The sequence below is a fragment of the Vipera berus genome (assembly GCF_964194415.1).
Source record: "Vipera berus genome assembly, chromosome: 11".
NCBI lineage: Eukaryota > Metazoa > Chordata > Lepidosauria > Squamata > Viperidae > Vipera > Vipera berus.
This window is the reverse complement of record NC_138214.1, coordinates 13,827,600-13,942,026: the sequence shown is the minus strand read 5'-3', so window position 1 is coordinate 13,942,026 and position 114,427 is coordinate 13,827,600. Positions and strand designations below refer to the sequence as shown.

Here is a 114,427-nt window from a genome sequence, read left to right as displayed (position 1 = left end):
CTGCACGGAGAAGCGTCGTCGGAAGAAGCCGCCGTGCCCGAGCCAGCAGCAGCAGCAGCAGCTGGGCGCGCAAGCAGGGCCGGCCTGCGAAAGCCCGCGGAGGGCGAGGCCAGGCGAGCCCCGGCCCTTTCACACGTGCTCGTCTTTGTTGACGGGGCTGGGCTCAGCCCGGCATCACGTGCCCCGACGGCCGGCCTCGGGCTCGCAGCTGCGCGGGTCTCCGCTCGATGCCGCGACTTCCTGCCTGCGCTGCAAACAGCGGCGGCGGCGGCTGCAGCAGGAGGACGGCGGCGGCGGCGGCGATCGGCGCTCCGGTCCGCGGCGGGTCCGGGCGGGCGCCGCCGCCTCCTCCTCCTCCTCTTCCTCCTCCTGGGTGACTGCGGGTCGGGCGTGCGCGTGCATCCCCGGGGAAGCGGCGGCGGGCGAAGATGAGCGCGGGGCACGTCGTCTGCACCGGCTGGCTGATCAAGTCGCCCCCGGAGAAGAAGCTGAAGCGCTACGTGAGTCGGCGGGCGGCGGCGGCGCCCCCTCCCCACCCCACCCCAATCCCCTCCATCCCAACAATCCCCTCGCCCTGGCCAAGGAAGGGCTTGGCGGGCTGCGGATCCTCCTGGGGCGTCCAAGCGGAGACTTGGGGGGGTGGGTGGGTGGGGGGTGGGTGCGCGCGTGGGAAGGCGAGCGCTGCGCCCTCCCACCCCCCCACCCCAGCTTTCTCGTGGGGAAGAACCGCCGCTTGGGAAGCGGAGGAGGCTTTTCGCGGGCGGGCTTGCAGGCTTCTCTTACCCCGCTTGCTTCCTCCCCCTCCCCAGCCCTCTCCACTTTTCCCCGGCCCCCTCCCCACTCGCTTCCCCGTCGCCCAGCCCGGGGTCCGCGAGCGCCTTGTTTTTTTGCCCGTTACGCAATCCGGAGCGGAGGCTTTGTTTTTGAACCAGACGCCCGCCCGCGCGCGCGCGCCTGCCTGCCTGTCTCCCAGCCCGGCTGGGGGGGTTGCAAGCCGAGGCGGTCGCCTCTCGCTGCAGCTTGGGGAAGGGGACGGGTGGGTGGGATGGATGTGCCGTCCTCTCTCCTCCCCCCCCCCTTTCCCTCCTCCCGTCCTCCCCGACGGGCCCGGCTTGCGAAAGTTGCAGCACCGCGAGTGGGTTAGGATGAGTGAGGGTTGGGGGGCGGGTGGGTGCGCGAGCCGGACCGAGGAGGACACGAAACCGTAAAGGAGGATTCGCAGCCTTCGCGGTCCCCAAAACGGAGCGGTGGGAAGAGATGTCGCGGATGCAGCCCTTCGGACGTGAAAACGAAGAGTGCAAGCCGTGATTCCCACCTCCACCCCTGAACACGTGCGAATGGGGCGATTGGTAGATTTTTTTTGGGGGGGGGGAGAGAGAGATGCGTGTTGTGGCAACAACGGGGAGGGGGTATTGGTTGGGTTCCGTGGAGGAGGACCGGAGGCTGTGGTGGTGGGGGAATAGATTCGGATTCTGACGTTACCCTTTAGCAGAAAGTTGAAAAGGAGATTGTGAGGATGCAGAAGAGTTGACAAGCAGCTGCGCGTTAAGCGGGGCTTGCTTTACTTCTTCACCATGAAACCACCTGCTTTCCAACACACACACACACACACACACAGCCCTGCCCAAAACGTATCGTCGTGTGGTGATTGGCATAGTCCCCATCCTGATGAGTTGGCAGAGTCGCCCTTGGCGGCTGGAAAGCCCCCCGCCCGTTTCTCAGCCAGAGCGGGAGGGGAAGGGAGCCGTTTTGCTCAGGCGGGGCTGCAGCAGCTGGCGCGGCCCTCCCCGTCCCGTTTCCGAAGCGACGCCCCTGCTCCGGCTTCGCCTCTCTGGCCCCGGCCGGCCTTGCTGCTCCGCCGGGCTGCCAGGCAGGGGTCCCGCCCGTCTCCGGACCAGCCCGTCCGTCAACAGGCCGTCGAGCGGGGCCGGAACCAAAGCCTTTCCGGAGCCTGCCCTCCGTGGGGCGGGCCGCGTGGGCCCTCTTGCCTGCCCTTCGGCCCAGTTTCCCCCCCTCCCCTCCCCTCCCCTCCTCGCTCGAACCCCTCCGGAGCTCCCCACTGGGCAGCTGCCAGCACCGACGTGGGTCCCGTTCCCCTCTAGCAGGCTTGCACGGGTGTGTGTGTGTGTGTGTGTGTGTTGTGAAGAAGAGTGAAAAGCAGACGGAGGCAGGTCCGGGAAGGCGAGGGTGGGGTGGGGGTGGGCTTCCATCGTCTGGAGCCCCGTGCCAAATTCTCTGGAGCAGGCCGGGGAACGGGTTGCAGGTGGCAGGATGCAAAGCTCACCTGGATGCCGCTTGGGTCGCCCTGAGCTACCAACCCTGCAGGTTCGCCTCCACCCGGAGCTTTTCCACCCTTCCTCCTTCCTTTTGGGAAACCTGGAAAATGAAAGCAAAAGGGAGGCGGCGATCCCGGAGAAGGAGCTGCTTCCTATCAGGATTTCGGCCCCCCTCTTTCCCTCCCCCCCCTCCCCATGGCTTTGGATTCTTGTAGTGTATCAGTGACTTCTTTTACGTCCTCCCCTCTCTTTCTCACACACACACACAGCTCCGCCTTAGTGAACTTTAAATAACTATTGCAGCCAGTCTCTGGGGAGCTTCTTATAAATAGCTATCTCTGGTATCTTTGGATTTTGTTCTGCTGAAGGGTGAGACTCCTCCCTCCCCCCCCCAGCCTGCTCTATCTGACAAAATGCTCGAAATGCTGCATTTGGAACTGTGCGTGGGTCAATTGACAGCGCTAAGGATGGGTTGCTGTGTTGGAAGAAAGGTTAGGGTAGAAATCCTTCTTCTTCTAACCAACTGGCCTTTCTTTCCGGCCAGGGTGCCCTCTGGGTTGGGGCTTGGAGAGGACAATCCAAGGGCTGATGCTGGAATGGGGTGAGCCTGGGTGGGGAACCGTGGCCGAGCTGCAGAGGGCACGCCCTGCCTGCAAAACGTCCAGATTGAAATGCTCCAAAGCAGGATCCCAAAGATGTTTTTGTATTTGTTTTTTCCCCCAAAAGGCAACTGGACTTTTTTTTTTAACAGAACAACTGAGTTGAAAGGGACCTTGAAGGTCATCTAGTCCAACCCCCCTGCACAAGCAGGAGACCCTATACCAGGGGTGTCAAACTGCCGGCCCACGGGCGGGATGCGTCATGGCAAAACTTCACCCACCCCATTGCTGGCAATGGAAATTAAAAAAGTCACGATACGTCACGTGACATTGCACGTTTGACACCCCAGCCCTATACCATTTTAGACAAATGGTTGTCCAGTCCCTTAAATGCCTCCAGTATTGGGGCACCCACAACTTTTGAAAGGCAAACCATTCCATTGGTTAATTGCCCTCACCGTTAGGAAATTTCTCCTTAGCTCTAGGTTGCTTCTCTCCTGGATGACTTTCCATCTGTTGTTTCTTGTCCTGCCTTCTGGGGCTTTGGAAAAATAGTTTTCCCTCTTCTTCTTTGTGGCAGCCCCTTAGAGATTGGAATGCTGCTGTTATGTCTCCCCTCGTCCTTGTTTCCAACAGACTAGATGTACCCAATTTCTGCAACCGTTCTTCCTATGCTTTAGCCTGCAGTCCCCTAATCATCTTTGTTGCTCTTCTCTGCACTCTATTCTAGATTATTGTGGTGACCACGCAGTACTCCATGCGTGGCCTTACCAAGGCATTATAAAGTGGGAGGATCATGTCTCATGATCATGATGCTATCCTCCTGTTTTCAGCCTAGGATTGTTTTTTTTTTAAAAAAAAAGCTCTTAGCTTCTCATCCAAGAAGCTTCTTCAGTTCTGAACTGAACTGGAGACGTTTCTTAGATGAGAAGCTAAATGTTTTCAAAGGAAGAAAAAACAAAAACCCATTTGTCATTTGGAAAAAGCACTTTTGGGACAACCATGACCTGGGTGATTGAGAAGCTGCCTAGACATATCTCCAAGCAAAAGATGAGGAAATTATTTGTATGCCAGAAATCCTGATGAAGAGTGGCTCGCTCTTTGGATGTCTGCAGATGCCTGCTTTGGAGGTCCATGATGTTGTATGTTGATACAGTCCTCAACGTATGGCTATCCTTGGGACCAGAACTTCCATCGCTAAGCAAAGCGGTCATTAAATGAGTCATGCCTGGATTTTACGGTCTTTTTGCCGCGGTTGTTAAGTGAGTCACTGGTTATTAAGTGAATCATGCACTCCTTGAGCGAATCTAGCTTTCCCCATTGACTTTGCTGGTTGGAAGCTGACCGGGAAGATCACAAATAGTGATCATGTGACCACAACTGTCCTAAACACATCCTGGTTGCCTAGGGTCTGAATTTTGATCACATGAACGCAGGCACACTGCAGTGATCGTAAGTGTGAGGACTAAGAGGCAATGCGATGTAGTGGTTATAGACTTGGGACTAGGAGTGGACTAGAAGGTCCTCTTTCTCCCTTAGTCACCAGATACACTGTCTCAATTCAGTTGACCTCACGGGATTGATGTTGTGGGGAAAATAGGAGGAAAAAGCAGTGTCTTTGCTGCCATGAACTCCTGAGTGGCAGGCATGAGATACCCACAACAGATAAATAAGTCAGTAGAAAAGAAAGGAGAAAGAGAGAAAGAAAGCAGAGAAGAGGAAAGAGAGAGAAGGAGGATGGATACAGTGAAAGGGGAAATGGATGAGCAGCACCCAAACTTACGTGTATGTATCTATGTATTGCGGTGTATTTGTTGATTTGTTTGTGGAAGAAATGGGAAAATAAAAATGAATATAAACACACACACACACACACACACGTCATAGAAAGCATTGCCTAGGCTTTTTATCTTTCCATCCTGAAATGGCCGTTCCTTCATCCTCATGTTTGATCGTGCAGACTATTGAGAGGCGGACTGGCTGTATACGGATAGTCCTCAACTTTATAAAAGTCCGTTTAGAGACTGTTCAAAGTTATAAGAGCAGTGAAAAAAGCGACTGAGGACCATTTCTCACACTTAACAACCGTTGCAGCATCCCGTGGTCACATGATCAAAATTCAGATAATCGGCTACTGACTCATATTGATGACAGTTGCAGTGTCCCCTGGGGTGTGTGTGTGTGTGTGTGTTTCACCTGATCTCCTTTTGCGACCTTCTGACAAGCAAAGTCAACGGGGAAGCCGGATTCACTTAACAACCGTGTTGCTAACTTAACCACTGCAGCGATTCAGTTAACGGCTATGGTAAGGAGGGTCATAAAATGGGACAAAACCCACTTAACGACCGTCTGTCTTAGCAACAGGAATGTTGGGCTCATTTGCGGTCAGGTCAAGGACTAGCTGTTTTAGGCACCCTCTTCTTGATTTAAAAGCTTCCGTTTGGCTTGGCTGCGTTTTCATTCTTCGCGATATTTTATTTCTGATGGGCTGTTTGTTTGATCCATTTGTCATTCACATTGAGTGGCGTGAAATAGGACCGGAACAGTTGACCTGCTGAATGCAAACAGAAGGTTTTTATATTTTCTGATCTCTGTGTGCAGGGTGGTAAATTTTAACAGCGTTGGTCACTGAATCTCCTCTCCTGGTGGCTTCTGTCAAAGCAAGAAGACTTGGGAGATCAGGAGAACGATTGCAGAATAATTTCTTACTGCCAGCTTGCAGTTTGTGCTAACTGTGGCTCCCAGGATGCTGATGAGAGGGAAATGGAGGCAAAATTTGGTGGTAACAGAGAGATCTGCCTTTAGAAGTCTCTAGGAGCTGAGCTAAAATGGTGGGGTGTTTATTTTGATCCGTTTATCCAATGAACTCATAGTCCTAGCGGTTGGCTTTCTAAGAATCTTATCACTTTTGTAGAAAGAGGACTTAAAAAATGAAGGATGACTCTGTAAGATTGCTGGTTTTAAAAAAACAAACAAAAAAACCAGGCTGGTTTCAAAATGCACCCAGTGGATGAGAACGTTGGCACCGCCCTCTTTGATGTGACTTTATTGGCATGCACGTTGATTTCCTACAAATTCCGATTCACCATCTCTCTGTTTGGATAATGATGGTCTTGCAAGGCTGGCAGACATTTGAACTCAGAGGGCTTGAAACTTTCCAGAAGAAAGTCCTTTTAATAGCAAATGCAGTATCTCTGGGCTGGGAGAATTGGAACCCACCAAGAATGAGGTAGAAGTTGTCAAAATGTTGAAGTTTGCAGAAGGACAACCTAAAATGACTTTTAAGTTACAGTTTCCTCCCCGGAAACCAGGATGTAGGATGTTTCTACGATCAGTGGCTTATTGGTGTTGTGATATTGATGAATGTAAATTTAAGGGGGGGGGGGAAGGTGGAGGACAATTAGGACAGTGGTCCCCAATCCCCAGGCTGTGGACCGGTACCGGGCCGCGGCATGCCAGCAACCAGGCCGCACAAACAAGCAAAGCTTCATCCGCGGGATGCAGGCAGCACACAAAACCACGCCCCCACCGGTCCGTGGAAAAACCTCTCTCCACGGAACCGGTCCCTGGTGCCCAAAAGGTTAGGGGCCTCTGAATTAGGGCATTAACTGTGACTACATTCATTTAATGACCATTCAAAGTTACAACAGCACTAAAAAAAGGGATTTGCAACTGGTCCTTGTACCTACAACTGTTGCACCATCCCCATGGTCCCATGATAAAAATGTGGGTGCTTGGCAACTGGCATGTAATTATGACAGTTGCAGCATCACAGTCTCCATTGACCTTCCCAGCGAACTTCTTGACAAGCAAAGACCAGTGAGGAAGCTGGATTTGCTTAACGACCAGGTGATTCACTTAACAACTGCAGTGATTTGGCTAACAACCCTGGGAAAAAAGGTTGTAAAACTGGGCGCACTTAGCAATCGCCTTGCCTAGCGACAGAAATTCTTGTCCCAGTTGTAACTTGAGGACGGCCTATACTTTGAAGCAGACACTTTCCTGTCCTTTTTGCCACAATAGAAAGGAACATGAAACAAGTCCTTGTGCAGTAGGGTTGTGGCAACTTTAAGAGGCGGGGACTTCAACTCCCAGAATTCCACAGCCAGCAGGTTGTCTTCCAAATATTGTGGAAGTGCATCATTCATGCACTGTTAAGGTCTGTTCCAGATTCTATTCTGTTCTGTTCCCGTTCCGTTCTGTTCCATTCCATATAAAGATTTCTATTCTATTCTATTCTATTCTATTCTATTCTATTCTATTCTATTCTATTCTATTCTATTCTATTCTATTCTATTCTATTCTATTCTATTCTATTCTATTCTATTCTATTCTTCTCCTATCCTGTCCTGTCCTGTCCTGTCCTGTCCTATCCTATCCTATCCTATCCTATCCTATCCTATCCTATCCTATCCTATCCTATCCTATCCTATCCTATCCTATCCTATCCTATCCTATCCCATTAGATGTTCCTGACATTTATAAGATCTGTAAGACATCTACTTCTCAACGGACTCAAGGTGGCATAGGGGAAATTTTCACCTGTCAAGCAAATGTATGGATATGCAGTTGAGCTTGGTAGTAACTTTGGCTTCTTCTATATTAAACAATATAGGGACGCGGTGGCTCCGTGGGTTAGGACGCTGAGCTTGTCGATCAAAAGGTCGGCAGTTTGGCGGGTGGAATCCCGAGTGCCACGTAACAGAGTGAGTGCCTGTTACTCGTCCCAGCTTCTGCCAACCTAGCAGTTCAAAAGCACGTAAAAATGCAAGTAGAAAAATAGGGACCACTACGGTGGGAAGGTAACAGCGCTCTGTGCGCCTTTGGCGTCTAGTCATGCCTGCCACATGACCACGGAGACGTCCTCGGACAAGCGCTGGCTCTTCGGCTTTGAAACAAAGATGAGCACCAGCCCCTAGAGTCAGAAACGACTAGCACGCATGTTCGGGGGAAACTTTGCCTTTACCTTTACCTATATTATTATTATTATTATTATTTTAATTCCATTTATATCCCGCCCTTCTCCGAAGACTCAGGGCGGCTTACAAGCTTAGCAGTAGCCTTCATTCTATGTATATGCCTGCTTATTAGGGCTTTCGCCCCCCCCAAAGCGGCATTATTACAAAGTCAGCTTATTGCCCCCAACAATCTGGGGTCCTCATTTTACCTACCTCGGAAGGATGGAAGGCTGAGTCAACCTTGAGCCTGGTGGGACGCGAACCTGCATCCCACCTAAACAATAGTTAAATGTTCCTTGAAACAGGCAGATACGATTATAAGCCATTGAGTTGGTGATAACTCTTAGCAACCACATAGACCAGCGGTTCTTTTAACTGTGAGTAATTATCCATGGAGATACTGTAATTTGGGCATATCCTGGGAGTAATAGAGCAGTTTGTTACAAAACGGTTTGTGAGTCGTGGATCCAGTTAGGGACTGATATGAAACAAGAGAATCAGGGTTGTTGTTTTTTTCCTGATTGTAATGGCATTATTTGTGACCAGGGAAAGAGATCATTGGGCCAAACGATTTAAGAACTACTGATCCCGGTAGTCCTCAACTGAATGATGGCAACTGAGCCCAACATTTCTGTTATTAAGTGAAACATTTGTTTAAGTGAGTTTCTCCTATTTCAAGACCTTCCTTGCTGCCGCTGTTAAGTTAGTAACACGGTTGTTAAGTGAATCCGCCTTCCCCATTGACTTTGCACGTCAGACGGTCACAAAACGGGATCACGTGACAACCCCCCCAGGAACACTGCGACCGTCATCAATATGAGTCAGTTGTCAAGCATCCGAATTTTGATCACGTGACCACGGGGATGCTGCCACGGTCATACGTGTGAAAATGGTCACAGGTCACTTTTTTCAGTGCCGTTGTAACTTTGAATGGTCAGTAAATGGACGGTTGTGAGTCAGGGTCCACCTGTATAGATAGATCTCCAATATGATCTCTCTCCATCCTTCAGGCCTTCCAATAATGCACCCATCAGCAGTGTAACAATAGCGATAGCACTTATACACCGCTTCACGGTGCTTTACAGTCCCTCTCTAAGCGGTTTACAGAGTCAGCCTCTTGCCCTCCAACAATCCGGATCCTCATTTTACTAACCTCGGAAGGATGGAAGGCTGAGTCAACCTTGAGCCGGTTAGAATCGAACTGCTGGCAAGTGTTGTGATTCAGGGTCAGCCTGTGGGTTCGGCAGTTGGGTCGGATGACTCAGAGGAGGAGGAGGAGGGGGGTGTTGAAGAGCTTGATGAGAGCCCTCAGCCAGGCCCCTCTCATCTGGTCACGACGCAGACCCAGCTGTGTGAGCCTGACAGCGTGGATGAAGATGACCCACAGCTGGCCCTGTTCAAGGACGCCCGACGCAGGAGGCAGTCAATCAGGAGGAAACAGAGGAAGGCAATGGGGCTCCTCAGAAGGAGGCAGAGAGAAGCCACGCCCTGAACTGTATTTAAGGGGGAATGCGTGGGAGGGCTGGTTTGCTGAAGGCAACCGCTTGAAAAGCTCCTGTTTCTTGGTTTGTGTCTTGTTCTATTTGTTTTTGTAGCAATAAATTTGGCAGGCATAATTCCAGCCTCTTGCCTTCTTGTAAAAGGGGTTGTCCCTGCCTTTTCTGCAGGGCCGGTAGCAGGCTGGTACAGAACAGCAACGAGCAATGAGTTTCCCTGCAATACCGCATTCTAACCACTGCGCCGCCACGGCTCCTAATGCAATATCCAATCAGTTACAGCAATAGCAATAGTGCTTAGACTTCTGTGCCCTTCAGTGTGCTTTTACAGCCTTCTCTAAGCGTTTTACAGAGTCAGCCTCTTGCCCTCCAACCATCTGGGTCCTCACCGACCTCGGAAGGATGGAAGGCTGAGTCAACCTTGAGCCGGCGAGAATTGGAACTGTTGAACTGCTGGCAGCCGGCAGTCAGCAGAACTAGACTGCAGTACTTCCTTCTAACCATAGGGCCACCCGGCCTCTTCTGAACCATGTAACTGAATACAATCCATCCAACCTTACTGCTGGCCGCCTCTTTGTCTTTGTCTTCTCTTTGTTCCCATCTTTCCCACCCTTAACGGACTTTTCAAGGGAGATGGGTCTTCATATCGTGCATCCAAAGTACAATTAATTTGAGCCGTGGTTAATTCTGCCTTGAATGAGGAACCCTGCATTGAGTGGTTCTAGGGTCTGGTTTTTTTTGTCTTTCATTTTTTTTTTTTTTTTTGCTTTTCCAAGGTATACCGTATCCCTGGTTATTCTCAGTAATCTTCTCCAACACCAGCGTTCAAAAGCATCCTTGGTCTTTCGATCTTCTTTCTCCAAGCTCCCAACTTTCGCTTCCGCAGAGCGTCTTTGCAGTGTACTAATACTTTAAAAGTTTTAGGCTTAAATGAAACTAAATTCCGCTCTGCCACCCACGTGTCAGTTTCACTCCAGATGCACAAAGGACCAATTCTAATTTTGGAGGCTTGTTCTGGTAGCTGACATACGATGGGAGTGACCTCTCTTGTTTTAATTCTCAGGTCTACATGGGGAGAACTAGTGGGGGGGGAATGATAAAATCATGCCAGAATCCCCCAAACTCTGCCCTTTACACGTTCTTGGTGTGACCTCAGGATGCAAAAACTTGCAATGTGTATTTTAATTGCGGTTACATGCATCTTGTTAGGAACATCCCAACATATTTATGTTCCTAGGATGATCTACGGAACAAAGACACAATTATCTGCAAACATCTTTTCCTTTTTAAAAAAAACAAAAAAACACCCCACAATGGTTATATTATTTACTACGTTACAGATTGGTAATTGTTAATATAGACCGTAGGGACTTTGACAGGAGTTTGAGACCGAACAGGCACTTTATAGAAGTAGTTCTTTAGTTACCACCACAATTTGAGTCCCAGATCTCTGATGCTAAGTGAGACAGTTGTTCAGTGAATTTTGCCCCATTGTACGGCCTTTCTTGCCACAGTTTTTAAGTGAATTGCTGAAGTTGGTACGTTAGTAACGCGGTTGTTAAGTGAATCTGGCTTGACTTTGCTTGGTCGCAAAAGGAATCGCCTGTGCCTGGGATGCAGCAACGGTCGTAAATATGAACCAATTGCCAAGTGTCTGAATTTTGATCACGATGATCACGGGGATGCTGCAAAGGTCATAACTGTGAAAAACGGTCACAAGTCACTTTTTCCAGTGCCATAACTCCGAACGGTCAGGAAAGAACTGTCATAAGTTGAGGGGCCACCTGTATCTTTTTAAAGTTCACTATAAAGTAAATACTACTATGCTTCCTTTGTTTATGTAGTTACATTTATTAAGAATTGTCTCTGTAGAATAAAAGACAAATTGAAAAAAAAAAGAAAGAGAAGAAACCAGAAAGTACAAAAAATGGGGGGGGGGGAGAAGCTAAAGTTAAGGAGTAATATAATGGCTTTAGAACTTGTCTTTTCAAGAGATAATTACAGTCTTCCGGTCCTTCCTCCCTATTATATATTGTACAAGTCCCTTCAGCCCCTATTATGTTCTGAATAAAGAGGAGAAATTATTGTTTTCCCCATTAAATGGTTATTGCCTCAGAGCTGGTTATCTAAGATTAGCAAAGAGGCAGCTGTAATTAAAATCAGTATTTCCTTATAGGGGCATTTGTGAGCCCAGTGGTTCAGACCTCCATAGTGTTTAGGACTCCTTCAAATCCACATGGGTGAGATTTATTTAAAAGCGTTTCCTTGCTAAAATTCCCCTTGCCATAAACAAATGAACTGGGTCCATTTTTTAATATATATTTTTTTGCTAGTGGAAGAGGTTTCTGGTGGAAGAGAAACATCTGACAGGCTATGCGCCGTGTGATTTTTTTGGGGGGGGGGTGTGCGTGTGCGACACTGAACCAAGACTAGACCATCTTCCCCGCCTACTTATTTGGATTCTCCAAGGTCTTCCTTTGTACAGCAACAATTCTAAAAGCAGAAGTTTCAGTCATTTGACCTTCTTCTGCTTTTTTTTTTTGGTGGGGTGGGGGCTGCTGGTAATATGTTAACCAGTTCTTAGTGCCTCCTGCGAATGAATGCCCCCCCCTTCAAAGCAAAATTAGAACCTCAGTGTGCAAAGAGCCCTCAAAGGGTCACCAGGTCAGATTGTTTGTTTGGATGGAAGGGAAGCAGATGACCTTGAAATTCAGGAGCAATTCACCCTGCTGAACTTTTGCTATCTTAATTTGCTGAGGTCACAACTTGGGTTTTTCCAGTTCCTGGGAGAGACAAGGTCCACTCCTTTCAGCAAGTATGGAAGGAAGCAAGATCTTTTTATCTTAAAAGCTGGTCCATCTTGACCTTGGGTCTTGGTGGTAGGAAAGATGCCTCTTTGGCAACTGCCCATCATGTTCCTAAAATAGAGAACAAGAGTGAACCGGTGATTAAGATGTTGGTCTAGGACAGGGGTAGGCCACCTTGGCTCTTTTATGACTCGTGGGCTTCAACTCCCAATGCTGGCTCAGGAATTTTGGGAATTGAAGTCTACAAGTCATAAAAGAGCCAAGGTGGCCTGCCCCTGGTCTAGGATCTGAAAGGTCCTGGTTCAAGTCCACTTCTGTGTTCACCATTGTGGAAGCTTCCAGGGTGTCTTTTGGCCAACATGCCTTACAGGATTGTTGGAAAATCTAATAGGGAAGAGTGTTATAGAGTTTCCTATAGTGATAACTGAAGCAAAGGCAGTGCGAGTCTAACAACCATTAACATAAACATATTGAAAGTGTGCAGTTGTTATTTGTGGTTTATATGGCTTGGCTCAACCGTGTTCATGCAAAGAGATGCTCTTTTGGGAGGAGGAGGGGAAGACAATGCTCAGCTAGTCACAGCTGCCATTTTTCGTGACAGTGATAAAGGGTCAAGAGAATGCCGGGTCAATGAACAATAATTATTAGGAAAGCCATGGGGATCAACGGATATTCATCTTGATGGCAGCAAGATTGCCTCTGAAGGCTGGGAGACCAGTGGGCTTCATTGTGCAATTGATTGGCCACGTTGAGGGGGCAGGGGCCCCATCCAGGAAGTCACTGTTGGATGTTTTCATGTTCTAATGACCAAAAAGTAGCAATAGCACTTACACTTATATACCACTTCACAGTGCTTTATAGCCCTCTCTAAGTGGTTTACAGAGTCATTATATGGCCCCCAACAATCTGGCTCCTCATTTTAGTGACCTCAAGAAGGACAGAACGCTGAGTTAACCCTAAGCCCTGCCAGGATTAAGTCCCTGGCAATGGGATAATAGATAGATAGATAGATAGATAGATAGATAGATAGATAGATAGATAGATAGATAGATAGATAGATAGATAGATAGATAACAACAGCAATAGCACTTAGACTTATATGCCACTTCACAGTGCTTTACAGCCCTCTCTAAGCAGTTTACAGAGTCAGCCTGTTGCCCCCAACAATCTGGGGTCCTCATTTTACCGGCTTCAGAAGGATGGAAGGCTGAATCAACCTTGAGCTAGTCGGGATCGAACTGCTGGCAGTCGGCAGAATTAGCCTGCAGTATCGCATTCTAACCACTGTGCCACCACGGCTCTTATCTTCTCTCATCCTTATAGAATGTGGTTCATTTACCACTGTTCTAAATCCCATCTTGGTACTACAGTAAGTTTGTATGAAGGGCAAGGTGGGGGTGTAGCTCTTATTTTATTTTTACAGCAGCAGCCCTCCGACCTTGGGAGGCTGAGTCAAGAGGTATGATTGCTCCAAACTCATAGAACAAGTTGGGACTGGAATCTGGATTTCTTCCATCTTATCCACTACACAGTGTTGGTTCTTAACCCTCCCCACCCCAAACAAGACAGGTAGTCTTTGACTTATGACTACACCTGAGACCAGAATTTCTGTTGCTAAGCGAGGCAGTTCTTCGGCGAATTGTGCCCCATTTTATGACCCTCCTCTTGCCACAATTATTCAGTGACTCACTATAGTTCTTAAGTTAGTAACAGGGTTGTTAAGTGGTTCTGGTCCTCCCCATTGACTTTGTTCATCAGAAGGTTGCAAAGGGGGGGATCAGAGACGATTACAGGCAGTTGAGCACGATCTGTAATAACATTGCACTCTCCCCATTAAGTTTTCTTTACAATGGAATCATCTAAGCCAATGTTTCTCAACCTTGGCAACTTTAAGACGTATGGACTTTTAACTCCCAACATTCCCCAGCCAGCATAGCTGGCTGGGGAATGCTGGGAGTTAAAAGTCCATACGTCTTAAAGTTGCCAAGGTTGAGAAGCGCTGATCTGAGCATCATCCTTTTTGCCTGCTAAAGAATGCATAGCCGGTCAACAATTTATCTTTCTCCTTCTCCTTCCAAGAAAACCTGTTGATCAGCCCAGCCTGGGAGGAGTTAAAGATTTCAGCCCCTTGTACATTTCTTGATTAACTCATCTGGGCTTGGGATCCTGTCCTTGCTGACATCATCTGCCATTTAGCTCTAACATTTAATAAATTACGAAGGCCTTTTGGCTGAAGGAAGCCTGGGCCAAGCCAGCTGGAAAAAAAAAACAAGATCCAGCCGGGCAGCTGAAGATGCTACCTTCATCGTTTCAGATAGTGATAAATGCTTTGGGTGTTGGTTCTTTTGCTCCCGTTAATGAGGGGGGGGGGAAATGTTTGCACAAAGAGCGTTGGCGTTCCGGAGGCAAGACTGATCAATAGAGTCATTTCCCTTGGACAATTCATTTGGCTGCTGGACGTAGGAACCTAGAAGCATAACAATCTGCAATGACATGTTTTCAGTGTCCAAGAATGATGTGTTACTGACCACTTTTCGAAAGAAACTACTCCAGCAATGGGGTTTTTATGTTAAGCTATGTGGAGGGGACTAGATTAGCCTATAGCCTCTCAATGATGCGCTTGGATTAAATTGTAAATTCTCCCCTGAGTTTGCCTTTGATTCGTATCCCTGTAGATTTCTTGGCAACAATACAGAAGTAGTTTGCCACTGCTTTCCTTTCAGGATGTTTCTTTGACTTTCTGGTCTAGCTCACAGTCTGGAGCAGCGTTTTGGTTGGTTTTTTTTTCAACCTTGGCAACTTTAAAGACGTCTGGACTTCATCACCCACAATTCCTCAGCCAACTTCTTGTTATTCTGTTAGGTGCTTTTTTTTCAAAAAGCCACTGAACTTTCTCGGGGTTTTTTTTCTTTGAAAACATTTCACTTTTCAACCAAGAAGCTTCTTCAGTTCTTCAGGAAACCAAGAAAAGTCCAGTGGCCTCTTGAAAAAAACCACCTTTGGGGCAACCATGATCTGGAATCAAGGGGTCTTCAAACTTGGTCCTTTTATGACTTGTGGACTTTAACTCCCAGAATTCCTCAGGCAGCGTGGCTGGCTGAGGAATTCTGGGAGTTGAAGTCCACAAGTCATAAAAGGGCCAAGTTTGAAGACCCCTGATCTGGATGATTGAGACTTTCCATAGACATTGGGATACAGTCACGGACGGATCTGTCTTGAAAAATAGCCCATAATGCAGGAAATCTTTTTAGACAGTTTGTATGATGTGACCGGTTGCTTTATAATAATATTTATGTCATAACATGTTTTATAAGATTGGTCAAATTTCAATTCCTTGGATTTTGGGTGCAGTCTGTTTGAGATACCTTGGTTGAAAACTTTTTGTCCTGTTGTGCACAGCTTTGCTCAGTTAAAGGTTACAAGAATTGGAGTTTCAGTAATATATAGATTTGAAAAAGCTGAAGGGAAGGAACCACATGATGAGACACCCTTGGGGAGGCACCCGAACGGTAGATTTGCCTACGATCCTGCAAATCCCCTTTTTTTTCTGCTTTCTCATACTACGATTGCCAGAAATCGGCAGTGCCGTTTCCTGCCGGTTTGAAGCAGGAAACACACACAAACTGTAACACAACCCTGAAAATAGTTTTCAGAAAGAGAAGAAAAAGAAAAGCTCCAAAAGAAGCGAGAGAAAACGTTCCCTGTGTAGAAAAAAAGGGAAAGAAATATCCTGTAATATCACATTGCCCGCCTGCTTTACATGATCTCCCCTTCTGCTGGGTCTCGCAAATATGCCCTCTGACCCCCAAAGTCATTACCAAAGTGATAGGAGAAGGGCTGGCAGAACCTGGAGGCGGCGTGAAAAGGGGGATAAGCCTTGAATCCCTACGTAGTCACAAGCAATCTAAGTCTAACCCCACCCCCTTGGGTGCCATTGGCTCTTACTTGTGTTGGGAGTCTCCCGATACTCCCATGTTACACCTCTGCTCCGTGAGCTGCATTGGCTCCCAGTTGTCTTCCGGGTGAGATTCAAGGTACTGGTAATGGTGTTCAAGGCCCTACATGGCATGGGTCCAGAGTACCTCAGGGATCACCTGCTGCCGGCATCAACTTCCCTCCGCCCTGTGCGTTCCCACAGAGAGGGCCTCCTCAGGGTGACTATGTCGTCTGGTGGCCCCCAGGGGGAGGTCCTTCTCTGTGGGCGCTCCGGATTTATGGAATCGGTTGCCGGTCGAGCTCCGGATGGCGCCCGACCTTCGCTCCTTCCGACGCGATCTGAAGACTCACTTATTCGAACAAGCCAGCCTGGCCTGATGGGGGATGGGTTGGGATTTTACTGTTGTTTTTTAATATATCTATTTATTGTTTTAGCTTGGGCATTGTGTTTAATTCTTTTTTAACTTGTATTTTTGTATTTTTATATGTTTGCCCTGTTCACCGCCCTGAGTCCTTCGGAAGAAGGGCGGTATATAAATAAAATTATTATTATTATTATTATTATTATTATTATTATTATTATTATTATTATTATTATTATTATTATTATTATTATTATTATTATTAATTATTATTATTATTATTATTATTATTGTTGTTGTTGTTGTTGTTTTGTTGTTGTTGTTGTTGTTATTATTATTATTATTATTATTATTATTATTATTATTATTATTATTATTATCTAACTCTAAGCAAGTGCGAACGGTTACTTGAGAAGATTCCTGTGTGTAGGCTTTTAGCAATAGCTCAGTTTAATCGGGCCTTCACATGTAGACTCCTGACACAAACTTACCATAAGGCTTTGGGGTGTAAGGACATGATCAAGATGAAAGACAAAGTGGTGGGGGTGGGGGTTTCCATGGGTGGAGCTAGCTGAGACTGGTGAAACAGGACAAAAAGTTCTTTGAAATCATTCCTGGTGCACAGCTTTTGATTACAAGTTTCAGAGTGCAGGAAGTCCTTGACTTACAAGAATAGCACTTAGACTTATATACCGCTTTACAGTTCTTCACAGCCCTCTCTGAGCAGTTTACAGAGTCAGCAATTTGCCCCCAGCAATCGGGGTCTTCATTTTACCGACCTCGGAAGGATGGAAGGCTGAGTCAACCTTGATCAGGATCAAAGTCAGGATCAAACTGCTGGCTGTGGGCAAAGTTAGCCGGCAATATTGCATTCTAACCACTGTGCCACTATGGCTCTTACATAGCAATAGCACTTAGACTTATATACCGCTTTGTAGCGCTTTGCAGCCCTCTCTGAGCAGTTTACGGAGTCAGCCTTTTGCCCCCAATAATCAGGGTCCTCATTTTACCGACCTCGGAAGGATGAAAGGCTGAGTCAACCTTGAGCCAGTCAGGATCAAACTCCAGACTGGGCAGTTAGCTGGCAATACTGCACTTTAACCACTGCACCACGAGGGCTCTTCTAACCTTTCATTTAGCAATCATTCAAAGTTGCAAGGGCACTGAAAAAAGTAACTTACAACCGGTCCTTGCCCTGATGGCCTGACACCCCCCACAGTCACACAATTAAAATTTGAGTGCTTGGCAACTAGCATGTGTTCACAGTGGTTGAATGGTCCTGCGGTCCTATGAATGTCATTTGCGACTTTCCCATATAGCCTCTGATAAGCAAAGTCAATAGGGGAAGCTGGATTCATTTAACGACTGCATGATTCACTTAGCAGCTGCAGTGAGTTGCCTCACAACTGTGGCAAAAAAGGTTGCAAAATTGGGTACGACTTACTTAATAACTAGCTTGCTTGGCTCCTTGCATACGATTATAAAAAAAGCCAGGCAATTCTCACTTCCTGCTTTTGTAGGGCACCTATGTAAGACCTTCAGCCTTTTTTTAGAAAGCCCTTCTGCTGCTTTTTCGGCTGCTCCTGAAGAGCCACGAGTTCAAATCCCCACTCGGCTATTCAGGCCAGTTGCCCATCTGCTGAGTTAAGAGTACAGATGGAAATAACTGACCACACAAGATTATTTAGGGAGGGTGGCAGGGAAGAACCGTCCCATACAGCCCTTTGCTTACAAAAAATAATAATAACGTTGAGAACTGATGTCGTCCAGCAATTGCCTTTCCTATCTAAACTTCACATGCGGCAAACAATATAAATTGTGCGAATGACCCATATTTCATAGCTCGTGTCTTATACAAACTCCTTGGGATTAGCCAAGGTTATAAACAAACCCTGTCTAGAATCACCATTAGTGTAAACGGCAGAATCCATCCAGCCCTGTGAAACAGCTGTCTGTGTGCGCCCGTGCAATTGCTAATTCTGTCCTTTGCAGTTGGTTTACAGTGGCGAAGATCTATGGACTGGCCTGGATGACATTAATGGCAAAGGCTACCAGCAAGGAATCCACATTCCTTGAGGTCACAACGCCTCTTTCCCACCAGAGCAAAGGGTGCCGAGAGGCTACCTTCAGGATTTTGTATTCAGCCATACGTCTTGTCAGGAAGATGAACCAAATTCTGTAAGTTGCCGTGCCTGATAATCAAATGGCATTGGACCACAGTGGAGCTAGTAGATTTGGTCAGATTGTGCACCTCTGTGATTCATACTTCTAGTGATAGTCCTTAAAAAGGTAAAGGTAAAGGTTCCCCCGCACATGCGTGCTAGTCGTTTCCGACTCTAGGGGCCGGTGCTCATCTCCGTTTCGAAGCCGAAGAGCCAGCGCTTGTCCGAGGACGTCTCCGTGGTCATGTGGCCGGCATGACTAGATGCCAAAGGCGCACGGAACGCTGTTACCTTCCCACCGGAGTGGTCCCTATTTTTCTACGTGCATTTTTACGTGCTTTCGAACTGCTAGGTTGGCGGAAGCTGGGACGAGTAACAGGCGCTCACTCTGTGATAGTCCTTACAACAGTTCATTTAGTGGCTGTTTTTTGATGGTCACTAAATTCACAGACCCCCTTCATGGATTACTGCCTTGTCGTGGCGAAGGGGCTTGTGTAATTCAATGAAGCTATGAGCTATGCCGTGCAGGGCCACCCAAGACGGAAAGGTCATAGCAGAGAGTTCTGACAAAACGTGATCCACTGGAGAAGGAAATGGCAAACCACTCCAGTATCTTTGCCATGAAAACCCTATGGACAGTACCAAAAGGCAAAACGATATGACGCTGGAAGATGAGCCCCTCAGGTCGGAAGGCGTCCAATATGCTACTGGGGAAGAGCAGAGGGCTAGTACTAGTAGCGCCAGAAAGAATGAAGCGACTGGGCCAAAGCCGAAAGGACGCTCAGCTGTGGATATGTCTGGTGGTGAAAGGAAAGTCCGATGCTGTAAAGATTTTTTCTCCATAGGAACCTGGAATGTAAGATCCATGAATCAAGGAAAGCTGGACGTGGTCAAACAAGAGATGACAAGACTAAACATCGACATCTTAGGTATCAGCGAACTAAAATAGACAGGAATGGGTGAATTTAATTCAGATGACCATCAGGTATACTACTGCGGGCAAGAATTCGTCAGAAGAAATGGAGTAGCCTTCATAGTCAATAAAAGAGTAGGAAAAGCAATACTGGGATACAATCCTCAAAATGACAGAATGATCTCAGTTCGAATCCAAGGCAAACCATTCAATATCACAGTAGTCCAAGTCTATGCCCCAACCACTAGTGCTGAAGAGGATGAAATTGACCGGTTCTATGAAGCTCTACAGCACCTTATAGAACTAACACCCAAAAATGATGGGGGATTGGAATGCTAAAGTAGGAAGCCAAAAGATAACTGGAATAACAGGCAAGTTTGGCCTTGGAGTACAAAATGAAGCAGGGAACAGGTTGATAGAATTTTGTCAAAAGAATACGATGGTCATAGCAAACACTCTTTTCCAACAACCCAAGAGACGGCTTTACACATGGACATCACCAGACGGTCAACACAGAAATCAGATTGACTATATGCTCTGCAGCCAAAGATGGAAAAGCTCTATACAGTCAGTAAAAACAAGACCAGGAGCTGACTGTGGCTCAGACCATGAGCTTCTCATTGCAAAGTTTAGGCTTAAATTAAAGAAAGTAGGGAAAAGCGCTAGGCCAGTCAGGTATGAATTAAATCATATCCCTGTTGAATATACAGTAGAGGTGACAAATAGATTTAAGGAATTAGATCTGATAGACAGAGTGCCTGAAGAACTATGGACAGAGGTTCGCGACATTGTACAACAGGTAGCAACCAAAACCATCCCAAAGAAAAAGAAATGCAAGAAAGCAAAATGGCTGTCTGAGGAAGCTTTGCAAATAGCTGAGGAAAGGAGGGAAGCGAAAGGCAAGGGAGAAAAAGAAAGATATGCCCAATTAAATGCAGAATTCCAAAGAATAGCTAGAAGAGATAAAAATGCCTTCTTAAATGAACAATGCAAAGAAATAGAAGAAAACAATAGAATAGGGAGGACCAGAGATCTTTTCAAGAAAATTGGAGAGATGAAGGGAACGTTTAATGCAAAAATGGGCATGATAAAGAACCAAAATGGCAGGGACCTAACAGAGGCAGAAGAGATTAAGAAGAGGTGGCAAAATTACACAGAAGAACGTCCCTGATAATCACAATGAGGTGGTCACTGACCTCGAGCCAGACATCCTAGAATGTTTTTCTAAGGCCCACTTCACTTCAGAGCAACAACAAAGCTAGTGGAGGTGACAGTATTCCAGCTGAGCTATTCAAAATCTTAAAAGACGATGCAGTAAAAATGCTACACTCAATTTGCCAGCAAATTTGGAAAACTCAACAGTGGCCACAGGATTGGAAAAGATCAGTTTACATTCCAATTCCAAAGAACCTGGGGGGCAGAGTGAAAAACGGAATCAGCCTAGAATCTCTACACAGCCACAAATGGATTGAATCCAATCCCTCTCAAATTCCGTTGAGTCTTATCTAGTGCCAGAGTAATGCTATTAGCTGAGTAGACGCCCGCTGATATGCTTTTTAGCAATAAATCAGTTTAACTGGACTTTCACGTTTGAACTTGGTCTTTTGCCTCTGCTAGGAGGGTTTCTAAAGAGACACGGGACTTCAGATGTGCCCTGAGTGGGCAATGGAAGAAGAAAAAAAGATTTTTCCTCCTACATCTAACTCTTTTCCTAACCCTGTGATCAAAAACCTTGGAAGGAAAACCAACCTGGTGTTTTTTAGGACCCCCGTTAACACTTTCATCTGCAGTTGTTTTGTTAACTTTTCTTTCTTTTTCAAGATTCGTTTATCATGCTCTCCTCTTCAAGTTTCAATTCCTGGAGGAGAGAGAAGAATGAGAACCCTGTTTGGTTACAGAGGATGCTTATGCACGACACAACCCAACCGTTATCTGTCTGTTAAGCAATTTGACATTGCACTCATAACAAACCCCAGGATTAACTGGAAGGCTGGGTAGGCATGTTCAGCCCTCAACCACGGGTGTGGAATTGGCTGATAAATAAGGGACTGTTCCTTCTTGACATTTTGAGAAAGTGAAAATGCCTCTCAGCATTCAAATTAATGCTCAGCCTAACCTGAGGTAAAACAAATGTGCCCCAACCCTTTTTTTCAAGTCAGGGCCTTGTTTTTTTCATACTGTACTTTGTAGATTTTAGACCAGGGGCATCAAGCCTTGGCCCTTTTGAGACTTGTGGACTTCAACTCCCAAAATTCCCCAGGCAGTTGGCAGAATTAGCCTGCAGTACTGCATTCTAAGGGATGCAGTGGCTCAGTGGGTTAGGACGCTGAGCTTGTCGATCAGAAGGATGGCAGTTCGGCGGGTCGAATCCCGAGTGCCACGTAACAGAGTGAGCGCCTGTTACTCGTCCCAGCTTGTGCCAACCTAGCAGTTCGAAAGCACGTAAAAATGCAGGTAGAAAAATAGGGACCACTAAGGTGGGAAGGTAACAGCGTTCCGTGCACCTTTGGCGTCTAGTCATGCCGGCCACATGACCACGGAGACGTCCTCGGACAAGCGCTGGCTCTTCGGCTTTGAAACGGAGATGAGCACCGGCCCCTAGAGTCAGAAACGACTAGCACGCATGTGCGGGGGAACCTTTACCTTTACCTTATTTTAGATTTACATAGAAAAATCTCTGAATGTGAAGAACCAACATTATGCTTCCTTCTGTGGGTGAGGGAAGATGTGAGCAGGATTGGGGAATTCCAAAACTTGTGGAAATTCACCCTTCCCAAAAAAAAAGCTTCTTTGGGGGGGGGGCGGGGAAGAACGCTTGTGAGGGAAAACACCTCACAAAGAACCCATTGAAGACAGAGTGGCCAATGAACGCTGGTTAACAGCTGGGGGGAAAGGTGGAGGACCAGAGGAAAGAATGAAGCAACCTGGAAAATTGGATGTGCTTTTTCATTGCAAATGGAGATAGTTTGTATATTGGTGACAGAAAGAAGAGGAACTAGAGGAAAAGCTGGCTATTTTTATTGTGTGAGAGAAGCATCTGCCCTTTGGAGTTGCCTCTGACAGACCATCTGGGAAGCAAAACCCATGCAAGAAACGAGAAAGGAACATCGTTCTTTCCCCACTTGGACACTGTTTCTCTTCCCATCATGCCCTCCTTTAATCTAACATTTTGCCTGGGTCAAGTAGAGGCCATGCTTTTCGCAGGGGACATTCTGTGGAAGTGAAAGCTGAAAGAGTATTGATGCTTTTGAACTTTGGATTGGAGAAGACTTCTAAGAATACAGTGAACAACAACATCAAGAAGACAATGGATCATCAAACAAATCAACCCAGAGAATGACCAGGCTCAAATGACCTTGCTTCGGACCCACTATATGAAGACCCAGCTCTTTGGAGAAGACTCTAAATTTGGGAAAGCTGGAAGGAAAGAGAAGAGGATCATCGTCAGCAGAGCGGAGGACTCAGTTACACTAAGGATGACCGTTGGAAGAGCTGAAGGGACAGAGTGGGAACAGATCACCACATGGAGATTCCTATGGGTAACTAAGAGTCAACATCAATTTGATGGCATGTAATCAGTCAAAAGCACATCATCCACACTCTAGAACAGAGAAGCATAAGACGTTTCAAGCCAAAGTTCATACGGGTCATATGAGAGGCATTCAACATAAGACTGGGAGAGAACAACATGTTTTCCAGTTAGTGAGTGAGACCAGGACAATCAAACATTAAATTTGCTTTCATTTCATTCCATCTGAATTAAATGTAAATCCCTTCAAACATGTTAAGGCTTCCTTTCCCCTTTTGTTATAATAAAATTGTGGTTTGCCTGCAGATTTTCTTTTTTTTTGGGGGGGGGAGATCTGAGATCTGCACACAAAGCTATGCACCACCATTCCAAAATTAGTACCGTACTATGTTAAAATAACTTGCACTTATCTAGCAGCTGCTCTTTAATTTCATGAAAGAGAATTTGCTTTTTGAACATTTTGGACAAAGGAAAAGATATATATTTTTTAATAAGGGAAGGGTGGTGGAAAGGAAGGGAAAAAAAGAGAAGAAAGAGGAAAGGGAATGATGGTGAGAAGGAAGGAAAGAAAAAAGGGGAGAGAAGGGTGGTGAAAAGGAAGAGGGAAGGAAGCCTTTCCATTTTGATGAACTGAAATAAGACTTATTCTGTTAAATGCAAGGAAACGATACACGGAAGGTGCCACGTACCCCCTTTTTACATTTCTGTTTTTTTTCAAAGAATGCCATTCACTCTCACACAAATTTTAACATTACTGAGCTCAATATTCATCAGAGGTTTCAAAAAATACAAGAGCAATGCTTCTCCCAACTGTCTCTCTGAGGATGAGTTGAGATGGCTTATTCCCAGGAATAGATAGAAATCTTGGCACATATAGCCCCCCCCCAGATCTGGAGGTCACTAGCTTGGGGAATAGAGGAAATGTAGTTGTAACTGTTATTTACAACTGGTGTTTCTGGAACTCAGCAGTTCTATGGAAGAGGCTGTTCAACCTCAATGCACCGCCAAACGGAAAGCTCAACCAGATTGCCTCTTGACTGGTTGAGAAACATCCTACTAGTGAAAAGAGAAATTGGTTCCACCGTTGTGTGCCTTTCCAGGAACCCCAAGGAGTTGTTCCTCCCAACTTTGTGACGACTAATGCCAACTTCACGATGACCGATCTCTTTTGAAGGCCTGTCTAAGTATTTTGTAGGTAGCTCGTTTGTTTTCAATTGACTTGGCTTGTTGCATTCCTATCTCGCCTTTCTTCCAAGTTGACAAGACAGTAAGGTTGTCTGGTGCAGGATGGACTTTCAGCCCTTTACCCTGACTCTTGCCTTGCGAAAAGACCTCACAAAAAGGACCACCCTTTGTTCTCTTTGTAACTGGGACGTCCCAACAAACATAGGGGGAATTGAGGCCCACGTTGGCCTCTTCCAGCCAATTCTGTGAAGACTGCAATATGCCTTATTATACTATGAAATGTTGCACCTCTAATAAACAGGTCCAAACATTCAGCAGCAATCTGCAACAGAGGAAGCCCCAAGAACACAAACAAGATGACATGTTACTGTAAATATGTAACAAGTACTAACTAATGAGATTAGCCCTCAACCACCAACAAACAGTTCCACTCATGAAGCACAGCAGAAATTGAGTCGAAAGGATTCCTTGCGATCAAATTCACTTGCCATTGGCTGAAGCTCCTATAAGTCAGGACTTTCATGGAAAGATCTTAAATAATTGGCTTATCCTGACCGCTCACAGCAAGATTCGCAGTGCAGGTAGCCCTCGGCATACGAGAGAGGTCCAGAAGATGTTGCTAAGTGAGAAATTTGTGAAGTGAGTTTTGCCCTGTTTTACGACTTCTGTTAAACGAATCACTGCAGTTGTTAAATTAGTAACACAATTATCAATCTGGCTTCCCCTTTGACTTTGTTCGTCAGAAGGCCACAAAAGATGGCCATACGTGACCCCCCCCGGGACACTGCAACCATCATAAACATGAACCAAGCATCCGAATGTAAATCACGTGACCATGGGGATGCTGCGATGGTCATAAGTAAGAAAAATGAAAAGAAAAAATAACTGTTTTGTGTTGACTTTGTGACAATTCTCTGGTTTTGATTAGGCACCAGTAACCGTAACAGAATTGGAAGGGACCTTGGAGGTCAACTAGTCTGCTCGCTCAGGAGACCTATACTATTTTGACAAATGGCTATCTAGTCTCTTCTTAAAGCCTCCAGTGAAGTTGGGGCACCCACAACTTCCAAAGGCAATTTATTCCACTGGTTGGCGATTCTGACTGTCAGGAAATTTCTCCTTAGTTCTAGGTTGCTTCTCTCCTTGATTAGTTTCCATCCGTTGCTTCTTGTCCTGCCATCAGATGCTTTGATTAAATAATTTGGCCCTTTCTTAGGTTGTAGCTTTTGATACATGTCAGGTTTCTGTCTCGATGTATTTTAATGCAAAGTCTTCTCGATGCATATGTATTAAGTTCTGATCGTTTGTTTCATGGTTTGTGGACTAATGCCTGTTAGACGAGAGGCAATAGCATTGACATAAGTGATGCCATTCAGGTGAAATTGGATAACTTACTTGCAGATGCTAGCTAGCTCTTTACCTGCATGTCAAAAGCTCTTTGCCAGCTGCTCAGATGTTCTTTCTCAGCAAGTGACAGGATTAGGGGTTTTTTTTTGCTTAGCTGCTGAGTCATGATTCATAGAACGTGATAAATTGGAATGCAGTTTGTAAACCATGGTTCGCAGCTCACCTTGCTAGAGAAACTCAGCCAGTTGTGGCACTTTCAAGCCATATTTAAACTTAGGGGGATGTGCAGTCAGAGAGAGGAAAACCCCCCCTCGCTGGAGCTTCCTTTGCAAGGTCACATCAGCCATCTGGCCTAGGATGACACTGCTGGACCAAGCTCACGCATTTTTCCATCGTTTGCGAGAGATGGAGGTTGGGTTTGTGATGTCATCACACATCGTATCACCGGGAGGAAATTTCAGCGTGTTATGGATGCCCGTGATCTCTTGGTTTCTGTCTTGGCTCCGAATTAGTTCTTGGCAGAAGCTGAAATTAGTAGCCACAGTTTTACTTTGACTGAAAAGAAAGAAGCTGCACGGGTTTACAGCTTCGTAAGCTTTCTGTTCTCTGTTGCACTTTCTTCAAAACCGCAAAAGCTATTTCCAGTAATGTTTACATCCCAGTTGCTTTACTTGAGACATTGACACCCCCACCCCCATGTCACATGCCCCCCAGGACATCTTAAGGTGAGAGTACCAGGAAAGCCCAGATGATGGCCACCACTATGCAATCAAGCCTGTATACCCTTTGATGGATTCTTTCTTTCTTTCTTTCTTTCTTTCTTTCTTTCTTTCTTTCTTTCTTTCTTTCTTTCTTTCTTTCTTTCTTTCTTTCTTTCTTTCTTTCTTTCTTTCTTCCTTCCTTCCTTCCTTCCTTCCTTCCTTCCTTCCTTCCTTCCTTCCTTCCTTTCTTTCTTTCTTTCTTTCTTTCTTTCTTTCTTTCTTTCTTTCTTTCTTTCTTTCTTTCTTTCTTTCTTTCTTTCTTTCTTTCTTTCTTTCTTTTATTGGCCGGCCATCTTACCACAGGTTACAAATACAGTTAAATATATAGTTAAAATGTTAAAAGTTAAAATCAGACATTAAAACCAAGGACACATGGGGAGGGCGCGGACGGAGTGGGGAGTGGGATCTGTTTTTACTCAACCACCTCCGTTGTGTTGATCCCCCACTGGGGCACCAAGCAGACTGGCAAGGCCAGATCTTTAGGCCCTTACTAAAGAATAGGAGGGCTGGGGCCAAGATCACTTCGGGAGTGGGGGGCAGGATGTCCCAGAGGGCAGGAGCCACAGCAGAGAAGGCCCTCTTCCTGGACCCCACCAGCTAGAATAATAAGGCTGGGACCCCAATCCCGGTGGGGCGAGATGGTTCCTGCCCCCCATCCCCATTTTAGGCCAGTCTCCTCACACTTGCTTATGCTTACAAATTGTTGTCTCCCCCCCCCCCCAGGGACCAACTTTTGTTTTGTCTTGTGTTCCAGCCACAGGTGTGAGCTTTTTGCTGTTTCCCTTTGATCATTGTGGTCGGGTGCAAATATTTTACTTTGTTGTGGGTGTTTGCTTTTAAAAAAATAGTTGCTTTGCTAATGAACATGGTAAGGTAGCTGTTTGTTTTGCTGACTAAAAGAAAAAGGGAAACACCCAGACAACTAGAAGTAGAGCCTGCAGATCGAGACAGAAAATTTGGGTAGAAACCAGCAAAATAAGAGATAAGCGTTCATCTCTTGGTTCCTGCAAAGTGAGAGGAGCTGTAGTTAAAAAACAGAGAATGCAAATGGTGACTTTTAAAGTGGTGATTTCCTTCCACATTTACAATTTCCCAAAACAAAGATTCCTGGACAAAATTTCATCACTGGTAGTCCTCAATGTGCAACCATTCATTTAAGTGACCATTTCAAAGTTAAAGAGTGGGATTGAAAAAACGAACACCTAAGACTTAATGACTGTCACAGCCCCCCCGAAGTCACACAGTCAAAATTCGGGGGCGCTTGACAAGCCATCCTGCATTTACGATGGTTACAGAATCCTGGGCTGAGGTGATCCTCATTTGCCAGCCAACCTCTGACAAGCAAAGTCAATGGGGGTGGGCTGGAGCTGGATTTACTTAACAACCTCATGATTCACTTAACAACCGCAGCAATTCTCTTGGCAACCATGACAAAACAGGCCTCAAGTCAATCATGGGTGGCTCACTCAAGAACTGTCTGGCTTAGCAGCAGAAATTGTGCTCCCAATTGTGATTGTAAATTGAGGACCAACTGTGAAAAAATTGTTCGTTTGCAAGTCTTGTCCACGGAGCTTACCAAATTGCAGATTTATTTTTTTTGCAATTGTTCTGATGTTCCAGTTTTTACTTTGTAGGGAATTTGGTTTTCAGTTCGTTTAACTGTAGCGGGAACTATGCAGCGGGAACGAGGAACCCAGAAAGCTTTTGCCTGGAAGAGAACATCTGGGAATTTCTGCTGAGGCATAATCCTGTTATATGCTGATACAGAGAAAGAGAGAGGAGAGGGAGGGAGGGAGAGAGAGAGAGAGAAACAGAGAAGATATTAGACAATGACTAAATGACTATCAGGGCAAACTGAACTGAGCTGGCTGGTTGTTGTTGTTGTTGTTTAAAGCTGCAACCTTTTTGAAAGAGCAATTTGATAAAAACAACCACGCCTCCCACCCACCCCCCTCCCTCTTATTTTTTAAACTTCAGTTTATCAGTTTTGCAAGAACAACCCTTCTGTGGAAATTCAGGGCTAAGCATTCCAAGAAACAGCTTGTTGACGTGTTTGTGTCTGCCCACCCAAGGCTTGCTGGGAAGTTGAAGCTAGTCTGCCTACATCCCAGTGTTGATGAGAAGTAGATGCCGGTTCCCATTTCTTTCCCTCTTGCTTGAGACTTGGCAAGAGCAGATAACCTTGATGGCCAGGCTCCACACTCGTGGAGCTCCAGAGCGATGAGGCCAAGGGGTTGGGCCCCATTCACAGACAGAGAAGCTCCCGATCTGTTTGCCTAGCCTGGCAATTGGAGAGGGAGAAAATTAAACGGGATTTATTTATGGATGATGTTGTTGTGGTTGATGGACTGAATATGTGCCATTTTCAGCCCCTCGTGGCCACATAGATCAGAGGTGGGGAACTATGGCCCCTTTACGAGTTGTGCACTTCAATTCCCAGGATTCCTGAGCCAGCAGTGACGTAAATAGAGGTTCTAGGGCAGAGGTTCCCAAGGTTGGCAACTTGAAGACGCATGGACTTCAACTCCCAGAATTCCCCAGCCGCAGTCCACACATCTTAAAGTTGCCAACCTTGGGAACCCCTGCCCTAAAACATCTTACCTATGTCAGGGGTCTTCAAACCTGGCCCTTTTATGACTTGTGAACTTCAACTCCCAGAATTCCTCAGCCAGGAAATGTGCGGTCAGAATATAGAATACAGAATAATAGAGTTGGAAGGGACCTTGGAGGTCTTCTAGTCCAACCCCCTGCTCGGCCAGGAGACCTTATACCACTCTAAACAAACGGCTGTCCAATCTCTTCTTAAAAACCTCCAGTGATGGAGCGTCCACGACTTCTGAAGGCAAGCTCTTCGACTGCTCAATTTTTCTCTCTCTTAGGTTTTAGCAGTGGGGATTCTGGTGGGCTACATAAAGAGTTGGACTGTCTCTAATGGAAGCTCATTTTAAGTTGTGAAGCCATTGTTGAGCCCACTAAAGCAGGGTGTCAAACTGCCAGCCCGTGGGTCGGATGTGTCACACGGAAGCCGTGCTCACCCCAGCTCCGGGAAGGGGGAAAAAAGTTGCGATATGTCACGACACCCCTGTACTAAAGCAAACTCGCTGGGTAAAAAACAGTGCCAAATATGTGGAAGACTAGTTTCCTATCAGGTTTATCCCGTTTTATTTATTTATCACAGCCACAACATAACCCGTGTAGAATTATTTGTCAACAAACATACTTAAATATACACTGAAAAAACAGCGTAGTGAACTGTCAGAAGAAGCCGTATCTCAGCGGGAAATTGATTTGGCATTCACCTTTCTCTCTGACCTTGATGGCGCTTTCTTTCTTTTTTTTAAACCTATATGACTAAGGTTTACTTGGATTCCAGCTAAATGTAAGGATTTGTTTTGACTCTGCATCTATTTAGTTGTGTATTTTGCACGCTGGGCATGCAAATGTCTTCTGGAAAATAACTTCTTGGGATTTTATGACGCAGTTGGGTTGGGGGCCGTCTGCTGCTGAACAAATGCATGTTCTCTGGGGGGGGGGAGGTAACACTTGGGTGACGCAGAAGAAGTTAATCTACCTTTCTCCGGTTATTATTTTTTTTTGTCGCACGCTTAATGCTGAAAGCTCTCAGAATTATAAACAGTCAGTATGTGCAAGGTTGGTTAGGAACTTCGGGCTGATTGCTTAGAGAAAAGAGACACAACCATTCATTTGGTGACTATCGGGAGTTGCAACAGCATTGAAAAAAGTGACTTAGGACCGTTTTTCACACCTACGACCATTGCAGCATCCCAGTGGTCAGGTGATCAATATTCGGCCGCTTGGCAACTGACTCCTATTTATGACAGTCGCGGTGTCCCGGGATCACGTGATTTCCCCTTTTGCAACCTTCTGCCAAGCAAAAACAATGGGGAAGCCAGAGTGACTTAACGGCCATGCTACTAACGTAACAACTGTACACGATTCGCTTAATAGCGGTGGCAAGAGAGGTTGTAAAATGGGGCAGAAACTCACTTAACGAGTGTCTGGCTTAGCACAGGAAATTTGGGCCTCAGTTATTATAGATTTTGGGCTCAGGTAATATAGATTTTCCTTTTCTCAGAGATGACCACAGGCCAGAGGGGAAATACCTTTTGTTAAGACCTCAACCCACAGCTCACAAACTAGAACGACTCTGGAGATTTGCACAAAAGACAGATTGACTGGGGATTATGGGCCAATGCTGGATTTGAGGGGTCTGATGTAACACTCTAGAAGAGCTTTTCCTGATAGCTGGTGTTCTCCCACACAAGGATATGTAGGTCTGTTTGTGTTGTTGTTGATTTAAAAATGAGTTATTTCAAGCCGGCTCTTTCCTTGACCTCAGGATCAGCATGCTTTTTTGTTTGTTGGTGTCATTTCTATAGTTACATTGGCAGTTAATATGCTGCCTTTCGTATTTGGGGCCCTCGTTTCCAGAAATAGCTAGATAGGGCAGCGTTAATAGCTGGTGGCTGCAGACATGAATCATAAGTATGGCGGCTGGGGAACAGCGGAAGGGCTGTCAGGAAGAAGACTTCTGAGGCTCGTTTTTCATCTGGAGGAGACTTCCGTGATTGTGTGGTCGGGGTCTCGGTGGATGGCTTGAAGGAGGAAGAGCCGTGGAGGAAGAGAGAGATGGGCAAGGAGAGGTTAAGGGGTTACGGGGAGAGATGTGGAAACTGGGACGATCCCCTTTTGAGAACTTTCCAGTTCCCTCCAGAATGGACAGTCTAAATCCTGATGAGTCCTTAAAGCAGACATGTCAAACACAAGGCCCGTGGGCCGGATCCGGCCCGCGAAGTGGTTTCATGTGGCCCGCGAAGCCATCCTGGAAACAGTGAGGGAACGGCCCCCACTGCCTTGGCCCTGGCCCAGAGACCCTCCTTCTGCCAGGGACCCTCAGATCTGTCCCACTCCTGCCCAGGCCCCCATAGGTACCCTTGATGCAAACAATGTAGAGCTGGCCATTCCCACCCAGTAGGCCATACACACTCTAGCCACGCCCACCCAGTAGGCCATGCCCACCCTGGCCATACCCACCCGGCCCCCTGAGGGCAACCACAATGCTGATGCGGCCCTCAATGAAATTGAGTTTGACACCCCTGCCTTAAAGGATCACTCCTGAAACGCTTGGAGGAAACAGAATGCAAGGAGTCCTCGGTTTACAATCGTTCATTTTTGGGATCGTTCAAAGTTACAACGGTACCGGGAGGGCGGGGGAAGTGACTCGTGGCTGTTTTTCACACTTACAACCATTGTAGCAACAGGCGATCAAAATTCGGATGCTTGACAACCAGCTCATATTTACGATGGTTGCAGAACCCTGGGACCACGTGATCCCCTTTGGTGTACTTCTCAAGAGCAAAGCCAATGGGGAAGCCAGATTCACTTAACAACCTGACATCCTCCACTTAACCATCGCAATTGAGACCAACTCGAGACATTTGTTAAGTGAGCCTTGCCCCATTGTACGACCTTTCTTCTCAAAAAGATCGGTTGTGCCAATTTCTGGAGAGTCAGCGTGGCTGAACAAAATAAAGTTCTTAGGCAAAGCTTTTTGACAAATAAGGACCACAACTGAAAACTTTCTCCTCCTACTTTGACACCACCCCTCGTTGTCATGGTGGTGTCGAACTACTAACCATTTTTCCCATGGGGTTTATGGGTCAATTCTGGTTGAAGAAGGTGGCCCTGAAAATATCTTGGTTACCAAGTTCCTGCTTTAAACCCCCGACAGAAATAGTAGGATGTTGGCATGCAATTCCAGCTGAATCGCATGTTGCGTTCTTCTATTGTTCCTGGATTATCCCAAAGCTTGGTGAGATACTCCTGTTAAAACTAGGGTACCAACAGGACTTCTGAACTCTTTCCTTTATTGTTTGACAAATACGGTTGTCGAACAGATAAAAGGGCTTTCGTTTCATTTAAGACAGTGTAGCACCCAAAAAAGCTATCTCAAGCTACAATTCTATAAATCCTCTTTCCAAAAAGATCAAAGGAAATAAAAACAGTATCTTGGCCATCTCAACATATCTGGTATTATAGCCCTACCAATCTTTTATCATTAATTAGTGAGAATTAACAGTGAGAACAATTAATCAGTGGAATGGAAGTTGTGGGTGCTCCATCACTGGAGGTTTTCAAGAAAATATTGGACAAGAATTTGTCCGGGATGATGTGGGGGGGTCTCCTGCTTGAGCAGGGGGTTGGACTAGAGGACCTCCAAGGTTCTTCCCGACTCTTAATATTATTCTATTCTATCTTTGCTCCCAAAAGTTCAACTGGATGCTGGTTAACAAAAGTCTACTTACTCATGTGTTAAATTGCTGGCCTCCAAAGGAGAATTTATTAGCTATTATGGAATCTTCCCCTCCAGCATTAAGGACAGGCAGGCATTTAACAACAATACAACTTCCTCTCTCTCTCTGTGTGGGTGTAGCTATTATATTCCAAGCGCTGAAACCTGCACTGCTAGACTTTCGTAAGTGCTGCTTAACTGTTGTAAAGGTTAATGATCCAAAGCCTCTCTTGCAGTTGTATTCTTTACTCAAAATACTTCACTGTTTACTTTCTTTTTGGTGTTGGTTTAGTTACAGCTCTGGATTTTCTGCTCCTGTTTATGTGGCCCGTCTTTTTTTTTGTTCCTCCATGGAGGCAGCTGTTCCCGTGTGATTGGAGGGTTGCTAGTTCCTTTATTTGTGGAGAACATGAGTTCAATGCACTCAGTTCATCAGCACGAAGCTGCTCCTGCAACATGACGCCTTGTCCATGCCCCTTCATCAGCCTGCACCCCAAGGGTGCCTTCCAGATGGAGGAGAGAACCTGGTGGCTCAGACCTCTGGGGCTTGTTGTCCACAGCTTTGGGGAAGAAGAGGACGAACAGGTCTCAGAGTTCATGGAAAAAAAAGATGTTCAAAGTTCTGGCTGGCGAGACAGCCTCTAGGTTTGTGAGTCATAGTATAGCTTTTGTAACCTTTCAGATGGGTGGCCGTTGCCTTACCCTTATGCTGCATCCTACTGTTTGTGGCTAGTTCTCATTGTTTAAAAACAATTGCTGTCCTTTATTTAGTTTGGTCTTCGGTACGAGTGAATCTGCATCTTTCCACTGAGATATATGACATTATAATTCCAAGAACAAGATGGCTTCACTTAAATGGCTAACTCGGGCGTTCAGTTATTCAAATAGTCTTTTAAGTTGTGACTGGTCACTTAGTTGACTTACAGTAGCCCTCCTGGGGTATATATGACCCATCTGGCACCTGTAGTCACATGACTGCAATTCGGGGACTTTGGCCACTTAGCCACGTTTGCAGTCCTTTGCAGCACCAACAAAGAAGTCTTAGACCGAACCTCACCAAAAATATTACTTGAAGCCAAGATGGTGAAACAGAGGCCGTCCTATTTTGGCCATGTCATGGGAGCTGACTCGCTCAAAAAGTCAGTCATGCTGGGAGTGATCAGCAGTAAAAGGAGGAGGGGCTTCCCTAACATCCACTAGCTGGACACTATAAAACAGGGATGTCAAACTGTTGGCCCGCGGGCCGGATGCGTCATGCCGAAGCTGCGCCTACCTCATTGCCGGCAATGGGAAAAAAGTCATGATACGTCGCAAGTTTGACACCCCTGCTATAAAGGATGACACCGGGATGACCATGGTGGGTTGGATGGAGGCAGTGCAAGGCAGAGGGGCATGGAGACTGCTGATCCGTAGAGCGGCCGATGGTCGGACACGACGGAATGACTGATGATGCCGACCACACAGCGTCCCATAGTCACGCGGCTGCATTTTATGACAGTTTTGCTGAAAGCTGGCATTTACTCCCAGTTTGGGGGCAAAGCCGGGCCCGTAGCAAATGATTGTTCGCATAAGGATTGCCACACACACACACACACACACACACACAAGATAAAATTGGATCAGTCACGTAGGAGACCTGATTTAGAACTGTCAGGAGTTATGACCGCGAAGGGCAGGATCCATTATAGCCATAACTTGAGGATTACTTAATCTTTGCTAGAATCCAGATGGATTCATGGATGAAGACTAGACCTTACCTCGTTGCTGTCAGTTAAGCGAATACATTGCCTTTTGACCTGTCTAGTAATATCCTGTAGTTCTGCCAAGATTAGTCACGCAATCTCTTCAATCTCTCTCTCTCTGCTTCTTTCAGTTGTGCCAAATCTAACTGTCTTTCATAGTTCATCATCATCTTGCATCACATGCTCCAAGTTTGTGTGTTTCTGCTTGTTTATTGTTCACCCCCCCAAGGAGCACTTAGTCATTATGTGGTCCAAGATCTATGAAATTCAATGGTGAAAAAAGTAAGGTTCTACATTTAGGCAAGAAAAACCAAATGTATAGTATAGGGGGTACCTTGCTCAAGAGTAGTAACTGTGAGAGGGATCTCGGAGTCCTAGTGGACAATCACTTCAATATGAGCCAGCTGTGTGCTGCAGCTGCCAAAAAAGCCAACACAGTGCTAGGCTGCATTAACAGAGGGATAGAATCAAGATCATGTGAAGTATTAATACCACTTTACAATCCCTTGGTAAGGCCACATTTGGAATACTGCATCCAGTTTTGGTCACCACGATGTAAAAAAGATGTTGAGGCTCTGGAAAGAGTGCAGAGAAGAGCAACAAAGATGATTGGGGGACTGGAGGCTAAAACATATAAGGAATGGTTGGGTATGTCTAGTTTAATGAAGAGAAGGACGAGGGGTGACGTGATAGCAGTGTTCCAATATGTCAGGGGCTGCCCCAAAGAAGAGGGAGTCAAGCTATTCTCCAAAGCACCTGAAAGCAGGACAAGAAGCAACAGATGGAAACTAATCAAGGAGAGAAGCAACCTGGAACTAAGGAGAAACTTCCTGACAGTTAGAACAATTAACCAGTGGAACAACCTGCCTCCAGAAGCTGTGAATGCTCCAACACTGGAAGTTTTTAAGAAGAGACTGGACAGCCATTTGTCTGAAATGGTATAGGGTTTCCTGCCTGAGCAGTAGGTTGGACTAGATGACCTCCAAGGTCCCTTTCAACTTTACTATTATGATTATGATTATGATCCATTGATTGGCTCTTGCAGTCCATAAGAATAGCCACCACCAGACCTCTCCTCTTTCTGACATCCACATTCCACAGCTGTACAGTCTCACTGGAAAGACCTTTGCTTGCGCTACCTGTGCAGCAAGCCGTTATTAAATCAGATTTGTGTGGCTGTCCATCTTACAGAACGTGACACTCAGCGGTATATTCATTTGCACATGAACTGCCCTGGAGGTTATCTTTCTCCTTTTGTAGTGGCAGCATCATTGAAGCAGAGAGTCCTGAATTTATGACCACAATTAGGAACATAATTTCCATTTCCACATAAGGCAGTTGTTGTGAGAGTTGTACCCAATTTTACAACCTTCCTTGCCACAGCTGTAAGTGAATCACTTCAGCTGTTCCGTGAATCATGTAGTCATTAGCAAACCTGGCTTCCCCCATTAACTTTGTTTGTCGGACACCAGCTGAGAAGGTCGCAAACGGCAATCTCACGACTCCAAAGATAAAGAGGCCAGTTGTCCGGTTTTTGTTTGCACCAGAAATAGCCTTATTGTGTCTAGGCTAGGTGTTGCATTCTTTCCTAGCATGAATCTCTTCTTGACTTCCCCAGCACTACTGTCCACATCACTCTGGCCGTGAGAACAAGTAACCAGTGGAATGCCTTGCCTCCAGAGGTTGTGGATGCTCCATCACTGGAGTCTTTTAAGAAAAGACCGGAGAGCTATTTCTCCAGAATGGCATCAGGACTCCTGCTTATGCAGTGCGTTGGACTAGAACAGGGCTTCCCCAACCTGTAGGCTGCGAGGGGTTCTGCACCTGGGCCGTGGAAACAGCCGGCAAGCACGCGCACAAGCATTCTCACTTGCGCGAGCAGCGGGCGAGTGCGTGTATGCGCGTGCTCCATTTGCCTGAGCAGCAGGCACACGTGCACACTGCTCGCGCAAATGGAATTGTGTGCGCTCTCTTGCCAGCCATTTGCGCGGACCATCCCCTCCCCTCCCCTCCCTGCCAGTCCTCAAAGCCGGAAACATTGGGGAACTCTAGACTAGAAGACCTCTAAGGTCCCTTCCAGCTCTGTTATTTTGCATTCTGTCCCGTGTTCTGCATCCCTTTGGGGCACAAGTGAGAATGCTGATGATGCCTCCTGCATGCTCCCCAAGTTTCTTTGCAATTAGTCACCCAGTAACGCCTTTCTCCTCTCCGAAGCCAGCCTGACACAGCCAGCTATCTATCACGCCAGGCCAGCCCTCCCTACACAATAGCCGGAAGTTATTCCAATTCCCAGACAATTCCCGTTTCTATCTCGAGAATAGCAAAAGGTCAAAAAACACCAGGCTGCAGCTTTTGGCAGCAATAGCGAGCAACATGGGCAGCGACGGAGGTCCAGGCAGGGAGGTGATGTGCTAAGCCTTCTGCCCCCCCCGTCCCCCCCTCCCACTCTTCCTCACCGGCGTTCTGTGCAGGTGGTCCTTCACTTACAACCATTGGATTAGCAACCCTTCAAAGTGGGAAGCGTAAAAAAGGGACTTAACGGCCAATCGCAACACCCTTAGGGTTAGGAGGTGGTCAAAATTTGGGAGCTTGACAAGCGGCGTGTATTTATCACTGGGGTCGTCTGATTGCCAGATGTGCTGGCACAGTAATTATAGAACCGTGGTGGCGAACCTATGGCATGGGTGCCACAGGTGGCACACAGAGCCCTCTCTGTGGGCACGCATGCCGTTGCCCCAGTCCTAGGCCTTCAGCTGGGTTTTATAAAACCTTTACCCTTTAGGCCTCTGCCGCCATGCACCCCGCAAAAAAGGTTCAATTAACCAACTTCTCGTGGGGAAAAAAAAGTTCTCGCAAAGTTGGAATTGATTGATTGAACTTTTTAATCCCACCCAGTCTGCAGCTACCACTGCAGCCACACTCACCCAATTGGCCACACCCACCCAAAGGGCCATGCCCACCCGGCACCCAATGATACATAAGTGGGTTTTGGATTTCAGTTTGGGCACTCGGTCTCTAAAAGGTTCGCCGTCACTGCTATAGCATGCAGCATTGCAGGCTAGCTCACTGCTCACTCCGGGAGTTTGATTCTGAGCGCCTCCAAGGTTGACTCCGCCTTTCCACCCTTCCGAGGTCGGTGAAATTTTAATTTAATTTAATTTTAATTCCATTTATATCCCGCCCTTCTCCGAAGACTCAGGGCAGCTTACAAGCTTAGCAGTAGCCTTCATTCTATGTATATGCCTGCTTATTAGGGCTTTCACACCCCTCCCAAGCGGCATTATTACAAAGTCAGCTTAATTGCCCCCAACAATCTGGGTCCTCATTTTACCTACCTGGGAAGGATGGAAGGCTGAGTCAACCTTGAGCCTGGTGGGATGCGAACCTGCACTAATTGCAGGCAGCTGGTGTTACTTAAGGAGGCATTAGAAAGGCTGACGCTGTAAACCGCTTAGGGCGGCCTGTGAAGCGCTGTGAAGCGGTATATAGGTCTAAGGGCTATTTCTGACCTTCCCATCCGGCTTCTGAGAGAGTCAATGGGAGAAACCAGATTTACTTCGTGATTGCATGATTCGCTTAACGACGGTGGCAAGAAAAGTCGTAAAATCAGCTGCAACTCACTTAGCCACTGCCTTGTTTAGTAACGGAAACTCTGCTCCCAATTGTGGTGGTACGTTGAGGACTTATCCGTATCAATGAAGCCGCTGAAGAAGAAAGATTATCTCCAGGGCAGTTCACGTGCTAAATAGTACCCTGCTGAGAATCACTTTCTGTAACATGGGCAGCCGCACAAATCTGATTCACAAATAGAATATAAAGATTATATTGTCTTTGTTGAACATGTCCTTTGAGTGTTCACGTAGGCCCTTTTAAGTTCTGCCGGAAGACAAGGAAGAGAGGAAGCAAGGACTCCGTTGGATATGGAAAGAGAAAAGCTACCTTTAAAAAAAAACAACGGAAAACTTTTTATACTTTGGATTCTGTGCCGTTCCTGTAGAAGGTGTGGTTCACCTGCAGATCTTCTGAAGGTCACGGGTGAATAACTCTGGTTTTATTAGCCCTGGCGGGATGCTTTGAAAGCAGCCATGCTTGAGATTATGACATCTCTTCCTTCCCAAGTAAGAAGGTCCTGAAAAATACATGCTTGGCTAGAAAATATATTAGGAGAACATGTAACATTTAATCCCGAATTATTTTTATTAGGTATATTACCAGAAAAGACTGATAAACAAAATACATACTTGGTTCTACATATCATAACCGCAGCAAGAATAAGCTATGCACAATGCTGGAAAAATGAACAAGTACCATCAGAAGAAGAGCTAATAAAGAAGATACTGGAATGCGCAGAGATGGACAGACTAACTATGAGACTAAAAGACAAAGAAGAATCGGAATATTATGAAAGCTGGAATTTATAAACAGTTGGAAAAGAGAACCAAAGAGTGAAATTTGTATATGTATTAATGGATTATGAACTCAGTTCGCATGTTGTTTGGGAAATTAACATATGTGTGTAAAGAATAAAAAATAAAAAAAAATAAGAAGGTCCCGCTTTTTTTCACTTTAGTTCAGCTGGGAAGAAAACTTTTCACTGAACCCTTGCTGTATGGAAAACCATATCAAGGTGAAGGGATCGGAGATTTGATGAGGTATAGGCATATTTCCTTCTAAAATTACACAGGGAAGGGGGAAAAAAAAAAGACCGGGCCTTTTGTGATAACGTGTTGTTCTGATGTCTACGGAGATTCTCAGTCATCCCGGTCATGGGTCTCTCAAAGGTGCTTTTTCAAAAAAAAAAAAAGGCAACTGGATGAGAAGCGAATCATCTTCCTCAAGGGGAAAAAAAAACATAGTCCAGTTGCCTTTTTTTTTTTTTGAAAAAAAAACCAAACACCTTTCAGACATATCCCCCGATGTAAATGGAATGTGTGGATGACCTCGGGGATCGAGGGGAAGAGATACTGCCCAGAAAACAATCAGAGAAGAGAGGCAGGAGCCCCCAGTGGCTTAATGGTCAAGGGGAAAATTTTTTGGAAGATTCTTGAACTTATAGACCGCTTCGCAGTGCTTTACCGTCCTCTGTAAGTGGCTTATCGAGTCAGCGTCTTGCTCCCCCAGCAACCTGGCTCCTCATTTTACCAGCCTCGGAAGGATGGAAGGCGGAGTCAACCTTGAGCCCCATCAGGATTGAACTCCAGGCTGCGGGCAGAGTTTGCCTGCAAACCTGCACTTAAACCCCTGCACCAGGGCTCCTGTGGAAAAATGGAAACCATTTGGAGGGTAGCCGGATGACTTTTTTATGACTACCGGCCTGCTGTGGGCAACCAGAGCATCCTGTACATAGCTTTTTCCAAACAAATTGTTATGCAACAAAGTCTCTTTATCGTTTTGCTTCTCGTTCAAGAAGCCGAAGAAGCTTCTTGCATGAGAAGCGAAACGTCTTCAAAGAAAAACAAGAAAGTCCAGTTGCCTCTGGGGACTACCAGATTCCTCCTGTTTTTGTTTTTTTAAAACAACCATATACTAATCCGGCTCTTCTGCCCTGATGCTGGGAACCTGGGAAGCTGCTGTTGCTGGGATGCTGCTGCTGGGAAGCTGCTGCTTGTGCAGCCGGGTTGAGAAATTAGTTGCTGGTGAAGCTGGGCAGAGGCTGCTCCTGCCCAGGGTTGGCACCCATGAAAGAAGGACACAGAGATCTCTCGGGGGAAGGGCCCCGCTGCTCCTGGGATGCACACTGAACACTGAACCACGAGGAGCAGTGGACCTTGTTTATTTATAGCAAAAGCAACCAATCATATTTTATTATTGTTCAAATAGACCAATCATGGTTACACATGTGTTCTACTAAACTATCCTGAAAGGACATTGGTTTTAATGGTAGATTCAAATACAGTAATGACCAATCATCTGCAGGAGGTGTCAGAATTTGCCTTAAATAGAATAGCCAATGGTGTGAAGGAATACTGTGATTATGCCCTTATCTGGCTGTAGCCAATGACATCTCTCCTAGGTTTCTTTGTTTTCTGGGTTTATGGCTTACTTCCTTACACATGGTTCACTGAAGACTTTCCATGGTAGAAAAGTACTAGCCAGAAAAGTACTAGCCAGCTTCATGTATAGGAACAGAGATCATGGTATTCCAACACCCTGATTTTAAAAAGAAATAAGAGTAGTTCCAAAATTAGCAGGAATAATTCGTCCGAGATATTTATCCTATGAACACAGGGACTGAAACTTTTTATCGGTGTACTTATATAAAACCAGCGCGGGCGCTCAATACGTACGTTGCCTTCCCTTCCCACAGCATCCTGTATAGCTTTTTCCAAACAAATCATTATGCAACGAAGTCTCTATCCTTTTTCCACTCCATTGTATGCCCGTTCTCCAGAGAAGGAATTTGCAAGTTTATTAAACTCACTCGCAGCTGTTTCTTTCCTGGTGTTTAAAATATACAAAAGGGTAGAGACCAAGGCCTGGAGTTTGTGACAAGTATGTGGTCTTTTCCTGTTGCTTCCAGCTTTTATTCTGATATAATTCAAAGCTGAAGGTGCTCTGATTTTATTCCGAGTGTGTAAAAGCTTTCTCTCTCTTTTTTCCCCCCCCTTGGCACACCCCATCTTGTCTCCTTTCGACCAGTGAAGAATAGAAAATCATCCTTGCTCGTCTTCATAATAACAGCTCACCTTCTGCTCACCTTTCTTTTAAACGTTCATTGCATAACAAATACGGGAATATCTTTGCCTCTTCTTGTTTTCTTCTCAGTGGAAGTATATCAGATCAAATGGGGGAGGTTATTTCATCACTGATATTTTTATATGATCTGTGTTTGTTTGTTTTTTATTATTATTCTGGCTCATAAAAATAATTTATATGTTCTTGGAATACGCCGGGGACATTTTCCTCCTCCTGAGCACACCAAGGGGAATGACAAAACAGATTGCTATTCTATGATAGGATGGAGAACAATTCCAGGGTTAAAAGAGGTCCACAAACTGAAAGTTGACATCGTAGTTTTTAGCCATCCTAAAGGGGAAGACGCAAAAGATGAGGGTTTTAAGTCACAAAAGTTGGGGGGGGAAAATCCCACACACTAATGCCCTGAAAATTTAGAATATCGAGGTTGTCCTTGACGTACAATCACAACTGAGTCCACAATTTCTGTTGCTAAGTGAGACAGTTGTTAAGAGAGTTTGCAATCTTTCTTGCCACAGGTGTTAAGTGAATCACTGCAGTTGTTACATTAGTCACACATTGTGAAGTGAATCGGGCTTCCCCATTAACTTTGCTTGTCAGAAGGTCACAAGTAGTGATCGCGTGACCCCCAGGCAACCGTCATAAGTATGAATCAGTTGCCAAGTATCTGAATTTTAGAATAGAATAAGAGATGGAAGGGACCTTAGAGATCTTCTAGTCCAGCCCCCTGCTCAAGCAGGAGAGCCTGTACCATCTCAGACAAGTTTTGGTTTTGATCATGTGACCGCAGCAGTGCTGCAACGGTCGTAATTGTGAAAAACGGTCAAGGAAGTCACTTTTTTGAGTGTCATTGTAACTTTGAGCGGTCACTAAATGAAATTTTGTAAATCGAGGACTACCTGTATTACAACGTCTAGGAGACTTCACCTTGTGCACTCATTCTTTGAAAACCCTTTGTCTTATACTGGAGGGTCCTCATCTTGCTCTTATAAATGACAAGGGGGCCGCTAAGATGGCCCTTGGCTAGGAATTCCTAAGGTTAAAATCTGAATGATCTGCCTCTCTGCAGCAGGGAGAAGACGGCAGACTAAAGAATCGTGGCTGAGCTGTTTGCTTTTACCCTGCGGATTTTGGGGAAATACTTCTTGCAAGTAGCACACCCCGCCTCCCCCATGTGGGGTATGTGTTTATCAGAAGTGCTTCTTTAGACGACAACAGAAGCACCACATTTGGTGAACCACAAATTACTCAGGGCTTACTTGAGATGGATGGAGCTACCTCTCGGAATTAGTAAGCCAAGCCCTCTTAGTCATGGCTTGAGCAGAAAGATTTCAGCTTATGCAGAAAAACGCAACTGGTGCCAAACCAGCTTGTGACGTTCAGGCTGTTCTCTTCAGTGAATCTATTGTCTGGAGAATTTCATTCCATCAGGGTTTGGTTTGCTGCTCTGTGAATGAGTGGTCTGTTCGTTTCTGTTGAACTGAGTTTTCTTCCTTAAGAGAGTTACGTTTGGTTTCAATTGTGCCGCCATCCTTGTCTCATATGACCTTCTTGTTGCGTTATGCGGTCATCCCCCAGAAATGGTCTTGCAGCTTTGTTCTGGAGAAACTGCATCTTTCCCAAGTTCATCGGTAACGGCCTTTCCCAAGTCTTCTTACTGAGGATGGTTAGTTGATTACGGCTCAGACATGCCAGGATTTAACTGAGACACATTGCAAAGCATGCACCCTGTTACTGATTCATCGCCAGAATCTGGGGGCAAAGCAACAGACTGATAAAGATTTGACTACATAGTGGTTTTTGTTCGGTTTTCAGATTGCTCGCTTGGGTGAACACACAGCGCCTAATTCATTTTGGTTTTCAAGTCAGTTTTATTACAATATTTTCCAGGATGGCCCAGAATTCAGAATCCCTAAACAGGGATTTTGTCTGAAATAGTATGCAGGGGTAGGCAACCTTGGCTCTTTTATGACTCGTGGACTTGCAACTCCCAGAATTCCTGAGCTCAGCATTTGGAAACGTCTCCCTTTGCCCTCAGCATGGCTGGCTCAGGAATTCTGGGAGTTGGAAGTCCACGAGTCATAAAAAGAGCCAAGGTTGCCTATCCTAGGGTTTCCTGCCTGAGCAGGGGGTTGGACTAGATGACCTCCAAGGTCCCTTCCAACTTTATTATTATTATTGTTATTATTATTTCCACATAGCTGATTATGGTCTAGTCGTGGGCGCAAAAGTGCATCCGATAGGATTAGAAGCTTTCTTCAATCAAGCTCAGAAGCTGGGCTTCTTGACTTAAGACCACAGTTGAGGCCAAAATTTATGTTGCTAAGCGAGACATTCGTTAAGTGAGTTTTGCTCCATTTTACGGCCTTTCTTGCCATAGTTGGGATGTGAATCACTGCGGTTAAGTTATTAACAGGGCTGTTAAGTGAATTTGGCTTCCCCATAGAATTTGCTTGTCAGAAGGTCATAAAAGATGATCGCATAAACCCCCCAGGAACTGCAACTGTCATAAATATGAGCCAGTTGCCAAGCATCCAGATTTTGAGCACGTGACCATTGGGATGCTGCAACGGTTGTAAGTGTGAGAAACGATCAGGGATCACCTTTTTCAGTGATGTTATAACTTAGAATAGTTACTCAGTAAATGGTTGTGAAGTTGAGGACGAGCTGTATGTAAAAGTAAGATCAGGGTTTGTCCTGCCTAATTGTGAAATAACCTTAATATCTTAACCCGCCTTCACTTACTTTAATCATGGATTGAGGCTGAGTGTTTTTAATTGGCTTCTTTTAATCATAGCTTAAGGGACGCGGTGGCTCAGTGGGTTAGGACGCTGAGCTTGTCGATCAGATGGTCGGCAGTTTGGTGGGTCGAATCCCGAGTGCCACGTAACAGAGTGAGCGCCTGTTACTCGTCCCAGCTTCTGCCAACCTAGCAGTTCGAAAGCACGTAAAAATGCAAGTAGAAAAATAGGGAACACTACGGTGGGAAGATAACAGTGCTCCGTGCGCCTTTGGCGTCTAGTCATGCCGGCCACATGACCACGGAGACGTCCTCGGACAAGCGCTGGCTCTTCGGCTTTCAAACGGAGATGAGCACCGGCCCCTAGAGTCGGAAACGACTAGCACGCATGTGCGGGGGAACCTTTACCTTTACCTAATCATAGCTTATTGTTACACTAAGCCACAAACCCAAACTGGTTTCTCGTTTCTGTTCTATTTTGTCCTTACATGCTTGCCAGTTTTTGGTTTTGAGGGAAAACGACAAGAATCCATCAAGTAAGTTTTGCAAAACAAGGCATTGTTGTTTCGCTTTCATGGGAGACTCTTGTCCTGCTCAGCAGCCTATCCTAAAATCAATCCAGGTTTAGCATTAGAATTTGTAAATGCAATTGTTCAGGTTATTGGAGGCTGACAGGCGGCGCTGATAAGCAAGCGAAAATATAGAGATGGCAAACAAGCAGTGAGATAGCAAGTTTCACTCTAAAATCCTTTCTTTAACAAGTGCGGGGTTTTTATAACTCTTTGCAAAGGGTCAGTGCAAATTAATATGGAGTCACGCTGGCTCTGTGTACGGCTTGGCTGAAATCATTCTTGGAAGACTGCTCTTACGTTAACGAAAAGCAAGGGTCAGAAAATGCATAACAGAAATAAGCATCAAAGCCACCAAACCATTAGGCGCTCCTTTCCAGAAACCACAAAATAGTTGCTCTGAGTCTTCTCCTAGCCAGCTCAAGAAAACACAGACTGCTTTCTGTTTACAGAATACAGAATAATAGAGCTGGAAGGGACCTTGGAGGTCTTCTAGTCCAACCCCCTCTGTTCAAGTAGGAGATCCTATGCCATTTCAGACAAATGGTTGTCCAGTCCCTTCCTAAAAGTCTCCAGTGTTGGAGCACCCACAACTTCTGGAGGCAAGCCATTCCACTGGTTGATTGTTCTTATTGTCAGGAATTTTCTCCTTAGTTCTAGGTTTGTGTCCCTTCGAGGTTCTCAGTCATCCAGGTCCTGGTTGTTCCAAAGATGCTTTTTTTCAGGAGGCAACTGGACTTTCTTGTGTTTCTTGTCTTGCTTCTCATCGAAGAAGCTTCCTCAGCTCTGACTGGATGGTGCGGATTGGAAGTTAGTTCTAGGTTGTTCCTCTCTTTGTTCATTTTCCATCCGTTCCTTTTTGTCTTCCCGCTTTTGCTTAGCTCGCTTTGACAGGGACAAGAACAACTAAGGATAAAATTCTTATCACCCCATCCAATGGATTTCGGCTTGCCAAGCCCAGTCAGATACAACTGAAGTCCTGCAGATGTTTAGGGAAGAAGAACCATGGCGGGTGGGGGGGTAGAAACTTAAAACATGTTCACCTGTTCCATTTTGGCTTTGTATTTTGGATGAGTGTTAGTCGAAATAGCAAAACCACCTCTGTGCATAGAAGAGCAGGCACTGATGTGACCACCATCAAGTAGCCAGTTACGTGGTGGCTTCACTTACCCCTTAAAACCTTGCTAGAACGTTGAAGATGTTAGTGATCCTTTGATATCTTGTGCAAGAATGCCAACATTTCACAAGATGTCACTGAAATTGTGAAAAACGTTGTTAGTCTCATGTAAAGTCTTGGAAGGTTGGACACTAGCTCCTGAGGTCTCAGAAGACCTTGAGGAAACGTTAAGAGGCTTTATTGATCTTTTGAGAAGGACCTTGGAGTTGAAAGACACGGCCGACGTGATGGAGAAGCCTTCTGGGGGGATCTGGAAAGCCTCTATTTAAGCAAAGTTTGCGATACTTAAACCCTCCCAGCATAAGAGACTCGGTGATGGGAACGAGAAAACTGGATCTGCTGTGTGGGTCACATAAATTTTATTTCTTCTGAGCTGGATTTCTGGGAAAGCATTGGGTAATGGTTTCTCTGTCAGGTCATGTCCGACTCTAGGACACGGCTCATCTCTGCTTTTTGGTCAAGGAGTCAGCGTTGTCCAAAGACATTTTCCATGGTCACGTGACCAGCATGTCTATATGCCAAAGATGCACAGAACTCTGTTACTTTCCCACCAAAATAGTACCTATTAATCTACTCTCATTTGCTTGCTTTCAGACTGCTAGGTGGGCAGGAGCTGTGGCAAGGAACAGGAGCTCAACCGTTGGCGTCGCTCAGGTCTTGAAGCTGGGCTGCCAGCTCTCCAGCTGACAAGCTCAGCCTCTTTAACACTTGGTCACTGTGCCCTCTGGGAAAGCATTGAAGAAATGTGGTAATAACTGTTTAGAACAGAATAGAATAACAGAGTTGGAAGGAACCTTGGAGGTCTTCTAGTCCAACCCCTTGCTTAGACAGGAAACCCTACACCATTTCAGACAAATGGCTGTCCAGTCTCTTCTTAAAAACTGCCAGTGTTGGACCATTCACCACTTCTGGAGGCAGGTTGCTCCATTGGTTAATTGTTCTAACTGTCAGGAAGTTCCTCCTTAGTTCTAGGTTGCTTCTCTCCTTGACTAGTTTCCATCTGTTGCTTCTTCTCCTGCCTTCAGGCACTTTGGAGAATAGCTTGACTCCCTCTTCTTTGTGGCAACCCCTGAGATATTGGAAGATTGCTATCATGTCTCCCCTGGTCCTTCTCTTCATTAAACTAGACATACCCAATTCCAGCAAGCTTTCCTTATATGTTTTAGCCTCCAGTCCCCTGTTCATCTTTGTTGTTCTTCTCTGCACTTTTTTGAGAGTCTCAACATCTTTTTTATTATCGTGGTGACCAAAACTGGATGCAGTATTCCAAGTGTGGCCTTACCTTACCTTACGTTTCTTGCTCCTAATTTTTATGCCATGTATTTGGCATAGTATGAATTTAGCCTTGAATGACAGAGGTGGGAGGATAAACAACCTTCAAACCTAAATTCCATGACTTTTGGCTTTGTGCTTGTGGGTTTTTTTTTTTTTAATAATTCCAAAGGCTCAGCAGAAATTTCCTGCATTAGATCTGCCTCCCCCAAGTCGATGTCTGAAGATGTTGTGGGATCCAAGTCTTAGAATACTCTCTTTCTCCCCGAGGTGATAGTTAAGGACATGTTGAGGGCCTTCTTAGTTGTGGAACCCCATTATAGGATGCCTCTTCCCGGATTCTCAGCATCCTTATCTTTGCTCTGCCTTAAGACTTAGTGGCCTACTCAAACTTTGGGATTCTTTGAAGTGTTCATTGTGCATTTTGCTCAGAAATTGTTGGATTCTGAATCCCCCATTTTCCTTCTCTCTCTTTTCTTTCTTCTTTTATTACAGTTGGCAAATTATTTCTCTGACTGATGATGCAGTGTTTTCAGTGGGCGTGTTGTTATTTCAGAGGGAAGAGGTTGAGAGAGATTGCTAAGTGCAGACTATAAATATGGGAATAAATATGTAAATAAAGACACAGATGTGTTGTTTGTTGAAAGTCCTGTGGTTCAGGATTTTCTAGTTAAGCACCTTGGGTAATACATACTACACGCAGCCCTTTTTGTCGCTGGGGACATGCTTGGCATTTAATGACCTGAGCTACTCTGTAAAAAGGGGATGAGGCCCCGGGCAACCACAGAACTCTGTTTCCATTGTAATTCAGTTATTTTAAATTTAAATTAGTTAAGTAGAGCTCCCAGTGTTATTCCTAATGTCCTTAACTGTCCACTCTCCATCACATAAGCAGTTGAACTTTGTTAGAGATTAGACAGCCTGTGCCCTGTTGGGTCATTGTTTCAGAGATATTTCCTTATCTAAACAGAGAAACAGAATGACCAAGGATAGGCAAAAAAAAAGCAGTGAAAGCAGCAGGGACTTCTGACTTCCTGTTGGTTTTCCCATTGAGTTTCCTTGTGGGAATCAGGCAAGAAGCATCGCGAATATGCCTTCCCTCCTCTCCCCTTCCCTTCTTCCAGGTGGGTGGCTGCTGCTGGATGAAGGAGGAAAGGAGGGATTGCTAGAGTGGCTGGGAAACTGTCCTGGAGCTTTGAAAGTGAAGGTCATGTAAGTGCACTGAAGCAGCCACAGCTTCCCCAAACTGAAGTTAAATTGGTAACTCTGTTGTTAAACGAATCTGGCTTCCCCCTTTCCTCTGCTTGTCAGAAGGTCGCAAAAGGTGACCACATGACCCCAGAACACTTGAACCGTCCTAAATATGAGTCAGTTGCTAAGCATTTGAATTTTGATCACGTGACCACGGGGAATGCTGCGATGGTCGTAAGTGATGCTGTAACTTTGAACGGTCACTAAACGAACTTAACGTGCCTGGCTAGATTCTGGAATAGCTCAGAGATAAGAGAAATGATATGGTCAGGGCTATGGCAGTATCTTTCTTTTTTCCCTCAATATATTTTTTTCTTTTTTTGTGGTGTTTCCTCAGGCTTGGCGGAAACGCTGGTTCGTGTTACGTCAAGGCCGGATGAGCGGCAACCCTGACGTGCTGGAATATTATCGGAACAGTCATTCCAAGAAGCCTATCCGGGTGATAGATCTGAACGAGTGTGAAGTGGTGAAACACTCGGGGTCCAACTTGATCAAAAAGGAGTTCCAGAACAACTTTGTTTTCGTGGTGAAAACAACCTACCGCACCTTCTACCTGGTGGCCAAATCGGAAGAGGAAATGCACGTGTGGATCCACCACATAACCCAGATCTGTAATTTTGGACACTTGGAAGATGGGACAGGTAGGTACGATGAGGCAGCTCAGATCTTGCAAAAGTGGTTCGTGAATAACGTACGCCTCTGAGGATCCCACTAGGATTGAGGTGGTGGACAAGCTGCATGCATGCATGAACGAATGAACGGATGCTTGGAGATCTTCACACAGTCCCCATGTTTTACACGCTAATAAATTGTCACAGAACAATTGTTTGAAATCTCACTTTCTTCTAAGCAACCTCATCCATCAAGCTGGCCGATTGGCAGAATTAGTTAATCTGGTCTTTTTTTTTGTAATTAACATTTTGACATGTTTATCACAGGGAGGAAATGTTGCAATGAAAATCCGTATCACTGTATGGTGAAAATAGGATGTCGTTGGGGTAGTTTCCATAATAGACAACCACAATTTGTAAGTCCAACCTGTTTGTTCACTGGCAGGTGCTGAGGTGTTGTTTTTTTTAACCCTTTTTCCATGGCTCCTTTTTTCCTTTCCCCCAGTTGGCAACAATAGGAAGGAAAATAAGTGTGCAATATTATTGTGCACTTTCTGGATTCTACATGCAATATCAACAGACAAGGCAACTAGTTGTTGCCAGGTCACTAACTGTGGGGGATGCTCAGTGCAAAAACACATCAACTGAGAGCGCACATTCTTGCAAAAAAGTGTGTAGAGATTTTCTTGCACTTTGTGATAGCGAAGCACTGACATTCAATTGTAAATAACGCCTTGTTGCATCTGGCCAGCTGGTAGATCTCACTTCACGGCTGTCCTGTTTAGTGACTGTTTGAAGTTACGCTGACATCGAAAAATTAACTTTACAACCAGTCCTTCTATTTATGACAGTTGTGGCATCCCACGTTCACATCATCACCATTTGCGTGTTTCGCGGCTGGCTTCTGACCAAGCAGAGTCAATGGCGAAGCCAGCATTAATACTGCAATCATGGTCACATGTTGTCTCTCTTAATGACTGTAATGACTTGCTTAATGACCAAGCCAGAACTGATGTCACAAGTCCATCACGAGCATCAACAATGTTTGGTGTTGCTTAGTGCCGGAGTTAACCAGTCCTAATTGTTGTAACTGCTGAGTGAGGACTACTTGTCCTCTACACTGCTAAGTATCCTATAATAGAAGCATTTTGGGATGGCATCGCTTCCACACCTCTGATAGCCACTTCTTGTTTAGTATTTTTTGACAAAAGATATTCCGTTCTCTACTCTTCTGATTGGGAGGCAGCAGCATATAATCATAATAACTAAGCACCTTCTTCTTTACGATGGCATAAGGTGAAGAGCTGAGGTGAAAGGAAAATCAGTTTTCCTGATTTCACATTGTAAAATTAGTATGTGAACTGCTTATCTTTATGAGTTCTCATTTCTCAATATTCGGTGAAGCTCTTCTCTAATTGCTCAGTCTCACCCACACGTTGCATATAAGAGTGAAAAATCAAACAAAATGGCAGTATGTTAAGGAATACTGTTTCAGGTGAGGAAAAAATACCTTCTTTTATAGTAGATTCTTAGATTCTAGTCAAGTATCTGTATTTTTTTTTAGAATTCTGGCTTTGGTAAAGAACCGGATGAGGAATCGGCCACAAAACAATTACAGCCTTTGAGATGGAAGTTTGTAGAGCCCCCAAATTGAATAATATTTTTTAATGTTAAGAGTTACTGAAATCTCTCCAGATTTTAATGTGTTCCTGAGATTTAAAGCAAGGACACAAGGACACAATTACCTCAGGAAGGAATTTTGGAAATCCTGTAAGATTTTGACGTGTGTATATCTTTGGGTGGGAGGCATAAAAATATGAAAAAGGATGTTTATCTGCAATTTAAACCTGAAACATAGAAGGAAGTGTTGATGCTTTTGTGATATGAAAGAAACAAAATTTTGGGAAGGAACATCCAAGAAAAGACTTAAGATCGGATTTAGGGAACTGAAGGCTAAAACATATGAAGAACGGTTGCAGGAATTGGGTATGTCTAGTTTAATAAAAAGAAGGACTTGGGATCACATGATAGCAGTCTTCCAATATTTGAGGGGCTGCCACAAAGAAGAGGGGGTCAACCTATTCTCCAAAGCACCAGAAGACAAGAAAAGAAGCAACGGATGTAAACTGAACAAAGAGAGAAGCAACCTAGAACTAAGGAGAAATTTCCTGATAGTTAGAATAATTAATCAGTGGAACGACTTGCCTCCAGAAATTGTGAATGCTCCATCACTGGAAGTTTTTAAGAAGAGATTGGGCATCCATTTGTCTCAAATGTTGTAGGGTTTCCTGCTTGAGCAGGGGGTTGGAATAGAAGACCTCCAAGGCCCCTTCCAACTCCGTTATTCTGTTATTTTTACCCACAAATGTAGCATTTCTTTTTCCAGTGGGAATTTCTTGACTTCTTGCTCCTTAAAGCCAGGGTATTAATAGGAAGGAAAATGTGGATTTTCCGTGGGAGCAAGGAATCTGATTCTTATCTTGCTGCAGTGAAAAGTTGCATTTTGAAAGCAGCCCTTAGCCATTTAGTATTTAACATCCCTCTTTCCCTCTTCTCTGAGCAGGATAATCCAGAGAGGTTTAAAAACAGGGAATGTTTGAGAGGGCGGACAGTTTGGCATCCGTCTGTTGAAGCACCCTTGGAAAAATTTTCGAGACACTGTCTTATTTTATCTGTCTGGGAGCTGTAGAACCTAAATCTTGCTAAGCAGAGCACGTGGTTTTAGGGAGACAAGATCTCCAATTAAAAAAAAACAAAAGAAATTAGCACTAAGTACTTTTTGTTTCTGCGCTCTGGTTAAAATATGCTTGGAATGAATCAGCGTACAGATGGCTTGATGGTTACAAGAAATAGTTCAGTGTCTTTAAAGGGGGCGGGGGAAGAATCTGAAAGCTAATCTTCTGGTGCCATTATTTAAAGAGGATCAAATCTAGGGTCCACTTTAACTTGCTTTTTGAGTTGGAGGATATGGCTGAATGTCAACTGCAAACCCAGCATATTCCTGGGGTTTTGCTGAAATTGGCTTGCTCAAATAGGTAATGCAATCACTGGGTGATTTCAGGGGCCTGGGCTATGGTATCAGTATAGCGAAGGACAGCAAAGCCTGTTCGGACGTTCTCTTCTTTAAAAATCAAACCTGGTTGATATCTATCATGAGGCTAACGCATGCCCACAAAGAACGTAGGGATTTGTCTAGGATTGTGTATCTAGGTGGAGATGAAAGACTTGGATGGAAGCATAGCAAAGAAGGGCCAGCTTCAGTGTGTGTGTGGGCTGAGCTGATCACTAGATGGCAGCAGTGAGGTATTGTTAGACATCTCTGTCTTTGCTGCCATCTAGTGGTCATGGAGAGTTCTGCTACATGGGAGATTCACGTAGATTTGTCCTTGTATAGATGCCATCTTCAGACGATGTTCTAAGCTTCCCTACTGTCATTACTCCTTGAGAGAGGCTTGTGTGTACAGGCCCCGGATACCCATACAGATCTGCTCCCTTGAATGTAGCCAATAGCTTAATTCATTTTAGGATGGGAGGGCCAACAGTATTCATGGCCCTGGTTTTGGGAGTGAAAAGGAAATATTAAGTTGCAGACATTGGGAGACCTTGGCAGTTTAGAAACTCTGCTGTGATCTGAAAGAATTTAAAGTGTGCCTGCAATACTTCCATTTCTGTTATTCTGTTATCTTCTTAAAGTATAAAGGCCAAAGAAGAGATTTATTTTGGAGTTCAGATTTGAAGCACTTAATTTTGATCTATTGCAAGCAAGACCCAATTCTTTCCACCATAAGGTGAACCTTACTATAGTCTTCTGAATCTTCAGATACATCATCTTGCAGAAGATAACTTGCTTCAGAGGACATGTAATAGACTGTTCCCAAGGCATTTGTTGAGGCAGCTGTCTTATTTTTAACACTTCCTGGTTGTGCTGATGCGGGTGGGTGGGTTTATCATAATAAAATCATACATGTATAGTTGAAGAAACAATGCACCTCTAAGTAAAATTGGAAGAGAAAAGCATGTACTCTGTTCAGGACCTTTGGTTCCACAAGCCTATATATTCATCATCATCATCATCATCATCATAAAGTTGGAAGGGACCTTGGAGGTCATCTAGTCCAACCTCCTGCTCAGGCAGGAAACCCTATACCATTTCAGACAAATGACTGTCCAGTCTCTTCTTAAAAACCTCCAGTGTTGGAGCATTCATAGCTTCTGGAGGCAGGCTGTTCCACTGGTTAATTGTTCTAACTGTCAGGAAATTTCTCCTTAGTTCTAAGGTTGCTTTCTCTCCTTGGTCAGTTTCCATCCGTTGCGTCTTGTCCTGCCTTCATGCTCTTTGGAGATTAGCTTGACTCCCTCTTCTTTGGGGCAGCCCCTGAGATCTTTGACCACAACATATATAGCTAAAAACTCCAAGCAGGAACAGACAGCCTTTGGTGGCTGGGAGGAAAGAATTCAACATTTGGAGAGAAAATGGTGAATGGGTAATCATCCAAAATGTGGAGGGCTGGGAGTTTTGCTGCTTTTACAGATTTTGGCAAAGATTTTTTTTCCTGCGTTTTATAATAATGCTAAGCTGTTACAGGACGTACGCAACAGGCTTCATATGTTTTTGGCCTTAAAAGGGGAGGACATGGTACCATCAGAGCCAGCTTTAGAGACTTCAGACAAGAAGGAGGCCACCACAGCTTTGAGGCTACCACTTCCAACTTTCAGAACCAGCCCACTTTGGAAGACCCAAATGCGATTGCTCTGGATTTATTAGTGAGCCACGTGGCTTCTATCTTCAAGTAGCTGCCAGCTTGAGCGGAGCTCACAGTCTGTTTACAAGGGCTACTCTGAACAATCCCTTGAAGGAGCTTTTCTATGTCCTGAAGGTGCTTCTCTGAAAAGCAACTGGATTTCCTTGTTGTTGTATTTCTTGCAAACATTTTGCTGCTTCTTCAGTTAGAACCGAAGAAGCTTCCTGGATGAGAAGTGAAACGTTTCCAAGAAAAAAAAACAAAACCCAAGAAAGTCCAGTTACTTTTTGGAAAACCACCTTTTGGGACAACCGTGATCTGGATGATGGAGGATCTCCACGGACACGGAGACTTCCTATGGTTCTGCTCTGTTTTTCAGAAATAATGGAAAAAATCTGGAGGTTCCCCCTCCCAAACCTCTTTATCCTCTCTGTTGTAATTTTATTCCCTGTGATTTCTTGCTTTTGCTGATTGTGTTTCTGCTCAAGAGAGAGAAGGAATATGGCCCTTTTATGTTGCCTCCTAGAAAATGGACATACATAATTCATTGCCTGCAGCTGCTCTACCAGCCATTAAAGAGCTTCAGTCATATTATCGGGCACAAGGGAAAAATCTGCAGCTGGACCCTGAGTTCTGTCTTTGGCGTCCAATTTCAGATGGGAGCAGAGTCAAAGAGGGGAATTTGTTCTTCTTGATGAGCTTGTGCTAATGGGAGAGATGCCGGGATAAATCTCAGCTCGGTTGTTCCGAGCAACCTTCAGCTGAGCTTGCCTCCTAATTGAAGTCACATTGTATAACATCGTGGATGAGGCGTGAATACGAATGTGGAGGCTCCTTAAAAACCAAAAAAGCCAATGCAATCCTGAGCTGCATTAATAGAGGGACAGAATCAAGTTCATGTGAAGTTCTAGCACCGCTGTACAAAGCCTTAGTAAAACCACACTTGGAATATTACATCCAAGTGTAATATTCTGGTCACCACAATACAAAAAAAACATGTTGAGGATCTGGAAAGAGTGCAGAGAACAGCAACAAGGATGGGCTTGGGTTTGACTAATCTAAAGAAAAGAGAAATAGGGGAGACATGATAGCAGTGTTCCAGGATTTGAGGGGCTGCCACAAAGAAGAGGGGGCCAGGTTGTTCACCAAAGCACCAGAGGGAGGGACGAGAAACAATGGTTGGAAACTGATCAAAGAGAGAAGCAACCTGGAATTAAGGAGAAACTTCCTAACAGTGAGGACAATCAACCAATGGAACAGCTTGCCTCCAGAAATCGTGGGCGCTCCATCACTGGAGGTTTTTAAGAAGAGACTGGACAGTCACTTGTCTGAGATGGTATAGGACCTCCTGCTTGAATAGGGGGCTGGACTAGAAGACCTCCAAGGTCCCTTCCAGCTTCTATTCTATTCTATTCTATTCTATTCTATTCTATTCTATTCTATTCTATTCTATTCTATTCTATTCTATTCTATTCTATTCTATTCTATTCTATTCTATTCTATTCTATTCTATTAACTGATTAGGGTGCTGGAGGCTAAAATGTATGGAGAATGGTTGCAGGAATTGGGTATATCTAGTCTAATGAAAAGAAGGACAAGAGGTGACATGATAGCAGGGTTCCAATCAGTGGTGGGATTCAGCTGGTTCACACCACTTCGGCAGAACCGGTAGCTAATTTTTGGTTGCCCAGACCCAGAATGGAGCTCCAGTAACTGCATCCACACAGAGAACCAGTTGTTCACATATTTGAATCCCACCATTGGTTCCAATATTTGAGGGGCTGCTATAAAGACAATGGGGTAAATCTATTCTCCAAGGCCCCTGAAGTCACAACAAGAAACAATGGTTGGAAACTAATCAAGGAGAGAAGTAACCAAGAACTAAGGAGAAATTTCCTAATTGTGAGAGCAATCAACCGGTGGAATGGCCTGCCTTCAGAAGCTGTGGTTGCTCCATCATTGAAGGCTTTCAAAAAGGGATTGGACAACCATTTGTCTGTAATGATACAGGGTCTCTTACAATGGGGTTGGACTAGGAGACCTCCAAGGTCTCTTAACTCTATTATTTCATGTTCTATGTTCTAAATCCTCCAGAGCAGGTCAAAGAAGCAGCCCTTTACGAATAGAAGGCTAATGGAGGCTAAGGATCTTGTCTTGGATGATGTGCTAAGCTCAGGTTTGTTCAAGTTGGCGTTAAAGTTGCTTCCGGACGAAGCTCAAATTCTCGCCCCAATTTATATAATTTTTCAGGGCTTCTGACTGCAGTTGACTTCTGCTTTGACTTGCATGTTTGCTTCTTGTTGTTGTTTTTTTTTTGTCCTAACCCAGAAAATCAAAGAAGGAAACATAGAAAGTTCATCACGTTGGAATATGGGGGAATGCTAGACTAAAAATCAGGAAAGGAGGTAGGCACTTCTGAAATTTTGCCAAGGAAACTTTGGGACTAATCCGGGCAGTTGCCAAGACTGAACACTGATCTAAAGGTGCATGCATGCGCACAGACATACTAGAAACACTGGGAGTTCTAGTCCTGCCTGAGGCATAAAAGCTGACTTGGGTGACTTTGGGTCTTTCAGCACAACTTGCCTCACAGGGTTGTTGTTGTGTGGGGAAAATTGAGGGAGGGAGGAAGGAAGGAGAGAGAAAGAGAAGGAGAAACAGAAAGAGATTGGAAACCTAATTTTGTCTCCTGTTTTGGACCGAAGCAAATAAAGATGGATAATAACCATGTAGCTGTTCTTTAAAGCTGTTGTGGTGTTTTTTTGTGTGCCTAAGACGCTGCACAATATTTCAGGTGTGGTGATAGTTGCAGTTGGATGATGACACAAAGTAGATGAGACTAGATTTTACATGGCCAGGGCTGGATTGCTTTATTTTGCCTGCACTTTCAACAAATGCTTAAACCTACATAATAGCTTAGCTCGCTCTTTTATTTATCTGCTTCCTGCTCCAAGCAGTGAGAGCCAACGCTGATTTTGGCCCACTGTGGTCAGAAGGGACCTGGGAACTCCAAAAAAAGGGGGATTTTCCAGATTCCTCCAGTCTCGCGACCGTGAAATTGCCTCCCTTGCTTTAAATCCACCTCCAAGTTCAAGCTTCATGGCCTGTTTCCTACCTTCCTTCTTCGTTTTCTGGTCTGCAAAGCCGGACAGAGAGGGGTCATGCAATCCCATCCTTGTCTTTCCAACCCTTGGTTTCCTCTTCTCAGATTCTAATCGTTCTGCGTTTAGCGGAGTCTGCATTTCCAATAGGGAATCCTTAATTTACAACCATTCGTTTAGTGACGGTTTCGCATTCCAACACACAGAAAAAAGTTGACTTACAACCAGTCCTACGACTTATCAAAGGATCTTTGGAAAAAAATTGCAGAGAAGATGATCAAAGGCCTGGAGACTAAAACATACGAAGCACAGTTGCAGGGTTTGGGTTTGGCCAGTCTAGAGAAAAGAAAGACTAGGGGTGGGTAGAGACATGATAGCTGTATTCCAGTATTTGAGAGGCTGACACAAAGAGGAGGGGGCTCAATTTATTTTCCAAAGGACCAGAAGGCAGGACCAGAAACAATGGATGGAAACTAATCAAGGAGAGAAGCAACCTGGAACTAAGGAGAGAATTCCTGACAGTGAGGACAATTAACCAGTGGAACAACCTGCCTCCAGAAGCTGTGAATGCTCCACCACTGGAAGTTTTTAAGAAGAGACTGGACAGCCGTTTGTCTGAAATGGTATAGGATCTTCTGCTTGAGCAGGGGGCTGGACTAGAAGACCCCCAAGGTGCCTTCCAGCTCTCTTCTGATTCTGATTCTGCTCTCCAGAATCCCTTGATCAAAATGTACGTGTTTGGCAACCGGCATGGATTTACGATGGTTGCAGTGTCCCAGAGTCACACGATTGCCATTTTTTAACCTTTCCCAGCTGGCTTCTGACAAGCAAAGTCAGCAGAGAAAGCCTGATTCGCTTAGTCACCACATGATTCAGTTAATAACAGCAGGGATTCGTGTAACAACCGTGGCAAAAAGAAAAGGTCAAAAAAATCGGGCGCAAGTCATTTAACAACCACTTAGCAGCAAAAATTCTGCTCCCAATTGTGCTTGCAAGTTGAGGACTCTGTAAAAAAACAAGTCCATGGATAACTAACATCACTCTTCCGATCCCTGAGCTGGTTTCAAGCACCATCCTGCCACCGTGTTCAGATCTGCGCTGTTCCCTCACTTACTTATTGACAGGTTCTCAGAATTAATGCTTGAATTCTGAGCGTCTCTCCATAAATTATGCAAAGAAGGAGCTTTGGAGGTCAGCGTTTACTTTAATGCCTTGCTTACTGCTTCTTCTCCCAGAGACGCTGGCTGATCATTTGCTCAAGCCTGTGTGTCTCTGGAGAGTTGCATCCCAGCTCTGCCAGTTTCATCTCAATGACACTGTGCCTTTTCTTCATGTACTGTAGAAGGCCATTAGACACTTTCCCCCATTAACGATAGCTCCAAGACAGATGGGTGAAATCCATATGACCTCCCGGTGTCCTTTGATAACCAGCATCTGGAGACAGTAGTCTAGAGATGAGACAGATTTTAATTGATGGGCTGGTTTCTCCCCCCCCCCCCCTCAGCTTACTCCACATATATGAAAAACAGTAATCAATGGCCAATGACTATGCAGCTAGAATACTCTAGAGCTTAACCTAAGTGCATGAAGCTGGATTGATGGCTTTGGCTAGAATGAAACATAGAAGGTTTAGATTGACACCTTGATGGAGAATCGAAACATGTTAGGTCACATCTGCTAGATGTAATGGATGGATGTCAAATCTGGTCCTTTAGGCAAGAAAGACCATCAACTCCATTCGCAGTGAAAGGTATAGTTTTACTGAAAGCCAAGTGGTTTACAGCATCACTGAAGGGAGAATATTTGTAGCTCAGGGTTGAAATGAGGGGTCCTTGGTGCTCTCTTAGTGTAGCACTGATGATGTTACCTAGTTAGGGTAATGAAACGTCTCCAAAAGGTTCATCACTGGCCTATCAAAATAGGTGTGGTGCAGTGGTTAGAATGCAGTATCACAGGCTAACTCTGCCCACTGCCAGGAGTTCGATTCTGACCAGCTCATGGTTGGACTTCAGTGGCTGGCTGGGGAATTCTGGGAGTTTCAAGTCCACAGGTTTTATATTTGCCAAGGTTGGATACCCCCTGTTTTAGAGGGGGAGGGGGAAGTCTAGCAGAAGTCAGCACCACGGATGGCTTGAGGGCTGATCTGGCTGACTTTGAAAACCAAGCAGAATATTTTTTTATTTTATTTTATTTATTTTTTTATTCCATTTATATCCCGCCCTTCTCCGAAGACTCAGGGCGGCTTACAAGCTTAGCAGTAGCCTTCATTCTATGTATATGCCTGCTTATTAGGGCTTTCACACACACACACCCCAAGCGGCATTATTACAAAGTCAGCTTAATTGCCCCCAACAATCTGGGTCCTCATTTTACCTACCTCGGAAGGATGGAAGGCTGAGTCAACCTTGAGCCTGGTGGGACTCGAACCTGCACTAATTGCAGGCAGCTGGTGTTACTTAAGGAGGCATTAGCCCACTGCTCCACCAAGGCTCCTATCCCTGGAGTGTCCAATCAGTTGTTCCTGTAGATGTGAGCAGATCTTTCTGTAGGTGTTGGTTCAGATATTAATGGCCAAGCAACCTTTTTCAGCTGGATGCTCTCAGATGAATAAGCATCCCTAGGTGGGGACGTCAGATTGGGAAAGGCAACTGGATGAGTTTGGAAAGATATCTCGCAGGGTAACCCATGAAAATGTTATCGGGAGAAGACAATCTGTCTTGACAGACCTTCCTTTTGCCAGGAAACATGCATGTTGCCATCTGCTGGCCGACTAGTTTTTCGGTGGGAAACCTTGCCCTGAATAGACTTCGCCAGCACAACTGAGCCCAAACTTTTTTTGCTGCTAAGTGAGACAGTTGTTAAGCGGGTTCTGCCCCATTTCACGACTTTTTTTTGCCACCTTTGCTAAGTGGATCAAAGTTGGAAAGTGAGCCTGCTTCCCCGCTGACTTTGCTTGTCAGACGATCAGAAGAGGGGATTCGCTTGAGCCCCGGGACGCTGGTACCATCACAAATAGGAGTCGGTTGCTAAGCACCTGAATTTTGATCACCTGACCATGGAGGATGCTGAAAGGGTGGTAAGCCTGAAAACCAGTCAAAGATCACTTTTTTCAGTGCCATAATAATTTCAAGTGGTCACTAAACAAACTGTTGTAAGTGGAGGACAACCTGTATAAAGATTCCTTTTACAATGTTACTTTCTTCTTTGACGATAAGTTTTCTTTTCCTCTTGGTCTTCATAATCCCATTTTCTCCGTCCTGGCTATTGATCTAATTCAGGTTAGTAAATAAACTGAAACGCAGGTAGTCCTCAACTTAGGACGACAATTGGAACTAGAGTTTCCATCGCTAAGCTGGCCGGTTCTTAAGCGTGTCGCTCCTGATTTTACAACCTTTATTGCCATGGTTGTTAAGTGAAACATGTGGGTTGTTAAGCAAATGCAGCTTCCCCCCGTTGGTTTTGCTTGTCAGAAGCCAGCTGGGAGTGTCGCAAATGGCAGTCGCGTGGCCCTGGGAGCCTGCAACTATCACAAATAGATGTCAGTTGCCAACCAATTTTTGATCACGCAACCGTTGTGGTGCGGTGGTGGTTGGAAGTGTGAGGACGGGACTGTAAGCCCCCTTTTTCACAGCCGTCTTAACTTCGAACGGTCTCTAAATGATGAATGGTCGTAAGTCGAGAACTACCTGCATCTAATTCAGAGATGGTTATATGGGATCTAGGGCGCTGTGCCCACTCCCCAACAGTCCTTTCAGCCTGCCAGAGCAAATTACACTTCAAACGTGTGCATAGTTGAAACCTAGATTGTGCAGTGTGAGGTTTTGGCCATCTGCGGGAATGCTGAAATTTCGTAAGCTTCTGTGCGAAAGTCGTGCATTCCTTTATTCAAATTACGGGCTTTCTAGCTTCCTGAAATGAGAATGCTGACATGTCATGAGTTTTGGTAGTCTCGTGGGATTGGGGACAATATGAGGGAATTGGTGTTGACACCCAGGGCACGACGGCTCAGCGGTTAAAGACACTGAACTTGTCAGCTGAAAAGCTGACAGCCAGGGTTTGAGACCCGAGCGCCATGTGGTGGGTTGAGTTCCCGTCCTCGCCTGAGCTGCCCACCTCGCAGTTCGAAAGCATGCAAATGTGAATAGATCAATAGGTACCACTTCAGTGGGAACGTGTCAGTGTTCTGTGCACCTCGGCATATAGTCACGCTCGCCATGTGAGCATGGAAATGTCTTCGGACAATACTGGCTCCCTCGGCTAGGAAACGGAGGTGAGCAAAGGTAAAGCTAATGGTTTCCCTCATTCAATCGGACATGACTGGTCAGGGGAAACCTTTACTTATCGACTCCCAGGTTCTGGGGAAAAAAAGATTGCTGGGTTTGGGCTTAATTCACTTCTGTATTTTTGAAAGAGTGCTTCGAACACCTGGAGTAAGTGTTTGGCTGCCCATTTTTCAACAGTAATGTCTTTCCACCATATAAACACTCTGCTTCTTGCTTTAGTTCACATCTTGGCCTCTTTTCCTCTGTAGTGTTTACAGATTAGGGAAGTCAAATTTCTACATAGTGTAAACACCTGGTGGCTTTCCATAACAAACGTTTCACTCTATTTATCTTTCAGTTGTCAGTTGAACACTGCTGTGAGAAACAGGACCTTCTCACCCCCGTAGGGGAGGCTGGGAAGGAGCTCTTACTGCGACCACTTTTCTTTCAAAAAACACACACACAAAAAAAAACATGGTTAGGGGGGGAAAAGAGAGAAGAAGAGAGCAGGACTATAGACCGCTGTCATCACACAATCAAATCAAAGCTGAAGTTTATATCTCAGGATGGTTTGCCTTGCCGCAATAGCTGGACATACCTGTAGACAAAAATCTGCCTATCTAGCAGACTACTTGTATCATAAAACGTAACTCTGGGAGCTATTAGGGAGGAGTCATCTTCATCTTCTTTCTCTCACTACTTAAACTGCATTGTCTCTTGCTCCTCTGGGATGCACCTCCACCTTCCTGGCAATCCAGACCGCATCCTATTACAGGGTTGCTCCTTCTGCAAATATCCCCACCCACCATTCCACTGCCATCCTATAAGGCAGTGATGGCGAACCTTTGAGAGACCCAGTGCCCAAACTGCAACCCAAAAGCCACTTATTTATCGCTGGGGGCCTGGTGGGTGTGGCCTACTGGGTGGGTGTGGCTGTGGTGGTCATGGAAGGTTGGGTGGGTGCGGCCAAGGTGGGTGTGGTCACCTCAATGTCGCTCGTGGGGAGGGACACCTGTGGGGGGCAGATGGTTGAAGAGGGAAAGTTGCCACCTCCAAGGCATGGCGCGGGTGCCCACAGGGAGGGCTCTGAGTGCCGCCTCTGGCACCCGTGCCATAGGTTCGCCACCACTGCTATAAGGGGTCTGAAATGGATCAGAGTCACCCAGCTGACCTCTGTACCTGATCAAGGTCTAGAATATGGCTTAGTATCAAAATCAGAATAATGGAGTTGGAAGGGAACTTGGAGGTCTTCTAGTCCCAACTCTTTTCACTTAGGAGACCCTATACCCTTCTGGGCAAGTGGTTGTCCAGTCTATTCTTAAAAGCCGCCAGTGTTGGAGCACCCACAACTTCTGGAGGCAAGTTGTTCCACTGATCAATTGATCTCACTGTTAGGAAATTTCTCCTTAGTTCTAAGTTGCTTCTCTCCTTGATTAGTTTCCCTCCATTGCTGCTTCTCCTGCCTTTCAGGTGCTTTGGAGAATAGGTTAACACACACACACCCTCTTTTTTATGGCAACCCCTGAGATATTAGAACACTGCTATCATGTCACCCCTGTTCCTTCTTTTCACTAGACCAGACACACTCAATTCCTGCAACCGTTCTTCATAGGTTTTAGCATATGTTTAGTTTTCTGCCCAGTCCTAGTCTAGGGCTTTAAACCCTAAATCTCACCAGCTGTCGTATGTATGGAAATGTAGATCTTTGTCTCTATAAAAACAGGGACCATTGTCAATCCTATGGCATATGGAAGGTGTAGCATGTTTCTTAAGGCACCAGCCCCTAACCGTTTGGGCACCAGTTTTTTCATGGACCGGAAGGGGGCATGGTTTCATGTGCTGTATGTATCCCGCAGATGGGGCTTTGCTCATTTGCACGGTCCAGTTTCTGTCAGGCCACTGACCGGTGCTGGTCCATGGACCGGGGCTTGGAGGTCCCCTGTCTTAAGGCATTGACATTTGTTGACCTGAATAGCCTGAAACGAAGGGTTCACTGTTGCATGAAATGTAAAGAGGAAACTGCCTGTGACGAATGTGTGAACACGTGAGTGTTGGAGAATAATATTTCTGCGTCCAAGCTGTGTGTAGAATGTCTCTTTTCCAGAGTTGCACATACCATTAAAGGTTTGATCCACCATCTGTCGGTCTGTGGTTTTTGTGGATTTATTGTGGGGATCTGAAAAAAGGTCAATATGGTGACTTTCCGTACAGTTCCTGTCCCTGGATTTAAATTTATATGCCTGGGTCAGAATGACAATGTCCTAACGACCTTTGGTACATCTGCATGTCCACTGGTGGAAAGAGTTTAAAGTGACACCAGTTGTAAAAGCCAAAAGAAAAGTACAGTTTGTGACTGTTTACCAGCAAGACTTAAACACACAGTCTTGAAATGTTATATTCCAAAGTGCTGCTGCGCACAATATCCGTTCCTTGGCAAACGGATCTGTATGCATTTCAAGATGGTTGTTGCAATTGTATATTTTGGCTTTGCCGGTTGGTTTAAATCAGATTCTTTCACACCAGTCCAATCTGGAAGACCTGCTTTCCCCAAAAGTCCCTTTATTTACTGTTGTACTATTAATAAATTCATCTGCAGGGGTACTTTTATATCACAATCGGTAAAAATTTCATCTAGAGCAGAATTCCTCAGCCAGCATGCTTTTAAGATATGGAGAATTCACAACTCCTAGAATTCTCTAGCTGGCTTGCTTTAAGAAATGTGAATTTCAACTCCCAGAGTTGAGTTGGTCAGCATGCTTTGAAGATATGCGGACTTCAGCTGCCTTGGCGGGGAATTCTGGGAGTTGAAGTCCAACATCTTCAAATTGCCAAGGCTGAGAAACACAGGTGTAGCGGAAAGGCTGGCAACCTCTTTGTGATCCTAGAAGCCATTGCACCGCCCTGCCGGGAATATCTGCAAGAGATTGTCAATGAAGTGAAGACGAGGCGTACATAAGTTGCACACAGAGAGTACAGATAAAAACACTTCATTCGCACCCTGTTGATTTTGTTTTAACTCTGCCTTGTGGGGACTTTGGTCCTCAGTCCCAAGTTTCAAAGCTCTCAGAGCCAGCAAAGCCCTGTGGGTTAGTAGCAGGTGGTGTCAAAATATTGAAACGTGTGTCTTTAAGAAGCTGTCTTTTTAAGTTAGCCAAGATGATTAATGCCTTCCCCACCCCCAAAAAAAAAAAAACTTTGGGTGACAGAGAAAACAATGTGGAACACATCAATTGTTTTAGCCCAGTTTGGCCTGGAAGGATAGGCTGTCTTCCAAACCCTGACCTCATTTTCCATGCTTGTTCCAGCAACGTCCAACACATCGACAGAAGGCAATAAAGAATGTAGGCTGCAAAGCCCTGAGGTTTTGTTGTAGGGGGGAAAATCCTACACAATTCCCCAGGATACTTCCTAAGACAGCTTTTGTTTCCTTTGCTGCAGATTCAGGAGACAGCCTGTCCCACACCACGTCCTCCCCACAACCTTCTCCGGCCATTTCTGCCCACGCATTGAGGACGGCAAGCTCTTCTCTTTCGGCTGACCACGCCACCGCCGATGCTGCAGCAGCCGAGGAGACGGCCAGCGAGTCGGAATCTGTCTTTCTGCCTGACTATCTCTTTTTATCCAACTGTGAGACCGGAAAACTCAGCCACGTTAGGTAGCATTATGCCATTGAACGCCAAATGTATTTTATTTTACTTATTTATGTGTTAAATGTATTTGTCGCCCATCTCTTTAACGAAAGAACTCTGGGCTGCGTTTTGCACAGAACTGACAAGTTCTGTGAGACTTAAGCTATGATTTGTGGCTTGGCAAAACTGATCAACTCTGGCCACTGGGGTTTATTCGTTTAAGCACAGCGTGAATCAATCTGTCTCTGAGTAAAATGTAAGTTTGTTTTTTTGGCAAAAACGCCCCGTAACAAACACTGGGTTTGTTTCATGACTATGGATTCACTGGGTCGTTTTTAAGAAGTGTAAATGTCGACTCCCAGATTTCCCCAGCCAGCATGCTTGAAGAAATGTGGATTTCAACATACTGGCTGGGGAATTATGGGAAATGAAGCCCACACATCTTAAAGTTATTTAGATAGAGAAACCTTGGCTTAGATTATGCTGACAAGCCACCATTTTGCCTGATTTGACACCCATGTGGATCCCAATGGACGGAAATGAGCGGAGCTGAAGAAATATGAAGGCAGAAATATAAAATTATGTGTCACAAAAGGCAGAACTTCTCAAGAATCAAGTCGCCTTCAAAACATCCATGCTTTCTAGTCCCCAAATCCCTCCTGTTATCTCCAGGTTTTCAAGTTTCTTCCTCAGCTTGCTGGCTGAGGAATTCTGGGAGTTGAAGTCCACAAGTCTTAAAGTTGCCAAGGTTGAGGACCCCTGATGCAAAGCACCCATCTGTAATGTAATTACAGATAGTCCTCGACTTACAACAGTTCATTTAGTGACTGTTCGAAGTTACAACAGCACCGAAAAAACCATTGCAGCATGCCCATGATCATGTGATCAAAATTCAGACACTTGGCAACTGGCTCCTATTTATGACAGTTGCATTCTCCCGGGATCACGTGATCTCCTTTTGTGACCATCTGACAAGCAAAGTCAAGGGGGAAGCCAGATTTGCTCAACCACCGTGTCACTAACTTAACTGTGGTGATTCACTTAATGACTGTGGCAAGAAAGGTCATAAAACGGGGCAAAACTCACTTAACAAATGTCTCACAAATTTGGCACCATCTGTGTTTGAGAAAAAAAACAAAACCTTGGCATCCTATCAGGTAAGCATGATGGAAACAGCACACCTATTTTCTTATTTTATTTTAATTTTTTGCATTTTCTCACATGGACAACGCAGGAATTGAAGGTTTTATTGGGCCGTTGTGGTGGGAGGGGGCTTCAGGAAAGGGCTCCAAGGGATCACCCCTGCCTCTGAGGTGGTAACCCCTGCCTTTCTTCCAGGTGCCACAGTTGGTCCAATTCCGACCGCTCTCTGGAGAGGACGTTATCCGACGATGTCTTCTTTGACTTTGTGGCTTCTCAGTCCTCCCTCTGCTTACAGCTTTCTGGCGGGCTGCTTCAAGAGATGGTCCAGCCAACGATTCATGGCATCTTTCCAAGGAACCCAGATTCAAGCGGGCCTCCTTCTAGCGACTTCTCTTCTTCCTCACCCCTCTCGGGGCCTCCTGCAACGCCAACCATCCTAGCCGAAAAAAGCCAGAATACTCTTCCCTATGCCTTTACCGAACTTGAGATTTGGGCTAAGATTCCCCCTCCTAGGCCTCCCAAGCCATCCCATTTGCCAGACCGAAGAGCTGAAGAGCAGGCGGGTGGGCTCCTTCGGAACGGACACGCGAGGATCTCCAGCTCTCCAGGCACCTTCGTTCCAAGGAGGATCTCTCTCTCGGGATTGGACAGTATGAAGGGTTGGAGAGGTAAGGGCCAATCTGTAGATCTCAGAGGCGGGTAATGAAAACATGTGTCTTCTCTTTCCCCCAACATGATGATGAGATTTGTCTGAAACAGTATAGGGTTTGCCTGCCTGAGCAGGGGGTTGGACTAGAAGACCTCCAAGGTCCCTTCCAGCTCTGTTATTGTTCTGTTCTTCTGTTACTCTGCATTCAGTTGTGTCCGACTCTTGGCGATTGGATGGGCCATGTCTCTCCACATCTTCTGATCTTTCACTATTTATTTATTTATTTTGAGTTGTTCTATGCTCTGGCTGGTGAGAGCTTGGATGGTGTCCAGCCACCGTGTTCTTTGATGGCCTGTTTTTTTTTACTGCTAACACTTCCAAGCATCATTGCATTCTCCAGTGATTCCTCCCAGCATGACGTGGCCAAAATAAGTCGGTCACAGTTTTGAGATTTTTTTTCTTCCAGTGACATGTCTGGTGTTACGCATTCCACTACTTGCTTCTTGGTCACCTTTCATGTCCAAGGAATCCAGAGGAGCCTTCTCTAGCACCACAGCTCAAATGAGTTGATGTTCTTCCTGTCTTGGTTTTTTTAAGGTCCAACATTTTTAAGGTTCCCCCCAACATACAAGCAGTAATATTCTCCCCACGTTTGTCCTCTGTGGACTCCAATTTTGGTTGGCTGATTGGGAGACCAAAGGAAGGCTTTATGATCAACTTAACAAACTAATCACATCGGCTGGGTTCCCTTGTGTGGTCCAAAAGGGGTTTTTTCAAGAGGCAACTGGACTTGCTTGTTTTTCTTTGAAGATCTTTTGCTTCTCATCCAAGAAGCTTCTTCGGTTCTGGGGTTTTTTTTCCTGGAAATCCATTCATCCTCCCACACCATTTAAAGGATGTTCATCCCAAAGCGCATAGCTAAATGTCTATGGAGATTCTCGGTCCTCCAGGTCACGGTTGTCCCAAAGGTGCTTTTTCAAGAGGCAACTGGACTTTCTGGTTTTTCTTTGAAGATGTTTCGCTTCTCGTCCAAGATGCTTCTTCAGCTCTGTGCAAGCAAACAGGTTCACGCAAGCAGAACCACTCATGAATGATCTCAAACAGAAGCTTTATTGCCAGTCATCAGTTGGGATCGGTCAGATAAGGCTTCGGGGATTCTGGGATGCCACTTTCTGCAGTGCAAGGACTTCAAGCTCAGCCCCTTCTTAATGTCTCCCTCCAGCCTAGAGAGAGATTCCACCAGAGGTTCAAACAACATTAATAGAGCCTTGGTGGAGCAGTGGGCTAATGCCTCCTTAAGTAACACCAGCTGCCTGCAATTAGTGCAGGTTCGAGTCCCACCAGGCTCAAGGTTGACTCAGCCTTCCATCCTTCCGAGGTAGGTAAAATGAGGACCCAGATTGTTGGGGGCAATTAAGCTGACTTTGTAATAATGCCGCTTGGGGTGTGTGTGAAAGCCCTAATAAGCAGGCATATACATAGAATGAAGGCTACTGCTAAGCTTGTAAGCCGCCCTGAGTCTTCGGAGAAGGGCGGGATATAAATGGAATTAAAATAAATAAATAAATAAACATTGCCTGAAACATAGGAGTTAACTTGTGATGCAATGTGTCCCGGCCACTCAGCCAGTTTAACACAGGAGCAGGCAAGGAATGGCCATTAGTCCTGATGGCTGCAAGCTAACCTTGAATTACAGACAGTGTAGCATCAATCTGTCCTCAGAGTCTATGAAATTCCATCCCATAACAGTACAGCCAACAAGGTCATCAATTATCGGTCACAGAGGAGATCCACCCCTGTATTAGGAAATCTGCCATTGAGGAAATAAGTGAGACAGTGCCTGGCTTTCAAGAGGTCTATAGGGACTTTGCATCTATTTTCCATTTTCTTTCTTTTCTTCTCTTTCCCCCCCCCCCCCTTCCTTCTTTCCTTCCTTGAACAGACGATGTCTTTGCATGGATCATTTGTCTAACCCTTGTATAGCAAAGCACCAGCTCGCTTATCAGTGTCCTGAGCAATTCTTGGAAGCTTTTGAGAGCAACACCCATCCTTGGAAATGTTATTCTTCTTACTCATGACCCTCGAGTTGTGTTGGAAAAGAGCTTACTAAAAGGGCGTGTGCTGGTTGAGGCATAAAAACAAACACGTTCACACATACACTGATGAAGTTTTCCAGATGAACCCCAACATTTACTTTCACAGTAAACCCAACTCCAGCTCAACTTCAGTCGCAGAATGTTTTTTCCATCCTTATATACAGGTAGTCCCCTCGACTTACAGGAGTTCATTGAATGACCGTCCAAAGTTACAACGGCACTGAAAAAAATGTGACTTGTGACCATTTTTCACAGTTGCGATCATTTGCAGCATCCCCACAGGGTCATGTGATCAAAATTCAGAAGCTTGGCAGCTGGTTCACATTTATGACCGTTGCAACGTCCTGGAGGGGGGGTCACGCGATCCCCTTTTGCGAACTTCTGACAAGCAAAGTCAACGAGGAAGCTGGATTCACTTAACAACCGGGTTACTAATTTAACTACTGCAGTCATTCACTTAAGAACTGTGGCACGAAAGGTCGTAAAATGGGGCAAAATTCATTTAACAACCGTCTCCCTTGGCAACAGAAATTTTGGTCGTTATGTTGAGGACTACCTGTGCAAGAGATATTAGCATATATGTTATATCTGGTGGCATCTTATAAATTTAGCAGGTTAGCTGACTTAACTATTGCGATCCTAGTGACTGCCTGGGTTGACATATAACGAACTAGGACTTTTTAAGCTGCAGTTCACCAAATAAGCAGTAATGGTTACCTTGCATTAAAGAGTAAACCCCCCCCCCCAGGTCTTTTTGTATTCAGTCCTTTATACAGGTAGATTATATCCCAACTCACTGGAGATGAGAAAGATCAGTAATGAGTGACCCCCAGATCTGAAGGGGGACTTGAGAGGCCTTCTCCTCAGTAGTTTTCTGCCCGCCAAAAACCTCTCTGAAACTGGAAAATAGACTAGTAGATGGTTCTCAATGGATGCCTTTAATTTGCTTGGTTATTCCTGCATCCAGTGAAAATGGTAGCGATGTTAGGGCAGAAACTATGGGATCCGATCCTCCGTTGATATTCGTAGAAAATATCTACAGACCCCCCTCACGCCCTGGACATAAACTGTTTCATCTTCTCCCCTCAGGATGCTGCTATAGGGCCAAAACAACTAGACACAAAGACAGGTTTTTTTCCCCCCCCATGCCATCTCTCTGCTGAACACCTAATTCCCACAGCCCTGTCTTAGGCCTAAAGATATTTACCCGTGTAGTAGGGCTGTATTGCTATTATCCTTCTTATCTTTCCGATTAGCTTCTCCTATTGGTATTTTATGATCTATCACTTTGTTGTTTGTATGTATACTGAGAGCTTATGCATTGGAGACAAAATCCTTGTATGTCCAATCACACCTGGCCAATATTCTATTCTGTTCTGTTCTGTTCTGTTCCGTTCCGTTCCGTTCCATTCCATTCCATTCCACATAAAGATTCCATTCTGTTCTATTCTATTCTATTCTATTCTATTCTATTCCATTCCATTCCATTCCATTCCATTCCATTCCATTCCATTCCATTCCATTCCACATAAAGATTCCATTCTGTTCTGTTCTGTTCCGTTCCGTTCCGTTCGATTCCATATATTCTATTCTATTCTATTCTATTCTATTCTATTCTATTCTATTCTATTCTATTCTATTCTATTCTATTCTATTCTATTCTATTCTATTCTATTCTATTCTATTCTATTCTATTCTATTCTATTCTATTGTCTGGTGTGGTTTTGCTTGCTACTGCTAATTCTATCCTTCAATAGCATCTAGATCCATAGGAAAAAATGTATCTGATCTGAGAAGCACATTGAAGAAGTGTATTCTTATTCTGGGGTAAGTTCATGCTGCAGTTCTATAATAATTCAGTCACGGAGTAACTTCAACTGCACTTAATAGGACTTCAAGTCAGAATGGATTTTGGCCCCGGTTAATTGGGGACAGAATTCAAATTTCTTCCAAATTGCATGTTGCACCACTGCTTAGAATGAGATGTCTTTCTTTCTTTCTTCAGAAAATGTTGTTGTTTTTTAATTTAGCAAATTGAGTAATTTAGTTTCTTCCATCGTGATGAACTGGCTTCTGCTCTTTGTTTTGTTCTGCAGCAGACGTGGAAGAAAATTCTTTACGGCGGAGGGATAAGAGGTTGAGCTTGAACTTGGTAAGAGCCTTTTTCTCACTTGCACACACTTTGCACAGTGGTTTTGGCAGGGGAGGTTTTAAAAAATCCACACCAGTTGGCAGATCAGCGTAAAAGAGGAAAGAAACAGCTCCTGATACAAATTATAAGCACAATTATCCCCAAAGTGTGTGTTTTTTTTCCAAGAGGGAAGTGGACTTTCTTGTTTTTTTTCTTCTTTGAAAACATTGCACTCCTCATCCAAGAAGCTTCTTCAGTTCAAGAAAGTCCAGTTGCTGTTTGGAAAAAAAGCACCTTTGGGACAACCATGACCTGAAAGATTGAGAATTTCCATAGACATATAAACACAATTAAATACATCCTTGCAACACCCAAAATGATGGTTTCCTTAATGATGGTTTACTGTAGAAATTGCAAGTTCACAAGTGACAGTGTCAGGTTTGCAGGCCATTCTATGGACACAAGTAGACCAGCCATATTTTACTTTAGTATCTGTGTGGACCAGCCCTTAATCTTTTTGTCCTTCTTAGCTGAAGGGTTAACAGATGAGCTGGAAGAAGAAACTGAGGTAAATTTCTAGCATTTGCTCCAAACTGGGGTCCAGACGACCAGGATCTCTGAGATGACAGGGAAACATCTTGTAATATTATCTGAAAGGTTTTCAGTCAACCCTAACTCTTCAATTCCGTCCTGTGAATAATAATAATAATAATATATAAAGTTGGAAGGGACCTTGGAGGTCATCTAGTCCAACCCCCTGCTCAGGCAGGAATCTTGAGGAAATTAGCAACATGCTTTGGCAATACCACCTTGTGAAAATAGATCGATCAATCAGAATAGAGCTGGAAGGGAATTTGGAGATGGTGGTGGTGGTGATGATGATGATGATGATAATAATAATAATAATAATAATAATAATAATAATAATAATATAATTATAATTATAATTATAATTATAATAATAATAATGTTGGAAGGGACCTTGGAGGTCATCTAGTCCAAACCCCTGCTCAGGTAGGAAACCCTATACCATTTCGGACAAATGGCTGTCCAGTCTTTTCTTAAAGACTTCCAGTGTTGGAGCATCCACAGCTTCTGGAGGCAGGTTGTTCCACTGATTAATCGTCCTCACTGTCAGGAAATTTCTCCTTAGTTCCAGGTTGCTTCTCTCCTTGATTAGTTTCCATCTGTTGCTTCTTGTCCTGCCTTCAGGCACTTTGGAGAATAGCTTGACTCCCTCTTCTTTGTGGCAGCCCCTGAGATATTGGAACACTGCTATCGTGTCCCCTCTCGTCCTTCTCTTCATTAAACTAGACATACCCAATTCCAGTAGGTCTTCTAGTCCAGCCCCCTGCTAATAATAGTACCAATAATAATAATTGGTACCAATAATAATAATAATTGGCAGATATCTATGCACTACTAAAATTCTCTTGTCTGTCACCTTCAATTTCTTGTCTTGCCTTCTGGTGCTTTGGGAAAATAGGCTGAAATCCACCCACCCCCTCATTTTTGTGGCAGTCCATCAAATATTGAAACAATTTAATTGGAACAATTCAGTTGGACCAAGTGCTATTTCTCTTAGACAACATACCAATAGTCAAAGATCTATAGGGATTTACTTTGGCCAGCCTGATTTGGACCACCATCTTATTTTATATGGTAGCCGTTGTAATACATAGCTGTGCTAGATCTACCTATTCATCAGAGGGAGGAACAACTTCAAAAATGCTTTACTTGTCTGCCAGATCAGGATTTGGATGTTAAAACAAACAAGGATTTGTGAAACCATGCTTTTAAATTATAATTCATTTACTATCAATAGCTTCTTTCTAGAATGAGTTTACACATTATACCTAAGAAAAAGCAATCACATTTTGGGGTGATTTGGTGATTTGCATGAACTAAGCCTCTGGAATAAATTATGTTACCATATGTCATCGTGAGTTAGCTGAGTTCGGAATAAAGGAATCAGCAGAGAATAGGGATAATATAAAATTTGAAGAGTGCAAAGTTTATTGTACCCCAAAGCCCAAAATGATTGTGTGTCATTTTCCGTATAAATGGGAGAGGCTGAGTTTTGCAAAGTAAAATGCCCCATCAGCAAATTATGTCCTTGAACGAAGGATTTATCCATCAGTTGTGATTTCCTTCCCCCCCCCAAAAAAAACTATTATTAACCATTTCAGAAACCTCTCACCAGTCCACCAATTTGTGCTTGAAAAAGCTGAATACAGATTAAATTTGGCTGCATTGAAATATTGATTTGGAGGTCTTCTGTCTAGCTTGCATTAGTGCGAAAATGTGGGACTGAGGTTTCTATGCAATAATTCTGGGAACAAGGCAAAGTCAAGAGGGGAAAAAGAAGGCACTCATAGCCAACTTATTGTTAAACAGAGTGAACTGCAAAAGTTGAGAAGGCAGTTCTGAACAATGCAGATTCAGAATACCAAGAAAGCTGAGGAAGCTTCCATTGCTATCCTGTAAGCTATTGAATCCTCAGGCCGTTCTCACAGTGAAAAGTGTCCTGTATTGTCTAGCCCAAAACATTTATCTTTGTCATCGGTGGTCTCTACCTATTTCTGGTACTGGACTATGTTTCTCAACAATGCCAGTGAGAAAGGATGCTGTGTCAGGCGCAAAAGACCAGGTCCGCACGTCAAGGTCCAATTAAATTGATTTATGAATCTTCTCAACTAATGGTTAGCATTTGCTAGGAGTCAGTAGAATTCAAGTAGGGGGAGTCTACTTGTGGCTATGTAGGGATTCTAGGCTGATCCCTCTTTTAACTCTGACCCCAGATTCTGCCCTTCTTTCTACACTATGTGCTTCAGTTCAGCAACTTCTGAAGAACCACAAGGTCACTACCTTGGTCCTGTAATTTTGAGCTGAGTTTGCTATGGAGAAAGCAGCCTAAAGCAAAACACAAGATTCATAGGAAGTGTCCATCCATGGCGAAGAAACCCTCCAGGGCAGGGGTGTCAAACTGCCGGCCCGCAGGCCGGACGCGTCATGATGAAACCACACCTACCCCATTGCCAGCAATGGGGAAAAAGTTCACGTGACGTTGCGAGTTTGACGTGTCTGCTCCAGGGACTCTTCATGCCTTCTCACTAGCATCTCTCCTTTAACTTGTCCTCTTTCCCTGGACCTGTAGGTTACAGCTTCATCTCTTGCACCCGTTTTACTCATTCAGAGATGAACACGGGACTGCCAGAAGGGAAAACAAGGTTTGTGATGTTTGCTGGCGGCCTTCAACTGAGTTAAAGGCCTTCACAGATGATAATTGCCCCCTCCCTGTTATCTCTGGTTGTGCTGGAGAAATTGGAACCTGGAGACACTCTTAATCTAGAGTTAGATCTTGGATTGTAGGGCCAAGACAGAAAGAAATAGCCAGCAGTCAATATGCAGTGCCCAGAGATGTATCTAGCCTGTTTGAACGGTCTACCTCAGATATCATGTTTCCTTAGTGCTCTGAGCCAGAAAGGAGGCTGGGTCTGCAAAACTCATAGCCAGAGTGAGAAAAGATGGACAGGTTTGCTTGTTTGTCTGTTTAGTATTTAGAGGATTTATATGGCTGCCCACTCACTCTGAAAGACTCTGGGGGCTTACAGACGATTAAAAAAAAATTCAAAAGAAGAAAAAATTCAGGGTTTGCTGAATGCCTGTCATTGTTGAATGGCACTTGATTTCCAATGTCTAAGGGGCTCCAGAAAGAAGAGGGGGACAACCTATTCTCCAAAGCCCCTGAAGGCAGGACAAGAAACAGTGGGTGGAAACTAATCAAGGAGAGAAGCAGCCTAGAACTAAGGAGAAACTTCCTGACAGTTAGAACAATTAACCAGTGGAAAGGCCTGCCGTCCAGAAGATGTGGGTTGCTCCATCACTGGAGGCTTTTAAGAAGAGACTGGACAACCGTTTGTCTGAAATGGTATAGGCTTTTCTGCCTGAGCAGTGGGTTGGACTAGATGACCTCCAAGGTCCCTTCCAACTCTGTTATTCTGTTATTAACTTCTGATCCGGAGGTGGCTTGCTAACCACGCTCACTCTGCCGCTTCTTTCTCCTTTTGCGAAGCCTTGCCGAGTCAGCCCTCTCTATTCCTGCTCGTCCACCAACTCCGAAGACAGTTACGTTCCCATGCATCCACGCGCCTCCCCACCTGTCCCCGGAACTGACTGCACACCCGATGGCTACATTCCCATGAACCCAGGATCGGCTACTTTTGCTCTCGCTGAAGTCAACACAGAGAAGCTCAACAGCCCTTTGCCCGAACTTCCCACTGACTTGGAACCCCCTCCGGTGAACCGGGATCTTAAGCCTCGGACAAAATGTAAGCTCTTCTCCCCCACCCCACCTCACCCCACCCCGTATTTCCTAATTTTTTATTTTATTTTGATTCCATTTATATCCCGCCCTTGTCCGAAGACTCAGGGCGGCTTACAAGCTTAGCAGTAGCCTTCATTCTGTGTATATGCCTGCTTATTAGGGCTTTCGCCCCCCCCCTAAGCGGCATTATTACAAAGTCAGCTTATTGCCCCCAACAATCTGGGTCCTCATTTTACCTACCTCGGAAGGATGGAAGGCTGAGTCAACCTTGAGCCTGGTGGGACTCGAACCTGCACTAATTGCAGGCAGCTGGTGTTACTTAAGGAGGCATTAGCCCACTGGTCCACCAAGGCTCCTAATGATCCCCCCTAGCAGGTCTGGAGAGGAAGTGGACGTCAGAAACACTAAGCAAAAAGAACTGAGAGACGTCAGGTCTAGGATAAGAGACCAGATTTGGCATTAGCACTAATGAATCCTTATTTTAAGGTCTTCTCTTCCATTGAGAAATCCCCCTTTTAGCAACTTCCCCGGTTTCCCCATTCTTCAGCTATAGGTAGTCCTTGATTTATGGCTACAATTGAGCCCGGAATTATGGTTATAAGTCAGGACGGTCATTAAACAGGTCACCATGTCCCTGTGCCTAATTTTATAACTGTTTTTATAGTGGCCGTTCAATGAATGCCGCATTCGTTAAGCGAACACTATGAGCATTAAACAAACCTGTTTTCCTCAAGGGGCATTTTTATTTTTTATTTTTGGCCAGAAACCAGAAATAAATGCTAGAAAGTGGCAAAAGCATGCCGAAAATTGTGGTCACATAATTATAGGATGCTGCAAACGGCCATAAACATGAGCCGGTTGCCGAGCGCCCCAAATGCAATCGTGTGGCAGTGAGTATCTGTGCACGCAGCCATTGGAACTTCAAAAAAAAAATGGGCCATAAGCAATTCTTAGAAGGTCCTTTGTAACTTTGCACAGTCGCTAAACAACAGGTTTTTAAGTGAGAATTACCTGTGAACACCAAGAGAAGATATCAGGAGAAGAACCTGAAAAAGAGATACTAAATGCTGGGAGAAAAGGTAGAAAAACAGAAACAAGGCAAGGAAACTTTCAGGAAATCAGAGGACAGATTTCAGGATAATGGGGCAAGGAAGTCATAAAGACAGATGACGTGGATGGTGGCACATTTGGGGCTTGTCTAGATCAGAGGTCCCCAAGCTTTTGGGCCCCAGGGATCACCGGTTCCGTGGAGAGAGGTTTTTCCGCGGACTGAAGTGTGTGTGGTTTTGTGTGCTGCCTGCATCCCACGGATGGGGCTTTGCTTGTTTGTGCGGAACGGTTGCTGGCATGCTGTGGCCCAACACTGGCCCACGGACCGGGGGTTGGGGACCCCTGGTCTAGATCACACAGGCAAAGAGAGGAGTCATAGCCATAGATTAGTTGGTGGCTAGATTCCATATCAAGAGAGAGAAGGTCCCACTGCACCTTTGGGCAATGAAACGATCAGGACAAAAATCTTCTTTTTCTTGGGATAGTGATAAAGACACTTAGGTTTATCACCGCCTACTGAAAAAAGCCTTTCTGCCATTCAGTTAATCACAACTCTAAAAATCTCAGAGTCCTGCAAAAATCTCCACGAGACCTGCCAAACCGGTTTTCAGATCAGTTTGTCATTAAACCTCATTCTTCAAAAAGAAACTTTTCAATCTCTTTGGAGTTGCCTAAAGCTGGAAGTTCTTTTGCCCAACTGCAATCCCTATTACAGAATTACCTTTAACAAGATTTGTTAAGGTGAGGAAAGGGTTAGGATGATAAGAATTCCAGCATCTGAATTCTTCATTCATAATGGGAAAGTTTGAGCTTGGTTGTTGACTTAACTGTTGAAACTCTTGTCTGGCAACCAGCTCTGAGAAGATTCAAAGACAAAGAATTTTTGCAACAATATACCTCTGCAATTATCATCATAATGTTCCTGATAAGCTATTTCTCTTATTGCACAAATGTTATACCATTTTGTTAATTCTCTTCCAGTTGCGAAGAGATTCGCAATGCATATTAATCCCAACAGGACTCTGGACAAGCTCCTTATTTTGCCTAACATGTTTTGTGTGATGGTTAAAATCCTGGAAAATCAAATCAGAGTAGAAAGAATAAATTCTCCTTCTAGTGTGCCCTAATTTCCATTCTCCTTGGCGTACATATCTAATCTCTTATTTAAGCTTTCATTTTATCTCCAAAGGAGATAAAGACAATGAGATATTGATGTGTTTAATTTTGTGTTATTTATTAAATTTTTATGCCGCCCATCTGGTGACTCTGGGCAACTATCCATATCACATTGTTACAGACCGATCTAGCTTAACTGCACATTATATTTATTCATTCTCCTTAATAACCACATGGCCTGGGAACCAACAGAAGTGGTTTTTTTTTAAAAGTAATTCTGTGTTCTGTGTTCAGAAACCTTATTTTATTCCCCATGTCATTCTTATAGACGTAGTTTTGAATTTAGGGCAAGTTCCACTATTATCATAAGTTGTTTTGGCTATAAAGCAGGTCACCTGTATGATCAACCCAATTCTATTTTTTGTGGCACTCATTAAGTGAAAGACATGGTTGTTTTCACAAGCCAATTGTTTGCTATGGGCCAGTTTTGCCAAAAACCAGAAGTAAATGCCACTTTGGGACAAAAATGTCATAAAACCAGGTCATGTGATTGCAGGATGCTGCAAACAGCTACAAATATGGGCTGGTTGCCAAGTCACATGACTGAAGGGAGAGGAACTTCATAATTGGGTCCTAAAGTATCCCTGAAGAGGTCCATCCTAATTTTGAATGGTCACTAAGCAACCATGCCTAACTCAAGGAGTACCTGTATCCTGTTGCTTCCATAGGGAAAACCATCAACTCTTAGAGAAAAAGTCAGGTAATCTTGCAACTGTTTCATTTGGACACCCCTTAATCCATCCCAAAGCTAACAACTTGCCAAACAGCTTAGGTTCGCCTCTTGGTTAAGCTTGGGCTCACAGCTTGGCCAACTCAACAGGCATAATCAAGAAACAGTCAAGCACATGAAAGCTCCAGCAAACTTTAAAGGTAGGATCATTAAAGTAGCTGCGTCCCTTTTCTTTGAATCATCAATACAGAGTGAGCAATATTGATGACAGAGCTCAAGTGTGTGATTCTGAGTCTCTGTGTCCGAAAGCTAAAGATACGTCTTCCTGCCCCCCACCCCAATTCATAGCCATAGTTAAAGGCATCTACTCACCTTGTTAAAAAGACGTTCCAAATTTGCAGCACTTAACCGAGAATTCTTTCCACGTGGGCATCACACATAGACCATCTTCTCCATAGTAGGTACAAAACTCTGGAGCAACTTGATCATTTTGGGCCACGTTGGTGCCTTAAGTCACTTGACTTGCCCAAATGATGGACTGTAGTACCCTCTCTAGCCTTTATGAAGGTGGTGCTGCAGCTCAGGAAAAACCAAACCAGTTTACTCATTGACTAGCCTTGGCATAGAGAGCAGAAGTAAGCTGTTATGTCCTAGAGATAGCTTGCATATCAAATCCCCATGGAAGTTATAGTCCAGGGGCCTTCAAACTTGGCCCTTTTATGACTTGTGGACTTCAACTCCCAGAATTCTTTAGCCAGGTGCTTGGCTGAGGAATTCTGGGAGTTGAAGTCCACAAGTCATAAAAGGGCCAAGTTTGAAGACTCCTGGTCTGAAGCCTAGGTTGAGCTCCAGGTTTAAATCCCACAGGGTCAAATACTGTTTCTTTCTTGTAAATATAGGTAGTCTAAATTTACCACCACGGTTGAGACCAGAATTTTTGTCAGTGCAATTATAAGTCGAGCGACCAAGTGACTCAACCTGGTCATTTTAGAGCGATTTTTATAATGGTTGTAAAACGAATCCCTGTGGTGCGATAAGCAAAACATGTGGTTGTTAAGCAAATCCAGCTTGCCCAATGAGCACATGACCTCAGGATGCTGCAACCGATCCCAGATACAAGCCAGTGCCTGGATTGCAGTCATGTGATCACAGGGTGCGCAACGGTGAGTATGTCGTAAGGCACTTTTTTCCCCCAAGGCTTTTGTAACTTCAAACTGTTGTTCAGTGAACAGTTGTTAAGTTAAGGAATACCTGCAACCAGTGAATCATATTGAAAGGTTTTCAGTGGAAGTTCTTCCTTTTTTCTGACAAATCAGATGTTTTCTCTTTAACCCTTAGTCCGACCGCCTCCGCTGGACCTGCGAAGTCTTTCCACCATCAGAGAACATTCTGCCTTAATCAGGAGTGTGCCTTAGTAAGTGGGTTTGGGATCTGCGGGGCTTTGTGGAATTGACTCGTAACAAAGGCAGATGGCTAATCTCAAGGCAGAGGGCTCTGGTAAGCTCACTCCACCTAACAACAACAACAACAAATAATAATAATAATAATACTTAATAACAATAACAACAATAACAATAATGCAATCCCAAAACAACTGAAGCACCACTTGAACACCATTGGCATTGACAAGTTCGCCATCAGTCAATTGCAAAAGGTGGCCTTACTAGGAACTGCTTCCATCCTGCGATGATATCTTTAATTACCATCAAACATCCACATCTGCCTGTCCCAGGTCCTTGGGAAGGACACGATAGGTAGACAAAAGTGCCAAATTCAGTCTGAACATCTGGCTGACTGTGCAATGATCAATAAAAATAAAAGTAAAAGTAAAAATAAAAATTGGAAGGGACCTTGGAGGTCATCTAATCCAACCCACTGCCCAGGCAGGAAACCCTATACCATTTCAGACAAATGGCTGTCCAGTCTCTTCTTAAAAACATCCGGTGTTGGACCATCCACAGCTTCTGGAAGCAGGTTGTTCCACTGATTAATTGTTCTAACTGTCAGGAAATGTCTCCCTAGTTCTAGGTTAGTTTCTCTCTTTGGTTAGTTTCCATCCGTTGCTTCCATCTGTTGTATCCATTGCAGTCACAGATTGGATTGACACATCATGCCAAGTCGCTGCTTGTCTGGTCCCAGTTTGAGTAACTCAGCACCACAACTTAACCAGGTCTGAGAAAGGTGCAATATATATATATAATGATTTTTTTAAAAAAATTGTGAAATTCTTACTTTCCCATATTTTTTCTCTGAAGATGCAAACACGCCTAGATGTTGGCAGAATTCTCCACTGCCAATCACAGCGTGGGACCATCCCCTGCCTCTGCTCCATCTGATCCCTCCTTGATTAGTTTCCATCCACTGTTTCTTGTCCTGCCTTCAGGTGCTTTGGAGAATGGCTTGACTCCCTCTTCTTTGGGGCAGCCCCTGAGATACTGGAACACGGCTATCATGTCACCCCTAGTCCTTCTTTTCACTAAACTAGATATACCCAATTTCTGCAGCCGTTCCTCATATGTTTTAGCCTCCAATCTGCTCTCTTTCCAGAGTCTCAACATGTTTTTTTTTTATGTTGTGGTGACCAAAACTGGATGCAAATCAGACAGGTTGTTCTTCCCTCCATCCATGTTAACAATGTTTGAACTACTGTTTTAACCAGGAACAGGATCCCTCTGCCTTCCAAAATACATCCACATTTTTTTCATTCCAACAGTTTTAAGTTATCATAGCAGCCTGTTTAAAGTTTAGGCTATCTTAAGAGAAATGTATTTTATATTCTTTCGCTATAAAGAGACTGGTAAATTGCATCTCCGGGGGGAAAAAACATCCTTACGCATCTAGGGAACTCCCTCCTGCCATAAAAATAAGAGACAGGAAAGCATTTGCTGCATTCCAACATTCCAGGAATAAATTGGCTTTGAAACATCAGCAGTTCAAAACAAAATGTATCTGGAGTTTTGTGCGCCTGAGAAGCGCCATGATAATAACTAAAAGGCTATTTTGTAAGGGATTCTCTTTCAGAAAGTTGGGCCTCTCCTTCCCAAAGTAATATAAAAATTAGGGCGACACCTCTGGTATCTTGGAAAGAGGCCCCGCTCTTCTTTCTCATTCTGACATCTTGGAAGACTGGACGGGTGGGACAGTCGCTTGGAAAACCAGATACGCAACTATCTTATAGTTCCAGCTATTCTACTGGGCCGGACACCATCCAGAAAGGCAGAAAAGATAACCGCTACTATCGCCACGTATAAAAGAGCAGCCGGGCTGTTGTATATTAGGAAGGAGAAGGAGCCACTCGCTGAAGAAATGGAGACTCCTGACAGCTGACCATTGTGGACATTCTAAACCAGGGGTCTTCAAACTTGGCCCTTTTATGACTTGTGGACTTCAACTCCCAGAATTCCTCAGCCAGCAAAGCTGGCTGAGGAATTCTGGGAGTTAAAGTCCACAAGTCATAAAAGGGCCAAGTTTGAAGACCCCTGTTCTAAACCCTGCTGGTGGCAATTGAGTTGGAGATGACTTCAGACTAAAAGACTGTGGGGGTCCTTGGTGGTCTCTGTGCTTCTCTTGCAGACATTTCATTACCCAGCTAGGGAGTGACAACAGTGCTAGAAGGGAGCGGGGTCTGCAAAATGGAGGAGGAGGAGGAGGAGGAGGAGGAGGAAAAGGGGAAGGAGAGGAGAAGGAAGAGGACAACAACCACTGCGGAGTCCTTGGTGATATCTGAGCCTGGTACTTTTCTTGCAGATTGTCATTACCAAACTAAGTAGCAACATCAATACTAGAATGGGCAGGGTCTGCTCTTATTTTTTATATACTAACTAGTGGCTTGCCCTGTCAGTGTCTGGGTCTGCAGCTCCCAAATTTGTCAGCCACCATCGCAGTAATTACATCGGAAGGGTGCCCAGAATCCCCGAAATAATATTTTTTAAATTCTTTTATAAAGGCTGAACTTTTGTGAGATTTCAGTTTCCTTACCTAAAATGTCAACAGGTTGAAGAACATTTTTTTTGTTTTTTAATATTTTATTGGTTTTTTTCTTTTTTACAATAACCATCTCCATTGCCTGGTGTACAGCGTGTTGTCTTGGTTTATATATTTGGGGGGGGAAAGCAATAATTAATTAATTAACAGTCCATAATTGATTTTGATAATTCCATAATTAGTATATTAATAATATATTTCTTTGATCTTCCCTTCTCCCAACTGTATTCTCCTTCTTCAGCCTTAAACAAATATCATTCTCAATATTTTCAATGTAGAAATGATTAAACGTAGACATTTTTTCATATTTATACCGATAATTACAACATCCGTATATAGCCTTTTTTTAAAAAAAATCAGCTTATTCTTATAAAAATCATCTCATTAGTTCACCATGCATCCTATTTTTGTGATTTTTGTTTAATTTCCCCTTTATATTCAATCCATTCTTATCTGTCATGATTTTTCTCAATGCTGGTCCAATTTTTTCCATTTAAGCATACCATCCCAATATTTTCGTATTTCATGCATTATAAAAAAAATACTATACTTCTTATCTATCTTATAGCATCTTTTCTCTCTTCCCTTCTGAAGTTGGTGTTGATTTTTGATTGAAACAAAATAACTTGAAGTCCAGGGAATTCTGTTTCATTCTGTTTTTCACTCTTCTCCCTTGGCCAATCCGTAGCCACCTATCCATGGTGGTCCATTCTTTTTTTTTTATTAAAGAGTTTTACGAAAACAAAATTTTACAATATATCCCCAAATCCCTCCCACCCCAAACCCACCCACTTCCCCCCCCCACTTCCCAGAGCTAAATACAGGATTATAGTTACAATAATCATATTCTAAATAAAAATTATGCATAATATACAATTAACCAAATTCATAATGTGCTTTAACTCCCCTTTAACATAACTGCAAACAAAGTACCAATAACAATATCCCACTAAAATCTACTCATAAGCTAAATGGAACTTTTTAGTCCCATAGTTCGAGTTCCCACCAGGCTCAAGGTTGACTCAGCCTTCCATCCTTCCGAGGTAGGTAAAATGAGGACCCAGATTGTTGGGGGCAATTAAGCTGACTTTGTAATAATGCCGCTTGGGGTGTGTGTGAAAGCCCTAATAAGCAGGCATATACATAGAATGAAGGCTACTGCTAAGCTTGTAAGCCACCCTGAGTCTTCGGAGAAGGGCGGGATATAAATGGAATTAAAAATAAAAAAAAATATTTGTTCTGAATATAATTTATCCATCTCCTCCAAACTGAAATATATCTTTCCTGTGAATGATCTTTCAAATAAGCAGAAATCTTAGACATTTCTGCAAGATTCAAAACTTTAAACACCCATTCTTCTATAGTGGGCAAACTATCCTTCTTCCAATATTGTCCCACCAGTAACCGTGCTGCTGTTATCATGTTCAACATCAAGTTAGCTTCTTTAACATCACAATCTACAACAATACCCAATAAAAACAATTGCGGAGAAAACTTTATCTTTCTCTTAAAAATCTTTTGAATGTTCCACCAAATTTTGATCCAAAAAGCTTTTATATTTCTACAAGTCTACCACATGTGAAAATAGGTAGCTTCTAAACTACCACATCTCCAACATTTAGACTGTAAATTAGGATACATGTTGGACAACTTCTTGGGATCCAGATGCCATCTATAAAACATTTTATAAAAATTTTCTCTTAAGTTTTGAGCCTGAGTAAATTTAACAATTCTGACCCAAATTATCTCCCAGGTGTCCAACGAAATTGGTTCCTGAATATTTTGTGCCCACTTTATCATACAGTCTTTAACCAGTTCCGTTTCCGAATCCAATTCAATTAAAGCATTATATATCCTCTTTATATGTGCACAATTTAAATCTCCAATTTGTTTTACTAAATTTTGATCTGTAATTGTGATGCCAACCTTTTGATCTGACTTCCACCTAGCTTTCAATTGGGTATATTGAAACCAAGAGTAACTTATGTTTTCTTGTCTTAACTCCTCTAATGATTTAAGTTGCCAATCATTCCCTTGCAATCTGGTGGTCCATTCAAACCATAGGCCTTGTAATGATTGCGTTGTTGTTGTTGTTGTTGTTAGTTGCGAAGTCGTGTCCGACCTATCCCGACCCCATGGACAACATTCCTCCAGGAAGTCATTTTTGTACTGTCCATGGGGTTTTCATGGCAAAGATACTGGAGTGGGTTGCCATTTCCTTCTCCAGTGGATCACGTTTTGTCAGAACTCTCTGCTATGACCTGTCCGTCTTGGGTGGCCCTGCACGGCATAGCTCACAGCTTCATTGAATTATGCAAGCCCCTTTGCCACAAGGCAGTAATCCATGAAGGGGAATGATCGCTATATTAGTACCCAAACAGAGATTCATAGCAATTGGGGGCCACTTGGAATAGAGTGGTTCAGTGGGGGGGGGGGGGACACTGCATAAAGTAGATGTTATTGTTCAGATGTTAGGTTCTGTCTGACTCTTCGCAGCCCCATGGACCACAGCGTACATCCCTGTCCTCCCATCATCTCCCAAAGTTTGCCCAAATTCACGTTCATTGCCTCGGTGACGCTCTCTAGCCATCTCATCCTCTGTTGTTCCCTTCTGCTTTTGCCTTCCATCTTTCCTAATGTCAGGATCTTCTCTCCCCTCGACCCCCTCCCCCCAAAAAAAGTAGATAGGATCAGATTAGGTAAGTGAGCTGGGCCAGGACAAAAACCTAAATTTGAATTAATGTGAATGAATTCCTACACTGCTGCTTCAAAGCTCAAATATTTGAGTTTACAACTGCAGTATCGCTTTTTTTTGGATTCTGGGTCTGTGAAGAGAGCCGAACTTTCCAAAAGGGCCACATCTGATTAGGGAAGAAACAATTGCTGTTTTTATAAAAGGACTGGAAATCCCTTATGGACTTTTTGCTGAAAATAAAAAAAAAACGAATTGATGATTTGGGGATTTTGGGGATCAAAAGGGGTTATTTGTGGGAAGAAGGGAAATCCAAGATGCCTTTTTGGAAGGCAGAAATGGAAATAGTCGTGTTTGTAACTGCTGCAAAGATTCAAAACCACCAGTTTAGACAGCTTCCTTTTTCTTTCTCTTTTCTTGACTTTTACTGTTTCTCACTTTTCTTTTTTATCTTTTTATAATCTTTTAGGAAAAAAACACTTTACATTTTAGTACTTTTAATGCTGTTAAAGGTAAAGGTAAAGGTTCCCCCGCACATGCGTGCTAGTCGTTTCCAACTCTAGGGACTGGTGCTCATCTCCGTTTCAAAGCCGAAGAGCCAGCGCTTGTCCGAGGACGTCTCCGTGGTCATGTGGCCGGCATGATTAGACGCCAAAGGCGCACGGAACGCTGTTATCTTCCCACCGTAGTGGTCCCTATTTTTCTACTTGCATTTTTACGTGCTTTCGAACTGCTAGGTTGGCAGAAGCTGGGACGAGTAACAGGGGCTCACTCTGCTACGCGGCACTCGGGATTCGACCCACCAAACTGCCGACCTTCTGATCGACAAGCTCAGCGTCCTAACCCACTGAGCCACCACGTCCCTCTTAATGCTGTTACAATTTCCTTTTCTTAATTAAAAGGATATAAAAACAATTTTGGAGTCTGCAAGGAATTGTGAGTTACATTACCAGCTGGGTCATTCTGCCTGTAGTCCCCAGACCTCAGATGGGGCACTCATCTGCTCCACCTTTGAAGCAGCAGTGTAGAACATTGTATGAAATCATGGCTACTTTCTCATTCAGGCATTGAAAAAACAAAACAACAACCCCAAAGCAATCAACTACTAGAAGAAGACTAGTAGTAAATGTCTCAATTTATGGAGATGGACTAGAGAAGTGTTGCATCCGGCAAATGGATTTGGCTGTGGTTTAGGAAGAAAAGAAAAAAGGATGAAAAGCAAACAGTCTGCAAGGGCAAATGTATTTATATGTATATTAATACGGTGTTCAGAGTAGAGTTATGGTTTTGGCACAGGTAGTCCTCAACTTATGACTGCAATTGAGTCCAAAATTTATGTTGCTAAGTGAGACATTTGTTAAGTGAGTTTTGCCCCATTTTACGACCTTCCTTTCCGCAGTTGTTAAATGAATCACCACAGTGATTCACCCAATTGCTTAGTGAATCCGGCTTCCCCATTGACTTTGCTTGTCAGAAAGTCGCAAGAGGGGAAACATATGATCCCGGGACGCAGCAACCGTCATAAATATGGGCCAGTTTGCCAAGCATCCATATTTTGATCACATGATCGTAGGGATATTGCGACGGTTGTATGTCTGAAAAACAAGCCTCAGTCAGTTTTTCGTTGCCATTGTAAGTTTGAGTGGTCACTAAATGAACTGTTGTAACTTGAGGACTACTTGTCCCTGATTAAATGTTGCAGGATCCAATCTGAGGTCGGTCACCAGGGCCAGAGATTTTGGCCTTCTGAGCTTTTGGACTCGTGCTGGGGGCCATCTTCAGCGAACCTCACTTTTGTGACCGACCCAGATTGGATCCTGCAACATTATCCTGGGACACGGATATTGGCCTTCATTCTTGATTAAATGAACTCCATCCCAAAAATATTACTAGCTGTACGAGGCAAAGCGAAGCATCACTTGCAGATGCCCGTGGACGAGAGGTTTACTATCCCTTGGAAATCACGGGACAGGTCTATGCTTGTATCATAGTTTCCTATGCCTCTGTGGCTGGGTAGTTTTTATGTATTGTCAAATTCAATAAGCAGGAACGAATAATATAGAGAGAGGAGCTTAATGAGATGGTTCCCTTTTTTGTAGCTCATGCAAATTGCTGGGCTCTGGATGGTTTATTCCCTGCCCAGACGACGTGAGGATTTGGCGAGATTTCAGAGCATCTGGGGAAACTCATCCTTGACCTCTGTCTTTCTTTGTTTGCTTTTCCACTGCTAGCAATCGAACGAGCTTTATCTCTCCAGAAAGAGACTGCATTAATTCAGCGAGGGTCTTCGCCGCTTCGCCTTCCGGAGAAGAGGAAGGAAGTTACATTGAAATGGTAATTATTTTCAGGCAGCTATTCCCTGCTCTCCTTTTGACAAATGGCATGAACGGAACCGCTCAGAGGAGGACCGTTTTTTTCTTTCTAAGTGGGGATGTGCGGAGAGGGTGGCCCTTGGCCCTAACTGAAGAAATTCCCTGGAAAAACACAAGGCTTAATTGACACAGCGATAAGGGAAGCTTTTTCCTGTTTTACAGACCTCTGTTGTGCACATAGGCGTAGGTGGCCCTGCTCCAAATCATCACAAAGATCAGGCAGAGATGTACCCAGGGTGTTTGTGGATAGGAAAGAGAGGTCCTGCATTCTTTTTTCATATCAGGTCTATCCCTTCAAATTCAATGGGGAAACTTAAGAGGATTGCTGCGTAGAAAATCAGCCTAGAGTGGACAATATTGTGGAGAGAGGCTTCTGATAAGGCAGTGATCCCCAACCGTCCTGCCTCGAGGGCCTGGCCCAGGGGGGCGTGTGCGTGGCAGGCACACACGTGAGCGCAACAGCTGCATTGGTGCGATCAGCGGGCGCTTGCACCCTCCGTTTGCGCGAACGGAACTTCGTGCGTGAGCGCAAGGGCCCACCGCTCCCACGAGTGGAGCTTCACCCGTGCGTGCTTGCCCATCGCTCGCGCAGCCCGGTTTCAAACAGGCCACGGTCTGTTAGTGGGCCGTGGCTGGAAGGTTGGGGACCCCTGTGATAAGGGGCCTTCCGGCACAAAATGAACGGTCATAAAATGAAGCATGGGACACTATATTTATTTTATTTTATTATTTTATTTTATTTTGTTGTGTTGTGTGATACTGTATTGTACTTGATTGTATGTGAAGATGACTTCGGAAGAGAGAGAGAAGAGCCGCAACCTCAACAGTTGTCAGAGAAGCACAGGGATGGGATGGGAGGGGGGGCTGAAAAAAGGGTCTCATCTGAAGTTCTCTGGGCAATTTAGAATAAAACCCACTAAAAACAGGCTTCAAGTGAAAGGCAAAAGAAGGACCCCATGGCAGGTAGGCAGTAGCAAGATGGTCGTTTGGAAGCCAAAACAATACAAATTAAAATATAATGAAAAATTGAAATGGAAGTGCCTGGAAAAAAAATGGAAAGGTCTTCACCCGGGGCCCAAAATGATGCAGAGGCGAGACTGGAGAGGAGACATTCCTTAAAGGCGGCATGCCTTCTCTTACCCACTTTGCTGTGTAGAACTGAAGGAGGGCCCTTTAAAGGATCTTAAGCCTAGCTAGGCACGTACAGAGAAGATGTTCCTTCAAGTCAGGGGTCTTCAAACTTGGCCCTTTTACGACTTGTGGACTTCAACTCTCAGAATTCCTCAGCCAGGCACGCTGGCTGAGGGATTCTGGGAGTTGAAGTCCACAAGTCATAAAAGGGCCCAGTTTGAGGAGCCCTCCCAGAATTCCTCAGCCAGGCACGCTGCCTGAGGAATTCTGGGAGTTGAAGTCCACAAGTCATAAAAGGGCCACATTTGAAGATCCGTCCCAGAATTCTTCAGCCAGGCACGCTGGCTGAGGAATTCTGGGATTTGAAGTCCACAAGTCGTGAAAGGGCCAGGTTTGAAGACCCCTGCTTCAAGTAATGTGGTCCTGAAGAACTGATTGGACTCTGACAACAAAGGACAGCCTGTTTATCTGCTCTTATTCGTTACTGCTGTTTGTATAAATCCGTGATATGATCTTTGTTTCTTTTAAACAGATTTAATTTTTTGACGCCGTTATCATTGTTGTCCTTTTTAGGAGCACCAGCAAGCAACATCTCCCTATAATGGAGATTTCCAATCGCCAAAGAAGTTTAGCCTTGACTACTTAGCACTGGATTTTAATTCTGCTTCTCCATCTCCTGTACAGAAGGTAGGACATCAGGAGGGAATAGGGAAAACTTTTGTCTGGTCCTTCTCTAATTCTCATTCATGGTTATGAAGCAGGTCAAGAATTGAAACCCTGTTCTCTCTGAAGGTTGCAGAAGAAGTCTCCTAAATATATTTTGTGAAATAAAGAAAATAACATATTAGGTTAAAGTTCTTCCCAAATCCATGAATGCATGTTGGGACAGATTGCATACAAAATATGCACAGTTTTGATTTTGTGTGTTTGTGTGTGTATGCATAAAGGTCAAGGTTTCCCCGCACATGCGTGCTAGTCGTTTCCGACTCTAGGGGCTGGTGCCTATCTCTGTTTCAAAGCCGAAGAGCTAGCGCTTGTCCGAGGACATCTCCGTGGTCATGTGGCCGGCATGACTAGACGCCAAAGGTGCACAGAACGCTGTTACCTTCCCACCGTAGTGGTCCCTATTTTTCTACTTGCATTTTTACGTGCTTTTGAAACTGCTAGGTTGGCAGAAGCTGGGACGAGTAACAGGTGCTCACTCCGTTATGCGGCACTTGGGATTCGACCCACCAAACTGCCGACAAGCTCAGTGTCCTAACCCACTGAGCCACCGCGTCCCTATGTGTGTATGCATACAGGGTATGAAAATGTAAATGCAGTCTTCTAAGCAGAAATAATTTTAAATGGATTGGGAAATGATAAACAAATAAAGTTGTCCATTAAAAAAAATTGCAAAAAGTGTAGAAAGCAGGAGTACATTTCTCCATCCTAATAGCAGTGTCCACAGGGGGAAGTGGCTATCTTTGTATTTGGTTTTTGCACCCGGAAGAGGGCATATTTTAGATGAAACTCTCTGGAATTGAAATTCATTCTGACCTTGACCCATCAAAGCACATACGTGGGGGATAACATTTTCTTTCATCTAAAGCCAAACGTTTTTCATGAATCTCCTGTTCATGGATTCCCTTGATTTGTTCTGGACCGAGGGAGAAGGTGACAAATCAGGACAAGTTGAAATGTGATTGTTCCTCTTTCCAATTGATGTCTTCCCCATCTTCAAGATGGGGAGAAAAAGCCACTAAGGATGTGAAAAAGGAGAGATGTAGCAGAATGAGTGGCAGAACGTGGGGGTGGAGTTAAAAGAGGGATCAGCCTAGAATCCCTGTGTAGCCACAAACAAAGTCCAACCTCCCTTGAATTCCTTTGACCCGTATCTAACTCCAAGCAGGTGCTGTTTGTTCAGAAGATTCCTATGCATAGGCATGAGTAGCAATAAATCAGTTTAATTGGACCTTCACATCTGAAACTAGGCTTTCCTGCCTAATAAGGGGATAAGGGATGTAACCCTAGCATTTTCCTAGATCCTTGTACTTATGTTTTATTGCCGTCATTTTGCAGAAACCTTTCCTCTCGGAAGAGCAACGGGTGGACTACGTTCAGGTAGACGAGCAAAGAACTCAAGCTCTGCAAAATACGAAACAGGAATGGACAGATGAGAGGCAATCCAAAGTGTGAAGAGGAGAAGGCATCCCTTGGTTAGTTAGGTTTTTGTTTTTTGTGTGGTGTTTTTTTTGCACACCAAAATCAGGTCATTTTGAACGATGGAGCAGAGACTGGAATTGCTGCAGAGCAAAAATCTGATGGCTGCTTTCCTCGCGCCGTGAGGATGGAGTGACGGAAGAAGTGGGTCAGCTGTAAAAAGACTGGGATGCGGTTGATCGGAATGGCATCCATTAGTCATTTCCTTCATGGCTTCTACCAGTTAGGATCTGAATGGTACCCATTTTAAGACCTGAACTTGGCTTTTTTGGACATGAACGGGAACAAAAGCCTCGCAGTGTCAATATTAAACACTGTAGTTACTTGTGACTGTTTTTTCCCCCTACATCCTGGCTACTTAACAGAAGCTACATCTATTATAGCAGCTGGTACTGATCGATGCTAGGAAAATAAGGGCTAAATATTAGAAATTAGGGAAAGCAACTTTGGTGGGTGGGGAAGGTTTAGGGGTTTTTTTATATAAAATGTTTGCCATTTTCTTGACTAAATCCAAGAATGTAAATACAGTACCACTTCTTTTTTGCCAGCGGAACTCATCTTTGGAGAGTAAGATCCATCCATTTGTTTGTAAGAGCCCTGGTGGTGCAGTGGTTAGAATGCAGTATTGCAGGCTGACTCTGCCCACAGTTTGGAGTTCGATCCTGACCGGCTCAAGGTTGACTCAGCCTTCCATCCTTCTGAGGTCGGTAAAATGAGGATGACCCAGATTGTTGGGGGCAAATTGCTGACTCTGTAAACTGCTTAGAGAGGGCTGTAAAGTGCTGTGAAGCGGTATATAAGTCTAAGTGCTATTGCTATCGCTATTGTCTCCTCACTTGGGCAAAATTGCCTTAAACTGAACATAAGCTGCATTCAGAGGCTTCCGTGTTGTCACTTTCAAGAGAAATGAAGGAAAACTGTTGAGCTATTTTTGTAACTCCGTAATGCTTGGAGACCACCAAAAGGCTGCGTCTGTGCTGCAGGGAGGAAAATGCCAGCCAGTTTCTGAATTCCAGTAGGCAAAATCCTACTGGATTTCTGCAGGGAAGTATTTGGTCAAAAAAAATCACAATGAGGGCTATGATTGTGTGTAGAAAGTCTTGTCCCTTTGTGCATTGTACCTCCCTCTTGATTTTTCTTTCTTTCTTTCCTTTCTTTTTTGTTTTGACCCCCGGCAGATATTCCTGGATCAGTACTTGAGATTTTGTTCCTTTGTTGAGTGTCACTTGTGCTAAGAATTCTTGCAATGAACCTGACTCAAAACATTTAGCATTAAACTATTTACTTCCAATTTAGTGTTCCCATAATCGAATAAACAGAAATACAAATTCTTCGATATTTTTTTTTGAATAGCTAGTTTGCTAAATTCCTCTCCTCTCTTCTCCTCTCCTGCTCCCGCTCCTTTCCTCCTCTCCTCTCCTCGCTCTCACTCTCCTTTCCTCCTCTCTTCTCTCCTGCTCCCTCTCCCTCTCCTCCTTTCCTCCTCTCCTCTCCTCGCTCTCTCTCCTTTCCTCCTCTCTTCTCTCCTGCTCCCTCTCCCTCTCCTCCTTTCCTCCTCTCCTCTCCTCGCTCTCACTCTCCTTTCCTCCTCTCTTCTCTCCTGCTCCCTCTCCTCCTTTCCTCCTCTCCTCTCCTCGCTCTCACTCTCCTTTCCTCCTCTCTTCTCTCCTGCTCCCTCTCCCGCTCCTCCTTTCCTCCTCTCCTCTCCTCGCTCTCTCTCCTTTCCTCCTCTCTTCTCTCCTGCTCCCTCTCCCTCTCCTCCTTTCCTCCTCTCCTCTCCTCGCTCTCACTCTCCTTTCCTCCTCTCTTCTCTCCTGCTCCCTCTCCCTCTCCTCCTTTCCTCCTCTCCTCTCCTCGCTCTCACTCTCCTTTCCTCCTCTCTTCTCTCCTGCTCCCTCTCCTCCTTTCCTCCTCTCTTTCTCCTCCTCCCTCTCCTTTTTTCCTCCTCTCCTCTCCCTCTCCTCCTCCTTCTTTCCTCCTCTCGTCTCTTCTCCCTCTTTTCCTCCTCTCCTCTCCCTCCTCCTTTCCTGTCTTCCTCCTCTCCTCTCTTCTCCTTCTCCCTCTCCTTTTTTCCTCCTCTCCTCTCCCTCCTCTCCTTCTTTCCTCCTCTCATCTCTTCTCCCTTTTCCTCCTCTCCTCTCCCTCTTCCTTTCCTCCTTTCCTCTCCTTCTCCCTCTCCTTTCCTCCTCTCCTCTCCTCTCCTCCTCCTTCTTTCCTCCTCCTCTCCTCTCCTCCTCCCTCTCCCTTTCCTCCTCTCCTCTCTTCTCCCTCTTTTCCTCCTCTCCTCTCCCTCCTCCTTTCCTCCTTTCCTCTCCTCCTCCCTATCCTTCTTCTTTCCTCCTCTCCCCTCCCCTCATGCTCACAACCCTCCCAGCATCCCACAGTAACATGATCCAAACTCGGGCGCCTGGCACCTTGCATGTATTTATGATGGTTGTAGCATCTCAGGGTCTGGTGCTCGCCATCTGCAAACCTTCTCAGCTGGCTTCCAACGAACAAAGTTAATGAAGGAAGCTGGATTCACTAAACAACCGCATGATTCATTTAACGGCTGCAGTGATTTGCTTAACAACCATGGCAAAAAAAAAGAATGTAAAATAGGTGCGGCTCACTTAAAAACTGCCTTGCTTAGTAATGATAATTTTGATCCCAATCGTGGGCCTACGTGGGGGACATCAATCGAAACGCACTGCACAAACCATTGTTAGAAATTCACTAAGCGGTGAGGTGCATGGTAGGAAGTCAGATGGCTTCCATATGTGTTTTTCTGGAGGCATAAGAGGAAAAGCAGCTCCTTTCTGGCAGTCGTCGAGTGCCATGACTGGTCCTCACACTTACGACTGTTGCAGCAACCCCACGGTCCCGTGATCAGAATTCAGGTGCTTGACAACCGGCAGGTATTAAAATGGTGGCAGCATCACCATTTGTGACCTATCCTCTCTTTAGCACGAATAGAGAGTTGGAAGGGACCTTAGAGGTCTTCTAGTCCAACCCCCTGCTCAGGCAGAAACCTTAAACCATTTCAGACAAATGGCTGTCCAGTTTCTTCTTAAAAACTTCCAATGTGGAGGCAGGCAGTTCCTCTGGTTCATTGTTCTCACTATCAGAAAATTTCTCCTTAGTTCTAGGTTGCTTCTCTCTTTGGTTAGTTTCCATCTTTTAAGTCTAAAGAGCAGTTAGAATCAGAAGGATGCGTCCGGTTTACATATTTACAATTGAAAGATTTAAATCAGAGAAAGAAAGAGTTATGGGTTAGTTTTTTTGCGAAAAATGAGATGGAAATCCTGCTGTGCAGTAGTGATGAGCATATCATTGCCAAAGTCTATAAAGTGTTATCGAATTTGAATTTAGAGAAGGAATATGTAAAGCAGTGCATGCTTCAATGGGCAAGGAGCTTTGGACGTAACGCAATGCTTGAACAAGGGGCGGATACGCGGACGAAAGGTTTAAAAATGACCCTAAATTATAACTTAAAAAGAAAATTTCTGTAAGATGATGTCAAGAATGCATAAAGGTATTGCAAATGAACGTTGGAAATGCAAAAGGAAAGAAATCACTTACGGTGGGCCTGTGACAAAGCGAGGAAATACTGGAGTAGGAATCACAACTCCACGGTTCTCTTAATAACTGCCGTGATTCACTTAACAACTGTGGCAAAAAGATCCTCAAATGGGGCATGGCTCACTTGCTTAGAAATGTTGGCCTCATTTGCGGTCGTAAGTCAAGGACCACCTATACCAGGGGTAGGCAACCTTGGCCTCCAATCACCGAATAAAGTTGAACATTTCACTTTTTTTTATTTTATTCTTGAACTACGCTGGCTCAGGAATTCTGGGAGTTGAAGTCCACGAGTGGTAAAAGAACCAAGGTTGCCTACCCCTGACCTATATACCGTATTAACATTTTCAGAGATATCTCAGCGTTATCTCTGAAAGTTCAAGAATTAAAAAAAAGTGAAATGTTCGACTTTATTCGGTGATGATTGGAGGCCGCCAGCAAATCTTTTGCGTTAGTGTTTCCTTGAACCATTTATACCACAAAAAGGGAGAACAAAGCTGCTTGAGCTCAGGGTATTTATTTTAAACCAGTCAAGCAAGTTTTTTTTTCTTTTTCTTCCTGATGTACATTTTGTTTTGTACGCCAGGAAAGTAGAAGCGTTGGGCTTAATACGGAATGAGGAAGGCAGAGGACAAGAGAAATATGAGCTGAACTGCACATTTTGTAAAGATCAATCCTGCAGTTTGGGTTACCCCTCTGGCAGAAGGCAACACGTGAAGAGTCTTCTCATTAGGGAGAAAACTTCAGCAGGATATAGAGTGACCACTGAAGTTGCTTTCTTGCCTTTGTTGTTCTCAACAGAGGCTTAAAGGTTTTCCAGGTCGACACTGCTGGTCCCACTGGGCTACCTGGATTTCTGGTCTCATCCTCTTTTTGGTTATTAATTATATTTGGAATTATCTCCCATTACAGCTAGCTGAGAATGTATGAAATGGCTGTTGATTGTTATCTACAACGGTTGGTGTCTGAGAGGTGATGACTGCTTTATTAATTCATTGTTGATCCTTCAAGTTGGTCCAGAGATAACTGAGTTGGAAGGGACCTTTGGAGGTCTTCTAGTCCAACCCCCTGCTCAGGCAGGAAACCCCTATACCGTTTCAGACAAAATGGTTGTCTAGTGTCTTCTTTAAAACTTCCAGTGTTTGAGCACGCACAGCTTCTGCGGGCAAGGAGAACTTAAGGAGAAATTTCCTGACAGGGAGAGCAATTAATCAGTGGAACAGCTTGCCACCAGAAGTTGCGGTTGCTCCAACACTGAAGGTTTTCAAGAAGAAATTGGACAACCATGTGTCTGAAATGATATAGGGTCTCCTGCTCAAGCAGGGGGTTGGACTAGAAGACCTCCAAAGCCCCTTCCAACTCTGTTATTGGGTTAGACAAGGCAAAAATAAACCTTTGTCCAGTTTATAACTAATCTCCAGAAATGGATCTTCTGAAATGTCAAAAAATGTTGGCAATGTGAACAAACAACACTGTCCTTATCACGGGGTTTAAGAGCTTTCTCTTAAGCCTATGCTGGCGAGAAGGGTTAGGGAAGGCGTTGCCTTCATGCCTTATGTGCAAGCTTCCTTTGATCTGATTGTGAAGTTGTGGTTGGGTTGCTTCACAATGATTAGGAAGAGCCATGGCCAAGTCCAACCAGGAAGCACACTTTATGGGTAATTTTGAGTTAGCGGCTATGTGGTTTATTGAAGAAGCACAATTGGCTGGAGTTTCCCATCCCATCCACGAGGGCTGGGCTCACAGTGTCATTACGTGAAACCAAACCCCCCCCCCCACATTATTGCTTACTTTGAATGGCCAAGACTGAGGCAATAGATAAATTCCGAAAACAAATATATGAAATTCACGAAATCAGATATAACCTAGTCGTGCATAGATTGAACTAAATGGTAATTAAAATGGACCGTTGCGCAAAAATTAGTAGGAGTTCATGTAACATACTCAGTCATAAAACATGGTTTATAACAGTGACAGGTTTCACGAACCGTAGCTTGGTTTGCTAAGTTATATATTTAGCAATCGAGGAGAGAACCAACCTAGAACTTCCTGAGAATGAGAATAATTTCCTGAGAGTGAGAACAATTAACCAGTGGAACCGCTTTGCCTTCAGAAGCTGTGAGTGCTCCATCACTGGAGGGTTTTAAGAAGAGATTGGACAGCCAATTGTCCAGAATTGTACAGGGTCTCCTGCTTGAGCAGGGGGCTGGACTAGAAGACCTCCAAGGTCCCTTCCAATTCTGTTATGGTTATTCTGTTATTTCCTCCTGTTATTGCATTAACAAGTACAACTTATTACTTCTGGCTCTTTCTGGGGATTGTACTCAAAGCTTTTAGGGATTGTCTGTGGCCCTAAAATGTCAGTTTCCATGTTTCTGTCCAACAGGACAAATGAAGACCTGGAAGGAGACAAACATTGCCACAGGCAGACAGGAAGGACCATCATGCCCCAGAGCAGATCAAGGAATAATGCATTTGAACCTGTCCTGAGGTGTCTTTAAAAGTTGCACTTGTTGACTTGAAGGGAGGGGGAACTAATTGCAAAATACGTTGTGTTTTTTTGTTTTGTTTTTTACAACTATATGTCTTCAGCAAATAATGCTGCAACCAGGATCTAACTCAGCAGCCAAGTGAAGATGTCTTTCGCTGACTTCTGCTCTGGTTAAGGTTTAGCAATGCAATTGCTCAACCGCTGCCTGCTGAAATGTTCACTTCCTTTTCCCTTGCACAACGAGAGGCAGGGGAACAAACCAAATAGCTAACAGATCCACGTTAAATTAATCCCGGAGAGACCCAACAACGTGCCTGTAATATAATCAACCCAAAAACAAACTCTGTGAAGCTCCGAAGAACAGCACTGAGTAATCGGTCAAGGTGATGGACCAGGAGTAGAAGACCCAAGTCAAGTGCATTTTCAGTTGCGGGAGCTCCCTAAGTGACTTGGGTGTGGCGGAATGTAGCCTTGATTCCCAAGAGGGAGGGGCTGTGTCCCTGAGGGGAAAGAGGGAGGCAGCAGAGCTTGGAGAGATCTGGTAGGCAGGAAGGGGGCAAAGGTGGACCCTCCCTAGCAATTCAGAGTACATCTATAGTTATATCTATAGTTATGCAGATACTTGCTTTAGTCTGGAAAGATTTTGTCTGTAGGTGAACAACAATAAAGACAAATACTTCGATGGAAGATTCTCAGTCATCCAGGTAAAGTTGTCTGGACGTTGAGTCACAGCAATTGGACTTATAAGTCCAGTTGTCATGACTCAACCTTCGGACAACAATAAACTACTTGGAAGTAACCCCACGTGTCATTCTGGGGCAGTCACAATCTCTGAACCCAATATGGGGATTGTTGGAATAGAAGGAAGGAATCTGATCCCCCCAATAAGACCCTTGGAAAGGCCAGACAAAAGGCAGACTATAAATCTAATAAACAAATAAAATAGGTGTGTTTACAAGTTTCACACCGCTTAAAGAGCCAAACTATAGTGAAAGTAGCCTTGAGTTGTATTTTGCTCACTGGGTCCACGTCATCCATTTCTTTCCTGGCTCCACCCTAGCTATCTTTTCATATTGGAAACGTCATAAGGAAAACATCTACATTTTTCTCATTCTCATTTCATTTGGTAGAAGGTAAATAATGTTTAGTTTCCTCCACTTACCAACAATAACATTTCAACAAAATATTAATAGAACAAATGGAAGGAAATACCTTGTTTTTCATATCTCCAGTGGCAATAATGTAATTAGGATTAGAGTCTCTGGTACGGGTTATGCTTTGTCCAAGCCTGGACTATCCCTGCAGGATTCTTGGCAAGGATTTTCAGATGGGGTCAAAGGTCATTGCTTCCTTCCTAAGGCTGAGAGAAACTGACCAGCCCAAAGTTATCCAGCTGGCTTTAAGCCTAACTAGAACTCACGGTCTCCCAATTTCTCACCTGGTGCCTTATCTACTATACATCACATGCCTATTATTAACAAGTAATGCAAATAAAACCCTTGTTCCATTCTTCTGTTTTCAAGTTTACTGCTCAGAAAAGAACTGCACAGTTCAGGAAAATGAGTGAACTCTTATTTTTGATGAGCTTTCTCCGTATTTCACATGCAGCTATAAGAAAATGCTGTAAAGCAAAGCAGTGCTGTTCATTGTGTCTTCCATAAGAACAACCAATTTGTTTTGCAAGATCCTGTTTTTTTGCTGTCTCCAGAGATACTAAAGGTAGCACTTTAATGTAAAATTTAGAGAATGCAGCTTGTCTACACATCCTTTTGAAATAAAAAAGATTTACATTTTGTTACGCAGTCACTAAAGAAGTGGTAGAGAAAAAAACTGCAATTATTGGAAGAGGAAAAGAAGAGACAACACAAATAAAAATTTGAATATTCCAACATATTCGTGATACGATAACGTTGAAAAATTAAATGCAAGCTAAAAATTTTTTTTAAAAAAGGCACTGAGGTTTTCCATTGTGTTCTCTTTTGTGGTAAGAAATAGATAATGGAAACAGAATGTGTAGGTTATAAACTGACGATTTTGGGGTCTCATTTAAAATTCTGCAAATGACAAAAGCAATTGTAACATAAAATCCTTGCTCAGACATGTATCTTTTTGAGTTTCTGTTGGTTGACTCATGACACAAGGCAACTAAGTGCGCTAGCCATGAAATCAGAAATTGTCTTTGCATCAAAGATATGTTTTCTTTTAGGAGCAGAAACAAGTTATATTTGAGTTCATTTCTGGGATTATTTGATCCGGACAAAGAGTAGAGTCTTCCCATTACTTCCCCCCACACAGCTGCCCTTGTGAAGCTACTGTTGAGAATACCATTTGAAGAACACAACTTGCTCTGAAACTGTTAAGTTTCACCAAGATTCTCCCTGAAGTTGACTTACTTGAAAGTTAGTGGTCAACCATCATATACTATAAAGCATACAATATACAGAGAATTACAATTATGAAACTATGTGTTGTTTGGGCAGCAATTACTCAGCAAAGAGTCACAGCAGGTGGCAGTATCTAGCTAACCCTGATTTGGTGAAAGCTAAACAGCAAAAAGGGACGCAGTGGCTCAGTGGGTTAGGACACTGAGCTTGTCGATCAGATGGTCGGCAGTTTGGCGGGTCAAATCCCGAGTGCCGCGTAGCAGAGTGAGCGCCTGTTACTCGTCCCAGCTTCTGCCAACCTAGCAGTTCGAAAGCACGTAAAAATGCAAGTAGAAAAATAGGGACCACTACGGTGGGAAAGTAACAGCGTTCCGTGCGCCTTTGGCGTCTAGTCATGCCGGCCACATAACCGCGGAGACGTCCTCGGACAAGCGCTGGCTCTTCGGCTTTGAAACGGAGATGAGCACTGGCCCCTAGAGTCGGAAACGACTAGCATGCGTGTACGGGGGGAACCTTTACCTTTACCTTAAACAGCATTAGATTTGATTAAAACTTGGGCAGATAAAAGCCATATCTGTTAAAACACACTAGGAAGTCAGAGTTAAACCACACAGTGGTTTGAATAAGATCCTCAGTTTGGTAGCTCTTATCATCAGTGGTGACAATATATAATTCTGAAGACACATCCTGATTTCCAAGGTTTTCCCTCTGGTCCAGCCAATAGTTTATAATTTGCCACTTCTTGAGAAAATCAATATCTATTTTATCTATTTCTTCTTCTGTAAACTGCATGTGGCTAAAATTTCTTGCACCACTCTACAATTGATTTCCTTCCTTCGTTCTCCATCCGTAGTGCTTTCAGTGGTTAACCATTCATGGTTCAGTTGACAACCAATTTCAAAGCTGATCTGATCTTAGCCAACAGTCCGTCTGTCCCTCCTCCATCCATCTTGGAAAAAAAATGCTTTTGAAAAGTGACATTGAGGTGTGGGTTACTTTTTTCCCCATCCAGTTGTACACCAAAACTGTTGCTGTTATCATTAAAAAGGTCAAGGTTCCCCCCGCACATGCGTGCTAGTCATTTCCGACTCTAGGGGCTGGTGCTCATCTCCGTTTCAAAGCCAAAGAGCCAGCGCTTGTCCGAGGACGTCTCCGTGGTCATGTGGCCGGCATGACTAGACGCCAAAGGCGCACGGAACGCTGTTACCTTCCCACCGTAGTGGTCCCTATTTTTCTACTTGCATTTTTACGTGCTTTCGAAATGTGTCCAGGAATGTGTTCTTTAAAAAACCTGCAAAAACCCTGCTTTTTCTATCCCCTGATGTTGTCTAACTCTCTGGGCCCTAAGAACATTACATTTTAAATCATACTCCAAAGGGACAGTGGTCAGCCTTTCTCCAACTTTAGATTAAAACGATTTTTGAGGTGGGTTGGTTTTTTTTTTGGTCTTTTGTTTTGCTTCATAGTTAAAAGATTCTGATGAACAGTTTCACAGCCAAACAAAAAGAACCTATTCTTGCCCAGGGTGTACTGAAGTCAGTTTTTTCCAGATGCAGTTGGAGTCTGGAAGCCTGGTCAAAGCCATCATTGTATTCTCAATACAAGCATTTGTAGGCGATTGGCACCAGCACTGTCACCAATAACCCATCCTTGCACTGGAGCCAAAACCAAACGGGACGAAGCTGAATTCACTGTACTGTGCTGAGGCTCATCTGGATGGCAACAGGTCTCTCCAACTTGCTGTTTGAACTGACCTTAGCCAACAGTTTATCTATCCATCATATATATTCTATCTCTCTCTCTCTGTCTATCTATCATCCCATTGCCAAGAGTTTGATCCTGACCAGCTCAAGACTGACTCAGCCTTCCATCCTTCTGAGGCTGGTAAAATGAGGACCCAGATGGTTGGGGACAATGTGCTGATTCTGTAAACCGCCTAAGAGGACTGTAAAATGTTGTGAACCAGTATATAAGTCTTAAGTGCTACTGCTATTATCTATTTATCTATCTATCTTATCTTAGCCTAATCGTTTCTCCTGTCCAGTAGTGTCTGAGTCTAGGGAGTGGTGTTCATCTATTTCTTAGCCAAAAGGAGACAACACTGTCCGAAGACACTTCCATGGTTGTGTAGCCAGCATAATTATACGCTGGGGTGTGTGGAACGCTGTTACTTTCCCACCGAAGTGGTACCTATTTAAACACTCGCATCTGTGTGCTTTTGAGCAAGGTGGGTAGGAGCAGGGGCAAGTAATGGGAGCTTGCCCTGTTGCGTGGTGTTCAGGTAACGAATCTGGGCTATCAGCTTTCAGTTGACAAAATGGCTGGGTATCTTTAACCACTGAGCCATCATTCCCACATCTCTCTCTCTGCACATAAGAGGCAAGGAGAGTTAAACATTCACCCTGAAAGGCGAATGAAAAGGCTGGGTGGGGGCTGCCTTCAGGATGCTAACCAGCCCCACAGGGTGGTTCTTCCGAGATCCCCAGGAAGCTGCAGCAGAGCCGGGTTTCAGCTCCTGGGCGGAAGGCCAAGGAGGGCGCCAGATTGGCTCAGCCAGGCAGATCCTATGGGAGACACTCAGCATTACTAAGGCCACTAACGATCACCGATCCTTTTTTCCCTCCCCAGCAGCTAAAAGGTGAAACACAAGCTCCTTTCACCTTCATTACCATACCTAACTGCATTCACACACCACAGAACCGGCTTGACTATAGCGGAGCCTATTTTGGACGCGCAGGTTTTGCAACCCGACCGGGGCGCGCGGCTGCAACCCAGGCCTCCCCCAAAGCTCCCCCCCCAAACACACCCACCCACCCCGATTGCATGCCAAGTGGCCATCTTTTCCCTTCCTTCCCTCGGCGTTGCTGTGGTCTTTCGATTTCGCCTTGCTACGTGCAATCTATGGCACTTTCTTTTTTTCTTCCAAAGGGAGCTTTTCGGAATCCCCCGGCACGGACAGGCTGCCTTCCTCTCCTCCAACCGGGCGTGCAAATGCAGCCCCCCCAGAAGGCTCAGCCCATCCCTACTCCACCCCCGTCCCCGCGGCAGGGGCGAAGCCAGCCAGGCGCCCACCGAGCAGCCCCGGGGCTGGCTGCCCAGATCCCAGGAGCCGGAGATCCGCCCGGCTGCGCGCCGTCTCCGAGGCTGCGGGGACCCCCCCCCCCGTCCCCAAATCCCGTCCCGGGTGGCGGCGCGGCGACCACAAAGCGCCGCGAGCGAAGGCAGCAGTCTTGCAAGCGAGCGCCTGGCTCCGCCCCCTGGGGCGTGGCCGAGGAAGAGGAGGGGGGCGTGGCCGGCGGCTGCGAGGCGCCGCGGCCCGCCTGTCACGTGACGCGCCGCCATTTTGTCTGGAGCGGGCGCGGGCCTCTGAGGTGAGGAGGCAGCGGGGGCGGCGGCGCCGACAGGCCGGACGGGGCGGAGGTCTGGCCGGCCGGAGAGCCGCGTCGTCGTCGTCGTCCGCGAGAGCGAGAGAAGGCGGGGAAGCGCGCAGGGGCGTCCCTCTCGCCTCAGCCCGGGCTGCACGGCGGCTGGGCCGGGCTTGGTGGCGCTCCGCCCCGCGGCCGGCCTGCCCGCCGCCGCCGCTCCTCCTCCTTCTCCTCCCCCTCCTCCTCCTCCTGCCCTGCGCCGCCGCTGAGGGCCGTCGGGGAAGTCCTCCGCTGCTGAGGGGCCGCCGAGCTGGGCAAGGAGCGCCGCCGCCGCCGCCGCCGTCACCGTCATGTCGGGCCAGTCGATCACCGACCGGATCACGGCGGCGCAGCACAGCGTCACCGGCTCGGCCATCGCCAAGGCCGTCTGCAAGGCCACCACCCACGAAGTCATGGGCCCCAAGAAGAAGCACCTGGACTGTGAGTGCGGGGAGGAGGGGCGCCCGACACGCGTGTGCATTCCCACGTTCTTCCCGCTGCCGCTTTCTCTCTGCCCGTGTCGGGAGCCCAGGGTGGGTTTCCACAGCCGCTCTCCCGATTTTTTTCCCCCCCAGGATTAGGTGGGAACCCCCGCCTCGTCCTGCCCGGACTAAGCCGGGGCTTAGCCAGGCCCAGCGCCCGGGTTCGGGCCTCTTGGGCCCGTGTCCAGACCAGTGGGGCCTGGGGGCTTGGACGGAAAGGGGGGGGTTCTGGAAAAGCTGTGGTTGGGCAGAACCCCACCCTCTGGATGGGCTCAGTGGGTTAAATGCATTAATGGTTGGGCTGCACAGACTGACAGAATGGCTTAGATGGATTGGGGTGGGGAATCAAACGCACTTGGCCAATTTTGCAGGAAGGATTCCCGTTTAGTGCGTAACAAAGAGGGAGAGGATTTTATTTTCCTCTCTTTACCCCCCCCCCAAGCTTAAATCCCTTCGCCTTTTGTCAGATGGTGATGGTTCCCCTTGATGTCAGGACCTGCCACTCTTCGTAAGTGGGCATCTGTAACCTCTCTATCCTGGGTTGTTGGCATCCTGGGTTGTGCTGCGGGGTTGGCGACCCCTGTCTGGCATCCCTTCCTTGGACTGCAGTGTCAGTTGAGGGATAGAATCTAGATTGTAGCAGTTGTCAAAAAAGTGTCTGGGTATTGAGCTATGCACAAGAGGCCATCTTTTCAGATCCAACCTCCAAATCACAAATCTCTACCTACCTGCCTACCTTGGGAGGTAGTGTATGTGTTTGGCAATTTTAATTGTCAGCTAAAGAAAAGAGTGGAGGGAAGCATCAGGTGATAAGAAAAGACGGCCTGGAATCCTGAAAAGCTGAGGACCAGATAGTGCTCTGGGTTAAATGGAAAAATCAATGGCTTCCAGTCCTTATCTTTCTTGGATGAGCAGGTGCAAAGGTGACCAGCAAGGCTGCTTCACAGCTGGGGACAAAAAAGGAGGTGCAGTTTGCCAGACATGATTTGCTGAAGCCACTTTTGGTATAAAACTCTGAGAAAGCATGATTAAACAAAAGAGTTGTTTCCACTTTAATGAGTCCTGACCAGCCTTTATAGAAGGTTAAAGAGAAGATATGAATCAAGTTAAATGTTTCTGTCTTACAGGATTAGTAATATTCCGCTGCCCTTTAGAAGTACAACTACCTATGTTAGGTTAATGGGAGCGGAGAATTGCTGTTTAGCTTTGTTTTAAAAAAGACAACACCAGAATATATCAAACAGAGCAAGAGTTTTATTTCCTGAGCTTGTTTGTTTCCTCCCATCTCTTTGTGGTAGAAATAAACATGCCTCTTCCAAGTAACTCAGTTAAAATAAGTTCTGTGAGAGATCTAGTAAGCACTGTCAAGTGACTCTTGTCATAATACATCTGCCTCCAAATAAAGGACATTCTTGACCTAATGAACTGAGGTCTAAAGCTTTCTATTAACACGTCAACCAGATAAGATAAGGTAGTGTGGTTCTGGGTTCTCAGAGCTCATCAATATAAATAATTTCAGTTGTTCTGCCTTGCTTTTTATATAGCAGTTAAAATGGCCTTGGAAGAAGAGTTTTTATTTTATGTTAGAAGATTGCTGGAGAAAGAGAAGTTTCTTGGAATCAGTATGGAACTACTAGCCTTAAAGCCATTATTATAGATGCACAGTCAGCCAGATGTTTTGGCTGGATTTGTTATTTTTGTCCACCTGTTGAGTTTTTCCCCAGGACAGCGTGATAGATGACAGACATTGTTGTTTAATAATCTTAAAGCTTTTATCACAGGATGTAAGCTGTTCCAAATAAACCTTTCCATTGGCAATTCTGATGGTGATTTTGTGAATGCTGATGGTGTTCAAGTGGTGTTCCAGATGTTTTGGGATTGCACCCAAGTCACCTATTGGTACTGTCTTTGCTTTACCATAGTCTTCTACTTTGGTTTGCAATTATTTTTGTATTTTGGGATTTTTCTCTAGTTTTTTTTTTGCTGTTTCCAGGAACTGCCACATCCACTATCCAGACTTTTTTTTGTCTGTCTTAGCAGTTGTTAAGTCTTTTATGTGTCATATGCTTATCTGTTTGATTTCTAAAGTCCCAGTGCCCTTTGGCTATTTCATTTTCTATTACTTTTTCTACTTTATGTTCCCACCAGTTCTTGCAGGCAAGTAGTATTTCTGGCAGATATTCCAATGCATCTTTGTTGCTACCTTTCTTATTTGGTTCTTTGTAACAAATCTGAGTGATGATCTTGCATTATTTTATTATAGTTGGTTGCAGTCAGCCTCATAATTATACTGGATTTGGCATTTTTATCCACCTATCACTATTATTATTTTACAAAAGCTTGATTCTCATTGCATTCATGCAGTTATCTTGACAGCATTAAGAAAGTGGCTTAACCTTGCTTTAATCCAGAATGTTTTTGCTTATTTCCTAAGGTAGCCAACAGCCTGGGATTCCCTAGTGGCCCCATTCAAATGCTAACTGGGGCCAACCCTGGTTAGCTTCTAGGATTAAGCAAGGACAACTAGTAAGCCAAAGATCTGAGCCCAATAATATTTCTTTGCAATTTAGTAAGCAACACAGATAATACATTATTGACTAATCAGGAATCTTCTAGTTGCTCTTTGGAATTGTGCTGATATTAAATGCAGTCCCAGGGCATGTACTTTTATTGAAACTTTCACTGTTTCCATCTGTATGTTCCTGTTAAAATGGAGAAAAAAATTACAGTGCAGCATTAAGTTTGCATCACTTCTACTTTCTAAAGCGGTATTTATTTCATAGTACAAAACGAATGTTATTGTCATGTTTTATTCTGCAAAAAGGCACAGTGGTAAAACATCTACCTTTACATTTGATGTTGCATATAGAAATATGTATACTTGTATTTATTTAAGGCTTTATATTTCTTTTGAGATAATTCTACCTGTTCTATACTCTCTTAGCAACAAGTTTACTTTGTCACTAAAGCATGCATGCATCATCTGCAGTCGGAATTAGCAGTGCTAATATGAGATTGTCATTTCTTAACCTTTCAGCTTGCCTGACTGTTGTTGACTGTAGAATTGTGGTTGTTGTAATAGAAGATGCTAGTCTTCTACATATACCATAGGTGTACTATTTACTCTGGATAATATTTGTTCCTCTATCTATTTAAGACGTACATGATAATGTTTATTTACTTTGACTCAGACAGATAACAGAAATATCAATGTTGTTTAGTTCTAGAAGGAAAATTGTTGTAGGAGCAGCAAAATCTTGTGGCACCTAAAAACTTCTTGCTTCTTCAAATTCTTACAATGCTTGGCTATTTCATCTCCACTAACTACAGCCTCAAGATACGGTAGTTTTCATTTATAGTTTGTAGATTTTGTATGGTTTTTGGTTTCTGGTTTTTACTTCCTATTCAGATGTCAGCTTAAAATCAGTAAACTCAATTGTACAAGGAAATTAGGAAGTGACAACAGGATAAGGTTGCTCAATAACATTGAAAATAGCAATATTTTAAAAAAGGAAATAGATTTAATCTATTGCAGCACATAGAGTTGTTCAAATGAGTTCCACTACATTCAAAGAACCATTTAAGCATTATGTCTGTGCCATAGTGCAAAGAAAGAATTAAATCCAAGAAGGCATGTGAAATGCTTGTTTGATTTTTGTTCAGCATGGTAGGAAAAATCTATACAATGCTGCTTAATTCACCCTGTTTCTTTTGTTTGGAAAATGTCTCATTTAATGGTAAGAATGTAAGGGAAGCTGATTTTTGGAAATTATATGATGTTGAATGTCATCATTGGATGTTCGCAGTACAAAAAGATTAACAAATGCTGCCATCCATGGTTCTTATATATACTGTATACTTATGTTTAAAAAATGTTATGTACTGCTGTTTTTGTTCTGTTGAATTCCTTTTGCGGCACATGGATAGAATAATATATTTTTTAAAAATGCATTGCAGTGCTACATTTAAATTTTCCCCCCTTCTCTAACAATAGCTAGGATTTACGAACATTTATGAAGATTCCTTCATTCAAATTTTTTACAGCCATAAAGATTATTAAAAGAGCATATTGGAGGATAAGTGAAAAGTAATATAATTTAAGAGCGGAAAATAAGTTTCGATCAGAAGACAAATACAATTCAGAATGCTCCAGTTCAATTAACTTCAGGTCATAGACTTTCAGACTATATATTTACTAGCTCTTATGCACATTAAGTATTGCTTCTGCATATTATATGTGCATTGATTTAAAGCAAGGGATTTATTCTTTATAGCAGGGAAAAGTCTGATTAAACTGACTGTTACATTTCCTAGTCGGTAGTTCACACTAGTTGCTTGAAATTACATTATATGTTGTTTCATTCTTACCTCTTTGTTGAATTGTTTACATTTCAAACTAACAAGTTTTCTCTAGGATTAGCATCCTAGCATTAATTATGAGAATATAGAAGCCAGTAGTGCAGGCATGTATTTGTTAAATTGTATTATGATTCAGTATGGTGATAAATCACAGTGACTCCATTCATGTATTAGGCCAAAGCAAATTAATTATGTCTTACATGATATATATAAACTTGTCCATTAGGTGGGTTTACATATCATACTAATGCATAATGTGGTTTTTTAACATTTCTATTGTGCAAACCCTGACATTATTTGGCACAATATAGGAGTTTAATCACTGTTGTTAAGCTGAAGGTGGACCAAAGAACAAAATAACAATACTGTACTGTGCTTTATATAGTGGAGTGTCTGCTACCTCTCAATTTGAGTGATTTAGAGTGTTTATGTTTATAATATGATAAATATACAAGCACACACTCAAATTAGTGCCGAGTGCTTGCTTTTAGGATCATTACTCAGGCATGTCAATTTTTCCTAGCCAGTCTTTAGAACTTTAAAAAAAATTTCAGCTATCCTTATAGCTACTCTTATAACTTCCACCTGTAAAACTTTTATTCTAACACAGAAAACTATTTTAAACCACAATCCCCCCTCCTGCCACAGTCCTATCCTTTCAGTGGATAACACTGACTGCACATTTTTAAAGGTTAAGAGTGTGTGCGCGTTCCTATCTTTCTAGGTAGGTGTGTTAGAAAGTGTGTTATTCTTAGAATAAGGGCATTTTAGTACCCAGTCATAGCTTTGCTGAAGTCCTATATTTGTCCATATTGTCAGCAGTTTAATTCTGGGCAAGATCAGAAATGAGTATTATGATCTCTAAAACCTCTCTAGAAATTAAGGTGATCTACTGTGACTTCTTCTTATATATGATGTAAATGTTTCAGAAGTCTTAGAAGCTCACAGAACTGTTCTTTTTATTTTTAATCAGCACTTACATGTTTTATGGGTATTTGTTAACTACTGCCCACTAAACCATACATTGTTTGGTTTTCACCTGTCTTATCATGATATTTCAATTTGGCATGGCAGTTAAAATGCCTGATACAATCAAATGAGCAAATCTCCTGACTTTGCTGTGGATGACCAGGAAATTTCTACATTTTGCATCTTTCGGAAAAACGATGCACCTTTAATCTACTTAGGTCTTTTTCTGATAACAAAAGGGATGTGTGTGTGAAGAAGATGGGCACATAACTATAAACCTTGTCTTTTCTGAAGATGCGCAGAGTGATCTACATAAATATTCTAATTTTTCCCTCCAACACAACCCTGTGAGATAGATTTGACTGAGACATAGTGGCTATGTTTGATCTGAGCTATAATTAACTAATTTAGATTTCTGGATTTTGTGCACACAATGAGCCAGAAATTAAATACCAGTCTGAGTTCACACAGTATACTAGGGCTAAAAACCTGGCTGACCTATCAGTGATTCAGGCAGCAGTGCAGACACAGCCAGTGACTAACCCATAGTGACCCAATGTACTTACCCAGTTGAAGGTTGCAAATTATACTGCAACTGAGAGGGGATTCTGCCTTTTTTAAAATAAAATGTTAACTCAGATTTATGGCTTGATTAAAAACTTTTCAGAAATCATTGGCTCAGGAATGTAGTGCAGGCTACATAGATAGCTGTCAGGTTCTGGATAGGCGTTTTTCACAGTTTCTCATCTGCTAGATGTGACGTTCACTAATCAATAATGGATTTTCAGTACAGAAGGTTTTATTTCCTATTGTGATTGTGAATATCGGGCAGTTATGTTGATTTATTATAACAGCATTCTTGCTGGCAGTTTATCTTCACTTGCCAATAATGGCTTTAGCTACACACAGCAAAGTTTTTCAACAGTTTTTAAATAATAGCAAGTGATAGCTCTCATTCTGTAGATTGCTTTCACTTGAGAATAAAAGCTTCACATTGATTCAGTGTCAAGTGAGCCTACTTTACTCTAGTGCAGGCAGTGCAAACTTGCATATTCTAAGGGGATCAATGCTAGACGATGGCTTGATATTATGAGCCAGATGCTGGACAACAAACAACACCAGCCATGCTGTATCTGGGAGTATAGTTACCACACCTCCCAGACGGTGGGTGTGGTAGACTTGCTGCTGCTTGCAATGGCTTGCATGGATTGGGTGTTGCACGCGGTAGAGCCAAGTGGTGGTCCCTAAACATTAGTTATACCTCAGGATTATCAGTAGTGCAGAAAAGTCTGCAGATTTATAGCTTGCGTTTGGAAATAGAGGAGATCAGAATTGGATCATTCATGTAGGAAATTGTGGTTTAGAAAATAAGGAGTAGGGCATTTCTAGAAAAATGGTTACTTTTAGAGGCCTGAGCAAACTGGGAATATTTGAGTTTGGATGATACAGGCTTTTTCACACAAGAGGAAGAAAGTTAAATAATAAGAGAAATAAAATCCGGGTGATGTTTATAGTTTCAGAGAAATGCTAAATTTGAATGCCTGCATATCCTGCTTGTTCACAGTGACAAAAATTCCAGGTGAGGAAAAGTGAAACACTATATTGTTTTACAAACTGAATCATTTGATGAAAATAGGGAATATAGAATAACAAGGGAAAGGTGGGAGACTTTCTAATATTATTCATGCCTGCTCAGGTTCCAGTAAAAATGCTAATCGGATCTTACCGTGTTTCCCCCAAAATAAGACCGTCTTTTTTTTCTTTTTCTTCCCTCCAATAGAGGCACCAGGTCTTAGTTTTTGGTGGTGTCTTTTCCATGGTCTCACCTCACCACGGCGGCACCGACAGCCCTGCCCAGTTGGCCCACTTCTTCTGCGGCTGAAGGAAATGCCTCTGCAGCTGAGAATAGAGCTCCAGATTGATGCACGTGGTGCCCCCCGGCCTGCATTTCACCATCAAAGACCTTTCCGGAAGGCCTCTGACAGCGAAATGCAAGTCAGGGGGTGCCGCAGAAGAAGTGGGCGGGTGAGGCAGGCGTCAATTCACAGGAGGCCTGGCTGCAATGGTACGGGGCGTGTGGGGCAGCTCCATCCCCCCCACCCCTGCCCTAGCTTGATTTTTAGACGTGAGCCTCGCCCCAAAACTAGGGCTTATATTAGGCCTATCCCCCAAAATCAAGCTAGGATTTATTTTGGGGGTAGGTCTTACTTTTGGAAAACACAGTAGTTTGACTGTGGGACTGTGAGACCATTGAACTGAATGCCAGTAGTATTAAACATTTGCTCTGCTGTCACATTGCCTGTCTGTTCTCCCTTCAGCGCTTTGGGTTTCCTGTGTGCTACTAGGGAAAAAAAACTTAGCTGCAAATCTTTGGGCCAACCTCCTCCTGTTCATTTTCTGTGCATTTTTCTCACCTGGTTTATAAGGTTACTGTATGCTTTCTCTCCTCATCCTTGTCTTTCCTTTACGAAGTAACACAGTTCTCTTATTTTTCCTATAAAGTAGTCTGCTAGGCCAATTTTATGTTATTCGAAGGTAAAATCGCTATAAACTAACACATATTTATTAAGGAATAGGGTTTTTTTAAGCAGATTGGAGATTTAATGCTATAATTTGTTTGAATTTAAGATGGCTGGCTTTGTTGCAACAAGCTGATATTTATGTGTAAAACGATTGTAGACAATCCAGCACTATTTGCATTTTCTCACTGCTTGTATAACTAGTGAAGAAGTTTGGGGTTGTGTCTTTCAAACCTGCCCAGCTGCTTTCCATAAGTATTTTTCTCTCTATTCCCCCCCCCCCAGCATATTCAAAATGTTAGTGAATAATCCAAGAGTCTTGAAGTACTGGAAGGGGCTCCAGTCTTCCTCCCTCCCTCCAGTTTTGGCTAGATAACATTATTTTAGGCTTTTGTCTACGTGTCAGTAATGATATCCTCTATTTCTAATCCTGTCATGTTCTAAACATAATTTGCCACTTCTGATTTGGTAAAACTTTTCTTTTAGATGTATACATCAGTTCCTGTTTGTAAAGGATGGATAGATGTGTCTGATTCAGCAAGCTTGCTGTATCATTTTCACCAGAGAATAAAACTGGCACTGCAAAAGAAAGTTGCTTGATGCTAAAGATGTGGAATCATGACTGAAGCATTTAGAAAGTGTTTTGATGTAATTTCTCCAGTTAATGTGTGAAACGTGAAGAACACAAGTAGTCCTTGTTTAGCCACCACAGTCGGGAGGGAGAGGCAATTCGATAGTTAAGCAAAGCAGTCACTAAGTGAAACTACAACTGCTTTTGAGGTTGCTTCAGCTTTCCTTTGCTTCACAGACCTGCAAAGGTCATAGCTATGAGGAATGATCGTCACTGTTGTAACTGCTAAATGAGGACTACTTGTAGTTGGTTGAATATGAAAGTCAAGTTTAGGATTCCAGAATACTTTTGAGCGTATCCCTCTTTTTGAGCTTTTATTGGTATAAAAATGGTGAGATGGGTGGCAGACAAATTTGATAAATGAATACATATTTATTAAAACATCTTGTTTCTTGAATTTCAGATTTAATTCAATGCACAAATGAGATGAATGTGAATATTCCACAGTTAGCAGATACGCTTTTTGAGAGGACGGCAAACAGTAGCTGGGTAGTAGTGTTCAAAGCTCTAATTACAACACACCACCTCATGATGTATGGAAATGAGGTAAGAAAGCAGCGTGTTTTTTTTCAATACAGCGTTTCATTTCAAAATGGGAGGGGTCTCAAAATCAGTGCCTGGTGAATTTCCAAAAGACAGCATGGCAGAGGCATCAAGAACCAGGAGGAATTGCATATGTAGCTCCTCATTAGAAAACAAATACAGGCATAGAAATTTATTAATTTCCTCCCCCCCAAAGAAATTAGCAAATGTGTTAAATGAAGTACTTACACAAGTGCTGGTATAATTTCCTATAAATCCTGCATTGTGAGATTCTGGCCTGATAGGTTTTATTTTTCCCCTTAAAGGTTCCGACTTGCCATTTTAACAACATTGTGCCTGTTAGCACACCCACCTTGGGGAATCTGAATGAGAATGAGTTGCATTATTTATTTAGTTATTTATTTAGTTATATTTATATACCGCCCTATTCCCTGAGGACTCAGGGCGGTTTACAGGGAATTAAAAATCCAAAATACAAAAATTAAGAACCAAATTAAAAAATATTAAATTGACCCTGTAGTCGATTAAAAAGAACCCCAAATTAAAATTTCTCCTCAGTCTGGGCCCAAGAGCTCGAAGAGCCAGGTCTTCAGGCCCCGGCGGAATGATCGGAGGTCGGGGGCAGTTCTCAGCTCCACCGGCAGCTGGTTCCAAAGGGCAGGCGCTCCCACCGAGAAGGCCCTATCCCTGGGTGTCACCCGCCGGCAATCTCTTACCGGCGGGACCCTGAGCAGACCCTCCCTGTGGGAGCGCACTGGGCGAAGGGCATTTGATGCCGGCAGCAGGTGTTCCCTCAGATGTCCCGGACCCAGGCCATGTAGGGCTTTATAGGTGATAACCAGCATACACACCCCAAGCTCACTTTGTGGTGGAATTGAACAATGCGCTCTCCATTGTTGTCTGGTTAACAGTCCTTTATCCCCAAAGTGTGTGTATATGCTATTTTTAGAAGACATGTTTGTCATAAAATCTATCAGCTCCATTCTTACCATGCAAAAATTTCTCCCCCTGATTTGAAAAACAGTGGAATTTGCTTGACAGAAGACTGATTTTTACAGGACCGAGGCAATCCTGCCTCAAATAAAGGCAGACTTTCCTGAAGTGGTTTATAGTGTTCAGTCTTGCAGGAAGCTAATAGTATGGAAACTAAAGCTAACAAATATCCCATATCTTAGCATTGGAAGAATCCCAAAGGACAATGAGATAATAACTTGTTAGTTGTGTCAGCTTGCAGCAATTAAAGCATTAGGAGTAGAAGTCTTTGCCTTGGATTTATACTAGGTCTGTTTTCCTACTATGGGTAGATGTAAATCTTGCTTAATTGTCATGAGAATAATCTCACAATAGTATAATATATAGTATAAAGAATAGTATTCTTTATAACCATGATATAGTAAGAGGCATGCAAAATGAGCAGTCCGCAGTGGTGTAATATTTGAGTTTTGCTTCCATTTCCCTTTTCCACGGAACCATTTGTAAATCAAGAGTTGCTATGAAATACATTGCATATCAGTTTCTCTTACATCATTCTGCTCCACTTTTATCTCCCTGGTTAGTGATTGCAAAATTGTAACTATTAATAGATATAATTGGCTTGCCTTAGTAAAAACAAGAAATAGTTCTTGTTTATGTGATCAAGGAACTACAGGTGGTCCTTGACTTACAACAGTTCACTTAGTGACTGTTTAAAGTTACAACGGCACTGGAAATAGTGACTTATGACTGTTTTTCATAGTTACAACTTTTGCAGCATCACCAGGATCATGGGATCAAAATTCAGACAGCAGTTGGTTCTTACTTACGACCATTGCAGTGTCCCAAGTCGTGTGATCACTTTTTGCAACCTTCTGATAAGCAAAGTCAATAGGGAAGCCAGATTCACTTAACAACCAGGTTACTAACTTATCAATCACAGTGACTCACTTAACAACTGTGACAAGAAATGTCGTAAAATGGGGCTAAACTCACTTAACAAATTCTCATTTGGCAACATAAATTGTGCGCTCAATTGTCATAAGTTGACTGTATTTCATGTGTCACTTGCTTAGAAATGAGCAATATAAAATATTTCTATAGAAAGACAATAATCTGCAAAAAAGATAATAAAGATAATCTGAATTCTGTTTCATTTGTTCACAGCGCTTTATTCAATACTTGGCATCTCGAAATACATTATTTAATCTCAACAACTATCTGGATAAAAGTGCCATGCAGGGTAAGGATACTTTTTCTTTTAAAAATAAGTTTGAATTTATATTCTGTGTTTAAATTGAATCATATTTGATTAGCCCATTACATCTCTTTATCTTGGTGAGGTTTTTGTTATTGATAATGAAAAGAGTGATTGGGGTTTTAAAAGTGAGCATCGAATTTGGAATGGTCAGATCCTCTAACTTGAGGAAAGGAATTTTTCTAGAGCCAGGCACAGCATCCTTCCATCAGTGCTACTACCTGGCACATATGCCAACATTCTCTGCCTTCGGGAAATTAAGACAATTCAACATTTTTTACTGTAGCTTTTATAAGGATCTTTGAAAGGACATGATAATCCCTCTTCTACTACTTAAGTGCACCTGGGGAACAGACTAATTTTTACACTCACTTTCTACTTTCAGTCTCAATCTATGAAACCACCTACCCACTAAACAAATTTATTGTAGTGTCAATTCAATTGAGGCAACAATTAACATGAAACATGTCTTTTTAACTGATGGATTTTATTTGCTTGTATATTGCTGATCTCTATAAATCAAGAATTTGATTTTAATTGTAAGCAGCTTGTCAGAGTGTCAGTTACTAAAACACCCCCTTATTGATGATTCACAAGCTGAACAATAAGGACGTAAATTGTTCTAAACAAACTCCTCAAAATGTTGTTGGCTTTTATTTAACGAGGTGATACTACCATTCATAGGAACTACATCAATTAGCTAATGCCAAGAGGTTTGCAAGTTGAAGCAGCTGGAAGATGGATATTCCAAGGAACCAAAATTAATTTGGATCCCAATACATTCAGAAGAATTGTTAC

At 44.1% G+C, this 114,427-nt stretch overlaps 2 protein-coding genes across 4 annotated transcripts in view; both read left to right on the top strand.

Moving 5' to 3' along the window:
- The first annotated feature begins 267 nt into the window (after nucleotides 1–267).
- GAB3 (GRB2 associated binding protein 3) lies at nucleotides 268–97,617 on the top strand. 2 transcript variants are annotated; one of them, XM_081336796.1, is made up of 11 exons: nucleotides 268–500; nucleotides 48,429–48,732; nucleotides 64,246–64,462; nucleotides 65,775–66,247; nucleotides 70,421–70,476; nucleotides 74,531–74,786; nucleotides 79,017–79,092; nucleotides 86,586–86,688; nucleotides 88,431–88,544; nucleotides 89,919–90,055; nucleotides 96,004–97,617. In XM_081336796.1, the coding sequence occupies exons 1-10, from the start codon at nucleotides 429–431 to the stop codon at nucleotides 90,033–90,035; spliced, it is 1,788 nt and encodes a 595-aa protein (XP_081192922.1). In that variant the 5' UTR covers nucleotides 268–428; the 3' UTR covers nucleotides 90,036–90,055; nucleotides 96,004–97,617. The 2 variants fall into 2 exon arrangements, with proteins under 2 accessions (XP_081192922.1, XP_081192921.1); XM_081336795.1 differs by lacking the exon at nucleotides 96,004–97,617 and having other exon boundaries at nucleotides 89,919–91,395.
- Nucleotides 97,618–101,855: 4,238 nt separating this feature from the next.
- LOC308673244 (phosphatidylinositol-binding clathrin assembly protein-like) overlaps nucleotides 101,856–114,427 on the top strand; it is a 46,959-nt gene continuing 34,387 nt past the window's right edge. For both annotated transcript variants that reach the window (XM_081336794.1, XM_081336793.1), the window contains exons 1-3: nucleotides 101,856–102,337; nucleotides 111,260–111,402; nucleotides 113,539–113,614. In XM_081336794.1, coding sequence (XP_081192920.1) covers nucleotides 102,208–102,337; nucleotides 111,260–111,402; nucleotides 113,539–113,614 — 349 coding nt within the window. In that variant the 5' untranslated portion in view covers nucleotides 101,856–102,207. The remainder of the gene's footprint in view (nucleotides 102,338–111,259; nucleotides 111,403–113,538; nucleotides 113,615–114,427) is intronic.

Excerpts from the sequence above, each read along its gene's own strand:
- GAB3 (XM_081336796.1), top strand. The coding sequence starts at position 429 with ATGAGCGCGGGGCACGTCGTCTGCACCGGCTGGCTGATCAAGTCGCCC. Across the intron at positions 64,463-65,774 it reads GGAAAACTCAGCCACGTTAG|GTGCCACAGTTGGTCCAATT; the intron begins GTAGCATTATGC and ends CCTTTCTTCCAG. Across the intron at positions 86,689-88,430 it reads AAGGAAGTTACATTGAAATG|GAGCACCAGCAAGCAACATC; the intron begins GTAATTATTTTC and ends TGTCCTTTTTAG.